Source organism: Gavia stellata, chromosome 32 (genome assembly GCF_030936135.1).
Source record: "Gavia stellata isolate bGavSte3 chromosome 32, bGavSte3.hap2, whole genome shotgun sequence".
Taxonomy (NCBI): domain Eukaryota; kingdom Metazoa; phylum Chordata; class Aves; order Gaviiformes; family Gaviidae; genus Gavia; species Gavia stellata.
Genome location: NC_082625.1, coordinates 5920294 through 6031298, shown reverse-complemented (window position 1 = coordinate 6031298; position 111005 = coordinate 5920294). Strand labels below are relative to the sequence as shown.

Below are 111005 nucleotides of genomic sequence, written 5' to 3'. Positions count from 1 at the left end.
CATGAATTCCTGCAGCTGCTCAGCCCCGGGCTCACGTCACCGGGAGGGATGGGAGAGATGCTGATTTACAGGAAGGTTGCTCACAACTTTGCTCTGTTGTTGGAAATGGCAAACGTAAGGGAGACTCCAACGAGAGGGGAATAGGGCATATGTGAGTTACACCGTCACCGCTTCAGGGATAAATATAGGTTTTCAGAGGAACGGTTATTCTGATTCAGCGGAGGTCGGGAGACATCCAACAGGGATTTCCTACCAGCCCCTGGCTGAGCGCAGCAGCACGTCTCACCCAGACAGGCGCTGGCAGCATTCCCAGCCGGAGCGGGCACCCCATCCGCCTTGGTCTCTGCGCAAACCTGGTCCTGCCAGTGATTTATCTGTCTCCCACCCACGGGGCCCAGCCCTGCTAGCAAAACAGTTCTGCCTGCTAAAAGCCCCACACGCTGGGGTCACTTATTCCCGCTTTTCCCAAGCACGAGCTTTGCTGGACCAGAAACGCCGCCACTCCCTACTCCGGAGAGGGGCTGTGCGGCTCCTGGCCTCGGCGCACGGCAGCGAGGGACCAGCCCGGCTCCTGCAGCCTACCCGGACCTGCTCGGTGGCCAGGTTGGCCGTACCCCGACCCTCACCGTCCCGAGGGGACTGGTGACCGCGGGGCAGCACAGGCTGCCTGAGCACCAGCCTCATCTTTCCCCAGGGCCAGGGGCACCCCTTATCCCCGTCAGCGAGTTCGCAAAAGCTTCTGCTCTCAACGGTGCTGCTTCTTGAGCAGAGATGAATTTCCAAGCAGGGTGAGTCAGAAACATGGAAAATTGGTTGCAGCCGTCCACCCGCAGTGAGGACCAGCTGCATCGGGAGCTCAGCCATGGTACCCGGGCTCCATTCCCATCCTCTCTCCTCCGGCTTTCCCTGCTGGCACAGGGCAGCCCTGGGTAAAGCGCTGGCAGCCCAAGCGAGGGGAGAAGACGTCAGTACCCGGGCTTCAATGTCCCCTACGGGCTCCAGAGGATGAGGTGAGGGTCGCAGCCACCCTGGGGTTCCTCTGACCCAGGGAGGATCCCAGGCACCGTTAGCCTGGAGCAGGGAAGCCCATTTTCACACTTGAAAAGCCAACATAAAAGGCCCGTGACACTCTCGGTCCAAGCAGCCTCTTTATTTTCCTGGCGGGGCTGGATGAAGGTTATGCAAGTCTTCGCTACCCTTTATTCTTCCTGGCATCCTGGGGCTCCTCGGGGAGCACTGGGGTTACTGTGTGGAAGGTCACACATGCCAGAAGGCAGGAAACTGGAGGGCTTGGGTTAACGTGGGAGGCTTGGCAGCCGAAGAAATCCGACCCTTATTTTTACAGTCATCTCTCCATTTAAACAACATGCGTTTTGAATTAGGGGCTCTCTCTGCCTGGGCTCGCAGCTCATCGGTGCAGGGAGCTCCAGGTGCCCAGGGGATGAGGCTGCCCCTTGGCACGCTCGGTTTGCTCCCGAGCCCGTGCGGGAAGGGCCGGACCACCAAAACCAGGGCTGGGCTCTGCTTTCCCAATGAGACAAGAGTGGCTTCCCTTTTATTAGCAACCTTTGGCTAGTGACAGAGACAGTGGCTTTGGAAAAGCCTTTGATGGGCACCAGAGTGACAGGGGATTTCTCCAGACATTTTCTGAATGTCCTTTCATTTCCTTCACTGTTTCTGGAAGGAGATGCCCAGAGCCTCTGGAAGGAGAGAGCCACTGTGGCAAGTATGACGAGAGCCCACAACGAGTGCATCTGCAGTCTCTTCGTCACTCGTGGCTGCCTGTCCCCTCCTCTGCGATGGAGATGGAGGTGGTTCTGGCACCGCTCCGCACTTATCAGTTGGCATCTGCCAGTGGCCATGACCCCTCCATCCTGCTGGCACAACCCCTCGCCGGCTGGATCTCCTGACACAGCACAAATGGCTTTTTTGGCTGCTCCAAACCTCAGAGTCGCTTCTGCTGCCCAGGAAGGTTTTCAGCCGCCCCAGGACGTGCAGGACGGGTGGCCACGCTGGCCCTTGGGGACTTGCACTCCTGTCTGACACCTTGCTGGGTGAGTGCTGGGTGAGTGCTGGGTAAGTGCTGCTTGGCCTCCGGAGCTCTCCTGCACACTGCGTTCATCTCTTGCTTTGCTCAGGAGGTTGTTTCCCACCATCTCCTTCTCCCCTGGTGCTGGGCAGGTCCCCATCCCATCAGGACACTCCTGCAGCAAGGGATGGCGTGAGCCGCTCGGAGCCGGGCTGGCAGCACGGGGCTGGCCCCAGGACCGGGGTGATGCTGCCGCCAGGTTCGGCTGTGCTGCACCCATGGCCAGCAGCAGCCATGTCCGTCGAGGGCTCCGCTGGGTCCCTGCCTATGCCTGCATCCCCACGGGGCCACGGCTGCTTTTCCCCCCCAGGAAGGGACCTGCTGGCTCCCAACACCTGAAGGAGAGGTGTGGAGCTTTAGACGTGGGAATGGCAGGGGAGACGCTCCTCATCCAGCCAACCAGGGGAAAAGCATTTGGGCACAGTCCTGAAAACCCCAGCTGGGGATCAAACCTCTCCCCAGAGCCTTCCTGCTCGGTTCACAACTAAGGCGACGTGACGCTCGGGCTCCCCGTCCAGCTCCAGTGGCTGAAGCACAGGCAGAGGCACTGCCGTGCTTCAAGGCACCAGGTGAGGTAGCAGTGACATTTCTCAGCCGCCTGGCCAGCCGCATCCAAACCGTGTACTCAGCTACGTAACAGGGTGTCCAGGAATACCGGCCTCAGGATGTGCCTGGGAAGTCGCGATATTTCCTACTGCTGCGGAAGGTTACGTCGAGAAGGTAAGGGGAAGGGAAGGGATGGCGCAGGCTCTGCCGGGTGGGGCTCAAAAAGAAGTGACAAAACCAAGGCTTTCTCTGTCGTGAACATTTTCTAATAGGGTATATAAATATATCTTAATCTTTAGCTGAGATTTTTCTGGATTTTCACACTCGGATTCTGGATTTTTCCAGATTTTCACACCCCACCCCACAGGACATGCAGGCACTAGGTGATGAAAAAACCCACTGCTTTCTGTTTACTGCAGTGAGAACCTGAAAAGAAACAGATGAAAATGCCCCAAAGCACCAAAAGCTCCGGCAGCCCCTTTTGCAGCCGCCTCGCTGGCGAAATGGCAGCAGTGGCTGGGAGCCCGGTGGGCTGCGGGCGAGCTCCAGATCCCCAGAGGACCCAGGGGGCTGGGAGGTGGGAGCTGGCCCCATTTCTAGCCCTGGCACTTTCCCCTGCTGTGACGGTGACCTCGGCTGCTCCCCGGTTTCCTCCGCTGTCCCACGAGCATCGCTGTCTGCGGGGCAGATCTCAGCTCTCCCCAGCGCACAGCAGCCCCATCCCTGCTGCGGGGCTTGGTTTCCCAAGTGGGACCTGCCCAGCACACAGCACCCACAGGTACCACGCCTGGGGCATCCCACACCCAACACCCGCCACCCAGCACACAGCACCCACAGATACCTTGCATCAGTCATCCTGCACCCACCACCCAGCACACAGCACCCACAGGTTCCTTGCATCGATCATCCTGCACCCACCACCCAGCACACAGCACCCACAAGCACAACACCTGGGGCATCCCACACCCAGCACCCAGCACCCAGCACTTGTAAGTACCACACCTGGGGCATCCTGCACCCAGGACCCAGCACCCAGCACCCAGCACCCACACCCAGCTTTGCCTTATGTCCTCTTGCACAGCCCAGAGAAGGAGCACGTGGGCATGAAGTGGTTCTGCTCGGGCATGGCTGGGACAGAGCAACCTCTGTTTAGTTTGAATTTCTTAGAAAAACAAATGTTGTGGTGTTTTTACCTGGTGTAGATGGATGTTTTGATTTGCGGGACTTTGCTCGGTGGATGGTAAAAAAGCTGAAGCAGGTCCAAGTCTGCGTCTGAGCTTTGAGCTCAGATGCTCATGTCAACCACCTCACCCGCCCAGCGTGGAGCATGTGCCCTCGGAGCTGCCCGGGTTTGGCGTCTGGTGGTCCTCCCACCGCGAGGATAACCAGATACCTAGAGAAAAAAATCCCGATGCCTGCGCGGCTCAGGGGTGCCTGGAAATTGCTTCCCCATTGCAAAGTGCAGAGAAAAGGTAAATCCTGAGCACAATCCAAGAAAATTCCCCCATCCCAAGAAAAGGAATCCGAAATGGGACGTTCCCCATCAAACCGAGTGGCTGAGGATGCCATGACCATCGTGGCTGGTGGTGACTCCCCGAGACCACGGAGCACCGCGACTCCTCCATTTCAGCTGAAAACTAAGGTTTGTGTTGGCAAGTGTCACTTTAAAACTGTGGCTTTGGGGTTCCCTTCTTTTACCTGGCCAGTTCCAAGATCACCCAAATCGGTACCCTCGGCCAGGCAATACCTTTCTTTGGGAGAAACCCTCAGGGGAGGGCAAGGTCAGGGTGCAGAGGGGAGCGGTGGGGGGGTCCCAGCCTTGCACAGCACCTGCACCCCTGGGCAAGGACACAGCTGGGGACAGCCCCAGGCGAGTCACCAGCCTCCGAGTGACTTTCCCTGTGTTATACGTTTGGGAGGATTTCTGTTTAACGCTGCAAGAACGAATGGCAGACGGCACAGACGGTCAGGGCAGGGAAAACCGCATCGGCGTACCTTGCTGTGGAGCTCTGCTCTCATCAGGATTTTCTCTGGGGCAACAAGAAAAAGTTCCTGGTGCATATTCCTTCTCCTGGTGTGTGGGTCCCCTGGGACACCCCATCACCAGCCTCACCCACACTCTGAATATCATCAGGAAAGTGGTCTTGCAGCAGGGCCGGACGCATTCCTGGGACTCAGGGATGCCTCAAGCACCGTTGTGCTAAAGGAGAGGGTTTGCCCTTGTGTTGAGGCAGCTTATGGGTTGTGCCGGACCGCTGTGGCACTGCCAGCACCAGGCTCGGCCCTCCCGGCGGTTTCCTCCACCTCTGTTAGTGTCCTGGGAAGTCCCCAGCCACAGCTGGGTGCAGCACGTGAGTGTTCGCAGCCACCGGTGACACACGGGCAGCCGCGCAGGGCTGGGAGCCGCTGGCACCGACTTGCTGCTTTCCAGATGATGCTGAGTCTCACTGAGGTGCTCACGGCTGCTCCCTGCACTTTATGGGGGAGACCATCACCGCAGCCTCAGGGCTTTGGTGAAACCCGGCCATGCAGCCAGTGGGGCGTGCCGCCCCTCCCTCGCAGGGAGCCCGCGTGCTGCTCATTCACACAGCCCCTGAGCAACCACATCCTGTAAATATTTGTGCCCCCCTGCTTGGACCTTGTTGGTATGATTTTGGGGGTCATCAGTGGGAAAACCAGGTGGGAGGGACCCTGTCCTCCCGGCTCCTGCTCCGGAATGGTTTCCTCCTCTCTTCCAAATCCCTCTAATACCCTGAGCTGGTGCAAGGGACGGAGCCATGCCTGGCTCTGCAGCCTTGGACTTCAGTACATGGTGCAAAAATAGCTGTCAAAAAGGGGAGAGGTGACCTTTGTCATTTGAATAACTGCTTTGTCAGCGCAAGCACAGCCTGTTTGAGGATTTTGTGGAAGGTTCCAGGGGCTTTGAGCCAGGACCAGACAATTTTCGCTCTCTCTGGTGGCAGCCGTGAACCACACCGGGAATACGGCCTCCTAATCCCTGCGCAGGGAGGCATTCGGGAGAGGAGATGCCTTCCACAGAGTGCAGGTGGAGAATCCCAGCTTCCCTGTGTGTCTGCATGCCAGAAACGCTCGCCTGTTTGGTTGTCCGACCATGAGATGGGAAGGGGGATGCTGCAGGGACGGGATGGGATGGGATGGGATGGGATGGGATGGGATGGGATGGGATGGGATAAGATGGGATGAGATAAGATGGGATGAGATAAGATGGGATGGGATGGGATGGGATGGGATGGGATGGGATGGGATGGGGTGGGATGGGATGGGGTGGGATGCGATAAGATGGGGTGGGATGGGATGAGATAAGATGGGATGGGGTGGGATGGGATGGGATGGGATGGGATGGGGTGGGGGAGGCTGCAGGCATGGGATGGGAAAGGGGAGGCTGCAGTAGTGGGAATGGACTAAGGAATGCCACAAGCTGGGATTTAACAGCAAATCCTCACATCATGCTGCTCTTTTGAACGCACAAAAGCAGAAACTGAAAAATTGGCCCCCTGCCTTTGGGGCCTTGAGCAGGATGCTCGATTTCTTCTGCCACAGGGGGCACAAACAGGGCTCCTGGGGGAGCTGAGAGCCCGGCCGGGGGCCCGGAGGGTGGGGAACAAGGTGGCCAGCCGAGCCGGGACCCCCCGGCCGCAGCAGGGACACTGAGCCACTGCAGAGCGCTGCTGCCGCAGCTGAGTGCTGCCAGACCCCAACGGGTCCAAACCCGGGAAGGGCCGGAGCACTGCCCGTGAGTAACCGAGCCTGCACCTGCTGCCACGACCTTTCTGCCTGGCTTGGCAAACCCAGCCCAGAGAATGAAATTAGAAGCAATTAAAAATTAAGCTTGGCTCAGGCTCAGATCAAACTTTCTACCAATTTTAGCTGCTTGTTGCTTTGGAGACTGCATGCACGGGAGTTCAACTGGTGATGCAACACGGAGAGGGGGTTTCTGCCAGCGCAGGGCTCTTGGGGCCAGGAACAGACACGAGGGTGGCTGGTGGCCGGAGCGGGACGAGCCCAGGGTGGAACCAAAGTGCATGCTTAGAGCAGAAAGCAATGGGCAGGTCCTGAAGTACTTAACATCTCATTTGAAAATTGGCAGCTTTGTTTTCTGCTTCTCGATTAATTCTTGCTCAGTTAATTATTTCCTTCTTCCAGAGGAAAAAAAAGCTTTGGGGGCCAAGGAGAGAAACAAGACACAGCTTAAATCTTCCAGCAAAGACTCCCAAGACTCACCAGCTAAGGAGGGATGTCTGGAGTCCCTGCAGAGCCGCCGTGATGCAATGCCGGGGCAGGCTGGGGGCCGGTGCGGCAGGACGGGTTCGCTGGCCAGGGTGTCACCCCGGCAGCACCCACAGAGCTTCCTCGGCTTTTTTGGCCCACCTCAGGCGCTGACTCATGGGCGGCACAGCTCAACACAGAGCAAACAGGCTTGAGGTCAGGAGCAAGGACGGCAGCGGGCAGCGGTGCTGAGCCATGGCACCACCCACCCCTTGCCTCCCCTGGGAGGGCAATCCAGCGGTGACGGGCCCCTCAGCAGCACCCATGGGTGCCAGCCGGCAGCAGCCCCACAGTGAGCCTGTCACTGCCTTTGCCGCGCTGCAACAAAGAAGGAAACCTCCACCCTAAAGGTGTTTCCCAGCTGAGAGGTGTTTGCACCCCAGTACAGGACTGGGCGATGCCACAGGGGCTCTTCCACCATCCTGCAAACTGGCCCTGACTGATCTTAGGGCAATGTGGTCCCCTCTGGCAGATGCAGAGAGACCCCGTCCTGGTGCCACGCCACGGCCCCGACCCCGGCCGGGCGGGTGTGCGAGCCAGTAAACCACCAGGCCATCTGTCACCCAAGGGATACTACAGCCAAAAAGAAATTAAGCCCCTAGCTGCCCATGCCAGCAGGGCTTTGATGCAGAAAAGTTGGAAATTTCAGGCTTTGTAAAGCCCACGAAGGTTTTGCTGTCCTCTCTGATTTCACATGGAAGGGGCTTGGAGAAGGCAGGATGCCACAGTGATGGGCAGTCATGTAAAAGCCACTGACAGCCGGCAGGCTCGGGGCCGACAGCTTGGCTGGGACACAGCCCTTTGCCTTTGGGTGCCTGTGGTGGAGATGGGTGCGAGCAGCCATCGTACTCGGCGGGTGTCTGAGCCACAATTCCTCGGGCCAAAAGTCTACGTCGGGCTGAGCCGAGCAGCGTCCTTGCCTGCGGTGCCTGCACCGACCAGGTCGCCCTGACGTGCAGCACATGCCTCAGGTCTCAGACACGGCTCCAGCACTCCAGATGGCTGCTGGGGCGGCGAATGCCACCCCTCATTTACATTACCCTGACAACATCCCCCATAACTGACCAAACGAATCATGCAGGGCTGGGAGAGCTCCCTAATTAACACAGTTATTATTAGCAACGTCAGGAGAGGTTTGCAAAAGGCAAGTTCAGAGTCCCTGTGCCTGCCAGCGGGGTGGCGAGTGGGACGGTGGGACCATCCCACACAACTGGGATGTCCTCTGTGTCACTCAGGGGACTCCTGGATGCATCTGGACTGTGGGAGCAGGGACACCCTTGGGTACCGGATGGGTTGGACAGGCTGGACAGGCATCGGTGCTGGCATGGGAGCCTTTGCACGGGGATGAGAGGTGCCACATTGTCCCCAGTCTTCCCTCACGAGCCAAGAAGCCACCCTTGGCTCATGCCCAGGCGAATCACAAGGGAATCGGGACCTTCATTATTCAGGCCAAGACTCCTGGTGATCCCAACATCTGGATATTCAGGGGGAGAAAGGCAAGAGGGTCCTGTTGCGCGGAGGAAAGTGTGCCGGCCGTCCTGCCACGCTGCCCCTTCCCCAGCCCCCTGATTGCTCCGGCTCCTGCCCGAGAGCCGGTGGCTCCGCGCTCTCTTTGCTGTATGTAGGGCATCCCCGGGGCACCCGCAGCAGATTGAGTGTCGCCAGAGCTCCTGCCGCTTCTGCTCCCCATTGAGCGCTTGGAGAGGCGCCTAATTCATCCTTTCAGAGCGGAGATAAGATGGATTAAGGCCTGCTGAACGCTTGCCAAAAGAATTGCCATTAGGCCCTGGAGAGCTTAATCTCCACCAGACTAAAAGCAGACAGACTGCGCCGCAGCTAGTCCTGTCTGCCTGGGGATAAACACCCAGTGCAGGATTTCAGGGAAACCTTTGGAGGCTACAAAATGCATCCCAAAGTGTACATACCGTCCAGAGCACCCAAGGCTGGGTGCCGAGTCCCGCGCTCCCCCTGGCACTCAGGGGTGACGTAGCCGAGTGTGATGCAAGGGACTGTGTTGGCTGCTGAAGCTTTCAGACACCTCCGTGCCTTGATTCTCCCTTTCCATGAGCTTGTCTCCGAGGCTCCTCCGTCCTGGCAGTGTTATCTCCCGCAGATTAGCTCTCCGAAGCTGTCCTTGCCTGCGTGCTTCTCAGCTGACTCACATTTGTTATTTCCTGCCCCTATCTCTGATTTCCTTTGCTATCCTCACACTACCTCTCCCCAAGGTCCAGCTCCTCTCCAGGTATCCCTGACCCCACTGCTGCTTGGGGACCAGCTCATTCCCTAGCCTCCAGGCTGGTTTTGCAGGATGCTGATGTCCCTTCCCATGGAGCCAGAGCACTTGTGGGAACAGAGCTCCCTCTCCCCACCGGTGGTGATGGACAACACCATATTGACCCCAGGTGCTGCATGGCACCCTGCCTGCGGACACCCCCACGGCCACGTGCAGGGCCGGCGTCAGTGCTGTGCCCAGCATCATCACCGGCTTGGGGAAGGCAGCGCCAGGCCGGTGACTCACCCTTGCCCGGGAAGAGGTGGTGGGACTGGCCTGGGGTTTCGAACCTCTTTGAAAAGCCAGGCCGGGCAAGCCAGTGTTTGCATGTTAGTCAAATCTCGGTGGTGAGCAGCAGGGTGTGTGCCGGGTGCTGGCCATCACGGGGAAACCGGCCCCACTGGCTTCCCACTGCAGCATCCACCTCTCAGGATACGGGAGAGAGGGAACGATCCCCATCAACTGCATCCTGCTGGAGACCTCCGGCTGTCCCACGACGGGGATTTTTGAGTTCATTTTTCTGCCAGACCCTGTCAGGGCACTGGCAGCACCCTGGGGCAGCCCAGGAGGGATCGAGCTCATCACACCTCTGCCCTGGAAGATGTTGACACCCCCGATGCCATTTCCTCCAGGCTTTTGTGGGTCTCACCAGCATCCCTCTCCCACCAGTGCCATGTGGGTAAGTTGGGCTGTATTAATGAACAGCCACTAAAAGCTCCAGCGCCCATTTTTGAGCTCTTCCCTCCAGCGCCTTGGGGTGCTCCTCGCCCCCAGCTTCTTTCCCGCAGGCAACGAAGCCTCCACCTTCACTGCTGTCTCCCCCCAGACCTCACGCAGCCGTCCTCTCCCCTCCCTTGCCTGTCCCCTGCCCTTGCGTCCCGCCAAGCCAGCGGCTGCCTCTGGCCAGGGGAGCGGACAGAGGCTGGGCACTGCTCTCCCCTCTCCACCGGCCTGATGTAACCCGGACTCTGTCGGCGGTGACATGCTGTCCCAGCCAAGCAAACACAGCTTGGAGCCTCGCCTTGCATTGCGACAGACTGCACGGCTCCGGCACTCACAGCCGGGGACAGCCCATGCCCGCGTCCAGAGCTGTCAGGGCTCCGGCAGCGGTGGCTCCTCTGGTGCAAGAGCTGTCCCGGCATCCCCCCGGCCACTTTCTGGCAGGGCTGGGGCCAACCAAGACAGGCAAGGCAGGGCTGAGCTCTCCCAGTTCTCCCACCGCAGCCCGAGATGCAAGGGACCTGCATCCCAAACTGTTCCTGTCCCCACTGGCATGGCAGGAGGCCCGTGCTGAGCCCAGACGGGATCCCGCGGTGTCTCTTCATCTTTGCCTGGCTCTGCGCCCGCTCTGCCCTGACCTCTCCTCTGCCCCCCGCGGCAGAGCAGGGCTGTCAGGGACACGGGGGGCATTAGCTGATCCCCTGGGGACATTTCGGTGCTACCCCTGCACTCTTTGGGGACATGGCAGGCATGTGAGAAGGGGCTGAGACCGAAGTGAAGCCATGGGGTCCATGTGGCACCGGGCACTGGGGCTCTCCCGGCTCGCGGGATGAGCTGAGGCACCAGTGTGATTTGGAGCGGGAGCTACAGACACCGGCTGCCCCAGGAGAGGTGACACAGGGACCAGCCCCGCCAGAGCCACCACTGCGGAGCCAAGCTGGAGGCGGCAGCAGCACGGCTGGGGTGTGATGCCAGGGCACGGGAGGAGGCGGTGAGCGGCGATGGGCAGATGTAGGTGAGAGTTAAACTGTGCTGGGGAAGCTGAGCCTTCCCCACGCTCTCTTGGTGTAATATTTGCGGGAGCAGCATGTTCCAGCAGCACCATAAACACGGGGAAGGAATAAACTTGCCTTTATCTGCCTGTGGGGCCTTGGGACCATCTAAATTAGGAAAGGAAGAAAAAAAACAACAACCCCAAAGGGTTTGTTTTCTAGCTGAGGTGAAAACAGAACAGAAGCCGGGAGAGGGAAGTTCAGCCCAGACAGGGGCAGGTGGGAGCTGGGACATCTCGCCTGGGCCCAGTGCTATCCCGCGCCTGCTGGGGACCCTCTCCCTGCCCTAGAGCCAGCCTCTGCCTGGGGACACGTGCCCAGGGCGGTGTCCCCAGTCACAGCAGGTGATGGCACCTCAGGCATCACCCTCCTCCCAAGGGCGGCAAAGGATGCTTAACTGGGCTGGAGGGCTTCAGTGTGGAAATGATGGGGTTGCCTGTACACGAACACCCTGCCTGTACCCCTGCCCTGCCTTTTCGGGCAACCTGCCTGGAGCTGTCTCCTCTCCTGGGCCCCTCGCAGCCCCTCGCTGTCCCGGTCCTCCAGCAAGGGCCTATGTGCCATTGCTTCAGCAGTCACACTTGTATCACAATCCCAGCTGTAAGTCACTGATCTGGCCCTAACTTGGCTCAGTGCTGTCCCCCGCACAGGCACAAGCAGGTGCCCAACCCTCTGAACCTCAGTCCAGCACCTGTATCTCCTGGGCATGGACTTAGCGTCAGCTCACTCAAAATTAATTATTCTGGGTCATTTTTGTTGCAGAAGACGCTGGTGTTGCAGAAACTGAGGTTCTCTCCCAGGAATGATTATGCAAAGAAGTTTTCATCAAGGTTTACCCAACACCCCAGCAGGCTATCACCCCTCTTCTCACCCCTTCTGTCCCAAATCTGGGAAGTTTTATGGTACCATCACCAACCATCACCAACCTATTGCCACCCATCACCAACCCCTTGCCAACAATTGCCACCCACCCCCAACCCACCTGTCAACCCATCACCACCCATCACCACCATCACCAACTCATCACCGTCCATCGCCACCCACCACCAACCCATCACTAACCCATCACCATCAATGCATCACAACCCATCACTAACCCATCGCCACCAATGCATCACAACCCATCACTAACCCGTCACCACCCACCAACAACCCATCACCAACCACTAACTTATTACTACCCACCAACCCATCACTAACCCATGACCACCCATTGCCAACCAATGTCGCCCATCCTCACTGGGGACCAGACCCAGCTCCTGGCAGTGATGGCAAGCTGTGGCCTGATCCTGCGCAGCGCTGTGTGGGTGGCTATGGGGACAGTGCCTGTTGGTGAGGGTGAAGCGCTGGTGGCAGTGTGCTGTGGGGGAGCCCTGCGAGCCTCCAGGGCATTTTGGGCTCCCAGATCACAGCTTGTGTTATGAAAATCATAAATTTTTAATTGCAGCTGGGAAATGAAAGGCTGCGTGCTGCTGCCTGCACAGACTTGCCGTTCATCTCCGGGCTCTGCCCGCTTAAAGCAGGTCTCGCATTTATATTTCATGAACGCATCCCTCAGAAGCATGGTTTTACAATGAAAAGAAGAAATAATTCACGCTCGGTGCACAGAGTCTATGCAGACAGCGCGTGGCCTCACGCATCCTTCTCCATTCCAGCCAGACCCCTGTGCTGCTGCACAAGAAAACCCTTCCCAGGTGCTGGATCCTGCCTTCTCCTGAAATTTAGGACAATCCTTTAGGGCTTGTCCTAAACTTTGGAGGTAGGCGTGCCAGCAGGCGGGTTGGCACAAGCCAGCTCTGTCGAGGCGGATGCTGGGAGCCTGGCACACAGAAAGCCGACCTCCATGGAGGCTGTCTCAGCCTGGAAAGCTCGTCTGGTCCTGAGCTCCAGCCGTTGGCCCGTCAGAGCACATCCACATCACGCCTCGTTAAAAATCTGGGGCTCAGCCCAGGCATCCACCCCAGACATGATGCAGCAGAGGTGGTGGGCACCCACCCAGCACCCACCCATCTGGGGACACTCCGCGAAGACCTGTCCTGAAGAAGCACCTCCCTGGCTCAGTGGTTTGGGCACCCGCCAGGTCCTGGGCTGACCTGGGACCTTTCCCTCCCTGCTGCGAGGTGGTTTGGGGTCTCAGGGTGATACGCCGCGTACCCGCGTAGGACAAGTTGGGTTTTTGCTCCATGCAGCTGCAAGCAGAGCGTTCCCCCCTTCAGCACCCAGGGATCGTCCACCTCCCGCGGGCGGTTGTCAGCTTGGGTTCAGATCTCCCACCGCCTGCTTTGAGGAGACTGTCTGCTTGTTTGTTCTTGCCTGAACCCTTTAATTAACCTGAATTAAAACGTCATTCAAACTGACAGTGCCTGGCTCCCTCCGCACTCCCTCACGGCGAGGATGTTCGTTACAATTACCGCCTCTGCAAGGAAATTACAGCAAAACTCCTGCGCTGCCAAGGTCCGGGGATGCTCCACCAGCAGGACCCATGGCCCTGGGGTGGGGCTGGGATAACGGCGAAGAGCCCATTCCCTTGCAGCTTGCTGGAAACAGGGGCAGATGCAAAAACCCTTTGAGCCTCTGGGAGCACAGGGCCGTGCCACGGGGATTTAGTCCCCATCCAGCCTAGGTATGATGGGGACAAACTCCCATCTGTGTTGCAGCGTGGGGCAGTGGCTGCTGTTCATGGGGTTCGGGTGGAACCCGCCAAAAAGCTCCTTCCCCAGAGGAGACACAGCCTTGGGATGGTTCACCAGAGCCATGGGCTGTCTCTGTCCTTGCCTGGGGTTTCCAAACCTGGTTGTACAATGCCGTACCCATCCTGACCTGGTGCTGGGGCTGGTCCTACTCTGATGGGCAGGGGCATCCCGTGGCCATCGGGCTCATGGGGCTGTGACAAACCCTTCCCTCTCTCACTGCCTGCCATCCCCTGCCCGAGATGCGGCTTTTCTTAGAGTTGAGTGGAAATGCGTGGAAATCCTTATCATAGGAAGGGAGACGATGAGTGTGGCAGAGTCAAGGACCATCGCTTTGAGCTTTTTGCCCCTATTAGTGACCAAATGGTGGAGGATACTGCATCATGCAAAGACCACGCAGCTCCATCGTCCTCCGAGCAAGACCCCCTGCAACGCCCCCCAGCCCAGGAGCAGCATTAGGGGGTTACCAATGTGAGTCCCCCATGTCAGGGGTTTCCATCAGAGGCGAAAGGAGTGAAATGCAAAGCGCTGCCCGAACCCGGCCCCATCTGCCCAGGGTTTGTCCCAGCACTGCTCAGCCTGCTGACGGGTGCTCCCTGTTCTCTGTCCGCACAGCACACACGCACCACGGCTGCAGACATGCAGAGGGACGAAATGCTGCTGCTGAAGCTTTCAAGGAGCAGAAATGCCAGGGAAAGGCCAGCCAGAGCCAGATTTTAAAACTAATCTATACCTTGACTTTTTCACTGGCTTCAGCTCAAGCTGTGATCCTTGTCAACGAGCCTCAGTATGGCTGGATATATTCGGTCATATTTGCATGGGGAGAAAACTCACTTTTCAAAGGACTTCTGTAGCCCTTTTCCAATGCCTTGGGCATCCAACACAGTTTCTGTGCTGCGTGTTCTCACTCGTTCAACGAATAATCAATTTAACTGCCATATGCACTGCTCATCGAGAAAGAAACTGCTTCTTGTTAAAGGTGTGAAACTAAGTCATGTGTAAAATTAGCTTAGCCCTTTGCTAAATCAGATGAGAATTGCTTTCAAAGCAATACAAGCCGCCTGGATTCCCAAGAGCTCGGCCATTTTCCACACCAGCTACTGCTTTGCAGAAGAGGAAAGTATTTTCCCAAAATATGGGAGGGGGGTGCTGGGGACTCGCTAAGGGCTGGGTTGGGGAGCGGAGAGCGGTCATCAGGACGAGATCCTGAGCCGTGTCCCCAAGCTTTGAAATGCCCAGCCAGCTTGGGAGGAAACATCCCAATGTCTGAGGGGAAATGAGGGTGGCTGTCCCCAAACGGTGCCCATGGGTGCCCCACGGCGGGTGGCCCAGGGCTGCGGGTGACCTTGGCCAGCCCGACTCCTGGGCTGCTGGTCCCGCATGCTGCAGCTTGTGTTTCTTTTTGTTTTGAAGAAAAATGAACTTCTGGGGTGGGATTTGCCATCACTCCAGGGATTTGGACATTAATTTCTAATGGGGATTAAGAATTCAAATCCCTTAAGCAGCTTTTGCTGCCCCATCCTTTGCTCCCCTCGCTGCAGAGACCCCCGGCCGGCCCCGCTCCAGCGTGGATAGTGTCTGCGAAACCCCCACGCCAGGCAGGGCCCTGGGCATGGTGGCATCGCCATTGCATCCCCCAGGACCCACTTGCTGTGGGGGTGATGGAGACAGAGCTCTGCCCACCCCGGGGGTGAGAGGCCAAAAGCAGCCTGGCAGGAGGGTCTTGCTGCCCGGTTCCATCCCAGTTCCAGGCACAGAGCATTTGCTGGGGCTGTGGCTGGAGCAGCGGGAAGGGCTTTTACCATCCAAGACTAACACGGGCTTTCATAAAAGTCCTGATATCCCCTTAAACGTCTTGGGTTCAGCTGTGCCCCTGGGGTCACCCTTGCTTAAACCACAGGGCTCAGCCTCTGCCCTACTCCGGTGTAGGAGGCCCTTCGGAAATGGAGGTTTAAGGCTGTTTTCCCCAGCATCAGACACTCCCCCCAGGGCTGAGAAGCAAGTACAATGCCTCCACTGCAAGAAGCTCCTATAAATAAGCTGACACCATTTCCTTGCTTAATTACCAGGGAGTTTTAGGCTATTTCCCACTATATTTTGGGTTCTGCACGTTGCTTTCCTTCCAACTTCACCCTGGGCACACATCTCGGTGTCATGGTTTAATATGAGCAGAGCATAAGCAAGGGACAGCTTCAAGAGCCCAACTTCAAGAGCAATAAACCCAAGAAGAAAGATTGGCTTCCCGGTTTGAATGGAGGGAAAGACTTTGGGTGTGCTGTTCCCACCCGAAGGCTGCTGGCAGCACGTGGGATGCTTTGCAGCTACCTTGAATGCCACGGCAGGTAGCAGAAATCTGGCAGGAGGCAGCGGTCAGGACTTCCCATCTGGCAGGAACCTCAGCCCCCCGGGGCTTGGCCTGGGCAGGGGGCTGGGGGGGATTGTGGCCCCCAGGCAAGGGGAGATGGGCCCTGGGGCATCCCTCACTCCCCACCCTGGGACAGGGCTCTGCACCATGGATGCATGTGGACCCCCTCCAGGATCCTCCCCCCGGGTCCTCTCCCCAGCTGGAAGATTTGGAGGAGAAAGGTGCGAATTTGGGGGAGTCCACCTTGGCTGTGTCCCAGTAATGGAGCAGGTCGAGTGCAGGAGGTGGTGTGCGGTGCCCCTGGTGTGACAACACTCCATGTGCCATCGGCATCGCCCCATCAGCTCCTTCGCTGAGGGCAGAGAGCAGGAGGATGGCCCCAGCTCGTACAAATCCAGTCTGCCCTCACCCTGCCAGAGTGCCCTGGGACACCAGGGGCTCCTGTCCCCGAGGGCTTTGGGACATGGGGAGAGGCAGGGGCAGCCCTGAGCCCACTGCCAGCTGCACCATGGCATCCACTGAGGCACAGCGGGAGGAGGGTGAGCAAGCACCCAGGAACCTCATTAACAGCCCACCCCATTAGTACCCATCTCTGTGGTGATGGAGATCAGAAAGCCATACTGCAGAGTGGCTCCTGTGCTGAGCAGCCCCCATGGCTGGGCTTGGGCACGCCGGGACCACAAGGCTGAAGGCTGCGCTCCTCGAGGTGCAGCGTGGTTTTCCCCCCCAAGGCCAGCAGAGCTCCCTGACACGCTGCAGGCAGCCACAGGGGTTGGGGAAAAACAGGGATGTCTTCATGCCACAGCCCTTCTGCCTCTCCGGCATCACTAATCCCGCTGCCCACTCCCAGGGTGGCAGCTGCTTTGCTCTCCGCCCCTCCTCCTCCTCGCATCCCAGTCTCAGCAGAGATCCCCCTTTAGCCTGGAGTTTGCCGCTGGTCCCTGAAAAATCCTGCAAGACCCCAGAAGCTTGGTCCTGCTCACACGTCCTTGCATCATCCCGGGCCAGCAGCTCCCATCGCACCCGACTGCCCCCACATCTCACAGCATCTCATCACTCCGCACGGCATGAAGGAGGTTCCCACTGCCTTGAACCATCACAACCACCCATGAGGCAAAGCCTGGTTTGGGGAGGGAGAGGAAAATGGGCTGCAGACCGCATCGTCAGGCTGCTTTTTCCTGTATCTGCATCCCCCATCGCCACCGACAGCCCGCCTGCAGGCTCTGCCGTGCCTCTCCTGCGGAAACTCTATGGGATTTTGTAACCCTAGCAGCAACTAAATGATTTGACAGGTCTTTCGCATGATGTGGGGTGGCCAGTGACTGAGCAAGATGACGATGGGCTGGTGTGGAGCAGAGCCCAGCGAGCAGAGAGCAAGCATGCACCCACTGGGGGGGCAGATTTTCTGTACCAGTGGCCACGGAGAAGCATGCCAGACTTCACATTAACACAGCGATAAATGTCTGCAGGCATCTCAAACCAGGCAAAAATTCTCCTCTGCCCACTGGGAAGAAAAGGCAGCGGCTTACTTGGATTTCCTCTGAAAAAACGCAACTCCAGACAAGCACACATTCGCAAAGCATGCATTTCCCAAAGGCATTTATTGAGCATTTAGGGCCTAAGACAGCACAGTTAAAGCCATGCACAGGCACCAGCACTTTGGAGAACAGCTACTGCTCACTTACTTCACATCAAGCACGTGTGTAAATGCACTGCGAGATCGGGACTGGCCGCGGCACGCTTGGAGCAGCGTCTGCTGAGCCCCGGAGCCGTGTGCTGGAGATGATCAGCAGAGAGACCAGAGGCAACTGTGCCGGCCGTTTGCTGGCAGAGCGTTCCATGGCAATGCTGGGAATGGAAATCCCTCAGGAGACAAAGCCTGGGCTCACCAATGAGTTAGCAGCCAAAAAGGCCAGGCACGTTAAGTTCTTCTATCTAAAAAGTGTTCCAGATGTTCATGGCTCTGCTTCGTGCTGTGCTGTGCCAGCCAAGCCCCCCCAAACACAGGGAATGCATGGAAAGAAGAAATGCAAGAAAGATCAGCTCTTTGTGGTTTGCACAAGCTCCTACCCTTGTTTCTGAGCAAGGAAAACAGCAAATTTGGGGAGTTTTGTCAACGCTGCCCGGAGAAATTCTCAGTTTGATTGGAGGCAGTGAAAATCAGCAGCAAATCTGTTTGCAGCTGGGGTGGTAGTAACAGACTGTGCTCAAAGAGACATCCTTGAGCTTACCGATACCCTCCAGGGAGCATCCCCACCTCCCGCCCCGGCTCCCAGGGCAGAGTCAGCACCGTTTACCCTCCTTCCCACTGCAGTCTGCTGGTGGATCGCTCCTGGTTCGTTAGGTGACGCTTCCACGAGTCCTGGACTGAAGACTGGAGTTTCTGTAGCGTTTCCCCATTGCTGTGGAGGACTCACATCAGAAAGCTCAGGTTGGGGCCAGTTCCTTCGGTCTTGGGAGACACCCTTCCCTCGGGGTGTCAGGAAAGGGGGTTACACTGGGACAGGGCTGGGGATCCCTCTTTCCCCCTGGGATAGGACAAGCAGCTCACACCAGGACACCAGGGATGCACCCAAGGTGGAAAATGCACCCGGTTCTTGGCGATATGTTAATGGAAAGTCCAAGGTGGACAATGTTAAAATGAAGTGTGATCTCCCGAGAAACAGCCCAAAAGCTGCATCTGCACGTGCAGGATCCCAGGGTTCGGGGGCTACACAGGGGGACAGTGCTCCCTGCACAGCGCAGCCATGTCTGGCCTGGGGGAGAGCGGGACATTGCCGAGGTTTTGCAAGCACAAGACACTGGAGCAACGTTGGATATACAGACCTGGCAAACTAAAGGCAAGTACCACTATCAACACCCATTACCGGCACCCCATACCCAGTACCAGGACCAACACCAAATGCTCATCCCCAGTACCAGGACCAAGACTTAGGATTGATACCCAGTACCATTCCCAGTACCAATCCTCAGTACCAGCACCAGTACCCAATGCTGATCCCCAGCATCGAAGCACTGATGCCCAACACCATCCCCAGCACAAATACCCCATACCAGTACCAGTGCATGAGCCACCGGTGTCCCAGCTGTCGGTCCACCAAAAAAGTTTAGGGTTTGACCCATTCCCACACAGACTTTCCCAGCTCTTCATCCCTGGCGAAGGAAAAGGAATAAATAAAATCCATAATGCAGGGAAAGGCGCTGAGGGTGGGCACAAGCCCCCTGATCGCCTGGGGCTGGGCTGGATTGAGGCATCCTCCAGCACATGGCACCGTTAGCAAAGAGCCACGAGAACTGCTACCCCCTAAACACCCCGAGCACCCCAGGGCCAGCCACGTCCTCCCACGCTTGCGCTGGCTGCCCGGCCGGGGTCTCCGGAGGAGACGAGCTCACGCAATAACCCTTCTTCCAGGCACTCGTGCGGTTGCCTTCAGAGCTTTATGAATATTGTAGCAAGGCCGTTCCTTTAATCTCCGCTTCCTTCCAGGGAGCCCCAAACCTTCTGCACATTCGTTTCCACCTCACTATTCCTCTTAATTATTTAAACTCGCCTTCCCGAAAGCAGAGCCCTTCCATTATCACTCCTTCCTCTGCGGAGCATGTGGAATTTGGGGACTTGCAAATCCACTTGATTTCTTTGCGTTCGTGCAGAGCGGCAGGTTTCCGTGGGCTCCCCTCCCCGCTCCCCTCCTGCCTGACCATGGGCCACATTTGCAGAGGCCTTGGCAACGAAAACCTCAGAGCCAAAGCAGAGCATCAGTGCTTTTTACAGCGGTCCTGGATGCCACGGTGTTTCTCAATGTGACTTTGATTATTGCCATTGCTCTTCTTGCCACTGGTCCCCCCCAAAGCCACGCATCGGGCTGGCTGTCCCTGTGCCGTGGTCGTACCGATATGTCTCACAAGAGGCGTATAAGACACTGGAAAAATCCCTCGCTGCACCGTTGCCAGCACTCATCAAAGCTAAAAATACCTGCGAGGGTTCCCTGTGGGGTAGATCCCATCCCTGCCCTTCAAATGAGACATCCCCAATTAATTGCCTTTTAACCAGAAGATAGGAAAGCTGAGGTCAGCTCGCCAAATACTTGAAGCTAAAGCTTGGAGGTTGAAAAGCTGTTGGAGAAACACAGTTTTCAATAACATAGATATATAATAATACCTTCTCCATCTACTTCTGAAAGGCAGCAGCTGTGTTTGAGCATCGCCACGCGTGCCCTTCCACTACCACGGCTCCCCGGGGACACCCTGTGCTGCCAGGATCTGGCCACGGCTGAAAAAGGAGGGCTTTGGTGGAGCTCCAGGGGATGCTGGCGGGATGTGGGAGCTGTGGGAGGGGTTGACTAAGCTGGGTTTGATGCACTTCGGTCTTCTCCCGTCATGCCTGAACCTGCCAGGCACTCGACAGCTGGGGCTTTGCAGCCGGTTTCCGACGGCTGCATCAGCCCTACCCTTGCGCTGCGCCGTGGCTGGGCGTGGGCAGCGTGGCCAGGCCATTTGCTGGAGCAAGACACCCTCAGTCAATGCTTTTTCTCCCCATCCTCCTGCTATTTATGGGTTATTCTCTGGTTATCTCGTACCCCGCTAATGGTCTCTTGATTCGGCTCATCTTCTCCAAGGCCACCATAGGAGGGTTGGGGTCTTCTCACCCCACGGGGGATGATGAGCCGGGTGAGGAGGTGCAGTGTGTGCAGTGAGACCGGCCGCCAGCAGCGCGTTATTCCTGTGCTGTTATTCATTTGTGCATTTACTGGAATACAGCTGCAGGCTGGAAATGGGGTGGGGGCCCTGAGGGGAGGCCAGCATGGAGGGGCTGCCAGAGCCCTCAGCCTCTGACACCAACAGCGGCATCACCGGAGCAGGGAGACCCCGCTGTGAGCAGCTCCTGGCTTCGTAACCCCCCAAAATCCTCCAACAGGGGCACATGTGGCACCTCCGGGGCTGCGGCAGGAATATCCACCAGTCCCGGGGTGGACACCGGTCAGTGCCACAGCAGCATCGCTTATCTGTGGCCCTGTGACACCAGCCCCGCGGGAGGTCCGTCCCTTCCCAGCCTCCTCGCATGCTTCGTGGCCGCTCCCCAGCAGCGGGACCCCCCGCACGTTGTGGCCAGGCCCAGCGCTCGCCTCCGTGCGTCACTCCCTGAATTAATCATCAGCCTCGCTCTGCGGCAGGCTCCTTACTTAAAGAGATTTTTACACATTAAAAATTAACAGCACTAAATGATTGATGGCCGGGCACCCCCGCACCCCGCGCTCTGCAGCAGAGCTCAGACAGCTCCAGCTTTGCTTTCCCCGAGGGCTGCCACATGTCCTTGTCCCCAAGCATCCACTCCACTGCTTTGGGCATCATCTGGGGGAGAAAAACAGCATGGCAGTAACCTCCCCCCCCAAAAAAAAGTGACCATTAGCTACATAGAGCTGCCGTTTGTCTGCTGGAGAGGTTTTAGGCGGTGGAGCATCCTCAGCACCCTGGGATGAGCCCGTCGTGGCAGTCACCCCCGGGGAAGGAGTGCTCTGCCCCTGCACAGACATTGGGGGCTGTTTGCCGGCCCCACGTATGCATGGCAAAACGCACGGTGCAGAACAGCGTTGCAGGCTCTGGAGTGGGAGATACCATTTGGGGCCTTCTGCTTCCCTCTCCCTCATGTCTCCATCTCTCCGTGTCACCCCATGCTGTGGTCAGGCATTTGGGAGCAGCCACTGAGGGGCTGCGTAGGTTAGGGTGGGGGACAAAAAGCTTCTTTGCCCTGACCTAGGCTGTGTGGCCTCTTGTCCCTCCTGTCACTGTCCCACCAGCTGTGAAGAGGTCTTGCCCTCACCTCCTGGCAGGGCCTGGCTGCCTCCTGTCCCCACGCACCCGCCTCCAGTACCCAACCCATGCACTCACTTCCAGCACCCAACCCTCTCACCCACCTCCAGCACCCGTCTCAGGCTCCCATCCTATGCATGCACCCCTTCACCACCTCCAGCACCCATCCTCTCACCCATCCCATGCCCCCACCTCAGGCACCTGCCCTTGACACCCCCACACACCTCCAGCACCCACCTATGCACCCACCACAAGCACCCATGCCCAGCATCCACCCTATGCATATATCCCATGCACCCAGCACCCACCTCATGCACCCACCCCATGCATCTAGCCCATACACCCAGCACCCACCTCCAGCACCCACTTCCAGCACCCACCCCATGCACCCACCCCATACACCCACCCCATGCACCCAGCACCCACCTCCAGCACCCACCCCATGCACCAAGCCCATAGACCCAGCACCCAGCCCGTGCACCCACCCCATGCACCCAGCACCCACCTTCAGCACCCACCCCATGCACCCAGCCCATACACCCAGCACCCACCTCCAGCACCCAGCCCATGCACCAACCCCATACACCCACCCCATGCACCCAGCACCCACCTCCAGCACCCACCTCCAGCACCCACCCCATACACCCACCCCATGCACCCAGCACCCACCTCCAGCACCCAGCCCATGCACCAGGCCCATACACCCAGCACCCACCTTCAGCACCCACCCCATGCACCCACCCCATACACCCACCCCATGCACCCAGCACCCACCTCCAGCACCCACCTCCAGCACCCAGCCCATGCACCCAACCCATACACCCACCCCATGCACCCAGCACCCACCTCCAGCACCCACTTCCAGCACCCACCCCATGCACCCAACCCATACACCCACCCCATGCACCCAGCACCCACCTCCAGCACCCACCCCATGCACCAGGCCCATGCACCCAGCACCCACCTTCAGCACCCAGCCCATGCACCAAGCCCGTACACCCAGCACCCACCGCCAGCTCCCAGCCCGTGCACCCCCCGACCCCCCCCCCCGCCTCGCCCCCCGCAGCCCGGCGCCCCTCCCCGCGGCGGCGAGGCGGTTCCCGGGGCGGCACCGCCCCCTGCCGGCCGGCCCGGCCCAGTGCCGGGGGCAGCCGCCGCCTGCGCGGGCGCCCGGAGCCCTGCGGGGGCCACCAGCAGCCGCCCCCCGGGAGCGGGGAAGGGGCCAGGGGGACCCGGGTGGTGGGAGGGGGCGGCTGGGGACGCTGCACTGCCGGATCTGCGAGCGTGGGGGTACCGCCACGCTGTCACATCATCACCCCGTCACCCTGTCACCCCATCACCCCGTCACCCCATCACCCTGTCACCCCATCACCCCGTCATCCCGTCACTGCATCACCCCATCACCCCGTCACTGCATCACAGCTGCTCCCACTGACTGCCGCGACCTTCTCCCAAAGCCCCCCCGGCCCCAGCCCCAGGGGTTCACGCTGGGCAGGACCCCGATGCACTGCCCACCTCGCCAGCGAGCCCGACACCTCTCCCCGTGGCACCCCAACCCCAGCTCCGCTGTGGTGCCCTCCCCCAGCTCCCCCCGCTGCCGCCTCCGCTCCCCCCTGCCCTGGGCCGAGGCGTGGTGAAACGTGGGGCTCGGGGCCCTTCGGCCGCCCCATGGCGTTGCCGTCCTGCTCAGAGCGGGGCCGGACAGTCTGCACCAGCCGCTGCTCCGGCACTCGGCAAGGCTTCTGCTCCCCATCTCCTGGAAGCCACATCGATTCGGGGGACCCTTTCTCAGCTTCGTGCTCCCCGCAACTCACTTGGCTTTGATGTGGGTCAGCACCCAGAGCCTGTGTTGCATCCCCCGTGGGTGCTGCTCCACCCTGAAGCAGTGCTGGGAGGGCCAGAGCAGCACCCCTGCCACCCACAGTGCTCAGCCCAGCAGCCCCTGGGTGCCGGTAGTGCTGCGGGTGCTCCCCTGCCCCGTGTCCTGTGGCTGCGGGGCCGAGCCACGCTGTCCCTCTTGTCCTGCTCCTCAAGGGAGGAGGGACGCAGGTCCTGCATGCCCGGCTGCTCCCCATGTCCCCGCAGAGCTGACCCTGTCCCCGAGGTGCAGGTGGGCTTGGGCCAGCAAGTTAGGAGGCCCCGACTTCACCATGCATCATCTGCAGAAAAACCTCCTGTAGATCGGCCGCCGCCTAGCTCCTCTCCGCTTGCCAGCAAAGAAAAAAACAGCTGGGTGCCGGCAGCGGGGCCATTTCCTTGGCCGTGGTAGCCAGGATGCCTGGCCTCCCCGGACGAGGTTGACCAGGATGGAGCTCTTGGAGGCGGTGGCAATGGTGCCACACTTGGGCAACCTATTTCTGTCCGGCGGATGGGGTGGGAAGTTGCCAGCAGAGATTTGACAGCAGAAAGCAACAGCCAGGATGAGGATTCAGGCTCCAAACCAGCCCACGGAGGGGAAGGAGCAGGGAAGCTCATCTCCTTGGCCCCGCTCCACTGTCGCCGACTCAATAGCCCGATTGTACGCTGGGACCAGATGCGCCGCTTCGGGCGACGGCACAGAAAGGCTTTTCTGCTGCCTTTCAATGGCAGATCTATGCCATTCCCGCCGGGAAGGTCCTGCTGCACTGCCCCGGCCCTCGCCAGATCCCCGGCGGCCGGGAACCTGCCGGCTGCAGGGCGCCGGGCGGAGAAGGGTGCTCTGTGTGCCGAGACACACGCGGCCTTTCTCGGCTTCACTGGAAATGTCAAAACGGAGTCAGATGCCGTCAGCCCGAGGGCTCTCCGGCGGGGGGGGAGTGGAAATGGCTGGAAATAACTGCCCGTGGAGAGACTGAGAGGTTGGTTTGCTGGTGGCTGTGGCAGGGCAGAATGTCATCCGCTGGGCAGGACATTCCCTCTTTGTCCTAAGGACTTGGCTGGCATGTTTGCTGGGTGCTAGCGGCCGGAGAACCCAGAAGAAGAAGGGGTTTTGGGGCTGGTTTGTCCCCTGGTGCACACACATCCCCGTCCTGCTCTGCAGGGTGGAGGGACGAGCTGGAAACGGGTAAGTGAAGCTGAGCCCCCGTCACCCACCAGGCGGTGGGGACATCTGTGTCCCCACGCAGGCCAGCGTCCTCCCCTCTCGCTGAGAGTTGGGGATCTGGGAGCTGTGCCGGGGCTGCCGCTCCTGTGCAAGAGCATTTCCCACGGAGACAGGGTGGCAGCCTGGAGTCCATCCCGCTGTGGGACCGACCCCGAGGTCGCATGAAGTCACGGGAGCAGATGTCCTGCTTAACCGCCCCCTTCCAGGAGCGACCCCATTTGGGGAGAGTCAGTGTGAGCACTTGTTTTCAAAACATATTTTGCAGCCCACCGGCTACCGATGGATATAGGGATACTGCCCAGAGGCCCCAAAAGAAAAATGATAATTTTTAAGGAGTGCGGAGTTTAAGCCAAGGTCACAACTTTTCAAGGCACCCCAGGCTGCAAACCCTCCGTGCGCAGCATGACCCGGCTACCTGGAAAGTCCCAGACCCGGGAGCATCCCGCCAGCAGCTCCCACCGACCGTTGGGGAGTGTTTATGGCCGCGTAACGCCAGGAAGCCGCTGGCCGGTGGGGCAGGTCCCCCCCCACCCGGTGCTGCTGGCAGGGCTGGCCTCTGGCCAAAGCAAATCCCAGCTGCGGAAAGCCCGCGTGGCATTTTCCTCAGCTCTGATAAGGCTGACGTGCAAACGCAGCCACAAAAAAAAGACAGCCGGTTGGGTGCTGTGCCAAGTGCGCGAAATATCGCCCGAGATAAAAGTCTGCGCCCGCTGTGCCGCACAGGCACGAAATGTCACCTGCGGCCGGCTAGATCAGAGGGGACACAGGAGGGGGACTAGGGCACCCGGCACCTGGGCGAGGGCTGGTCTTGCGGAGCCACGCTGGGGTCGAGGGGGCACACAGGGTCACACAGATCAGGGGGATGTGGGAGGCAGTGGCATGGTGCAGGAGGTCCCCAGGGAGCGGGTGACATCGCAGGTGTTCTGTATTTGATGCAGCTGCCACAGCACGGCCCTAAATCAGGTTTGAGGGAGTCTCCAGGAGGTGATGGGGTGGTGAGAGATGGCAAGGAGGGAGGCTGTTGGTGAGGGGTCTGGGGGGGTGGCTGTCCCGCTGTTGGGGTACAGCTTCCCCCAATGGCTTCAGCCTCTGCCGTCAGCCCCTTCTCCACCGGCCCGGCTGGGTCTGAGCACGGCGTCGGCATCCGGCAGCCCCTCGAGGACCTCAAGGACCCAGGTCCTGCTGGCCCGTGAACGGCTGGAGAGCTGGAGAAGCTGCTCCTGCTCCACTCTCGGGTCCTTTGTTTTGCCGCAGCATCCCGGGGAGGAAGGATCCGAGCAGAGAGGCAATGAGAGGAAACGAGCTTCCTGCCCGCTCCCAAACCTGCAGGCAGAAAACAAGGACATCCTGCCGCAGCCGGGCTGGGCAGGGCCGGCCGAGCTGCTGGGAGGGAAGCGTGCTGGGCTGGTTTATTTATGCAGCGCGGAGGCGTTCACACCACTTTCCTACAGGGACTGCGCCAAGCAAAGCCCAGCCAGCCTTTGCCTGTGGGTCCCACGCCGTGCCGGGCCTGGCCAGCCCGGTCGCGGGGTCGTGGAGGGGGCGATGGAGCCGGGAGCTGGGCTTGGGCAGGCGTGGCGGAGCTGGAGCAAGCGGAGATGAGCTCAGGCAGCCAGGAAACGGCTGGAACACATGGCACCGGCTGCTTTTCCAGGTGCACCCTGAGCACGCACAGCTTCTCCCAGCCATGGGCCACCACTAGCCAGCCCTGGATGCCCAGGGCTTCGGCAGCCCGCTGCCCTAGAGAGGACCGAGTTGTTCAGGGCTTTGGGAACCCGCTGCCTGTGGAGGGGAGCAGGGTGCCCAAGGGTTTGGGATCCCACTGCCCAGGGAGCAAATGGAGTCGTCCAGAGGTGAGCGAGCAGGACGCTCGTGCTGCGGCACACAGGGCTGCAGCCCGTCCCCGCTGGCATCTCCAGCAGCGTTTCTCAGACTCTCTCCATCCAAGAGCCACCTGAACGAGGCAGGATGACAGCAAAAGCTTGCTCGCAGCCAGCTGAAAGCCTGGCCAAGCTTTGTGTGTTTTCTCGTGGGCCGACACCACTGGATTTCTGTGCTGCGTGCGGAGGGACACGGACGCAGCCTGTTCTGTCAGTCTGCAGCCACTTCCAGCTCCCAGGGCTCTGTTCCCTGACACGCTGCAAAGCAGCACCCCGCCACACTGGTGCACATCACAACACAGGCGCACACGCACACACGTACTCCCTTTCCAACTGCCCTGATGGGGAAACTGAGGCATGATCATGCGCACAGTCCCAGTTGGGGCTGACAGAGAGCAAAGGACTGGGATTCACAGGAAAAGCCATTTTTTGAGACCCTCTTCTGGACCAAAAAAAGTTTTTTAATGTTTCTGATTAATTGAAAACTCCTCAGGTCCCGGAGCTTTTTGTTCAGACAGGCTCTCAGGAGGGTCAGGGCCAGTTTCCCCGGCCAGCGCGAGGTCCAGGTCCGGGGACAGCCCTGCCAGGCCCTGCCACAATGCCATGAAAATCTGCAGAGCCCCAGACAGCTGAACTACAACATTCCAGCATCAGAAAACCATCGGTTTTTGGCAAAACTGCTCCTACAACAGCAACAAAATTCTGGCTAGCCCTCTTCACTAGCCCTCTCACCACAGGGTGATGAGAGAGATGCTGAATACAAGAGTCCCAGGTTGTGGCAATCCCTGATCCTTACCTGTATCCTTAACCGGGGCTGAGCATCCCGGCGTCTTTTCACCCACACAGGCACCCACCTGAATATCCGCAACCTCACGATTGCACCTTTACTAACTCGAAGCTCGGCACACGCGCGGGTGCAGCAGGAAAGCCGGCAGGCGCTGCCATTTGCCTCCAAGCCTGGGTTCGGCTGCGGCTGCCGGGGGCTGCCGGCCCAGGCAGGCAGGTGCCACAGCTCGGACCGGTCCCGGGTCAGCCTCCCTGGCCCGGGGTGAAGCCACCACGCCGGCTGACAGCCGAGACTTGGGAAACGTTTTTCTCCGTGCCACCTCCCAGATGCAGTTGCGATTTACATGGGGTTAAAACACTGACCAGCCCTTGCGACTTCTCTGGCCATGTCCTCGTATTTGAGCTTTGCAGAGTTTCCGCAGAAAACGGTGCATGTTAGAAATAAGGGTCGTCCCTTCGGTTTAATTCTTCTCGGTCACCAGAACTTAAAGCCAGAAGAGTCTGATCGGTGCAGGGAACAACTCAACACCTCTTGTTCAAAGGCTGCTCTTGAGTTTTAGCCTGGAAATATCTCTGAGCTGCCACAGTTCTGCACTCCAGCACCAAATTTAGGCAGCCCCAGGTCTGTATTTTGCTGGGGCCGCTGGGTGGTTCGAGGCTCCCCCTCATTTCACAGCTCTGACCTGACACCAGGGTGGCAGCAGTTGCATGGGCAAGGTCTGGCACCTGCGGAGCTGGGGTGACATCGCTTTCCCAAGCTCATTTTTCCTCAAGTCCTCCTTTACGAGTTTTTTTCCCTACCTTTGCAAGGAAGAGACAAGAATTGCTGTTTGGCGATGGGTGACATTTTTGTCCGATGTCCACGAGCGGGAGCGAGGGACCTGGATGTGGGCCCTTCGTGGAGCTCTGAGCCGGGACGCGGGACGTGAGCTCTGCGGCGCAGCCGGTGAGCGGACACCAGTGGGACTTCACGCATCACGCCAGACTTCACCTTTCCAGATCTGACTGGAGAAGGCAAGGCGCACAGCTACGGAGAACCCCACCGATTTCTTTGCCAAGCAGTCAGTGAATGGACAAGAGCAGTGCTATTCTAGACCTGCTTTGGAAACCGAACGAGGGCATGAAATCACCAAGTTCATTACCACAGGATGCCGGAGAGGCCAAGTATGTAAATGGGTTGGAGGGGGACGAGGTCTGTCGGTGGAGGTAGATCCATTAGGGCTATTAAGGTACTTCCGTCCGGACACAAGCCCTTCCTCAGGAAGTCCCCAAGCTGCCAGCCGGCAGCTGGGAGGGACACCGGGAAGCACATCTTGTTTCTCCTGCTCTTCCCGTGAGTAGTGTTACAGAAGAGCCAGCCGTGGAAAAATACCCAGGGGGTTCAGCAGCTGAAAAGGAAAGAAAAAGAAGCAAAAATCCTTGCTGAGGGTTTCAGCGTTGCAAGGGGTTGGAGCAGTTAGTGAGGGCAAGCTTTAAGGTGTGAAACTTCCAGGGGTCCTTGTGGGATGGAGAACGGCCCAGACCTTGGCGGCTGAGCGACCGGCGCGCAAAGCAGGCAGGGAAGAAAGCTGGCAAGAAAAGGAGACAAACAGCCTGCTGCTGGGACAAGGGAGGGCTGCCAAAAACCCAGCGGGGCCAGGCCCGGGGAGCCCAGCCAGGGCGAGCGGCACAGGGTCCCGGCCGTGGGTGGGACGAGGGCAGGCGGCGCGCGAGGCCACGGGGCCAGGCGGGCTGGGGGGGCTGGCTGTGCTGGGGGGAGGAGAGCATGGCAGGGAGCTGGACCCCAGGCACCCACAGGCCCCCGGCCAGCAGCACAGGGTCCCGGCCGTGGGTGGGACGAGGGCAGGCGGCGTGCGAGGCCACGGGGCCAGGCGGGCTGGGGGGGCTGGTTGTGCTGGGGGGAGGAGAGCATGGCAGGGAGCTGGACCCCAGGCACCCACAGGCCCCCGGCCAGCAGCGGTGGTGAGCTCAGGATAGGGGATACCCCAACGCCGGGGTGACACACCTTTCCCCAGGGTGACCATCCTCGAGGTGAGCAGGGTAGGGACACCCCCATCCCCAGGGGTGGCCGGGGCAGGGGATCCCCCATCCCCAGGGGTGATCAGAGCAGGGGATCCCCCACCCCTGGGGTGATCGGGGCAGGAGACACCTCCCTTCCTGGGCTCACTGGGACAAGGGACAACGCTTCCCCCGGCTAGCCAGGATAGGGGACCCCCCGGGTGACCAGGGCAGGGGACGCCCCTCTTCCTGGGCTCCGGGACACCCCGTCCCCCGGGTGACTGCAACGGGGGATAATCCCACCCCGGGGGGCCACGGGGACAGGGACCCCGCGCTCCCCCGAGGACCGGGGGGGCGGTGGGACCTCCGTGCCGGGGCGAACCAGAGTCCCGCCGGGGGCGAGCGGCGCGGGGGCGGTGCCCGTCCCGGCGGGGGCCCGCGGGCGATCCCTGCCCGCCCCCGCCCCGCCCCGGCCCGCTCCCGCCCGGCCCCGCTGCCGGCCCGCCCTCGGCCCGGGGCTGCGGCGGGCAGCGCTGCCCGGCGCCGCGGTGCAGCCCAGAGCCGCCGGGCCCGGGACGGCGGCCCCGCGCTGGGGCCCGGCTGCAGCCCAGACGCCCGGCCGGCAAGGTGAGGGGCGGCGGGGACGGGACGGGACGGGACGGGACGGGACGGGACGGCGGGGTCCGGCCGGCAGCGGCGGCTCCGGCTCCAGGAGCGGCTCCGGCGGCGGGGCGGGGGCTGGCTCCGCAGGGCGCCCGGAGCCGCCGCCGCCGCCGCCTCCCGGGGCCCGCCGAGGGGCCGCTCCGGAGCCCCCGGGACCGCGGCGGGGTGGGGTGGCCCCGGCATCCCCCCCCTCGGGGACTCCGCCCGGGCGGCACCGGGAGCGGGGCTTCTGCCCGCACCCCGGAGGTGCCGGTACCGCTGCCGGCGGCTCCGGGCCGTCGGGGCCGGGCTGGGCCGCCCACCCCGGCTGGCGGGGCCGGGGAGTCCCCGGGGGGTCTGCTGGGCTGGGGGCGGGCGCCCCGACGTGCGGGGGCGTGCAGGGTGCTGCAGGCACCCCGGGGCGCTGGGGACCTGCAGGACCGGGGATGCTGAGGGGCACCCCGGGGTGCTGTGGGCCCGCAGGGCTGGGGGTGCTGCAGGCTGCCTGGGGTACCGGGGACCTACAAGGTTGGGGGTGCTGGGGACATCGCGGGGTGCTGGGGGTGTGGCAGGGCACCCTAGGCTGCTGCAGGCCTCTCTGGGGTGCTGGAGGGTACATAGGGTGCTGCGGGGTTCAGGGTGCTCCCTGCGTGCACATGTGGAACCTGCCATGGGGCTGTGCCCGGCACTGTGCGTGTACCCCGAGTGTGCCTGTGCACCCTGGGTGTAAATTTAACCATTTCATCCCTGAGCACCTCCTCGCAGCAGCGCGATCCCAGGCCGTCGGGGCTCCTTGCCGACCCCGCGTGTTGTCACCAGCCCCAAGGGAATTGGGGAGGTGTTGGAGGAAAGTACTGGTGGGCAGCCACGGCAAGGGTGCAGCACAAGTGGTAGATGTTTTCTAGGGGAGATGTAGGAGCCCTATAGAGCTATAGGTGTGACAGGGCACGTAGAGCTGATCCCCTTGTGAGTACGCCTGCGTATGGACCATGCGCCTGTTGTCCAGGTGGTGTGTGAGCTTGGGGAGGTCCCCGAGGTGCTGGAGTGGGTGCAGAGCCCAAGCAGCCCCCGTGGCCTCCCAACCAACCGGACCGACGATGACGACAACTCCAGAAATAACAGCCCAACCCTGAAATTAGGCTGTTGTGAAGATGGAAGCATTTCCCTTTCCCTCCCTGGGTCAGCACCGGCACACCCACCCGCACAGGATCCAGCTCCTCCAGGAGCAGCCCCAGCCTGGACGCGATGGCCAAGGTGGCCTGGGCGAGCGGGCGCAGGGACAGCGGGTGGCACATAGCACGGGCCATCCTGCACAGCCCTGGGGCAGGGGATGGGGACGGGATGTGTGGCCGGGCGGGTGTGCTGAGCCCCGGATACCTCCCATCTGCAGTTCCAGCGGGTGACACTGCAGGTGACAGTCACGCATGACGGCTAGCTCCGTGCGAGGAGCCCAAATCCTGGGATGTCGCTGGCAGCGGAGGAAGCCGTGTGCTTGCTCAGTGGTTTCCCTTTAACTTTGGAACAGCCTCAGCCCTGAGCTTCGGGGCTTATCGCCTGCGTGCAGCTTCGAGGGAAGCGTGCCTGGCCGAGATAAATCAAGTCGCGCTGGCCAGGGCTGCTCTGGACTCTGTTCTTCTCACATTCCTCATGACCTCAGTATTTTGGCTTGGGAGGAGAGCTGGGAAGAGCCCTCCCCGTGTCCGGCCCCAGCCCCACTGGTGGAGTGGCTCGGGCTGCCCGGAGGCAAGTGGCCGAGCCGGGGCGGGGGCTGCCCCACTTGTGCCCCTGGTGAGGGAAAGGGCCCAAAGGAGTCTGGAGATTTAAAAATAGCTCCCCCAGGCCTGTCCCCTGCCAGCCTGGGGGCTTGGGGACACAGAGGGGGGATTGCCCTGTGGACCATGAGGCCGGTGGTTCCAGGGGGCTGGCTGGGGCTGGGGTATGGGTACGGGATGGGACCTGAGCTGTGCCGAGGTGACCAGGCTTCCCCACCCCTGATATGGCTTTCTATTGTACTTGAGCAAAGCGGCTCCAGTTTTGGCCCCAAGTTTCCTGTGTTGGCATCGGTGCGATGGCAAGAGCGGGAAACATTGCTACGAGCCCAGGGCAAAGCGTAGCCCTGCCTCTGCGGGGACGATTGGGTCCCTGCGCATCCTCCTCCTCCTCCTCCTCTCACTGCCAAGCCTCCCCAGCGGCACTTCACTTTGTACCATCCCGCTTCTTTGCGGAAATACCGGGGCTAGAAACAATGCCTTCATTTCTTCCGAAGGAAGCTGGGATTGTGTGGGGTCCCCTGCATCTGGCACCCGGAGTCCCTGTGCCCAGCCCTGGCAGCGCCAAGCCCCGGTGCCCAGGGGAGCGGATGAAGCTGCTGAAAATCAGCCTTTGGCACCAAAGTGGCCGGCACGGTCTTCCCCGTCGGGACTTCAGCCCAGGTGGAGAGCGGCTTCTCTTTGAACCGTTGCGGCGGTGATGGCGGTCGGCCGGGGACAAGGCTGGCTTTGTGTGGCGGGGCCTGGCAGGTGCCGGTGGCTGGGCCGCGGGTGTGGGGACTTAACCCTCTCGCCGCTGCTGCGCGCCGGGGCGGTCTGCCACCGTTGCTCATCCCCGCCAGCTCAAATCCAGCCTGCCGCTCGCCTCGCCGCCCAGCCCGGCCCACCGGCAGCCCAGGGACAGTTTGCACGTCCCGGGGAGCCCCGGGGGGTTTGCATATCGCGGGGTCCCAAGGTGGGGTTGCACATTGCAGGGACCCCGTTGAGATTTGCACATTGTGGGGACCCCATCAGGGTTTGCATATCATGGGGTCCCCGGGGCAACTTGCACGTGGTTGGGAGCCTGCAGGTCCCATCGCCTGGTCTGGCCCTTTGCTTCAGAGCTGGGTGAAGGCAGAAGCTGCTGCCCTGGGTCCAGCCCATCCCGTCGGACCAAAAGTAATGGGGGCCGAGAGCCGCAGGAAGATCCCCGGCTTTGGGACAGGCAGCGCAGCCGCTGGTGTCAGCTGAAGGGGCAGGAGGAGGTGGCAGGGGGGATAAGCAGTGCGTCCCAGGGACAGCGGGACAGTGCCGGCGGGAAGGGCACCTTTGCCGCAAGCGGGAGGAGCGGTGTGGGAGACCTCCTGGCAGGGGTCCCGGCAGAGGCGGCTTTTCCTGGCGCAGCCCCAGGCAGGACAATACCCGGCCGGGCGGCGGAAGGGAGCTGCCGGCCGCTTCCCCAAAGGAAACGCAACCGCTGGCTCTGGCTCCTGTTGCTCTCCCTCTTCCTCCCGTTTGGTTTACGGCGTGCGCAGAGCCCGGTGGGAAGTTTGTCCTGGCCCTGGTGCTGTTTAATTACCTGCAGTGAGGGCCGTGTGGAGGAGGAAGCCGGCTTCTTCCTGGGATGGGAGGGATTAGACAAGGTGGAAGATGCATGGACCCTTTTAGGCACGAAGCCGGCGGCACGGGAATGTTGGGGTGTGAGCACGGAGCCGGGATGTTCCCAAGGGAGGTGGAAGGAGTGCCTGCACAAAGCTGGGATGATCCCAAGGGAGGTGGAAGTTGGGATGATCCCAAGGGAGGTGGAAGTTGGGATGCGCATCGGCTGCGGATGGATTGTTAGCGGAGTGGGAGAGTCCTGGGATCCGGCCTGGTGGGAAGCATCACACCCCCGCCTGGTTGGGCTCAAGTCCTTGACCCCGTGCGCTGGGGCTGGCGGTGGGAGGCTGCCACGTCGCCTGGGTGCCCAGCCTGAGCCTGGCCTGGCACTGCCTGTGCCACAACTGCTCCTCCAGCTTCTGGCAGTCGCGTGGTCAGGACGAGCCACGGGCTGGCAACCGCAGTGGCATGGCCGGGGCTGGGGAGCAGCAGACAGCATCGTTGTGTGCAGCGGGTGCAAGCCAGGGACCAGCGCATCGTCCCCAAGCTGGGCCATGTGATGGGGGTGGCCACAGCATCTCTGCTAGAAAGTCTGGATACTCCGGTCGTCACAGGCAGGGGATTTGGGGATGGATGCAGGTGTTTCTCTGCAGCCAAGGCCAGATCCTGCACCTTTGTCTGGGCAGCGCTGAGCCCCGGCTTCCCTTAGGAATATGTCTGAGCTGCCTTTCCTCTGCGGCACACCTCCTCCCCCGCTTTCTTCCGAAAATAGCGCCGTGCCAAATGCTTTGCCCACCGACAGCTGCACAGCCCAAAGGCCACCTGTGCCCCGTGGGCAGGGCCATCGCATCCCCGCCACACAGGGACCCCACTGGTCCCTGGAGGGTGACGCTGTGCGCAGCAGCAGCGGGTGCTCCCGAGGTGCTGTTTGCCCCCATCCCACTCCCTCCAGGAGCGCTTCCCACCTGGGCCCCAGCACCCAGATGCTGCCAGATGTTGCGGCAGGTCCCAGCTGAACGCTCCCAGCTGGCAGCCCTCCCAGCTCACCCGTGGACCGCAGCCACATCCTGCTGGCTCTCCTCCAGCATGCCTGTGCCTGGCTTCTGGGAAAACCAGGCTCCCATTTCATTCCCCCTCGCCTCCCGCCATGCCTTATGCTGCATTATTGATGGGAAAAAGCAGCCAGGTCCCTCCTGGGGGTCACCAGCTCTCGAGACACCCCGAGGTGGGGGTGGGCAGCGCAGAGCACCCTGGTCCTGCTCAGCCTGGGCGGTGAGGATGGACATCACACCCAGCAACTGATGGGTGCTGGCAGCTGCCTGCGGTCACGTGGCTTTGCAAAAGCTTCAATTCCCTTTATCCAAAGCAAACTTCTCCGCTGAGAATCACACCCGTAAAGGCTGCAGCCTCTTTTTTTTTTCCAGCCCTCTCCCCCAGTGCGGCCAAGCTCTGACTCATGACTCTGCACCCTCAGAGCTGGCAGCGCGACCGCCGCAGCCATCCCAGCCCGGGCTGCAAAGCATTCCTTAAATGTACAAACAATCCCCGGCCTCACAGGCAGCACCGCACTCGCCTGCCCAGCAGCCAGCTTGAGCGTCAGCCCCACGGCACCAGAGCTGGAGGGAGGCGAGGGGGGCCCGGCGGATGGCAGGGGGTGGCCGTGGGGTGCTCCCCGGGCAGGGGGCGGTGGTTTGCAGCCGCATGGGGCTCACCAGCCCCCGATTTGCAGGGTTTCGCTGGACATGGCCCCGTTGTTGTTGCAGGTTGATGATCCCCTGGTCAGCAGCATCCCGGGGAGAAGATGGCTCAGCCTGCACCCCTGAACCAGAACCTCCCAGGTAAAGGGACTGGGGTCATCACCGGGCAGGGACAGGAGAAGGAGCGTGAGGGGAGTGGCAGGGCTGAACTGTCCCATCCCGTCCTGATGGGTTTCCTCACCCCAGCACCGACCCCGGCACGGAGCGGGCGCCCTGTGACACCCGATGGCACCGAGGGTGCCGGGGATGGGCCATCTGTTGGGCCCACTGCCAGGAGCATCGCGCCAGGGAGCGGGGGCTGCAGGCTGCAAATCTCAGTGTAACCCAGTTGGAAAAGCCTTCCAGTCTCCACCAGGTCCCTGCCTAACCTTCCCTGCTCCTCTTGTAGATCTCGGGGGCCCGTTCTTGTACCGAGACCAGGACGATGGGGAGAAGAGCTCTTATTCAGTGGAAACCCCCTACGGCTTCCTTCTGGACCTGGATTTCCTGAAATACGTCGATGACATCGAAAGTGGCCAAACACTCAAGAAAGTGCCGCTGCCTCGCAGGGCAAAAGGGGCTCGGCAGCCGCCCAGCGCCCTGCGCAGCCCCAGCAGCCATGCCAGCGCCTGGACCTCCACCGAGTCCCTTGCCTCCACGGCCAGCGAGGAGGGCAGGACTGCGCTGTTGCTGTCACCGCACGGCCGGGCACCCCTGGAGCCCCCGAGCAAGCCAACCTCCCACCCTGTCTCGCCGCCACCACCGGTGCGGCTGCTCCCACCTCCTACCCACAAGTGCCTCATGCGAAACCCGCGGGTGGAGAAGACCTTGCTGGAGACGAGCAGGAGGCTGGAGCAGGAGCAGGGCCATTGGCAGGATATCGGTGGTCCCCCCCGCGGTGGCCCCCCGGGTGCCCCGAGTCAGCCGCCCCTCTGGGTGCCAGCGGGCACAGAGGGCCAGGCGGGCTGGGGACGGGCGAGCCCCGGCAGCTCGGGGCGCAGCACACCAGCGGTGGGGCTCAGCGCTGCCCCACTGCAGCACGTGCGGGAGCAGATGGCCGCAGCCCTGCGGCAGCTCCGGGACCTGGAGGAGCAGGTGAAAACCATCCCCCTCCTGGAGACGCAGATCTGCGAGCTGAAGAGGGAGAAGGCGAAGCTGATGGAGAAGCTGTCGGCAGAGCCCAGCGGGGCTTTCGGCCACCCCCCTGGCTCCGAGGCGGTGGCAGGGGGCGAGCCACCCCGAGCGGGGCTGGAGAGCGAAGCAGAGCCGGCAAAGGGGCGAGCAAGCAAGATCACAGAGCTGAGGAAGCTGACGGAGAAGCTGGCCGTGCCAGAGCGGGGTGGCAGGGCTTGGCCAGGCAGGAGCCCCAGGACCACCGAGAGGCTGTGCCGCTCCATAGCAGTGGGCGAGGACCGGGCCATGACTGACGCTGTCTTCTACTACCGGTCGCAGCAGGAAGGCAGCGATGTGCCGGATGACAGGGCAAGGGAGCGCAGGGATGTGGCCGTCTGGGTGCTGGAGTCCTCGCTGGGGCTGGCCAGCGAGGCGGAGCAGGAGCTGGAGCTGCTGCAGCAGACGGTGGGGCACCAGAAAGAGGTGATCGCCCTGATGGAGGGGCACCTGCGGGAGGCCACGCGGGAACTGGAGGAGCTGCGGCTGGAGGTGTGTGCCCGCCGGCCCCGCGGGCGGGTGGACAAGGAGGTGATGGCCAAGCCGCAGGTGGCCGAGGCGCTGGTGGAGGTGGCGGTGGCAACACAGAGCCGGGCAGCTGGCGACCCCCCGGAGACGGCAGAGGCAGGCGTGGAGTGCTGCCCGTCGACCACGTGCATCGGGGTGGGCTGCCGCCCCGACAGGCGGGACATGGCGGTTGGCCCCGATTCAGCCGCTGGGTGCGAAGACAAGGGCAGCCAGACCGATGTGGGCAGCGCTGTCCCAGCGGGCACGGAGACGGAGCCCAGCGCGGGCGATGCCCTGCGTGGCCCCTCAGCACAGGACGCAGGAGGAATGGGGGGCACGTGCCAGGGCAGCCCAGCCCCTGGGGCAGCCATGCCAGAGACAACGCACAGCGGCCGGGACCCGTCCCCGGCATGGGATGGCGGAGCTGCCCCAAACCCTGCGACCGGTGAGTTGGCATCAGGGATGACACCAGGGTCTGGGTTGGGATGTTCCTGCGGGAACGGAGAGGGTGGCCCTGTTGGGGACAGCACCTGCAGGGCCAACGCTACCTGTGTCACAGCAGCTGCCTGCACTCTGCCCATATCCCTCCCATGCCCACCATGGGGTCTGGCAGGTTTGGGGTGCCCGGGCAGCCCCACGGGGAGGTTCCTGCTCGCTGGCCCCTGACACCCATCTCTCTGCCCCCAGGACCCCTGAAGTCCATCATGAAGAAGCGGGACGGTCCCCCCCGGAGCGAGGCTGAGGGCAGCAAGAAAAGCCTGCAGTTTGTGGGCGTGCTGAACGGGGAGTATGTGCCGAGGGGCTCCTGCCACCCCCCTGAGCCAGCCCCGGCCCCCGGCATCCCTGTCGTGGGCTGGGGGTGGTGGCAATGGGGGGCCTGGAGGGGACCAGCTGGGTGCCACATTGCCACTGAGCATCCTCCTTCCATGCAGGTACGAGAGTACATCCAGTGAGGAGGAGGAGGAGGAGGAGGAAGGAGACAGCTCCTCTGAGAAGGCTTCAGCCGACAGCTCCGACAGCGAGGAGCAGGGCGACACCGAAACCTCGGACGAGGAGGCCGGGGAAGGCGAGCGTGAGCCAGAACGGGAGCACGAGGGAGCTGGCGTGACCCTGCCAGAGCCCCCTGAGGTGAAGGAGAAGTAAGTGCCGATGGGGAAGGCTCCCTTGCCCTGCACAGCTGGGAGCCATGGGCTGGCACCGGCCCTGCCAACTCACAGCACCTGCCCCAGTTTCGGTGCAGCTGATGGGAAAAACACATTCAGCTCCTGCAGAAACCATTCAGCAGGAAAAAAATCCTTCCAGCTTCTTGGGTCTGCTAAGGAAAGGATGAGACTGAGGCCCCAGATGCCTCTTTGCTAGAGAAGATAGTTTGGAGGAGGGGGGGGGGGAAACAACAGCCCTTAATGGCATTTTTCAAGAAAAGGAAAAAATTTGGCCTAAAAATGGGTAAATTGTGCCTGAGCATGTCCGTATAAGGCTTGGTTCAGCAGAGCTTGGCAGAGGCTGAAGCTGCCAGGGTGCAGCCACCGCGCTGGACATTGCAGCATGGGGAGCTTGTGGAGGCTCGCAGGCATCGGGGAGAGGAGCAACACCTCTGGGGGGGAACTCGGGGTGCCCCTTGCCAGCACGGTTTTGGTGGGGTGACGCAGCCCCGCGCTGCAGACACCCTCCTGCTCTCCCCAGGTTCGAGCTGAGCCCCAGGATGCGGGAGGCCTGCCTCATCGTCAAGACCCACCTGGGCCACCCCGGTGCCACCAAGAGCAAAGAGGTGGTGAGTGGGGTGCTGCGGGTGCGACGGCTCGCCCGGCCCCTGCCGGGGTCCCGCCCTGGGGCTGGCCCTTCCCAAAGATGAGCCAGCAAAGCCCGGCTCAGCACCTTTCCCAAAACACAGCCCTTTGCTCCAGGCTTTGTCCCAGATACCCCAAAACCTGTGTGGACTCAGCTTGCGCCATCCCAGCATGGTTTTGGGGGTTCAGGGTCCTGTCTTCACCCAGTCGTCTCTGGAGTGGGATTTCTGCTCCCCGCTGGGGCCAGCAGCGGGGGGTGGGTGCAGGGTGGGTGCCGGGGTGGGGTGGGGCCATGCAGGGGCTTGGCCGGAGCCACGGCCCCCAGCTCAGCACCGCTCACCGCCCGCAGCTCGCCAGCAGCAGCCTGGTCCTGCAGGAGTGGTTCCGTCTGTCCAGCCAGAAGTCGTCCGTCCCCGACACGGTCGCCAACCACCTCCTGGCCTTTGCTGAGGTCTCGCCGGCTCTCCTGGCCCATGTGGTGAACCTGGCAGACGGGAACGGCAACACAGCCCTGCACTATAGCGTCTCCCACTCCAACTTCCACATCGTGCGGTTGCTGCTGGACACAGGTCAGTGCCCCCCACCCCCAGAAATGTCCCGCTGCCACCATCCCACTTGGTACCTCAGGTCACATCCTGGCTATGCCAGGTATGGGGGAAACACGCTGGCAGCAGAGAGGCAGGGAAAGCTGCCCTGGGCTGTGTCCGTGCCCGGGGCGGGGTGGGTTTGGGCAGCCACCTCCCTTTGGGAGCCCAGATTTGATGGGGGGGGGGGAGACCCATCAGCAGGTCTGTGCATGTGGGGCTGTATGACAGCTCGCAGCACCCTGGGCAGGGCAGGAGCCAGGCATGTGGCTTGGTCCGTGCCTCCCACCAGCCCCGCAGCACCCTGAGCCCCCCCCGCTCTGCCCATCCCCACAGAGGTTTGTAATGTGGACCACCAGAACAAAGCTGGCTACACAGCTCTCATGCTGGCAGCGCTGGCAGCCGTCGAGCAGGAAGATGACATGAACGTGGTCAGGAGACTCTTCAGCATGGGCAATGTCAACGCCAAGGCCAGCCAGGTTGGTGTGGGCTGGGGGCCACCACATCCTGACCCTCTCCCCCCACCCCCAAGCAGCTGTGAGGGCCACACTCGGTTCCTCCAAGGGCAGGACTGTGGCTGCAAAACCTGGAGGGACCGGTACATGGGGAGGGCATCACATTAGGAGCTCCTTCTGCCTGGCGTCAGGGCTCCCAGGTCTCACCTACACCTCATCTCCAGCCAGGGAGGTGCTCAGAGACCATGTGGGTGCTGGGGCCGGCAGTGGTCCCTCCCCAGGGCAGGGGGAAGAGCGGGTGGCACAGCTGGGGCAGGAGCAGCCTGGCAGCATCCCTTGCCCCTTGCAGGCTGGCCAGACGGCGCTGATGCTGGCCGTCAGCCACGGCCGGCAGGAGATGGTGGAAGCCCTGCTCGCCTGCGGAGCTGACGTGAACCTGCAGGACGAGGAGGGCTCGACTGCGCTGATGTGCGCCTGCGAGCACGGCCGCGTGGAGACGGTGAAGTTGCTGCTGGCCCAGCCCACCTGCAACATCTCCATTGTGGACAGCGTAAGCCTCCACCGCTGGGGCCTGGGCACGTTCACCCAAATCCCAGCCCCAGACCTCTTCCCAACTGCTCTCCCTTCCTTTTTAGGATGGTAACAACGCCGTTGCCATCGCGCTGGAGGCCGGCCACAGCAACATCGCCATGCTCCTCTATGCCCATCTCAACGGCACAAAGGCGCAGCTGCCTGTGAGTACCACAGTTCCCCCCAGCTCCTGCCACCTGCCCTGTCCCACACAAGGTCCATGGAGGTGGCACCAAGCCACCGGCTCAGCTGCCTGGTGGGCAGGTGGCCCCGTGGGAAGGGACAGGGCTGTGACACAGATGATGCTCCCCAGGAAGGGGCCACAGGGGCAAGAGCAGAGCATCCCAGGTGCCACATGCTCAGTGCATCCTCAGTAGCAGGGAACCAGCCTGGCTGGCCCTGATCAAGAGTCACTGGAGGGGTCTCTGGTGACATTTTGTGACTGCTCTCTCTGCAGCAGGGGACATCACTGACAGCCACGAAGAGCCCTGGGAGCCCAAAACAACCAAATTAGAGTGACCTTGGATCCAGCCAGGGGCCAGCCGTGTGCCAGCCAGCCACCTTCAGCACTGGGCTGTAATTTATGTCCCCTCTCCTGCCACTCCTTTGTGTGCCGAATCACTCTCTGCAGCTCAGATGCTTTAATCCTCCTGTTGCTAGAGCAGGTGCTGTCGCCGCACCTCGCTCACCCGTCTCCACTGCTGGAAGCGGCCCACACAGAGCCACCTCGCTCCGCCAAGTGACAGAGGAGCCAAGCATCAGGTGACCTTGGGGTGGGAAACGGCGAGCAGAAGCTGGCCCCATCCTCTGTTCCCTGTCAGCCCTGCTCCCCACCACGACTGCTGGAGCTGCGCCGCCTGGGAGCCCTCTGCAAGTCACTGAACAGAAAACAAACCCATCAGAAATAGCACCTGGTTTCTGCTCTCTCAGCCAGCTCCCAGCAGTTTCAGAAGGGCAGCGGTGACGGGGAGCAGGGCTGCAGGAGGGCGAGCACCAGCTCCCAGACGCTGCTGTGCTGCACGGTGATGGTGGGGAAACAGTGCTCAGCAGGCGAGTCCTGCGCAGTGTCAGGCAAGAGGACACAAACCAGTTGGTTAACGCTGCCTCGAATGCGAGCTGGGAGCACTTCCAGACTGAAATACTTGCCCTTCTTTTGTGGCATTTCCTTTCCTGGCTGAAATCTGAATTTTTTTTTTAGCACATGCACACAAAGCAAGAAAATTATATTGCTTATTCAAAGGATGGAGTTCAACATGAAATCACTCAGTGATTTGATTTGCTCAATGGGAACAAAACTTCTGGGCACTCGGGGCTGCAGCCAAGCTGACAGAAGTGGGCCAAGAGCCATGAACGCATTTAGGGACTGAGACTGCCCAGCGGATACCCAACATGGGCAGTGGGGACATTCCCCCAAGGGAAAGATCACAATTACCTCCTAAACATTTTTCATTTTGAACAGTCTCACAGCCACTGACTGTGAAGGCAACCAGAGCCCACAACCAAATCCCTCTCTGTCCACTTCCCTTCCCAAAAAGGGAGGACAGCAGCTGAGGATAGCTCCAGGAAAAAAAGATTGGAAAGAAGAGCTCAGAGAGAGCCTAGGACTTGCGGAGATGGACGTGTATGTCGGAGGACGTGTGTGCGTCTGTGCGATTGTGTGCACTAGGCAGGGTGGGAAGAGACAAGGCAAGGACTAAGGACCAGGAGGAAGAAAAAGGCTTTTGAATGTGAAGCCAGCTCCACTCTCCGATTCCTGCACAAAGGTAACATGTGTCGCAACCCCCATTTCTGCTCCTTGGCCCAACCTCCCCCACCATCACTCTTGCCCCACACAGGCCCAGTCTGAGCCATACTGCAAGCTGGGAAATGCTCCCCAAGAAACTTGTTCTTGGCAACACGCTGCTGTCCTCGCAGTGGGCCTGTTTCAGCTTTGCACTGAAGTTAACATACGACGCTCAAAGCCACTCTCTAGTACACTGCTCTGTATGTATTCCGTACTCACTGCTTTGGTTTCACAGGTTTGTTTACTGATATTTTAATACTGATGTTTATTTTTAAAGAGATAAATAAAATTTAAAGTAAAATTATTTTGAAATATTACAGTGACCATCAGCAGCCTCCTGCCTCCTTGTCTGGCTCAAGCTAAAACCCCCAGAACAGCTTCAGCCAAGGGACAGCCTGGCACAGCCCTCGCCCTGAGCGGGTGCCCACACGTTTCAATTAATTCTCTGTACGTTTATGAACTGGTTACATCCGTCAGTCTGGTCTTCTTCCAGCTGAACTGTCCCAGTCAGGAACCAGACTCGGGTACCATGGTGTCTTCTGGCCTGTTTCACTTCACAGGACGAAGTGGGACGCTGGAACCAGACATAGCCCCTCGCTACCCCTGGTTCACCCTGGTGCTCTGATATTAAGCTGCATTATTAAAGGGCAATCATCAGATTGAGAGTGGGGATGCAAAGTCACCTCCCTCCTCACGTGGCCAAGGGCCACGCTGACCCCACAGGGATATTCAGGAATAGCTGCTGCTGCTCTGCCCCTGCTACAAGTTTACCTCTCTCTGGTCACCGACTCACAGCTGATGCGTCCCGTCTCGGTCACTCAGCACAGCCGGGGCTGGCAGCCACCAGAGCAAACACTCTTCAGTCATTGTAAAGCTGCGTGGGGAACAAACAGCAGCCAGAGAAGTAAACTCCAAGGCGGACTTCTTGCACTCCTAGCACGAGAGCTCTGCCGCATCACACAAATCAGGGGAGCGCAGACTCACCCGATGCTCTGAAACAAACACCACTGAAGAATCAAGAACTAAATCAAGCAACAGCACAAGCACATACTGATGAGGGCTTTCTCTACAGCACAAAATCCACCTCAGGCTGCTCATGAGCTGACCAGGACAAAACTAACACCCACAGGAGGGGGAAAAAACCACACACACTCTTTCAACACCAGCCCTAACAGCAATCCTCACTATCTGCCTCAGTTCAGAAATCTGAACATCTATTCCAGAAGTGTTCTCCTCAGCTTCAGGATATTCAAACCCTCAATCCCACCTGCCCCTGAAGTGCCTTAATCAAGTGCAGGACATTGGAGGATGAAGAACACTCCCATCAGAGACCACGGGATCAGGAGCCGCAGACCCAGCTTGGTTCAAACACACCACAAACCAGTATCACTCTATTACCAGGTGGAAAATACCAGTACTTAAAAACCAGCCCTTGAACCATGGCAGTTTTCAGGCTCATTTCTAATCCTTTCAGCCTTATTTTTACTTTATATAATAACTTAAAACAATAAATCTTTCTTGCTGATCGTGCGGTAGAAGGAAAAGCTGAAGAAGAAAATAAGTGAGATCGATTTACTAACTCCTCTAAGGGGAGAGAGACAAGCACTCACTCTCTGTGGGTGACTGCCAAAGACAGCAAGTAGGAGTATTTATAGCAGTGTTTGTAGAATAGCTTACTGAGGACCGAAAGACAGAAGCAGCAGGCTGTTGCGTTGCAAGCGGGTACAAAGCCTGACTTTCAAGCTGTAATTAGAATCCACAGAAGTCAGTAAGTTTAGCAGTGCCACTTCACCAGTTACATACAAAAAAACCGCTTACCAGAAAGGTCAGGATTAAGGTTGCTGTAATCAAAACTGTGAGTTATTTTTGTTGTGACAAGTTAATAAAAATGCAAGGATGCAGTAATATTACAATGAAGGCATTATGCATAGCCCCAGTAATAAGCAGGGTGTGCTTCTGTCCCTCTGCTGAACCCAACAGCAAAAGGCAGGTGCGTAAGTACGGAGACAAACCGGAGCACTCAGGCGTTCAATAAGCGAGACCTGGGCACGGGCTACTGGAAAAACCCTTTATTGCAGTAACACAACCGCCGCACTCCTCTCCATCTGCGACCCACGCCCGGCTGGGCGGGCGCCAGCCGGCCGCTCGGGTAAAGGCCGTAAGGCTTCATCACCTGCAAGAGAGCAGCGGAGGCCGCGCTGGTTTAGACGCCGCCCCGCCGGCCCCCACAGCGCGGGGAGGCGGCGGAGGCCTCGCGCTCCGCGCCGGGGACGGTCCCGGGCTCACCGGCTCAGCGCAGCCGCCGGGCCTCGCGCTCCGACTCCAGCAGGGTGAGGACGTCGCCCTCGCGCACCGGCCCCTTCACGTTGCGGATGATGGAGCGGCTCGTGTCGTCCATGAACTCCACACGCACCTGCGGGGCGGAACGGCGTTAGCCCGGCCCGGCGGCACCGCTCCCCGCCCGGGCCCGGGCCCAGGCCCAGGCCTAGGCCCACTCACCTGCGTGCACTGCCCCTGGGAGCCGGTCCGGCCCAGCACCTTGGTCACCTGCGGGGACAGAGCAGGGGGTGAGCGCACAGACCCGGCCCCGGTCCCGGCCCCGGCCCCGGTCCCGGCCCCCCCCGGCCCGCCGCCCCCACCCTGGCCAGCTTGATGGGCTGCACGCGGCTGGTGTCCATGGCGGCTCCGCGGCGCAGGAAGGAGGCGGTGCCACCCCGCGCCGCTTTATATAGCGCCAAGTCTCGCGAGACCCAGCGTGCCCCGCGCGCTCCCGGCACTCCCCGCGCCTCCCTGCCCTTCACAGCGGCCAAGATGGCGACGGCCACCCGCATCATCCAGCGCTTCCGCAACTTCCTGGCGGGGGTAAGGGCGGCCCCGGCCCCCAGCGCCGCCGGGCGTACCGGGCGCTGCGCCCCCCCGCCCTGCGCCGGGGGCTGCGCGGAGCCACCGGCGCAGGGCAGCGGCCCGCGGGGGCGCGCAGCGCCCGGCATCGCGTGAGACGCTCTCGCCTTGCCTTGCAGCGGGACCTCCAGGCCAAGCTGCCGCTGCGCTACACGGAGATCTCCAAGAGGTGCCGGCGGGGCGGGCGCGGCTGTGGGTTTCGGCATGAGCGCTGAGGCTCGCCGGCCGCGACTGACGTTCTGGAACCGTTCTCTGTCTAGAACGCAGCCGCCGCCTCGGCTCCCGGTGGGTCCCAGTCACAAGTTCGCCAATAACTACTACTGCAGCCGGGACGGACGCCGAGAGTCTCTCCCGCCCGTCGTGGTTGCGGCGGCGCAGAAAACCCTCGCCGCGGGGGCAGAAGCCGGCAGGTAGGTCTGGCCTGGTTGCTCCCACAGTTCTGCTGCTGCCGCTCTTGGAGCCGAGCGGGTTTAAGCCTCGTTTGACTAACGCCAGAAATACAAAACTCTTCCAACAAGCAGTATCGGATGTCACAGGTTGGTAGGAGAATGCTGAACTAATTTGTGGTGTCTGTATCTGCGCTTGAATGAGGTGGCTGAAAGTTGGCTTAACAAACCCCTCTAGCTGGAGCGCATCCAAAGACGAGCAACAAAGCTGGTGAGGGGTCTGGAGCACAAGTCCGATGAGGAGCGGCTGAGGGAGCTGGGGTTGTTCAGTCTGGAGGAGGCTGAGGGGAGACCTCATCACTCTCTACAACTACCTGAAAGGGGGTTGTGGTGAGGTGGGTGTTGGTCTCTTCTCCTAAGTGATAAGTGATAGGACAAGAGGGAACGGCCTCAAGTTGTGCCAGGGGAGGTTCAGGCTGGATATTAGGAAAAATATCTTCACCCAAAGGGTTATCAAGCACTGGAACAGGCTGCTCAGGGCAGTGGTTGAGTCACCTTCCCTGGAGGTATTTAAAAGAGGTGTAGACATGGTGTGTAGGGGCATGGTTTAGTGGTGGACTTGGTGGCGTTAGGTTAACGGTTGGACTCGATCGTAAAGGTCTCTTCTAACTTAAATGATTCTGTAATAAAACCTGTTCTCCTGATTAAATCGGAGTCTGGTTTTCATGGCATTATCAAAGCCTCTTCTTCTCTCTTCCTTCCTCTACCCCAGTTCAGGCTCTGCGGTGACAACAGCTGAGAAAAAACCGGTGACACCAGGACCACCACTTAAGAAGTGGGAAATTTCAAAAGACCAGCCCTATTTGTGAGAAATAAATATGACAAGGCTGGATGTGCAGGTCACACTTCGTTACAAAGCAGCAGTCTAACGGGGAGGCCTGCGGTGGATTTAGCTACAGCGATGCTGCATGGAACTTGTCCTAGTGCTGCTGATGTGGTGACTAATAAATGTATTTAACGCTGTGATTATCCCTCCTCCCCCATTTTGTCTGTTCTGTTTGAATTATCCAAATTATTACTCTTTAATATAGTTTTGGGCGTAAGGTTTTATTGAGGGAATAGCAATATAGTCCATGCATTTGAGCTTGGGCTCAGTGGATTTGTAAGCTGTCTGTGATCCTACTTCAAGGCGAGACTCAAAAATACACCTGAGATACCACTTAAGGACAGAGCTGAATAAAACACACCCTAGCCAAAAAGGGACCCGATGCTCTGATGTTGCCGTAAGAGACGTGAGTTAAGTAGCCTGTGGCACTCACCACAAGTGCCCGATAGCCCGGCCAGCCTGCCCGGCTGCAGCTACGCGCTTTTCAGATGCTGAGCGCTGTCACCCGGTCTCCTCCATGACAACAGGTCAGCTGGACCCACGCTGCGGTGACCCGGCGATCGCAGCGGGCTACGCCGATTATCTTTCAGTGAACCGGAGGGCACGCCTGTTCCCCCGCTGCCGGAGGACGTGGCAGGGGTGCCGAGGTAGTTACGCTGGGCCCTGCGCAGTCAGCTGCCTGCCGGGAGCAGTTTTATCCCACCGCCTCAAGGGGAGACCCTAAAAAGCCACGGAGAGAAGCAGAGGGGGGTGCAGGCGCAGCTCGGCTCTGCGGCGGCCGCAGCTGAGGCCGGAGCGCGCTGGGCGCTGGCTCTGCGCGAACCCCCCTGCTCGAGCAGGGCCGCGGCTCCCTGCGAGACGCCTCTGCCCGCCGGCGAAGCCCGGGAGAGGCGGAGGTGAGGCGGCCGGCTCGCAGGGAGCGCCGGCCCCGCCGCCGCGCCTGTTCCCCGCAGAGCCCCGCACACGCGAGGCCGCGGCGCTGCCCGCCCGCCCCCCGCGGGGGGAGCCTCGGGCGCCAGGGGAGGGCGGGGCCTCCTCAAGGGCACGCGCCTGCGCCCCGCCCGCCCGGGCAGCCCATTGGTGGAGGGCATAGCCGTACGCATACGCCCTACCAGCGCGCGGCCGGCTTTATAGGAGCGCGGCGGCAGCGGCGGGTCTCACGTGTGGGGGACGGCGGCATGGCGCGGCTGCTGGCGCTGCTGCTGCTGCTGCTGCCGCCGCCGCTACTGCTCCCGCTCCCGCTGCTGCCGCCGCTGCTGCCGCCGCTTCCGCCAGAGAACGGTGAGCCGGGGATGGGGCCCGGGGCTCGCGGTTCGCGCGCGGCCGCTCCGTGTCTCGGTTGTGCCTATTGGCTCCCCGCGCACGCCCTTCGCTCTCATTGGCTGGTGCCCTCATACGCCCTGCGCGCGGGCTCCCCTCAGCGAGGGGTGCGGGGCGGCCGCGGCGGGCAGCGGCCCCGGGGGGTGGGGGGGCGGCCGGTCCGGCCCCCTCCTCACCCCCGGTCCGGCCCCCTCCTCACCCCCGGTCCGGCCCCCGCAGCGTCCCTGTCCGCCTGCCCCCCGGGCCGCTTCCAGTGCGAGCCCGGCGCCATCTGCTTCCCCCGGGAGTGGCGCTGCGATGGGCACCCCGACTGCGAGGACGAGGGGGACGAGTGGGGCTGCGGGACGGCGACCCCGGCGGAGCCGAGTCCTGACGGTGCCTGGGTGACCCCGCCGCGGAGCTCGGGGGTGCCGCCCACCGGCGACGGAGGTACGGAGGTGCGGCCGGGGGCGGGTCGCGGCGGGCTGAGGCCGCGGGAGGCGGCGCCGGAGCCCCGTCTGGGGCGGCCGCGCTCGGGGGGTGATAAACCCGCCTGAAGCCTTTCGTCTCTGTCGTTTGTAGCCTCTCCGCGGCAGTTGGCATTCATCGCAACTTGCTTTGAGCAGAGGAAGCACCGTAGGGTCAGCCCCACCTTCAGCTTCCTCCTGTGGAGGCTGCGGTTCAACACCCCAGCGCTCCCCCGGGAAGCACCTTTGAAGTACCTTCTTCCCGAACGTGCAGTTCTGGCTGCTTCCTTCCCACGAGCCAGAGACTCTGGGGTCTCTGTCCAACTTTCGGAGCTCCTCTGATCTCTGGGGAGCGGACAAGCTGAAGGGAAAAGGATGGGGGAAGCACTTCTGGGCCTTGTGGGCAGGATCAGAGCAGCAGACACTGGTATCTGTCAAGCTGAAGGGTGTGTCTGCATCCCCAGGACCGTTTGTGTCTGCTGCTCTGCTCCGAGATGCTCTGGAGCTTCCTTTGTCACGGCCCTGTTGGCTGTCTGAGGCGCTTGAAAGCATTCCAGCGTCCCTTACCCCGGGGTTTTCTGTGGTGTCTGGGAGCCAAAGCACCGTGGATGTGGAGAGGAGGGGGATTACTGCAGGCACGAGACACTGTGTTTGGATTTGATGCCTGTACCAGTTCAGTTGGTAGGTGGGGAGATGAGCTGCATTTTGGTTGTACCTGGGGCTTCCCAGTGCCACGGGGAGAGGTTAGGATGCTGCAACTACAGCTGGGAAATTTCCCAGCTTTCCCTGTTACGCATTTCCAGTAGGACTTTTTTCCCCTCTGATGTGGGCTAATCACAGTAACTGCAGATAAGGTTTTGCTTAACTCAGAAAAGGCCTGTTGGCACTCTTGAGGTGAATGGGGAACTCAGCCAGGTCTGGACTGGAGACTGCTTTGCATACTGACCATAAGGTGAGTTGGAAGCCTGACGGACTTCCTGCTCTTTTCCTCGCAGAGGCTTCAGCTACACCTGTGCCTGGGGTCTCTGTGCCATCGAGGAGTCAAGGCCACATGTGGATCTTAATTGTTGCAGGTATGTGAGACTCGGAGTGCTGCACATGGTCGTGGTCCTGTCTTGGGCTCTAAACTGAGTATTCTGATGGAGTTAATTCCAGACCTGTATCAGTAGCTGCTGTTGCTGGGCTGGGCGGGCTAGGGGAGGCCTTACATCACAACTTAATCATTCTCTGACTTGGACGCACTGTGTCCTTAGAAAGGCCATTCCATGCAATCTGGCACTAACTCACTTCCTCTCTCTCCGTCCCTTATCCTTGAGGGAAGCTGCTGGTCTCTAGCTGTTGGCTAATGCTGTTGAGCAGCAGAGCCCAGTACTGATGTCCAGATCAGGTACAGCAAGTGGTTCTCTGCTTGCGCACTCTCCTCTCTAGCACTCCTGAGCATCCTGGTAGCTGTGGGTTCTGTTGCTGTGTGGGGCCTGTCCAAAGCAAAAAGCAGATCCGACATCTTCAGTCTTGAAAAAGCATCCAGGGAACAGCTGATGCCTGACAAGAGCCAGACAGGCTCATTTCCCTGAAGGGTAAGTTTCTTCCACCCCATGCGCTCTGTATGCATGAGGGAGAAATGCCTTCTTGCCCTGTGTTTCTAGCCTCTAGAGCTTTCCCCTCTGGGGGCAGCTTTTCCTAGCTGTTTCTGCTGCTGGTTGGCCACATGCTTGGGGTTTCAGTCTGCCTGGAAGCAGCAGAACTCTCCCCTTATCTTCCTTGCTCGCAATCACACATGAAGGCTCTTGCTCGACTTCAGGGCTAGTTGCACACCTAATCTGAGAAGATCCTGGCTTCTTTTGAGAGTGATGTGGTGGTCTCCGTCCTTCCTCTGCTGCCAAGGACACTGAGCACTCATGATAAGATACTTATCTCCTGATGTGGGTTGTTTTCCTCCACTTCGCACAAACTGAAGTCAAACCAGGTTTTTGCCCAAAGGACTGTCAATAACCAGGTGTTTTTCTGTTCTTGTAACAGGGATCTTTACCATGAGGTGATAAGATGGGACTATCCTGGTCTCCCTCCTGTTCACCGCAGAGGCTGACTGAATTGGACATAAGCTCTCAAACCTGAGTTGTTACACTGGAATAAGAAGAGGATGCTCTCCTTGGAAATGGGTCTTAGATTGTGGGACTACTTTGGCTCTGGAAATAGCACAGGATCTTCCCTGGTGCTGTGAAATCACCCCTCACAAAGGTGGTAGAAATTTCTTCATTGTTCTTGCCTCCAGAGGTTGTTAATGCTGATTCTCACCAGTGTGGCCTTGGACCCAAAGGTTTTATTCTCCATGAAATGACAGGTGATATTCAACTGTTTCCTTCCACTTCCAGCCATGAGACTTTTTTTCACCTGCCCCGTTCTTCCCCCTGGATTTTGTCAGGGAATAGGGGCTTTCTCACCTGTTTCAGTAGGAGCTCACTGACCCTGCACAGATCAGACATACACTCCGTCTTTGCGCTAGTGTTTTGATGCTGCTCAGTCCAATGTACAGGAAACTTACTGACAGGTCAGCCACAGGGGTGAAAGTTGAAAAGCTTCCCGTCTGCTCTGGTTTTGCTGCGCTGCCACCCTGAGTCAGTGTGGGGCAAGCAGCTTCTCTACACACTCCCTTGCAGCAAGGATCTCCACCCTTTGCAGAACTGCACTTTCCACCATGGTGCTGAACTCTGGATGTTGCTTCTCTAACACTGTTAATGGTGTCTTCCTTAAAACTGTTTTGACATGAGTGGTATCCCTCAAGGGTCCATACTGGCACCAATGTTATTTAATACCTTCATCAGGGGTGCGTATAGTGGGATTGAGTGCACCCACAGCAAGTCTGTGGATGACAGCAAGCTGAGCGGTGCAGTTGACTCGTTGGGGAGGGGATGCCATCCAGAGGGACCTTCAGGCTGGAGGAGTGGGCCCATGGGAACCTCATGAAGTTTGATAAGGTCAAGTGCAAGGTCCTGCACCTGGGTCAGGACAATCCCTGGAGAACAGAAGGCTCTGGGGAGACCTTATTGTCTCTTTTCAATATGTAAAGGGGGCTTGTAAGAAAGATGGAAAGAGGCTTTCTACCAAGGCCTGTAGTGACAGGACAAGGGGCAACAGTTATAAATTGAAAGAGGGTAGATTTAGATTGGACATAAGGAAGAAGTGTTTCACGATGAAGGTGGTGAGACACTGGAACAGGTTGCCCAGAGCAATTGTGGATGCCCCATCGTTGGAGGTGTTCAGGGTCAGGTTGGATGGGGCTCTGAGCAACCTGATCTAGTGGAAGATGTCCCTGCCCAAGGCAGGGGGGTTGGAAATAGGTGATCTTTAAAGGTCCCTTCCAACCCAAACCATTCTATGTGTCTGTGATGTTTTGAGTGTTTGGCTTTTTTTTTTTTCCTTTCAGCTTGAAATAACTCGTGTCTTGGATCAAACACTGTCTGTGCATTGTGGCATGTGTAGCTCTTTCCAACAGCTCAGTGCTGTACACTTCTCAGAACTGGCAGTGGGGCGCAGGGATCACGGACCAGTGCTTCTAGTTCAGTGTTGACCACGTACTCCCTGCACAAGTGTTCACTAAGTGCACAAAAGATAGAAAGCTGCTGCTCTGGCTGCTGATCTCTGTCCCTTAAAGGTGAGAACTTGGCTTGCCGAGCAGACACCAGTCATCAGCTTTAGAGCAGGATTCTTCCACTCCTGGATAGTGTGTGAGTGTGCTGCTGTACCGCATGGGAGAAACTTCTATATGTGGTATGGAGTACTGAGTTATTCCGGCACTGCTATTTTTAATACCAGGAGGTCATTTGCAAGGGTGCACGCAACCTTCCTGCTGTTTCCACAGGGACAAATGGAGATAGCTGTTGCTGAATGACACAGGAGAATAAAGAACGTGAAACTAATGAGTTCTGGATTCTTTGTTTGTCTTGGATTTGTGCGTTTCCTTGAATTCTGTAGTCGGGAGGCCAAGGGCTGCATCACCTTTAGATTGTCACATTGTGGGAAAGAGGACTCGTGATGGGTGGGCTGGCATGGGCAGAGGGGGAAAGCAAGTGCTGCTGTACCTGCCTGGGACTGAAGTGACTCCAACACGCATCAGGTGTCACAGAGAAAATGAAATACAGAGAGCAGAGTGAATGGAGCTGGTGGAGACAAGAGAAACTGCTGGCACCAGGGGTGCTACTGCAGAATAGATGGCAAGTGGAAAGCTTAGCCAAGGACAAGGCGAAAAACTCAAGACCACGGGAACTTGTGCCCTCATCTTAGAGCAAGTGAAAGGAGTGGGGTGCCCAGCAGAGCAGGAAGGTGCTTCAGAAACCCCAGCAGGACAGGGCTGAGCTAGGGCTGATGATAGCAGTGCTTGTGCTGCCAGGGCCATGAGGCAGAGGTCAGCTGTCACCAGCCTGTCCCAGGTCATCCTCCCCGTTCGAGCTGCTGAGCTGAGACGTGCTGTTCTGTTACGTGGGGCAGAGCCCCTTGCTCTGTGCGATGGGGAAGCAAGGCTGGTGGGTAAACTCTGCAGTCGCAGCCTCTTCCCACTGCGAGATCATGCAGGTTTTGCCTACTGACCCCTGAGCTGAGTGTTTCAGGGTTGAAACAAACACATTTTTATCTGTCTTGTGCCAAAACTTGGGGCTGTGTTTATGGCAGCAATTTCCCTTCCTCTGTCTGGTGCCAGAAGCATTTTTGTTGTTCTAATTCCCAGGCTCAGAGACTTCAATTGTAGTGGAGTCTGAGCTGCTTTTCAGCCTAGGTGCAGCTTTGTGCTCCAGGTCTCTATATTTAATTAGATCAGTTCATGGAAATCAATGTGATGTTTTACATGCTAAGGTAGGGTTGTGTTTCAGGGTCAGACATCAAAGATCGGCCCATTTAATTTTGGTTCCCCTTTTACTTGCAAACCCAAAGGATTATTTCTTCCTTTTTGATTCCTACAGTTCAGGGTAACTTTTACTGATATTTGCATTTCCAGTGTCCCATTCCATGTTCCTGCCCCTGCTTGTGGGAGTAATGGGGCTGAAGGCCGGTGGAATGAGCGGGTGGCACAGGGCAGCAGTGCAGGAGCAACCTGTCACCTTGGGGATCTGCTCGGGCACTGCGTGGAGGGTGAGCGGCTTCCTTCCCCTCCCCCTGTAACTCCGCGCTGTGGGTTTTTGAGGGATGAGCTGGGAGGTCACAACCATTTCCTTTCTCTGGGCTACGACAGCTGATGGAGCAGGGGCAGCTGCATTAGCGCTCGTGTGCGTAATGAATGACTGGTGCCAAGAGCAGCATCTGTTATGGGGGTACAAAGCTGACACAAATCCTGCGTGTCTGCACCTTTCTGTGCCTGGCAAGGGAGGTCTTTCAGGGTTAAATCAAGGTAAGTTCATGCTCTTTTTTCAACTTGCTATCGTGGATGCCCTCCGTGGAAACAGGGTAGCATGTGGCAAACGCAAACAGCTAATAAGAAGAAAATAAGGGAAAAGATGTGCAGAGCTGGAAATAGTTCCTTACATAAAGGGCTAGTGCTTCAATCTCATTATTGTCTTAAGGAGCGGACACTTAGCTGCCTCCGACTCCGACGATGCAAACCGCAATCTGATAAGCAATCGGCTTTGGGAACCTGGCAGGTGCCACGTGGCACCATGACATGGCCAGTGCGCCTTGGGCAGCAGGTCGCCACTGCTCCTCTGAGCTCACAGCACTTGTCCCAGTCAGCGTACGCCTGGTGGGAGCATTCCCATGAAGCCAGAGCTGCTATCCCACAGCCCATAACGGGAATCCCTGCTTCAGAGGGTCAGGCACGATGAGGCAGCTGGGGACAAGGCGTGCAAGTTTCTCTGCCAGCCTGAAGACAGGGGATGACTGGAGCTGCTGCCAGACACCGGAGGAAGAGGAAGTCCACATCCCGTTTGCACAGGACAGCCTGGTAAAGCAATGGAGCTCCATGCAGAACGTGACGGACAGAAAGCAGGAGAAAAGCAAGACTCCCATCCGAAGGAACAAGTCCTTGCTCAACATTAACGTGGGTGGCAAATCATTCCAGATAGCTTACAAGGTAGCGGCCCAGTATCCCATCACCAGGCTTGGGAAGCTGGCTCTTTATACAGACCCTACGAAGAAGCTGCAGCTCTGCGATGACTACTCAGTGCAGAAGAATGAGTACTTCTTTGACAGAGATCCTTCAATGTTCCACTACATCTTCCACTTCTACTGCAGCGGGGTCCTGTGGATAATGGATGAGATGTGCCCCAGTAACTTTGTGGAGGAAATCGAGTACTGGGGAATCCATCTGAAATACTCCCAACGCTGCTGCCGGATCCTGTTTGAGGAAAAGCAGGATGAACTCAGCGAGTACCTGAAAATACAGAAGGAGCTGGAGGCAGAACTGGAGCCCCTAGACTCAGCGGGGCAGTTTGAGGGCAAATTCCTGGGACGTTTTCGGAAGATGATCTGGAATCTCATTGAGAACCCGTACTCTTCTGTCCCAGCCAAGATCATTGCTGTCATGTCGAGCTTCTTTGTGCTTATCTCCATTGTGGGCATGACACTGAGCACAGTGGAGGAGATGAAACACAAGACAGGGAAGATGTGGATGGAGCAGCTGGAGATGATCTGTGCCATCTTCTTCACCTCCGAATACCTCATGCGGCTCATATCCGCCTCCAGCTTCAAAAACTTTTTGCGGGCAGCGTTTAATGCTGTAGACCTGGTGGCCATCCTGCCCTTCTACATCCAGATCCTCTTTGAAAGTCTGGACGAAGGAGACGCGCTTTACCACGAGGAACTGCACAAGGTGGAGAATGTGAGCAAGCTGGGCAAAGTCCTCAAGCTCATCAAGCTCATGAGGATCTTCCGCATCCTCAAGCTGGCGCGCCACTCCACTGGCCTCCGGGCCTTCGGCTTCACCATGCGCCAGTGCTACCAGCAGGTTTGCTGCCTCCTCCTCTTCATCGCCATGGGGGTCTTCACCTTCTCCGCTCTCATGCACTCGGTGGAACACGATGTCCCAGGCACCAACTTCACCAGTATCCCCGACGCATGGTGGTGGGCAGCGGTAAGGTGTGAGCACCTTCTTCCAGAGAGGGGTGCGGTGGGGCTCTGTGGGTAGGGGCTGCCCTGGCGCTCGAGGGGTTCAGCACTGCTGCTGGCCAGGAGGCAGGAAAGGTCCCAGTCTTCCCACCAGCTCAGTAGTGGTGGGAAACCCAGAGCCCTGCACGCTCTGAGACAAGAAATCAGAGATGTGGACTAAGCTCAGGGGCTCGAAAGCCGGTACTGGGGTGGGATGGTGGGACAGAGGTGGTGGCCTGGGAGCCGAGAAGCCGGGGTTAGTGAGGAGGGGGGTGTAACTCAGCCTGGGCTGTATCTGTCATGGGACCCAAGTGTTGGGTGGATGTGGTTCAGACCCCGTGGGCATGGGGACAGCCTGAGGCTTGTGCAGCATTGCAGCCCCCTGGGCTTGGGAGGTGTGGGGGGTCGGAGCTTGTGGGGCTGAGCCGGGGGACCCAGGGCTGCATGTGGGAACCAAGGAAACATGGTCACACCATGCCTCCGCCCGTGTCCTGAGAGAGGACGCAGACTGGGGTGTGCTGCAGCTGGGGACAGGAGCCCTTGTTTGCTGCCCTGCTTGTGCTGGGTGCCAGCAGCTCCGCTGAGCCGAGCGCTATAATAAACCTGGGATTATCTCTGAGATGAGGAGCAGCTAAAGCACTTGAGAGCCAGGGGTTACAAGGGCATTTTGATTTACAGATGAAATGATCCCACAGATCACTTCTGCTCTTATAATCCCCCTTGGCCACCACAGGCTGCCTGCTTCAAATTCATCCCTCCTCAAGGAAGTGCAAAATCACTTAGCACAATCACCAGATTTGAGTATTTAAACACCACAGGCTGATCTTGTCCCTGGTCAGCATGGCTCCCTGCAAAGCCTCAGTTCTCACCCTGTCCCCATAGTCCTGCTCCCCTGTCATCCAAAGGCAGTTCCTCTGGGTGCGTTCCTGGGCAGTGCCTCTGTTTCCCTTGGAGGGAGGGTCCAGGAAGCTTCGTTCCTGTGGGACTGGGCAGCTGATGGCCAGGAAGCACCGGAGCCGCTGCTCCGTGGGGGCAGGAAGATCCAGCAGACAGTCTGGCTGCTGAGGGAAGTTCAGCTCAGCGATGTCCAAGCTGCTTTTGAAGAGACACACGCGAAGGGGAGGAGGGAGCAGGGAGGCTTGCCTCTGGTCTCTGTTGTCGGGGCCTCATCCAGCCCTTTCCTTGGGCTCTCCAAGCCTGCCGGCTGCAGCCCGGGGAGCTGAGCCCTGGCCATCCAGGCTGCTGGAGCAGGGACAGCCAAGCTGGCTGCAGCCGCGGTGCAGTGCCGTTCCCAGGTGATACCCGGCTCCCACACAGGGGCAGAGGGAGGTGGGTCCCCGCACTGGCAGGTGGGGTCTGCTGGGCTTGTTCACGTAGGATTTTATCCTTTCCCTTCCTCGCCCAGGTCAGCCTCTCCACTGTGGGCTACGGAGACACTGTGCCCGACACAGCACTCGGCAGGGTGGTGGCATTTGGCTGCATCTCCTTTGGCATCATCCTCAACGGCATGCCCATCTCCATCCTCTACAACAAGTTTTCTGACTACTACGCCAAGCTGAAGGCCCACGAGAACGAGTCCAGCTACTCGCTCAAGCTCTCCAGGAGGATCCGCTTGAAGAAGCGAGTCCTGCGGAAGCTGTCGGAGTGCTGCAGAGCCGACCCCCGCTGTCACCACTGACCACCAGCCCTTCATCCCCCGCACAGCCCCTCCGCCATGACGTGTCCTGCCCTCCAGCCTGGCCGTCCCTCCCAGCAGGTCCTGTCCCCCGGGGAGGCTCCACAACTCGGGCAGCGAGCAGCAAGTCACAGCAGCATCTGGGGGGGGATCTGCTGTTGTTCAGGTGCCGCTGCCAGCTTGGGCTGTTTGGAAGGATGAAACACGCCTGTGACTCTGTTGTGACCTTCCTCAATATTGCGTGCTGGACCCTGCCGCCCTGCAGAGCAGTCAGTAAAGGAGCAGCTGAAGAGCATGCCGTATGGCCAAGGCAGGACGTCCGTCTGTCGTGGTCTGGGGCGTGGGGCGCTGAGGACATGGGGAGTGAGGGGTGGGATGCATGGGGCTGAACTCGGTCACCTTTCTGAGGATGGTAGAAGTGGACGCCCAGGATGAGATGACAGTGTGACACCCGCGCAGGTGCTGCACTGCTCCCAGGTTGAGTGGGACGTACACAGGCTCCCCCCACCAGGCAGTGGCCCGGGACCCCATGACTCCTTCCCAGCCAAGCAGACGTTCAGCCCAGGCTGAGTCCAGCGTGGGGATTTGGGTGAAGGCGCACAGAAAAAACTGCAGCTGTGCGTCCTTCCAGCCAAACCCACTTTCCTTCCCCCTGCCCTGGAAGCCTGGGAGCACGGTCCTGGCTTGGGATGCTGCTGCAATGGGAACTGTGGGCACCCTTCGGGTGCAGAGCTGGTAGCCAGAGCATCCCCAGGAACAGGCATTTAATAAACCAGGCCAAAACCATTCATTGTCTTGGATTATTGCCCAGCCACTTCGTGTAATTCAGTAAACTGCTTGTAATTCGGGTTGAGGAGGGGATGTCTCCCCAGGGCTCACAACCACCTCTCCTGCCCATCGGTGGGAGGATAGGGCTCTCGTGGGACACAGGTGAGCCTGTCTGCATGTTGGTGTGGGACAAGGTGCCTGGCCCTGGGTGCACTGGAAGAGGAGCTGGGACATCTGCGTGCGCTCCGGACACATAGGTTGGCTCTGCCCTGTGTTCACATCCCGGAGGCAGTGGGGGGCAGTGGGAGATACGCCTGTGGGGCACAGGGGAAGGATTTGCCCTCTGGTGTGGGACCGAATCTAGACAATGGGCTCCTGGAGAGGGGGGGGGATTCACCCTTCCCCTGGGTGGGATGGGGAGAGGGACCCCAGGCTGCAGGGCAGGCAGGGTGGGGAAGGGCCGACAGCTGGTGCTGCTTTGGGGTGAGTGGTGGGAGGAAACTGGTGCCCAGGGTGGGATTTGGTCCCTTGCAAGCTGGACTTGGAGCTGAAGAGCTGCTGGGGGGTGCTGGTGTCAGCCTGGGACCACAGTTAAGCCACAGCTGTTGGAATCTGTTGGAAAGAGGCTTGGAGGGGCTGAGCCCTCTGGCAGGGACAGGCATGCTCTTGCTGAGTCCTGGACTGCAGGGAACAACAGGGCTGTGCCAGCGGGTGTGAGACAGGGACCCCTGCCCTGACCCCCAGCACCTACACCCGTTCCGTGGTACCCATATTGACACCCGCCTTCTGCACACTTCCCCGGCATGGACCCAATCCCACAACATCCGTCAGCTCTGTTTTCCACCCCATTTGTCTTCCACAAGGAAATTTCTGGGCACAGCGCAGCCTTTTCCGGCCATCTTCACCCAGAGCCATCCTTCCCCACCACCACCTGCCCCGGCAGCATCAGCTCCGGGCACCTCTACATCCTCCCTCAACCCCAGACCCTGTCACTGCATCCCCCAATGCGCCCCCATAGCCTGCTCGGGGATTCCCCGTCCCCCCCCCTGCCCTGTCCCCCTATTGTGGGCTAGCTGATGGATCCTGAGATCATCCAGATTCCCAGGAACTGAGGTCAGCAACCAAAAACACCACCACCACCATCCCCCCCAGCCCGGAGACTTCTCGCTGCTTGCACCACCCCTCCCTATGCCCACAGGGTGTTTCACAGAATCACTAAGGTTGGAAAAGACCTGTAAGACCATCAAGTCCAACCATCAACGCAACCCCACCATGCCAACTAAACCATGTCCTGCAATGCCATGTCCACACATTCCTTGAACACCTCCAGTGATGGTGACTCCACCACCTCCCTGGGCAGCCTCTTCCAGTGCTTCACCACTCTCTCAGTAAAGAAATTTTTCCTAATATCCAGCCTGAACCTCCCCTGGCGCAACTTGAGGCCATTTCCTCTTGTCTTATCGCTTGTTTGCTCGCCCTTTGCCAGCCCTGTCCCGGGCAGCGGTCCCACAAGCAGCCCCTCGGAGAACGGCACTTTTAATAGTTCCTCTGGATTCATTTTACAAGTCACAACAATGCAGAAATGTACAGACATTTACAGGACACTGTACAGGTGGTTTCTGTCATATATTAGTGCTCTTGCTATATACATATAGTACAGCCTGCAGGAAGCCTCTGCATGGGCAAAGAAACCTGCACCCCTGCGCAGGGCACCCAGAAATGGAGCTGTTGCCCCGGGGCTGCTGAGTCGCACGGGCTCATTCAGGTCGATTTAATCAGAGCTCGGCCCTGAGCCTTCCCGGGCACTACCGGGGGGTGATGCCACCTGGGGCAGAGCCGGGCACCCCTTTGCTTTGCTCGCCCTGGTCTCTTTTAGAGGGTTTTGTGGGACAGAGACCCCCGCAGAGATGCTCTGGAGGGAGTGGGAGCAGCCTCCGCCGTGGCGGCATTTCCACCTTCCCGCTCCTCCTGCCTCAGTGGCAGCCACAGCTCCCGGCCACCATGTCATCATACTGCTTGAGGACCACGTTCTCATCATCGTCGAAGTAAAGGAGGTTGATGGAGTAGAGCTTGTCGGGCACGCAGCAGGGGCTGCTGACGCCCTCGCTCAGCTTGAGGGCGTTGATGATGGACTGGACGGTGGCGTGGTTTGTCGGCCGCATGTTCTCGCCCAGCGGGAAGGGGCAGGAGCCCTTGCAGTGGTAAGCGTTGTACCCCCGCGGTGAGATGATCCAGCCGGACCAGCCAATCTCCTCAAAGTCCACGGACAAGGGGTGCCTGTGGCAAGGCTGGAGACGGTCCAGCGAGCGTGTGCTGCGCGGCCTGGTCAGCTTGGGCACCGACGTCTTGCCGGGGAGAATGGCATCCTGAGGCCGTAAATCTGCCAGAAAGGAGCACCCGATGCCATTAGCCATCGCACGAGCTTGGGAGGAGGGAGACCATGGTGCAGCCCTCCTCCCGGCCACCCCTCCCCGCAGGTTTTGTCTGCAGCCGTCTGGTGCAGCGAGCCCTTCGGTCACCGCCTGTCACCAGCCCAGGCAGAGCCACCAGGAGGTGACGACCTCACAGCCCCACGGCGGCACTGGTCAGGGCAAGCAAAATCCAGATTCACATCTGCGAGGCTGCATCCTTGCACAGACTAAACCAGAAAGGAGATGGCCTCTCCCGCTGGCCGGAGAAGGAGCTTTGGATTTGAAGGAGCCTGTGTGCGGGGAGCACCCCAGCGCCCCACAGGCAAGGGGACGGCGGCACCGAGGGAGCTGTGCCAGGGTGTGCGGTACGCACCTGGGAAGCCGGCCATGGGCAGGGACGCTCCCCGGCGCCCATCGTCCGTGAAGAGGACCAACATGGGCTTCTTACTCTCATGGTGGTCCCCGCCAGATGCGAACTGCAGAGGTGGAGGGTCAAGCGGACTCCCGCCCAGGCCCTGGACTGTCACCAGCAAACCCTGGTTGCTGCTTTCGTCTTCGGTCCAGTCGCGAACCTGGGGAACCAAACCGGTGTCACCACAGTGCTGCAGGCCGGGACAGGCACCATGCTGGTGTCCCCACGGTAGGTGCCAGGCCAGCAGACCCGGCGCCCTGTCAGCAGCAGGGCAGCGTGAACCGGAACCCCCCATGGCCACACTCCGTCTCCCAGCCACGGGAAGGGGCTGTGCTGCTCCGGGGCTGCGGCACAGGGGACATTGTGGCAGGAGCCAGCACCGGCATTACCTGCGGAGCAGCGGATGGAGCACCCCCCGAGACTCTTGGTAGGGCTCTTACCCCCCTCCCAGAGGCTGTATCCCCCCACATTGCTGCAGAGACTACAGATAGGAAATTGCATTGGAGCCCAAAAGGCCATGGGGGGAGAGGGGGGGTGTGGTGAAACGGATTAAAAAAAGCTCCTGCATGCAACCCCCCAGGGTTCCGTCTGTGCCACCCAAACCAGGGGAAAAGCAACTCACAGCCTGCGTGATGGCAAAGACCTCCCAGCCGGAGCCCTGCAGTGAGACGAGCCTGGCTGCCAGCAGCTTCTTCCCCCCGGGGGCGTCCGGCTCGCTCTTCTCCAGCACTTGGTAGACGCTGACCTGGGGAAGGCAGCAAAGGGCGGTTACCACCAGCGCGTCCTGCCCGAAGGGAAAGACCGCGGACACAGGTACTGGGGAGAAAACGAGGTAGGAGATGGGTGAGTTGTCAGCTCAGGTTTGTCACAACCTGCAGGTGCTTTGGCTGGTGCAGGCACAAACCAGAATGATATTTAAAAGCCCTCCATGGTTAAATCATCGTGATTCTCTGTGCAACGCGGCAACATTCGGGCATATGAATTACACAGAGTCAGGCCCTGCTCCCGCTGCAGGCGAGTGCCCGCAGTGCCAGTGGCATCCCTGGGCACAGGCTGGAGCACATCCCTGTTCCCATCCCTGTTCCCACCCCATCCTCATCCTCATCCTCATCCTGTTCCCACCCCCATCCCCATCCTCATCCTCCTCCTGTCCCCACCCCCCATGCCCATCCTGCCCCATCCCTGTCCCTGTTCCCCTCCCCATCCCCATCCTCATCCTGTCCCTATCCCATCCCTGCCCCCATCCCGTCCCACTCCTCACCTGGCAGAAGTGGTGCCTTTTGGGCCCATCGGTGGCCCTCGGCCAAAGGCGGAAGAGGTGCAGTTCTGCTGTCAGGATCTTCTCGTTCTTGGCCACGCTGGAGAGGACGAAGAGGAACCGCATCTTCTCGCCATGAGCTGGAGGGAAGGATGGGTTGAGAAGCGGAGCGAAACCAGGAGTGGCATCTCCACTGGCCACACTTGGCCCCTTCCCGCAGCCCCGTCCCCAGTACCGCGGGGACCCCCCCGCTCTTACTTTTATCCAAGAAGCTGCGGACTGTGTTGCCCTCCAGGATGTCGGGGTTTTTGGTGACACCATCTGCATTGGCGACGGTATTGAATAGATCCACCATGTATTGGGGCGGCTGCTTGAAGTGAGCCGGGGGGGGAGGAGGGTCTTCCATGCCAAAGACTTCCAGGAGCCTCTTCAGCGCCTCAGCCCGCCGGCTGGCCGCACCGGCTGGACTCAGGCACGCCGGCTTGGCCAGAGCCAGCAGCAGCAGGACAGTCCCCAGCATGGTTCTGCTGTCCCTGCCCAGGCTCGACTCCCCCCTGCCTCCCCAGCGCTGCATTTATAACTCGCTGGAAAGATGGATTGGAGTCAAATATGCACAAGAGCAATCAGGAGGGTAAAGAGAGCTAATTGGCATGCTAACAAGGCGCGAAGCTGGGCTCCTGGGTGCCCTGCACCAATTAGCCCCAGTACACAAGCGGGAGGGGAGGTGGCGCACCCCAGCACTCCCCAGGGCTGGTGGGGACACGGGGGTCAGGGGCCACGCAGCCCCTCAGCAAGGCCCTGGCTGGGCTGCGTTTGCTCTCCGTAGGAGACTAACTGGGTTTTAATGATGGCACTAATGGGACAAACAGGAGGACCTTTGTGTGGAGGAATGCAGCCCCCCTCCCCGCGACAGCCGAGCGGGCTGGATGAGTATCCCCTTCCCACCCCTGTCCTGCTCCAGCACCTCGTGCTGCCCTGCGCTGCAGCCACTGCCAGGAGCGAGGAGCATCGGGGGGCTCGGTGTCATCCCGGTGTCCCCATCCCATGTCCCCATCAAGCGTGCAGGGTGGGGTGCCCAGGGACCCTTCACGCAGGAGGGGCAGCCCAGGCTGCGCGGCCCCCGATGCTCCCCACTGCAACACCTGCAGCAGGGAGCCCCGTCAGCCGAAACCATGGTGCAAAGCAGGTTTCCAGTGGAGAACCAGTGGCCCCGGGGACTTCTGGAGTGCTGCCAAGCCCTGGGCTGTGGCAGTAACTCATCAGCAGGAGGAACCAAACTGAAATTAAGCTTTTTTTTTTTTTTTTTTTTTTTTAAAAAAAAAATAGCCAATTGACTTCCTGGGGATTAAAAGGCATTTGCTGCTAATTCCTGAATGCTCGATATTAACGAAGTATCACGAGAACCCTATGGACTCCGGATGACGGGATAAAAGCCCATTCTTTCGCTCTTATTCCCCAACCATAGAGAAACCAGGTTGGTGAAACTGGACGTCTTGACACAGTGCCCTTGGACTCTTTACATTTGTTGTTTGTTCTAATGCCACGTGACTGAACAGAAAAAATAGCTTATACAATACCCACCAGTGCATCAGATAAAAAGAGCAGGATTAGAAAAGCCCATTAGATCTTCTAGGGAACAGGGCAACCCCCTGTGAATGAGGCCAACAGGTACGGGCTCTGGGAGAGGCTTGGCATGGAGTGCGGAGGGTGCAGGAGTGGAGCCAGCACCGTCCATCTGTCCATCTGCCGGCAGGGACCGAGCAGCACTCCCCGGCCCCGCAGGCACCTGACCAAAGCACTTCCAGGCCAACGTGAGAGGAGACAAGCCGAAGGCTACTTGCCCAGTTGGTGTCTATAATTTGTTCTAACCCAATGCTTGGCGGGTGAAAGGACTGTTAATTATCCAGAATAGGCAGGGAGGCAATGACAGGCTTGAGTTAATTGGCAGAGGAAACTATTAGCATCCTTTGGATCCTTTCCTTCCTCTTCCCAGCTCACCAGCGGCATGTCCCGCAGGATAACTGGGGCTGCCTGCCGAGGGGACATCTCTGCCCCAACATGCCTACCTACCTGTTTCCCTCTCCTCTCCGACTCCTGCTCCACATTTTGTAAATGGGAGCAGCCGGGTCCGTGCAACCCCCAGCCCCTGCCAGATGGCAGCATCCCTCTGTGCATCCTCCTGGGATACTTGGGCAGATGGAGGGGCCATGGAGCTGCACAGAGGAGCCCCAAGGAGCTGCGAATTGCCCGTGATGTTTATTTTACAAGCTGCAAAACATTTTGTAGAGGGTTCATTTATACAAGCGCTGTTTAAAATAGCTTTTATTCAAAAAATAGCCTTCTCTCATTTACATATACTACAGACAGTCTGGTGGGGGTCTGGCAGGAGCCTCACCTGCAGCTCCCCAGCCCCGCTACCCCCTGCACTTGCACTGCCGGATGGCAATGATGGTGCGAACACGGTCTCGGCAGCTTGTGAACGTGTGTATGTCATACCGGTCAGGGGCGCAGCGGCTGGAGGCAGCTTCTGCCCAAACCAGACATTTCTCTCTGCCTTGTGACTCCCTGCAGTTAGAGACAAACCCAGTACATCCCCCGGCCCCCAAGCCCCGGGGCCCTGCGGTTCATCATCTGGAAAAAGGGCAGACCAGGGCAGGGGAGAAGGCAGGCAGCTTTCTTCCAGCGGCATCGATTCCTTACTCCTGGCATAACTCGGTGAACTGCCTCCTCCCTCTCTGCCTGTGCAAAGCAGGGGTTATTTCTTTCTTTGTGGTTTGACTCGCTTCCCTTTGCATTCACCACATTTTTGTGTCTGCAAGCAACACAAAGTGCTGCCCCCCTGGCCTGAAACAACTGTCCACACCCACCCTGCCCCAGAGCATCCCCCTCCTCCTCCTCCTCCTGCCCCATGGCATTGCCAGCAGGATGGGGCAGGAATGGCACATCCCAAGCTGGAGAAAGCTCCTGTCAGGACCCATCTCTGTCCGCTATCACGGGGGACCACAAGTTCTATAACGAGCTGCCCAACGGGCCGCACTCAGCATCATCGCCGGTAGGTTATTCTTTATCCCTTGAAGCAACCGAGCAACGCGCTGCTGTAGCACCACTGCAAACGCTGCTCTGCTTCAGCTTTGTCCCGGCATGGTTAGACACAGCCCAGAGGGTGAGCTGTGGGTGCCACCCAAAATCCGCTCCTCTGTTACCCTCCCAGGTCCTGCCCCGGGAGCAGCAGATGCATCACTGGAGAGGAATGGGAAGAGCTCAAACCTGCCTTGGAATGTGTGCGGATGTGTCCGGGAATGCGACAGGCCAGATCCTGGCAGCTGTGCTTACCTAAGCAAGCAGGGATCCCCCGAGGAGCAGCTGCCCAAGCACCTTCCCACATCAATTTCCTGCAAAGATTTGCAAAACAAAGGCATGAAAATCCCCTGGAGCACCTCGCTGGGGACACCCCTGAGCACCGCTCACTGCACCCTCCGCCTGCCCCATCCTCGCCTGAACGTACACCCCTGAGAAAGGGCAGCAGCGAGGCAAAGCTCGTAAGGAGAAGCATTTTGGGGGCACACCAGTGTGTTTTGAGTCGGAGGTCCCTGTGCACAAAGGTGTGTTGAAGTACAGAGTCTCTGTTGAGCTGAGCTTAAGACATACTTAATGATTAAATAATTTTTTAAATAAATACCTCACTGTTCCCTTGATTATTTTTTAAAGAAATCCTCACTCCAAAGAACAGGTCATTTGTTATTTTATGGCACTGATTCATACACAAATTAGTGGCAGTAAAATACATTTTATAGCATAAGATAATACAAATGTGAGATTTTTACCACTATAGTTTGCAGCCAGGGTGTGCTTAGCTCTACCAGCGTGAAGCTGCCCATGTCAGAGCATCCACCCGGCTGTTCAAACCCCACGTGTGGGCCCAGCAGCACAGCTGAGCCCACCAGAGAGGAGGCCACGCCGCAGGAAACCAACCTTGAGCCGTTCCTCCCCGTGTGCCACAGAGCTGTGCACAATTTCATAACAATATTCCACCTCTGAAACGCGATAGCATTTTTCCTTCATTTCGCAGTCCTCCAGCGTCCGAACCACCTCCCCACCTTGTGGGTTTTTGACTAGAGCAGTGTTGAACTTTGTGGGCACGCAGAAAAGTCCATCTGCAAGGAAACAAGAAGGAAATCTAACCCGGGGCTGCATCTGAGGCCATTATGGCTGCAGCATCTTCACCAGGCGTCACAGTGCGTGCGGCACAGACGCAGCGGCAGGCTCCAGCATCCAGCACCTGGCATGGGAAGTGTTGTTTTCTGTGTAAGGGTCCCCAGTTGAGAGTTTGGGGCTCATTCCTTCACCAGCTCAGGGCCTCAGCGATAGGTTTTGCTCCTCCATCTCAGTTTCAGAGCACAGGGCAAAGAGAAGTTATTCTGGATACAAATTGTCAATCCTGCACCTGACCCTGTGAAAGCCCCATCTCTGGGGAGACAGCCTGAGCTATTACACATTATTTTTGAGAAAAAAGGTCTTTGAACATAAAATATTCATGGCAGCGCTTTTTCCAGAGACATGCTCTCACACCAGGGAGCTGGGGAACATATTTAACGTTTACCCATTCAGCATTGCTCTCTGGATTTGCCAGGGGGCTGTGCCCTGCCCGGGCTTCTCAGATGCTGGAGCCAGTGTCACCAGCTCTCCTGGAGATATATTCCCCTGGGCACCTCCAAAGGATTTGCTTTGGGCTGGGCTCTCAGCTCTCCATGCAAGCAGATGAGCTGGTCGAGGCTGGGGTGACGGAGGCAGCATCTCCCCACGTCAGCACGAGTTATTACATCTGCCCTACCCACGTCATGGGACGGAGGAGGGCTGGTACAAGAGGGGAGAAAAAGGAAGGCAGGCGATTCTGAACCACCCCCCAGGTTCTGGGGGTGCAGGACCGAGTCCTGCTTTGCCTTTTCTTTCCCTAGTCAAGCTTTAACTCAATGAAAAATTCCCAGGGCAAAACAAGCGATGTTCGGATTTGACGTATCTAGTCTGATTGTTAAGGAAGCCATGCAGAGAGCAGGGCGCAGAGGGGCTTTGGGTGGACACGCCGAAAGCCTGCATCTTCGCTGCCGTGTCGCATCCAGGCCAGGCCACACCGCCTCCGTGGCAGGTCCTGGCTGGCCCAGGCAGCTGGAGAGGCAGAGGCTCCTCCAGCGATAACTCATGTCCAGTTGGAAGAAAACAGGCACAGACTGTCCTGCCTGGCTCAGTTTGAACGTATGCTCTGCGTAGAAAGAAACAGTTTATCCGCTAAACCTCAGAGCTTTTCTCTCCCTCACCAAGTAAATTAGGATCAAAATCTCCATTGCGTGAGCTGGAGGAGGGGAAGAAGGACGGCTAAGTTGATGGCTAAGTCAGTCTTGGGTTTTGGCTCTAAATAAGACCTAGTCTTGCCCTGTCCCAGCCCTTGGGTGCGGGTCCTTCAGGGTTTGCGTTTGGTTCCTGGCTTTAAAATGGTTGTCAGAGTTTCCTGCCCCCTCCCAGCTACTTCATCAGCTGCTGAAGATTTCTTTGTTCCAGGATGGGGCTGTGTTTTCAGGGAAGGAAAGAGTGTTTTCTGAAAGCAAATCTCTCTGGGATGCCTTAAGAGGGGGACACAAAATGACAACTGATTTCTGGAAGCCAGTATTTCTGGGTGAGATTTTAACATCCTTCTCCAGCCCCCCCGCTCCTCTGACATTGCCAGTCTTTAACATGAAGCGGAAAGTGTCAGCCCGACTTTACAGGGGAAAATCCAGAAGGAAAGTGCCGAGACCTGCCCTAGGGCAGAGGCAAAGCTGGGGGCCACAGGTGGGAGTCCACATTTCCCAGCCCTGTGCCATTATCACTGAATGAGCAACCGTCCATTAACCGCCCCTGGGACAACAGCATCGTCCAGCACCTTCCAGTCACACGTCTGGGAAGTAAATGCTGATTCTCCCACCCCTGGAAAAAAGCACTTCACACTGCCTAATTTTCTTTTCCACTTGCTGCGTCTTGCAGCTGGATTACACAAGCCGTGGGGCTGCGGGAGCGCGGATGCCTGTGTGCGGACCCTCCTCTCGGAGGATGGGATGTAGATCGGCAAGCAGAACCCCTTGGGGTTTTCTTTTCTCCCCCACCCATCTGGCTTCCCCAGCCCCTCTCGCTCAGGCCCCTTTGCTTGGGACTCCATTGGTCTCTGTCCCTCTCTAGCGGCTGTTGCACAGCCGTGTCACAGGAGCTGCCGGGAAGGTTTTAACAGGATGGTTTTAGATGCAGAAATGCCAAGAAAATGACATCAACAAATTCCAGGAGAATGGATTTTATCAAGCAGTTGTGGAAAATAATTTCAACATGACTTTCCATTCTGATAAAAACAGATCAGTTCATCTTCACTGATGTGACTCTCGGGTTATTTTATGTGTGAACACACAAGAGCACACCAGTTCAGGATGAACTAGTTCAGCTTCATCTGAGTGGAAGGTTTTGGTCTGTCTGGAATGATTTAGTTTGGAGTTTCCACTTCCAAGTGATTTTTGAAACATCAGTGTAGTTCACTGGTGCTGAGATGAAAGGGCATTTCAGACCATCAGAAAGGAAAGTCCATGTTTTAGTGGTTGCTAAGTGCTCTGTTTTCAGTAGAGCTTTCATCACCAGGTCAGTTTTCTTGCTTTGAGTGGGGGGGTTGGAGCAGAGACCCTCAGGTCCCTGCAGCCTGGCTTACTCTGATTCTAGCATCTCTGGTTAGAGGACACTTCCCCGTAACACGAGGTGGTTGTATTTCCATCCTCACACCATGCACAGGGGCAGAGAACTACCATTTCAGCTGCAGACCTGTGCTGTAAGGGGCCAGCAACAGGAGGGAAAAGAAAACGGAAACCCCGACAGTACAAAATACAATCCCATTCCCACCTAAGGCAAAGAGGCTTTGCGTAGCAGACCAGAGCATTGTTAGATCATGCTCTGAGCTCCGACGTTGGTGCTGGTCAGACAGAAGGGCTCGTCCCCACATTCCTGGAGGGAGGGGAGCTCTCAATCGTTCCCATACCTGCACTGTAGGTTGGGTCAGAGCATTTCCCCACGTCCACCGTGACCTCCCAGGGAGAGTCTGGAAAGAAGGTTTTCAGAGCTGGGAGCCGGAGACATTCCACGGGGAACGTGCTGCAGTGACAGCCATTGACCACCTCCACCTCCCGAATGCCTTCGAAGAGCAGGAGCCGCTCCACATGCGCGGGCAAGCTCGCAGCAGGAACCCGCAGGGCAGGAACGTGGGGCTCCTGGTCGCAACAGAGAGTCGGGGCGTCTGACCTGCAGCTGTGCAGAACAGGGCAAGTGGCACATAAACTGGTAAAAACATGTCACGGAGAACAACTTCCAGCATCAGCTCCCTGATAAAAACCTCTCCTGATCTAGAAGTAACTTCAGCTTTTACTCCTTTCTCCCTGCATGGCAGCATTGTGTTGCTGTGATGCTGCCCTCCACAGTGACACATTGATATCAAAACTGTTTATTCCCCAAAATCCTACTACATTCAGCTGAACTGTACTGGCTAAAGCAGTCCGCGTTTCACCCCAGGCTCTGATCTGGAGGGTCAGCGTGACAACAGCTCTGGGGAACAAATGTGGACCTGCCCGCCTGGAAAATGTTGCACCAGCAGTGCCACAGTGGTGACAACACTGGAAGAAGTGGCAACAAGATTTTTCACAGCTACAGCCCCCCAGGTGAACATTCACAGGACACACACGTGCAGCACCCTACAGAGCTTGTTTTCATTCCCTCCCCAGGGTTAGGTATCCTGGTGGAGATGGGACTTTACACAATGTCAGCTCTCCTGGGATAAGGAGAGCATCACAGCCTGTGCATAGCTGTGTCCCCAAATGCACAGGCTCCTTCTAGTCCCTCCCAAGAGTGACACGTGGCATGTGATAAGCAAATGACATAAGCACCTCAAAGGCCAGATATTCGTCATGAAACCATGGATCCTGCCAGTTTTGTTCAACCAGGCAGAAAAAGGCCTCCAACCCCTTTACATATAGGACACCAGCTCCCACGTACAGCAGATGCAGCTGAAAGAGTTGGTCCTGCTGCTGGGCTGGGGGAGGACAGAAATACGCTGAGATGCTGCCTGGAGCAGCTGGGTAGGTGCTGTGGTAGCCCTGCAGCTGAACTCTGGCCCTTCTTCTGCCACGAGGTATCCAGCACTGCTGGATAGCTTCCATTTGTCCAGCCTGCATAATCCACTGCTTGCTGGCTAAGGGAGGACAAGAGGCTCAGTCACAGTATTTCTGCAATGCAGAAGCCAAAACCAGGTATTTTAAAACATGTATAAAACCACAGCCCTGGGCACCAGTGTATGACCTTCACCCAGACCCAACCGCTCCTGCCACGGGGATAACACAAACACACTTTTCTCACCTTCTTGCTTCTAAGGAAATCGAGCATGGAGGAGTGTCTGGAGAGCCCCAGGAGGCCGGGGTGGGGGGAGCTGGTCCGCTGGGACAGGCAGCTGGACCGGCACTTTCCAATGTCCACGCTGACAGGACAGCCAGAGACATCTGTGGAACACAAGATTGACAAAAGAATTACTCCTCACTATTTGCATGATGCTGGGGAGGCCCAAGCTCAAACCAGGGCCGAGTACAACACAAATGCTGAACAAAAAGACATGGTCCACCCCTGGGAAGTCTGCCTGGGAGAGAGATTCCTTCATCCTGAGCACCTGTGGAAATCCCGGAGAGAAAGCCCTTCACTAGTGCTGCAGATGCATCTACTGTGTTTGCGGACTGGAAGTAAAACATTTCATAAAGGACTGGTAAGTGCACTACAGAATAAAAAGAATGCAATTAAAAATTCGCTAGGAAACAGTAGGTTTTGTTTTCTTTAGTGAGCTCATGAAGGATGGGGTGAGAATAGATGAATACATTGCTTAGCAAAGGGAAAATATGAATGCTCAGCTGTCGCTGAACTGCAGTCCTTGAACGTACTGAACAAGCCGGAGCACCCAGCGGATTCAGGGCAGAGAGAGAACCCCAGCTCTCCTTGCCTACAGCCCGATGAACCTGTTCATGGAGCTGCTTGAGCTGAAAACAAATCTGCCCCGCCAAATACCAATTTCACAGCTCCCCAAACCTGTTGCATTGCAACATCAGGACTACAGGCAGAGGATGGGAAGGTGGGAACGGGTGTGGGAAGAGGGGAGACATGGGACCATGGCATCCAGGTTTACATCGGTTTACTCTCCTGTATTCTGAGTTTGCAAAATATCAGTGGTTATTGGCTAGTGGCTGTTTCTTCTGGAAATCCTTCTAAAATGAGCTGTTTCTTCCCAATAGTGCTGTCCCAATCAACTCAAAGGGTTGATTGATGTAAATCCTCATTTCTTCATATAGTAAGGAAGAAAACTGGCCTTAAAAGTGCCCACTGAGTAGTTCAACACCACTATAATTCATTTGCTTTAACCTGCTGGAGTTGCAGACCCAGTGTGTGGCACAAAACTTTAATTTTGCATTGATTTAAAAACTGATCTTCAGTATCAGTGCAAGAGACAGCCACCATCACCATGCTGCACGACCCCAGGAAATATGTAGGGACATTTTAAACTCACACATGGGTTATAGCTGCTGCTAGCTGCCTGAGGATTTCTTTGCCCAGGGAAGGGAGCGAGCAGTAAGCCAGGTAGCAATTTGCAGTGTATTAACCATTCCCCAGCGGTGATCCCTGTGGATGCTCCTCGTCCACTGCAAGGGCGCAGACCACTGGTCACTTTGCAAAGGACACTTTGCCAGCTGAAGACACTGTTAACTCCTGCTCTCCCATCCCTGCAGCAATACAGGCCATGTTTATTATTTTTATCTCTATCTATTACTATTTTTACTATTTTCATCATTATTTACTCTTCTAAAGTTGTTTACTCTGGAGATGACAAGCTGTCACTGCTTGTGACAATTCTTAATTTGGATATGAACATTTTATAATTCCTACTGTTCACATAAGAACTTGGCATTTTGCAAACACTAAAGGCGAAATTTGTACAAGTACCACTCTCATGAATGGAAAAAAACTAAGAAACCTCAGACTTTTGGCTGTACGGTTTAAAACCATTTTCACCTATCTGTGCCAAAATCAGCCAAAGCTCACTTTAAGTAGCCTTACTGCCACTGCAAGGGGAACCGAGACCAAAGGCTACTCCTGAAGGCCACAGACTTTTTTCTGGTGAACAAATGGAGCTATTTCCTACTTCCTCTGCACAGTAAAGTCAGGACACCCCGTTGTCTCGCTGACAGCTCTTCCAGCGTTAATCCTGGGAACGAAAAGTCTGCAGTAGTCCTGAACTTACACAGTACCAAACAGAGGCAAACACAGAATTCAGACACAGAATTCAACCACATTTGCAGGACACTGGTACAGAAAATGAAGCCTCCTTTGTGCCGATGAACAGACCGAGGGGCCAGGCTACTCATCAGTTCCTATTCTAGAAAACATGCTTTAAGTGTTAGATCATCTGGGCGAGAGTCCCCAGTGTATTTCTGTCCTTAAGCCCCCGAGGGAAAAGTCACTAGGATAATTTCAACATAAAGAAGCATCTGAGGGATGATGGCGGGACGTGAGTGGGGAAGCTTAAAGGATGCAGGTTTCTTGCAGGTGAAGGGGGAACTCACTGTGCCCGACGTGGAGGAAATGGCTCTGCCTCCTGCAGCAGCTCCTCTCTGCAAACAGGTTCCCTTGCTCATCCTCTCTGCGGATGGCTCCGGCACCTGCAGTCACAAACCAGCAAGCCCAGCATTACCCCAGTTATAATTCACCACCTTTCCTGCTTGAGCTGGGAGGAGGCACTGAGCACCCAGCGCAAGTCTCCAGCCACCTCCATCCCGAACCAAGTGGCTTCAGCATAACGAAGAGATTTAGAGTAGTTATAAATGGACATGACCCACTCGACCTCTCAGACCTGGCTGGTTGGGCTAAATACCCTCTGTTCAATTACTCCAAGAAAATGCTGTGTTTAGCAGTGTTTTATCTTGGGACATCAGTCCCCTGCTCTCTTCTACTTCCACGTTACTACAATGCGAGCTCGGGTGAGAGGAGTAATCTCACACAGCACAAAGCAGCTCATGGGCACTAAACTCCCCAAAGATTTCTGCACAGCCGCTTCCTCCAAGACAAACCCTGAATTATTTGCTGAGTGCAGACAGTCCTCCATGCTGCTCACAGTGAAGCACCGTAGAAAACATACACCGTGCCCATACAGAAGCATCAGATACAAATGAAGCCGATGCACAGCCTCGCACCACACACCCGCAGAAGCCCTTTTCTCTCCTATGCAAGAGGCCGAAGCAGCACCAAAGACAATGCAAAGGAAAAGGAAACTTACTGGCAAACACAGGAGCATGCAAAAGCCCTGCAAGGAAGACTACAGCTACTGTGTCCTGCATACTGCACCCTGGGAAACACAAAAAGCTCTCCAGTGCCTCTGATACTTATACCGGGCCCTCCCTCAGCAGGCAAGAAGGCGAACAGCTCAGAGACAAATGGGTTTGCATATCGCCAGCAAATGTCTCCGGATTGTGATCTGAACAAACACCTCAGCGGCCTGGGCAGCGATGGCATCTCACCTACAACATGTCTATGGGGATCAGGCTTCGAGCAAACTCCAAAGTGTTTCTTGAGAGCAACTGGTTTTGCTCCCAGGCTGGGGAAGCTCCCTTTGGGGTCTTTGCTCTTACCACCACTTTCAGACTAATTAAGTTCGTGGTGACTTGGCGTCACTTTCAAGCCCCCTCATTTGAAAGGAACATGCATCCTTCATCCTCACTCATCACATTCAATGGCCTTTTTATCTAGGGACAACCCTCTTCTGTCCCTCCACAACACCAAAACTGAGACAAAGCTGGCTCTTTCATAAAGATGGCAACATGGTAGGACTCAGACACATCAGCAATGACAGCATGTTCCCCGTGACTACAAGGGTATGCCACAGCTCTGTTTTTGCCTCTTTTCAGTGTGACTGAGCCCTGAAGCCAGGAGGAGGCATCTTTCTTTCTAGCTTGTTAAATACAGGTGGGGAAGTACTTGTCTCCCAAGTCCTGGAAACAGTAGAGGCACAGGGAGTGCTTGTGTGCTGTAAGGGAGTCTCACAGACACACTGGCTGAGGGCAGCAGTATGTCCTGAACACTTGCTGCCTGTGCCTCCTAATTACAGAAGTTAGGATCTCTGCACCGACTTGGCCAAGTGCTTGTGGCAGGGATTAGATCCAATTCCCAGAGAAATCTATTCTGCCAGATTCAGGAATGGGAGCGCACAAGAGAACAGTGATGGCAGCGTAATGCATCTGACACCACTCTGGCATTCAAAATAGGGTTTGGGGGGGGTTGGATTTTTTTTTTTTGGCTACAACTACTTACAGGTGCAGCAATCACAGAAATTTATGGAAGCTGTACACACCTAGGAACAAGCCAAGTCTCCCTGGAGCTCATACATAGCTCCTGGAGGACAGCTGGGCTTCACTGGGACAGATGCCTTGAGGAGACAATTAGCAAAAGCAAAATGCTATTTGAAGGCATCCTTTCCAAACTGCCATTTACCGCAGCACTACAGGAACACCATCCCTTTTGTCCCAGCAGCACAGAGAAGAAATCAGGACAGCTGTTCAACAACAACAACAAATTTAATTATGTTCGGCCAAGAAACAAACATATACAAAGAAAAATACATTTCCATAAAAAAAATTCACCATGCCTGGGCATCTGAGCCAAGCCTCTCTCCATTCCCAGCTTTGTGGTGCTGCAGAGGTAGGGACCGCTACTCTGAGCGACTGCCGTGTGACCTGGCCAAGGCTGGAGAGCAGCCTGCACCATGGCTGCAGGGCACAGTGAAGTGACGTACAAAATATGTATGAAAAAATATGCATTTTAAATAAAGAACTTACAACAACTTAAACTTTATACAAAATATTACGGTTGCCATTTCAGTGTCTCAATTCTAGGAACTATTTTCAAACTCTCAACGTCCTGGTTTCCACCCCACGTCCATCTCTGCAGTCTCTTTCCCCAGAGAGCTCCGTCTCTGTCCAGCTCAGTCCAAAGTACCTAGAAATGAAAAAAAAGAAATTACAGTCTCGGGAATCAGAAATGCAGTTACGTGAACAAATGAAACTTGTTTACAAGCTGCCAAACGAATACACAGTAATTTTTTAAAGTTTAAGCCAATCACACACGAGTAAAAACAAATCTAGCTAAAAAGTATTGTACCTGTCTCAGGGTCCACTTGATTTGTGAGTCACCTCTCAGAGAGGGATGTACCAAGTTACGTTATTAAAGATGTGGAAACAGAGGACTCTGCAAATGATTAAGTTCCTTCTCTCCCAAGAAGATTACGCAAAATATTGAAACCAAGTGAAAGCAAGTAGAAACTCACCTTCCAAAAAAGCGAATTCATCAATAGCTTCAATGGCATTATCTGCAAGCAAATTGAAAACAATTAACGTAGATAAACTGACTCCATATTCGCATCTGCTTCAAATAGCAGCATTTGAAATTACATTGCAGTACAGTGACCAGCTTCGAAGAGGTTCACTTGTTTTGGAGCTGGTGTGTGAAATTGTTAGCGTAATATTTGGTAGAAGAGAAATTTTTCTCTCCCATCGTCAGAGAAAGAAAGAGAAGCACCTACGATTGCTCCATCACACCGGGACAGGTGGAAAAGTCCTACATCCTAGCACCCCTTTGCTAAGGATAGCACAGAATATGCTCTCATACCCAGGTCTTTTCTCTGCAGAGTTTTCCTTTTTCCTTGCTGAGCGTACACGTAAGCATCTTTGGCTATGGTTTCAACAAACAACTCCTGCAAAGCAAAACCAAGACAGTTTCACACAGGGGATGAAGGAGGGAGGAGAGAATATACTGAGGAAAGGAAAGGTCCTACAAGACTTCAGGAAGAAACCAGAAACTCCATCTTAACATTTCCCATTTCCGATAAATAGCTCCCAACGCAACAAATGAAATTGTTGGACAGTGATGCAGGTGAGAAGTAACAAGGGAGGAGAGGCGGCCAGAGATGGTTCCCCCGAACACGTCTGGGAGACCAGCCACACACCAGCTGCTCCCAGGGCACCTTCTGAAGGAGGAAAGGCGTCCCGCGCTCAGCGGATGCAGCGGATTGAGCACGACCGTCCTCTCGTGCCACTCAGCGGTACCCACTCAGCGGTACCCACTCAGCGGTGGGAAGCCGATGCCCGGCCACAGGCCTCGGAGCTGCTGCAGGGAGACGCCGAGAGACCGGAGTCTACACGTGGGTGCTCTCACACGATGCCAAAGCCACCCCACCGAACACATCGCGCCCCTGCAACGGGAGACGCTTCCCAAAGGAGGCAAAGCGTTACCCTTCGTTCCACGCTCCTCTGATTCGCGCATCGCAAACCCTCAACCAGCTGGAAAGCCACCCGGGCGGGCACGGAGCCGGCCGGCGCGGGCAAAGCCCCGGCGCTGCCCTGAGCGCCGGCTGCCACAGGCAGCTCGCGGCGCGGGGGCAGCGGCGTTCCCCGGGGCGCCGCCTCCCGCCCTCAGGCCGCCGTCGGCGGGGCCCTGACGCGGGGGGGGGGGGGGCGCGTTGCCGCCGTCGGCAGCGCAGCCGCCTTCCGCCGCAGCTTCCCCGGCGCGGCGGGGCCGAGCAGCAGTAGCAGCAGCTCCCAGGGCCCCCAGCGCCGGCCTGGCGCGGCCCAGCCGGCCCCCTCCGCCCGGGGACCCGGCCCCGGCCCCGGCCCGGCAGCACCGCGGCGGGGGGCGGCCTCCCAGCCACGGCAGCCGCCTCAGGGCCGCCTCCGAGGCCGCCGGGCCTCCCGCGCCAAGCGGGCGCGGCGCCCCTCACCGTGGCCCGCGCCAGGACGAAGACGGCCTCCTGGCTGGCCAGGCTGACGTCCGGGTCCGCCTTCACCAGCGCCTTCACCCGCGCCAGCGGCAGCCGGGCCAGGCGGGCCGGCCCCGGGCACGGCGGCCCCGCGCCCGCCGCCTCCTCCCCCGGCCCCGCCGGCTCCGCGCCCGCCACCGGCACCGGCACGGCCCCCGCCGCCGCCGCCATCCCGCGCCCAGGGCCGCGCCTGCGCGGGGCCGCCGCGGGGAGGGGACGGGGGGGGGGGGGACCCGGCCCCGCGGAGCGGGCGGCCCCTGCGGAGTCCCCGCCCGGCGGGACCCGGAGCCCGCGGAGGGGCTGTGCGGGGCGCGGGGCTGCCCGCGGCGCCGGGGGGCTCAGCCCGTCGCGTCCCGTCCCTCCCCAACACGTGCCTCGAGCTCCCCATCACCCCGCCACCCCCAGATATGGCCCGTGAGCTTCCTGTCACCCTCACCCCGCAAACACAGCCCTTCGGCCTCCCTGCCACCCCCAACACGGGCCCTGAGCTCCCCAGCACCCCCGTCCTCCTGAAAGGCGGCCTTTGGGGCCTCCCCGTCACCCCCTCTCCCCGCACACGGCTCTTCGGCCTCCCTCTCCCCCCAAACACGGCTCTGCCATCCCCCTGGCAGCGGTGCTGGAGCAGCGGGGCAGGCGGTGATGGGGACCCACCTCTCTGAGGAGGTGGCTGTCACCGCTGGCTGCTCGCCCTGTGTCCCTGCGTCAGCTTCCCATGGGTCCAGTGTGGGAGCTCCCGACACCCCCCTCTCCGTCCCACCTCTGGCTGGTGGGATCGAACCGTCCAGTGCCTGCCTTGGGCACCCACCACCCTCCACAGGACCCTCAGGGACCACCACCCCTGGCCAACACGTGCCCATCCCAGCCTTCCCCACGTCCTCGATGCACTGCCTTATCCTTAAAATCATCCGCAGGCGGGAGCCACCATGGGCACTGTTGGTGGGACACCTTCCCAAAGGGTTGGAGGGACACGCCACCCCAGGGCAGGGACATCAGCGCCTGCCCGCAGCCAGCCAGACCATCCCCGCCACGAGGCTTGACTCAACCTCTCAGACCTTTCCTGCCTCTGAGGCAATAAATGGTGAAACCAGGATGTTTCAACACAGAGATGGCCCAACTTGGCGCCGCACTGTGCAGAGCACTTCCCCTGCTTCCCAGCGGAGCTCAGCTCTTCGATAGACCAAATGCCCCCAGGTTTTGGATACACTGGAAAGCCGTAGCCCTCTCACCAGCCCTCCTTCGCTCCTGCAGAGCTCGGCCGCGCAATGGCTGTGCTGGTTTTGCCATGCAACCCCCGCCAATCGCCTCCACGCTCTGCAGGTCCTGTGGGGCTCCGAAGACCTGATCTGCAGAGGATTCACATCGGCCACCGTCATATGAGAACGTAACCCTCCCTCACGGTCCTCACGGCAGCCTGTCCCTCACATCCCAGAGTCACTCCCTGAGCTCCAGGCTCTTTTCTGGATGAGACTCTTATGGGCAGCAGGGCTTGGTGGGCTTCAAGCTTCCCAACAGCAGCAGAGTGCAAGCTAATAGCGCACCAAGAGCTGCTCCTCCTCCTTCTTCTCTTCCTCCTCCTCCTCCTCCTCCTCCTCCTCCTCCTCCTCCTCATGCTGTTTCACGGTAAGGCTACAGCGACTTCCTGGCATTGCACACAGCTTCTCACCAACCATTAGGAAAGAGCTTCTGGTTTCAGGGGAGGGGAACTTCGGAGAGGCTCGCCTTGCACAAGTCCTTCTGCTTGGATGGCTCCGGTGGCCTTTAGAAAGGAGGAGAGCACGCAGGACAGCGCCTGCTGATGGAAAATGGTGAGTAAGAACCAAACCTGGGCTGCGCTGGACCTGGGGACGGGGCACTGGGAATGGAGCTGTGTCTCCTGCTTGGAAAGGCTTTGGCGGTGTCCTTGCGAGGGGCTGGATCCTGCTGAGACCCTCGGTCCTCCTGGAAAACAAAGTCCTCCTATATGTCTGAGCTGGTCGGAGCTTCAAAGGTCTCTCACCAGTTCCTGGGCTCAGTGCGAGATTTGCTGGGTGATGCTGGGCTGGATATAAAATCTGTGAAAGAAGAGGAGGCCACAATCTGCCACTGAGTCCAGGAGAGCACCCACCGGTGCAAAATGTATTGAAAAAGCTGGAATTGATCACAGTGACAGTGGTGCCGTATCCCACAGGTACACCTGGGGGCTCTGTGCAAGTCCCAGCTCATGGAACAGCTCCAAAATTGATGGTTACAAACCTCTGAATCATTCAGGTGCCAAAAATCCCAGCAGCACGTTTGGGAATCTGAAAAAAGTTGCTTTTTTTCACTAGTCTGGGTGAAAGCCCCACTGCCTAGTGTGCAGGAAACAGCAAATTTGCACTGCTTTACCACAGGCTATGCTCAGAGAGCCGCTTTTGCAGCGTTTACCAGGGAAATTGGGGTGACTGCCTGGGGATGGAGGGGAACTTGCACTTATTTAGGTATACATACATTTGAGCACTTAAGCCTAAGAATATTGCGCTAGCTTCTTTGCATACTAGCCCTTCTGTTGTGAAAGAAAAAAATTATGCAAGCACAAACCCAAACTGAAATCCCAGAGGGAGCAGAACTTCAAAATCAAAGCCTACGGCTTGCCGAGGCCAAGCGGAGCAGCCAGCTCTGGTGCAAAGGGACACTGTGGTCCGGGGACAAGGAGGTGGGAGAAAGATGGGGGAGGGCAAGATGATCCCTCCCCTCCCATAAGGTCCATCTGAGAAGCTTAGGAAAAATGTAACGTCATCCCACCTGAGTTTTGTGCCGTACCTCAAACCTGGCACTCTTCTGCCAAAAGGCATCCAGACTCCTCCTGGCAGCCTTTCCCTGGAGGCTTCAGAAAAAGGTGCTTTTTGGTCATTCAGGAAGCCAGGGTCAGCTCTGCGCTGGGGCCGGCGTGCCCCAGTTCATGTGTGCGTGGTGTGAGCAGCACAGGAAACATGCTGGTCAGAAAAGTAGGGCAGACCTGCCACTTCTTGGCCTTTTTTTTTTTTTTGGCATGCGGGCCTTGGCAGGCTGAGTTTCAGCAGCACCATCCTGGGTTTTCCTCCGGGGAGGGATGCTGATGTCTCTGTGTGGTTTCCCCCACCAACTCCTGCCCTACTGTCCTGGGTTCACAATGGACTTCATGGGCACCAGGACCAGGGCAAGGCAGGTTGCTCCCATCTGAGATCTAGATCTCAAATTCTGCCCTCAGGAGCTTTGCTACTAGTAGGGTATAATCCTCCACCCCATCCCTCTGTTTTGATGATCCCTGGTAGTGGACGAAGGGTGGATCAGACCAAAAGACTCCATGAAATGCCTCCGGGATGCCCTCATGGTGGTGGGACCTGTTCCCAATCTGGTGCAGCCCTGTATTGTTTTCTCAGGCACGCCCCAGGACTGCTTTGAGCAAAGACCACATTTCATGGAGGCAGCTTAGTGTCAGGCCATGTTGAAGAAATACTGCATTCCCCAGGGGGCTCTTTGACTCGTTTTCCTCCATGGAGTTTTAACCGGAGCTTTTCTTAATGGTCGCAGACACATCTGGAGGGGAAAGAAACCGTGGTGAGGCACCTACAGGCAAAGCTCCAAGGGAACAGGAAAGACCCTCCCAAAGCAGGTGGCTGGCCGGAGAGTCACTCTGCAGCATCCCCTGCAACGGAGCGGGGACAGAGCCCCGCACCAGGCTCCAAGGGTGAGCCACCTCCCGAGCGCTCCCAGACCAGGAGGGTAGACTTCAGCAGGGCTTCTCCGTCTCATGGTAGAGGTCAGAATGTGGGACAGCATTTGCCTCCTCATGCTGTCTCTGAGACCCCAGGATGGATGGTGCGACTGAAGAAGGGGATTGCTCAAGACACCAGCTTCCCCCCAGCCCCTGCAAAGCCAGGAGGAGGAGACGCACTGAACAAGGAGGTGGGAGCCACCTCCGATCCTCCCCAGAGAAACCCAGCCCAGCAGACGTGGTCACTTGCCAAAGACAAGGGTGCTCCAGCGGTTCCTGCCAAAGGCGCAGCTGTTGCAGCCTCCCTGGACACTGTGGGAAGCTCCCATGGGACAGAGCACCCAGCTCTGCCTCGGAGGAAGCCTTTGCCACATGTCAAGGCACTGGGAGCAAGGCCAGCCAAGCCCAGGCGCCCTCCTGTCGTGGATCTGGAGAAGTTTGGTGCGGCTGCACATCCTGGGACGCCCGTCCGTCCTGCCACAGAGCCACCAAGGAGCACTCAGTTGGGTATGGCCAGGCACCTGCAAGTCCCTCAGAGAAGGATGCCACTTGTTCAGGAGGGAAAAATCTCCCCACTTAGAGTCTGGAGCTCCTGGGAGATGGAAATATTGGGGGGCTAATGGAGAGGTGGGCGCTGGTAATGCCAAAGGGGGTTTTATAGGCATAGCATGCGGAAAGGAACGAGAGAGAAGAACAGCAGGTGAAGAAATGAAGGGGGACTAAATGCCCTGTCCCTGGCTGGGGATAGGTATCAGGCTCTGGGGTGCTTGTAGGGAGTAGGGTTGGAGTAAGTCACATGAGGGATGCTGACAAACTGGAATGAACCCAGGGCAGGGCACTAAGATGACTGGGGGCTGGAGCACAAGGGGAAAGAAAGGCTGAGACGCAGGCTTGTTTGGCCAGGAGGAAAGAGAGAGCAAAGGGCAGATCCTCTCACTGCCCACAGCTACCTAACGGGAGGAGACGATGGAGCCAGACTTTTCCCAGAGGCACCCAGGAGCAGGACCGGGGGTGATGGGCATGAGCTGCAGTAGAGGGAATTCCAGTTATGTGTTAGGAGAAGGCTCTTTCCTGTGAGAGTGGTGCAGCCCTGCGGCAGGCACCAGGGAGATGGGTATCTCCATCCTTGGAGATATTCAGTTGTCACCTGGATGAGGCCCTAAACAACCTGCTCTAGCTCTGAGGCCAGTCCTGCTCTGAGCAGGAGGTTGGCCGACACTCCAGAAGTCCTTTCCAACCAGTCCACCCTTGTGTGGCTGTAAAAGCAGACCAGCCTGACTGATGAGAAGCAGAGCTGGTCTCCATCCCATGAATAAGAAGCACTTACACACCTTTTGGCCAAGGGGCAGAGGCTCTCTGAAGCTGGCAGCACATTGCCTGCCAACACCATCTGCCTCCAAGCCTGAGGGAGCCCGTGAGACTCCCCAGGCACAGACAGAGCTATGGCCACCGGAGACATGGTGCTGGCTTGGTGTGCCCTCCCCACCGGCTGTTTGTGGGACACAGGGCTTGGTGCCTCTTGGATGTGGTGGTTCTCCGTTCGGCATGAGCCCTGCCACGCTCCACGGTGGCCTTCCAGATCTCAGCAGATTCATTGGTTTCTAACAGCTGCCACTCTATAATCCACACTCTGGGTGATGAAACTTTTTTCAAATCCTGTTTCTTCCACATCTCCTCTAAGCTCTTGTCCACCACCCCATTTAACGGATGGTTCCTTATTAACCAGCTCAGGCCATAGCCGCGGGGTAGAGGGCAACTGTGAGAGTAGAGGCTCTCTTTCTTTCCTTGCGAGAAAAAACCTAGCTGGTTTATGTTATTATTATAAGATGTTATTATTGTATTAGCACTCGGAGGCCTGTCCCAGGCCCGGCTGTGCTGTTGTGCTGGGAGACGCTCACCCTCCGAGACCGGCCCCGGCCCTGGGCTGAGTGCCCCTGGCAGAGGAGGGAGTGATCTGCTCTCCACATATCCTACAAACCAGCAGTTTTCAAGTATTTATTTGTCTCATGGGTACTGAGGCAAGTTTGAACATCTAGAATTACACCCCTGTCCTGACTTGGTTATTTTTGTTTATTTTTAGGGGAATCTTATGATTTTTAGGGCCCGTTATATGATTGCGCATTACTTGGTACAACAACCCAGCAGAGCGGTGGTGTTGTACCGCGGATCTTCGTGCCAGTTGTTGGTTGGTCTGGTTGACCAGGCTGGTGACAGCCATGAGGCTGGTGATAAAAATAACAGGATCTTAGCAGGAATGTAGGTATGCCGGCGATTGTACAGGATGCAGCAGCATGTTCTGGCTGATGATGCTCCTGAGCCCATGGAGGTATCCAGGACTTGCCCTGTCTCTGGTACAGATCTGGAGCTTAGGGTTTTCACCACATTCAAATTACCCCTTTGGCCTTTCCCCTCCCCTTTCATCACTCATCCAGGGAGAAAGTAACATTAGGGACATAAGAATGGGAAAATATATATTAAAGCTCCCCAGTGAGCTCCCTGATAAGCCATGCCTCAGTGTACTGGGAGGAAAGAAAATCCACAGATGAGCCATGGAGTAAAAATGCCTCACTGGCTCTACATGTGCAGTCAGTTTTATCTCCCTACAACCCTCTGCACTAAATCTAGCCCAGGGCGGCTCTGACCCTCCGAGTTGGTGAGAGAGTCAAGAAGAAAATGTGAAATAATCCCTTGCTGCTCCCTTCCGTTCCTCTTTTTACCATAGGTTACCTGAAACCAGGCTACATTGCATCAGCCCCGGCACGGTTCCCACCACAGGATGCTCTGAGTGTAATGGGGTAAGGACTGAGGCAGCACTTTTATTCTAGGTGGCTTCCAGGCTGTCCCAACCCAGTGGGAAGGGCACGAGAGGGAACAGCAAGAGGGTCCTTGGGTTTTTCTGCCTGCTCCTGGAGCCCAGCGTGGGACAGCACCTTGTGCAGGCAGCTCCTGCGGTGCAAAGTGCCGTCCTTCATGGGCTGTGTTACCGCATGGGTCCAGCTGCTGCCATCACACCCTGCTGCCCACCTCCTGCACCCCCGGCTGCTGTGCCGCATTGCCGAGCCTTGTGAGGAGCTGCTGGCACGTGGCACAGAGCTGCTGTCCCGCTCTGCCCCAGATGCAGGGCCAACCCACCGGCAGCCCAACTGCCTGTTGCCCACCCTCTTCCTGGCACCCTCGGTCCTGCCATTGGCCCGCAGTGCTGTCACTGCAACAGGGCTTCCTAATCACTGTCTGCCTGATCACAGGGATGAAGATGAGATATACGATGACGTAGAGCCCGTTGGGCTGCTCAGGAGAGGCCAAGGCTTTCTGCTGCCCCCCGTATCCCGACCGCCAGCGTATCCCCGCCCCAGAGGAGGTGGGTACAGGAGGGGCTGGGATGCTGGTTGGAGTGAGTGCTGCAGCTCAGAGAGCCTCGAGGCTCTGACGAGCCATGGGCAGCAGCGGAGCCCATGCTGAGCCCGCTGCTCCCATGCACGGGAGGACGATGGGTTTCTGTGCTGCCTTGTAAAGGGCATGGAAAACCCTGATCCCGCCGCGCTCAGGGGGCAAACTCAGGGTTTAGTCCCAGTAGGAGAAAGCTCTTGCTGCTGTTTCAGTCTTGTGTCCTGTCTCAGTGGGTGTCTACACCTTATAGCAGCCTCACGGCAGCACCTTTCCTGGGGTTTGGTTTTACAGGTGGAGATGCCGGTCAAGCCTCTAACAGGGTTGCCTTGCTGGCAGCTGCACAGAGGTAACAGGGGTTTTTACTCTTTCTAAGGGTCCCAAAATGGCCAGGGCTCCTCCTTGCTGCTTTGACAAAGCTGGTGGTTTAATGGTCTCTGCTGGGCTTGCGATAGAAACGTCCATGGTGAAGAGCACATGTGGCAGGTTTAAGCCTGGCCCAAGAGCCCCAGCAGCCCCAGAGGGAGGCACCTTCGGGCACAGGGGGAGAGCTTGTGCAGGGAAATGTGATGGGGCAGCAGCTGGGGTGGGAGAAGGGGAAGGGAGGGAGCAGAGCCTGGGGTCATCTGAGCTTTCCTGTGACTCACAATGACTCTGCAGAGAAGCCCAGGTCTCCAGGAAGATGAAGCCAATGACACTCAAGGAATGCAAGAAGGAAGAGAAGGCAGACAGGGAGTTTCAGAAGAAATTCAAGGTAAGAAGCAATGAGCAATTGCTTATCCCTCTAAGCTCTCCCTCACCTCCTGGGAAGGGTGCAATGCAATGGCAGAGAGGACCTGTGCTCCACAGAGACCAGCCAATACCCAGGTCACACTGAAACATCCCCAGATCAGACCAGTCCCACAGACCACTTGGCTAGTGAGGGATCTGCTTGTTCCAAGAAGGGAGAGTGGTTGCAGCTGCCCGGCTCACGCTCCCCCAGGGTGGCGGCCGAGCTGCAGTGCTGCTGTTTGCATTTCAGTTCGAAGGAAGCATCAATGTGCTGACTCAGATGATGGTGGACCCTGCAGCGACGGAGAAGAGGGGTGGAGGGAAGAACTTGCCGCTGAGACGAGGAGAAATTCTTGATGTCATTCAGTTTACAAATCAGGAGCAAATACTCTGCCGAAACAGCCAGAGGAGGTGTAAGTCTGTGGGGGCTGAGGCTTTGCCCACAGCGGGGATCACAGCACACAAAGTTTTGGAACAAGTTTCTTCACGTGCGCACACCCCAGTAGACAGAAGGAGACATCTCCTTGCCGTTAGACAGACCTGACATGTACCCTGGGTCTCAAATGTTTCCAATTCTCTTTGCACAAACATCTTGCTCTTCCTCCCACTCGGCACCAGCATTTCTGCTGTTAGCTGGGCTTCTCTTCTCCCTCGGCGAAAAGCCTTCGCAGTTCCTGGAGCCTCTCGGCCACCAGCCTGGCACATCAGGCTTTGCCGTAGGCACGGACTCCACAAGCCATGTTTACACCAAACGATGCTCAGGTGAAATGGGCTGCAGATCCTCCAGGCAGAGGGATGGGGATGAGGCTCTTCCCAGCCAGCTGCCACCCAGCCTAGCAGGCTCATTCTCTGCATTGCCTGGAGCAGGTTCCTCCCAAGGGTCCAGCTCAGCTTCCCAGAGCCGGGCTCCTCCTTGCCTCCAGCTCTCCCTGGGGAAGCGAGATGTTGCTAAACCCTGCCTGGCCTGGGCAGGGGCAGGTGCTGGGGTGAGACCGTGCCTGTGCCCCAGCTCCTGGCACAACCTGACATGCTTTTCCTCACTCTGTTGCAGATGGCTACGTGCCCCGGGCCGTGATGCTACACCTGTGAGTACCTCTTCCCCAGCCCCCTCCTCCCCACCCCATGAGCTGTAGCAATTGCCCAGCAAGTGCCCAGCACCAAACCAGCCCTGGCCATTGAGTGCCCACTCAAATCCATCCAGCCCAGGCAGTGACCATAAGCATAACAGCAGCTAGTTACCCTGGGGGTGGAATCTGCCATTTCTGGTGTCAGGAGAGGTTCTGGCACTGGGAGCAACTCCCTGGGCTGCTGTGAGCCCTCCGCAAGCTGTGGTCCCTCACGTAGGACCTGCCCAAACACTGCTCAGATGCTGTTGGTGGCATGGACAGGCCAGCGTTGCTCCTCCATGTGGCTGGGTCTGCGGCTCCCAGGAGCCTGGGACGGGGCCACTGTCCATGCACAGTGTGAGAGGGGCCAGAGCTGTGCTTATCCCACGCCGGAGGATCCCGTCTCTGTGGGGAGAGCACAAGGCTGGGAGGAGACGAGCAGGGCTGCATGGAGGACAACAGAGCTCATAGACACGTTAGGAGAGACCGGGCAGACGCAGCAGCAGGAGCTGGCCCTTGCCTCAGCATCAAGAGGTGGTGGGGACGTGGGAGACCAGACTGCTCACAGCATCCTGTCTTTTTCCTCGCAGGGACACTGACATCTATGATGACGTTGAGATTTATGGTAGGTGCAGAGGGAACTGCTGCCGTAGCCCCTTCACCAAGCGCCAGGTGCTGCTCGCTGGCATGGTCAGGCAGCAGCAATCCCCATGCCAGCACCAGGGCCTCCCCTCCTGCCCCCTCGCATTTCCCCACCTTCCTTCTCTCCCCTCCCTCTCTGTGATTCCTCTCCCTCTCCCTGGGACATCCCTTCCTTACTCTTAGTTCCCCACAGGTCCTCATATTCCTCCATTCCCAATTTGGACTTCCCCACACCCTTTCCCTTCTCAGCTCGCTCCCTCCACTTGCTGCCAGCCCCAGGGACCCTTCGATGTCCTTTGAGATGTCCTTGATCCACCAGACAACTCGGGATGCCCGTTCTCGAGCAGTTGCTCACTGCCAGGACGGAAATGCCATCCCCCGGCTTGCAGACAGCTCTGAAGATGGAGCTGAATAGAGACAACTGTATTTTAGCTCTGCCGATGAGCAAACATCTTATCTGATTCTGCCTGGCAGGTTGAGCGATCCATGCTAAAGCCAAAGGCACAAGACAGCACCAACAGAGACCTCCCCAAGGGCTGGAACTTGAAAAGCACTATATGCCACGCTCCTGCTTTGGAAGGAGCTCTGCTTCCTCTGAGACAGCCTGCAAAAGCCACCGTGTCCCTGCTGAAACAGCGGCGAGGCCACTCAGCACGCTGTGGGGTTGCAAGAATCCTGTCCCACAGGGCCAGGGTGTTCAAAGAGATCTTCAAGTCAAGCCTTCCCTGTGAATTTGTTTTGTCTGTGTAAAATACAACAATGGTTTGAGAGGGTTTCGTGGTCTTATTTGTGGGTGGGGGGTTTAGAATCTGGGCCAGAGAGGTTTTAATTCAGAGAGGTTTTAATATTTCCCTATTCCCAGAGCATCCTCAGCCTGGGAACAGCGCTGTATCCCTAAACCCACCCACCCCATCCTTCAGCTGCTTCTGCACCGCTCTCCTGCCCCAGTGAGACTCCTGGCCTGAGTCAGAGTCAAACTGGACACAGAAATACTCTAAAATATTGTGGGCAGCAATGATTATTGACCAGGCATCCCAGCAGCATCCCGTGGCCTTGCGGCAGCCTCCCTGCAGAGCTGGCAGGGGGGCAGATCTGTTGGGGTAGATATTCCTGTGGGACATCCAGCATTGTCCGTCGGTGCCTTGGGCTGACAGTCTGTACAGATCACTACGGGAAATTTGATTAACTGGGAAACAGGCTTCCTTTGCAAGCTTTGCCGTCACGAAGTCCTTACAGATGTGGGGTAGGGAGGGGGTGCGCTCGCAGCCGGTGGGAGCACAAATCCTGTGGCAGCCTCCGGTGGCAGGACCCAGAACCTTTTGGATCAGGAACTGTGATGGGAAGGGAGTTCCAGGGCTGAATCCCTGCTCTCAGCCTGAAGCACACAGCCCTGATCCTGGGGGGTGGAGGATTAATGTGGGAGGGTTCGGCACCGGCACCAGCACCGGCAGGATGCCAAACCCAGATTAACCAGTTGAAGACGTCACTTTCCATTACGGGAAAAGCTCCCAAATAGCCCCGAAGCTTTTGGTCCTGGGGATTAGCCGCTGGCACACTTGGCTCCCAGCAAAAGGCAGGGGTCCATCGGCGTGGTGGTGCCCGGAGTGATGAACGGGGCCAGGAGCTGCTCCGAGGGGCATCGCCTGGGCAGCTGAGACAACCATGTGGGAGCAGGTCAGGAGAGCTTTGCTGAACTCGCTGTCCACGACCGTCCTGCGTGTCTGGAAGTGGGTACAGGCTTTCTGGCATAAAAATGGCCTCTTGACCATGTCGATGCTGTCCGTTGCCACCGGGTGCCTCCTGGGGTTCCTACTGCGGTCGCTGGAGCTGTCGGAGCTGGTAAGCCTGGCTGGGATGGGAACGGGAGCGAGGGGGATGGAGCGAGGCAGTTGGGGCAACCAGCCCTGGTGCTGGCAAGACATCACCATCAAGGGCCCCAGACAGGCACAGCCCCAAAAACAAAGGCTCCTGCACAAGAAAACCACCTCTCAGGGCAGGTTTCTCCCTATGGCTTTTCTTCTTTGTGGTTTGGTTTTTTTTTTTTTTGACTAAAAAGCTGCCAAGAAATGCCAAAACTGCAGGACAAATCCTGCCTTCCACTGGGAGTGAGGGGCTCCAGGACGGACCCCGTGGGGCTTGCAGGAGCCTCCAGATGGAATGGGGATGGGAAAGGGGGGAATGGATGCTCAGCTGCTGGATGCTCAGCAACAGGCTCCCCCCAACACAAACAGCAGCGTGGGGGCCCAAGGGATGAGCTCCTCCTGTTACTCTCCCCAGCTGCGCAGATGCTCAACCAAAGCACGTTTCCACTCTCTGGAGAAGGCCCAGCAAATAAATACGGGGTTGGCGGAGAGCCTGGGGGGCTTCCAGGGTCACCCTCTTCTGAGGAGCCTCGGAGACAAACACATTGGAGAAAATGCACCTAAAAGGTGTATTCGCTCAGCGCTTTCTAGGAGCATGGTGCTGTTAAATGTCACCACACTAAAATCCACGTGGCTGTAATGACATCGGGTGTCTTGGCTGTGCCTCTGCGCTGATCTTTGGCCCGGCTGGCTGAGCCCGGGAGGGGGGATGCTGCTTGGGGGAGAGCTCGGCTGGTGCTGGAACATCCCCGTGTCACCCGCAAGGATTTAGCAAAGTCTTGTCACTTCAATTACGCCCTTCAGCATCACCACCCGCAGCAGGGATGATCTTGTTACTTAATTGAAGCTGGGTGTAAATCTCCCTGCGCCCCACTGCATGTGCCCACGAGAGCCCGGCAGCCTCCCACACTGGGCTTGAGGCCAGCAGAGCCTGAGGGCTCCTGCCCTTCATCCTGCCATGCACTGAGTTCATCCATCCTCTGCCCCAGTCCCGTCCTGTCCTGTTGCCACAGCCCTGCATGTGGTCCCTGGCAGCCACTTCTCCCTGTTAGAGACTTTTGTTCCAAAATCCGTGCTGCAGATGAGGGGCTGGAGAAGCAGCTGGTCCCTGCTTTCCTCTCCACGATGGAAAAGCGTCACGAAGCTGAGAAACCCACTGACAAAGGAGATGCTGTTCAAATCCGTTATTACTCCTTGTACCTGGCTGGACACATCGTGACTCTGCTTTACATGACCTCCCCGGGGAAATCAGCCAAGTTTAGGCCACGCGGGTGTGTAAGTGCAGGGACAGCAGTGTGGAGCCTTTATTTTAATGGTTTGCCTTGGCATCCCTCAAAGCCTGGTGGTGTTGGTCACTTTGGAGTAACCAAAAGTACCTGCTTGGCTTGGGGCCACCTCAGATCTGTCCCCGGCACCTCTACAGCGGCGCAGTGAAAGACTGGGGGGCAGGGAGGGAGGGAGGCAGGGAGGGAGGGACGATGGATGCATGGATTGATGGAGTGAGGGATGGATGCATGGAAGCAAGGAAGGAACTCAGCAGCCAGAAGGATGGTGGATGGAGAGGTGGATGGAGGCATGGGTGGAGGGATGCTGGCCAGGTAGTCTCGCAGACCCTTCACTCTTCCCTTGGTCACGGCTGTGGGATCTGGGCTTTGGGGCTCTCTCTTTTCAGGCAGCCCTTCCCTATGCCCATGTGAGGAGTGTAGGGGGTGGATGGATGCCGCGGGGTGGAAACCTTCCGATGGGCCAGACACCTGGGCTCTCCCTGAGCTCGGCTTTGCCATTTGCAGCCACAAGGTATTTCCACCTTTTGCTGCCAGCACCGGGCTGCACCCAACAGCTTTGTCTCACTTTGGCATGTGCAGTCGAGCCTCTGCTCCCCAGTAACAAGTGCAACAACATCCAGGAGGAGCCAGTGGTGGGGTTGTGGGGACCATTCCCTAGAGGACGATGGACCCAAGGATGTTTTTGGGAGGGAACCAGCCCCACACGCCCCTCTCCAGTTCACAGCCAGGTTTCCCACATGGCCAGTATTTCCCATCCCTGACCCAGCTCCCATCAAGCGGCAGCCAGAGAAACAGCGTCTCTGAGTGCCGCAAGGAACGGCTGCCAGCTCAGAGCCAACCTCAGAGCTGGGTCTGGTTGGGAAAGAGGCAAATTTATCAGGATTGAGCCCTTAACGCACGATCGGTGTCCCCTTGTCAGCTCTCACCTGACACAACGGCTCTGCTCTATGTGCAGGAGAAGCAGTATTTTTCCTTTCCTGGAGAGCTCCTCATGAGGATGTTGAAGATGCTGATCCTGCCCTTGATCACCTCCAGGTAAGACATCATCTTCTGCTTCTAAAGTACCATCTCTCCATCACGTTGAGGAGATCGCTCCGTGATCCCCCACTGAGGAATCACCCCAAAACTGTCTGGGGTGAGAATAACCCCAGCCCCAAGCAGCCAGCAACCAAGCAGCATCCCCTGGCTTGGTGTACATCAAACCCCATGATTTCCCAGCAATGGTCTGGGACGAATCCTCACCTGGATTTGGTAGACACCTGCACCCAGGTCAGATACCTGCACCGGCTGGGCTGTTTCCCTTCTTTTTGGGCCCAGGCAGCTGGTGATGCCAGGACCATCCATGGGTGGTTGATGATGGGCAGCTGTTCAAACTCAAAGCAGATTTCCTTATTTAGAGGGTTTTGAGAAAGTTCAGGTAGAAACCACAAGCAACTCTCAGTGTTGCATCTACATTTGCAAATCCCACTTTTATCAGCCCATCCAGACCTAGAAATAAGAAATAGAGCTGACAGTCACACTGAAGTCTAAGCAAGGTCTTGAAAAGCTTACATGGATTTACATATTTTAAACAATTGCTGGCACATGCTCATTAGAAATACTCAAGCAATTAGCTGTTCGTTCCCTTGAGGACATGTCACTTCTCTATTGTTTTTCAGAGTTTGCTTGCTGTCCCATTTGTCTTTGGTTTATTTTTGGGAGCAGTGTGGTCTCTATCCTGGCCACTCTTGGCCTTTTTGATATCAGCCCTTGTAGAGCTGCTTTCTTTTTCCCTCCAGTATTTCACAGGCGCTGCCTGGGTTTTCCTTGGCTCTCGGGGTGCTCTCAGCCCTCCTCACAGCTCAGTGATGCTGGGTCCTCCCAGCTGACTGCTCTCCTACCTGCGGGCACGGGGTCCGCACAGCGCTCCCAGGATTCTTCTTGCACGTTGAATTGCACCAGTCTTTTTTCTTATTTAATTACCGAATGATAGTGAAGCGGCATCCTCCCTCTACGCACCGTCCCAGAGGGGACTGGGTGCACTCTGGGAATGGATTTGTCCAGGTTGGGGCTCAGCTCTGGAGCTCCCCAAGCCTCACGCTGGAAAGCGTCACCCACCTCCACGTTGCTTTTGTGGCCTCACTTGAGCTTCCCAGGGTCTCTCTCCTCCTGGACACGTGGCTGCTGGAGGGGATCTGTGGGCTGCCCACCACCTCAACCACCCGTCCCTTGTGTGTCCCCAAGGGTGGCATTCACCCTCGCAGCCTCTGTCTCCATCACGTCCCACCCGGGGGTCGTCAGACCTCTGCAGGGCCCCAGGGGAGCTGGAGCTGTGAAAATCAGCAGCCAGGAGCTCGGTGTGGGTCTGTGTGCACATGGGGCATGCTGTAGCCCCCAAACACTCCCGTTTGCCCCCAGTGCCAGCACCGCTGCAGCCAGCTCTCCCTGCTGGTGCAGCCTGTAATGCCCTCTCTATTTTTAGTCCAGTTTTGTTTAAAAGTAGCTTATGGACTACTTCTTAGGAAAGCTTACGTGTATGTGAAGTCTGAACCAACAGCTCTCTCCTTGGGGAACTGGGGTCTGTCCCCACCAGGATTTTATAAACCTTGCTAATACCTTTCTTCGCTGTTCACAGTGACGTGCAGCAGCAGCTCAGGGCATCAGAGATTAGTATCACTAAAAAAAAAGAGAGCAGCATTAGTTATTCACCATCAAAATACGCTAAGAATATTTCTTGTCCCTTGGAGAAAACAGAAAACATGGCCAGACCTTGAAGAGGGACTCAGAGAGGTGTCTCCTGCCCTTTGTGGCTCAGCCTGGGTTGCCACAAACCAGTCCTGGGCGTGAGATCCTACAGGCACGGGCACGTGAATGTGCAAGAGCTTGGTGATGCCCTTAACCATTGATTAAAAAAATATCTATGGCAATTCCTCCCACCTTGGAGATTTTGCCTACTAGATGCACCTTGTGCAGTTTTGGGAGCAGATGTTGACCACAATCTTTTCTGCTGCAGCCTCATGTCCGGGCTGGCCACCATGGACTCCAAGGCCTGCGGGAAGATGGGGGTGATCACCATCACCTACTACCTTTGGACAACCTTCATGGCAGTGACCGTCGGGATCATCCTCGTGGTCAGCATCCACCCCGGCGCAGCTGCCCAGAAGGACAACTACTCTGTGGGGAAAGTGGTGCTTAGCTCCGCTGATGCATTACTGGATTTAATCAGGTATGTCACAGGATTTCAGGGGAAGCCAAGTTTATGACGGCGTTTCACAGACAAGATCTTCCCACAAGGCATTGAGTTCCTGGGAGATACGGAGATCTCAAGGGAAATGGGAGAACCGTTGGCCACGCTGACCAGGCACCAGTACTTCCAAGCCCAGCGGTGTGGGGTTCATTTCTCCCCATGCATGTTCCTCTGGCCACTCTGTCGTCCCCGTTGCTCTCCTCCCAGAACCACCAGCAAAGAGGGGTGCGGCAGTAGAGAACAGGAAGATTTAAATTCCCTGCAAAGCTCAGCGGTTCTCCCTCTGCAGCCCCAGCCATGACATGCCAAGCCCTGCAGGTCCTTGGGCTTTGCAAGGTAAAAATGAGCAGGAGTTGGCCCAGCGCCGGATTAAAGCAGCGGGTGACGGTTAACCGGGGAGGGGGTGCAGCACGGACCCGGGGGCTGGGGGAGAATCTCCATTTCTGGAGGCATTCGATCGACTGGACAAGGCTCTGAGCATCCTGCTCCAGCTTTGCAGGCAGTCCTGCTCTGAGCAGGGGGCTGGAGATGGCAGCTGTCTGTCCCAGCCCCTGGCTTTCTGAGCCCAGTTTACGTGTGGTTCACAGTCCTGCTCTTCATTCACCTTCCAGCCTGTCTTCGCCCTCAGCTTGCACAGAGGATATCAAGCTGGTGTTGGCTGTAATGGTTCTCCTCTTGGCCTCGTGCCCACCAGAGGTGCTTCCCAGGTTGCTCCCTATGTTCTCACAACGCGCTTTAACCACTGCGCCATTGCTCTCTTACAGAAACATGTTTCCTTCTAATCTCATCGAAGCTTCGTTCCAGCAGGTGAGTTCACCCAGCCCCACCACCGCGGGCGGCTGGGATGGTGCTCAGCTCCAGACGGGGCCGTTCTCCCCATCTGGGGGCTCTTCCCCACCCACAGCCTGGACATAAGCCCCCTCCCTTCCCTCTACCTCCCTCCCCACCCTGCCTGCTCCCCGGCTGCTTTCTGCTCACCCCAGGGTGGGCACCCGAAGGCAGGAGGGTGCTGGTGGGGGCACAGACTCACGGGGCACCCCTGCCTGCCGACTGCCTGGGAGGGCTCCTGTACAAAAGCAGCACACAGCCTCTTCCCTCAGACCCCACTTTTGTGCAGTGGCTTCTCAGTCCGTGGGGATTGGGGAGCAGAGGCAGAGGGGTGGGCAGGCAGCTGGCACAGGGAAGGAAAGCTGGAAGGAAAGGTTGGGGTGGACGAAGGGGAGAGGCCAAGGGGGGGCCAGGGAGGGTGGAGGGGAGAAGGGAAAACAAACAAACTCACAGCATTGGGAAAGCATCTGTAAAGCCCCCAGAAGGAGAGGGATGGGGGGTGAAGGGGCCTCTCCATGGGGACCACAACGCTTACCCATTGCTGCACCAGGATCCTGCAGGGACCTGACTCACAAACGCCATGCGTCTGCCCGGAGAAGTGCAGCCTTGCTTGAGGATGGCTGTGCTGAGGTCTGCAGGGAACAACCACAGTTCCCCTTGCCTGTTTCTTGCTTCTCTTCTTTTCACCAGCCTTTTACTGCCTGAAAAACAAACTTTGAACTTCCAGGACCGCCTGGCCCAGTGACGGCTCTGCCTCTGTGTTCAGAGCAGGATGGAGCCCTTTGCCAACAGGACACTAACCTACTGCTTTGCTTTTGTTCCAGTATCGAACTGTTCTTGTCCCGGTGGTGAAGTCTCCCGGCTTTCCAAAGATCCCAGGGAAATCTCTCAGTTTTATTTACTTTGCACCTGACGATGAAAACCCTGAAATTCATCGGCCTGTGCTCCTCGAGCTGACGCCATCGCCTGAGATGACCTACAGGACCCTACCCGGGACCAGCAACGAGATGAACGTCTTGGGAATCGTCATCTTCTCAGCAACGATAGGTACCTGCTCAATAGAGAACAGGGCTCTGCGCTGCGCCCTGACCCAGCTCGCAAGGCTGTTCAGCGGCGGTTGCAACCCAGGGTGGTAACTGCTGTGGCACTGTGCTGTAAATTGAGGTAGGGCTGCTCAGAGAGACGAGGTTATTTTAGCTCTAACTGCTCAAGTCCCTGGGGAACCGGGCAAAGCACAGAGCTTGTACCAACACCTTCGTCAGTACCATCCATAACGGAGCTCAGAAAAGGTGTTAGGCACTGAGAAGGCCATTTTCTCCCCAGGTTTTCCATATGAGCCTTCACAGCCCAAGCACGAGTCCTGAGGGTTTTCAAATCGTCACGTAAGCTGGAGGGTCCTTTTTGTGAAGTCTACTGAAGTGAGTTGTAACTTTTGCAGAGGCTACCTGGGACAGAGCTCATTACAGACAGTCCAAACCTTTCACACTGGCAGTGTTCAAACTCCCTGAGCAGGCAGCAGGTGAAAGCTGGGTCAGGCTTAGTACCTGTCACAAATGTATGGAAATTTATAATGGGACTTTCTGGAAAAGGTAAGAAAGCTTCCTGCGTTGAACAGCTTGCAAACCCGCGTGGACAAGGTGCTTGGCAGCAATTTCGGGAAGGAAGAAGCAGCAGAGGTTGGATGGAGAGAACATGTGCAAGGGGTAGGAAGGAAGAAGATTTAAAGGGGAAAAATTCATGGGATGGAGGAACTTGGGGGTGACTCAAAGCGTAAGATAGAAGGACACTGGGTGCAAGGCTGAGAAAGAAAGGGAGGAAGAGCCAAATCAGGAGGGAAAAGAGTAGGAGGCTATGAGATGAGCGTGGGGGCAGGATTACATCTAGATTAAGAGGTGAGGGCAAGGAGCTTGACCTTAGTGTATAAGGAACCAAAAAGCCAATTAGAGAATTTGAGGGGTGGAGGCAGCGTAGCCAGCACAGCGCTGGAGCACACCAGACTGCCGTCAGAGCCAGGGGAGAGCAGTCAGTTTTACAGGCTACGATACAGCGAGTGCCTGGAGGAGGTAGCCACAGTGAGACCAGGCAGAGACAGACCCACTTAAAGATCCTTACAGACAAGAGAGATGTCTATGGCAGACTCCTGTCCCAGTGACCAACACCATCCGCAGACCAGAGATGCTCAGGGAACGTGCCAAGCTCCCGCTCTCAGGACACATGCCCTCCTCCAGTCCAGCCAAACAAGCAAGGAGAAGCCGCTTTTCTCTTCTGAGATTACCACCCCGCCACCCTGCCAGCATGGGAGTGAGGATTCAGCGCTGAGCTAGGATGCAGCGGGAGATCACCTGAGCGTGCCCCAGCCACCCTGCACTCCCGGGGTTTTGCACGGGATGGATTAGAGCTCCATAAAGCTGCAGATGGGCAGAGAGCATCACCTGCACCAGGGACGGGCAGCTTGGGAAAAGGCATCTGTACGTCCGCGGGAAGCTTTACCTGCGAGGAGAGGTTGAATTAACGAGGTTTGCCTGGCAGAAAACCAGAGAGGGACAGGGAAGGCCAGGCAACAAGCCCTGTGCCGTGGGAAACAGGGATCAGCTCCCCCTTGCAGCAAGGCGGGGGAGGTCAGGTGGAAGCTGGTTGACATCTTGGCAAAGGCTATTTGTGTCCAATACCAAAATTAGACAGTTTGTGGGACTGAGACCAAGGCATCCATGCAGCACTCGCTGGCTACCCGGAGCGGGTCTGCTGTGGATGGTAGCCCCATGGTAGCAGCTACCACAGCTCCAGCGATCTCTTCACTGACACCGAGCGTCTCCAGTCCTCTCCGTTGCTTTTGAAATCCAGAAAAGGGCACAGATTTAACGTTACTTCAAGCAAGCTGTCCATTTGCTAAGACAATCTTTTCCAAATCAGCTGTCTGTAGGACCTGAAGAGAAATTTCTTTCTTTCAACCCAGCTGTTATGGCCACCAAATACTGGATGAATATCCACAGAGCTGAGATTTAAGTATGCCAAGCCCTGCCTCTTTTCTGAAAATCCTGGCAAAGGTGACCCTATCTCATCTCTCTTCTGAGCAAGCCAAGAGATCACCACCTGCCAAGGGTCTCTAGGAGTCCTCAGCCCTGAAGACTGAAGAGGGATAAGAGGGACAAGACAATATCCTGACTATAGGCTTCTTTTCCAAGCTAAAGCAGACATTTGTACAGTGCTTCAGAATTTATTTTAGCTAATGGGACCACACAGAAAGTACATGCACTGGGCTGGAAACTAGACGGGCAAATACAAAGACTCATTTTTCTTTTGCTCAATGGGTACCTGGGAAACCTCCTTGCCAGTGAAAGCAATGGGATTTAGCACTGGCCAATTTTGTGCTGGCAGACCAGAAAGCACTGTAACCCCTCTAACCATTCATGTATTTCTGCTCTAGTATTCCTTCAATAGAAAATTAGACTGGAATTAGGTTAATACAACATCAAAAGAAAAAACCAGAATGAATACAGGAGGTTTAATGCCTGTATCTAAGCAATTCAGCTGGATCCTTCCTGACGTATTATCGTACAGCCCCGTGTGTTGTCACCACCACAGTACAACCTGTGAGCCACCGACAAGGCCGTCTGCATGAAATAGCTGGTCGGCAGCCAGCATAGACCATCCCACGAGGGAGCCGAGAGCTGCCACCACCCATGGGGATCGGGCAAATCGAGCACTTCTGAAGAAGCTCATCCAAGTGGCAGATGTGGCGTGTGGCTCTTTTCACTCCAGAGCAAGGGGAGGGATGCAACATATCATCACATCCTCAGCTATATATAACCCCACCAAGATTTGTCCTTTAAAAAAATCTATTTTTGTTTCCGGAGCTATATTATTCTTCTATTACCAAATAGCAGAAAGACAGCTTATCCACCTTGAGAAGTGACTCTTCCAGTATTGAGCAGCAGTGAAAAGTTTATCAGTTACCTGTGCAAGGAATAGTCCAAATCCTGTATTTGATTTTGGTGGGTTTTTGAGAAAAGGCCAGATGCTTGTATTTGTATTTGCTTGGAGCAGAGAATTACTGTGACCTCTAAGAGCATGTGGAAATCTGTATTAAGTCTGACCTGCCGTGAGTTTGGCCAGTTGAACCCACTCTGTCACCACCAGAGCCTCAAACACTCGGCATGACATACGCTGCTCCCATGGAACTATTGAGTAATATAAACCGATGTGCTTGGTTGCAGGGCTTCTCCTGGGAAAAATGGGCGAGCGAGGAACTCCGCTGGTTAACGTGTGCCAGTGTCTGAATGAAGCAGTTATGAAAATTGTCTCGATGGCAGTTTGGTAAATCTGTTTTTGATTCATTCAGTTATTTTCTTACCTGCTATCTAACGGTAATGCCGGTCATACATCTACAAGTATCTGTTGTGAGCACTGGGTTTATTTTCGTATGCCTGTACCACATGGTACCAAATACTGTAAGGACTGTCGTGTAGTGCTTCAATGATTGCTGCATCCTCATAAATAATTTTTTATGCTTATTCTTTGCAGGTACTTCCCCTTTGGCATTGTATTTCTCATTGCTGGAAAGATCCTGGAGATGGAAGATCCGACGGTTATAGGACAGAAGCTAGGACTATATGCCATTACAGTAATGTCAGGGCTAGTGATCCACGGACTCATTCTCTTACCTCTGCTTTTTGTGCTCATCACCAAGAAAAACCCCTTTGCTTTCATTCAGGGGATACTGCAAGCCTTGCTGATCGCCTTAGCTACATCTTCCAGGTATGAAAACATGGCTGAAATGTGCTGATACAGCTGAGGAGGCATCTGGTTTAGTTGTGGGAGATGTGGCTGTGCATACAGCTAGGTGAGCTGTAGGAGAACAGGCATAGAATCACAGAATCACAGAATCATTAAGGCTGGAAAAGACCTGTAAGATCATCAAGTCCAACCGTCAACCCAACCCCACCATGCCCACTAAACCATGTCCCGTAGAGCCACATCCACACAGTCCTTGAACCCCTCCAGTGATGGTGACTCTACCACCTCCCTGGGCAGCCTGTTCCAGTGTTTCACCACTCTCTCAGGAAAGAAATTTTTCCTAATATCCAGCCTAAACCTCCCCTGGCACAACTTGAGGCCATTTCCTCTTGTCCTATCACTAGTCACTTGGGAGAAGAGACCAACACCCACCTCACCACAACCCCCTTTCAGGTAGTTGTAGAGAGTGATGAGGTCTCCCCTCAGCCTCCTCTTCTCCAGACTGAACACCCCCAGCTCCCTCAGCCGCTCCTCATCAGACTTGTGCTCCAGACCCCTCAGCAGCTCCGTTGCCCTTCTCTGGACACGCTCCAGCACCTCAATGTCCTTCTTGGAGTGAGGGGCCCAAAACTGAACACAGCATTCGAGGTGCGGCCTCACCAGCGCTGAGTACAGGGGCACGATCACCTCCCTACTCCTGCTGACCACACTATTTGTGATACAGGCCAGGATGCCGTTGGCCTTCAGACAACACCATAACATAATTCAGACAAAGAGAAACTATGCTCCAGTGCTATTTGAAATGAGATCACTGCCAGTTTTAGTAGTTAGTGGGACGCTTGGCACTGCCCTGGTCCTCAGCGGGAAAGCCTCAGCGCATCTTCAGACCCAGCCAGCTCGCGTTGCTCTTCCGCTCGCCGCCTGGGGTTTTCCCAGAGCAAAGTAGCAATGTTTGTACATGTGTGTGCTTCTTTTAATTGCTGCAGTCAGTTTTCTTTCAAAGAATTCAAAATAGGGCTGTTGTAGCTGCTTTAAAAACAGCATAGGGTTATCATGCTCGGTTTTAATTAAAAACATCAAAAGCTCTTCTGAACACTTTACTGAAAAGCTTAAATCGACTCCTGTGTATCCCAAGCTCCTCCAAAGAAAAGTCTCATCTACTTTGATAAAAATAATCTAAAGTTACAAAATCTTATCTATTTTATTTTTATTGAGAAACATTCTTTATAACAATGAAGAAACTTCACATTAGAAACTACCGTCCCTTCTAGAAGACAGGCAAATTAAAACATTTTCTTAGAAAACATCTGACTAGGCAAAGGGTTTTTCTGGCCTCCCTTAATGTTGCTTCCTCACATAATCCCAATAAAACCATCTAGGATGGTGCCTCCCTTCCCCAGCGCCCACCGCTGCGGGTCTCTTCTGCTACTCTTAAGTGATCTCCTCCTGAACTTGGGTCTCCAGCTTTGTCTCCATCAGGCTTTCTCCTTCCTCTCTGCTCTACAGCCAGCTAAGCAAGCTGCAGAGCTGGCAGGCAGAGAATGGTGGGAGCACTCTGCTCCTCCTCCCAGCCCTGGGGTCCATGCCAGGGGCTGGGGGCCATCTCACTCTGTGCTGCAGCAGAAAGGCAGTCCCTGCCTCCAAGAGTCTATCGCAATCCCATCGACTTCTTTTCTGTGCTCATTTCCTTTCTTCCACTTGGTCTTCTTCCTCCACATCCTTATCCCGACTCCTGCGTGACGGCTCACGTCTTCGTGCTAGACAGAAACAAGAGAGAAAGGTCGGGGGGGGGATGTGCAAAAGCCGAGGCAGCTGCTCCTTGCATGCACGGGACGGAGGAGACGAACGATGAACAACGGGGTCTGGCTGGACCCCGGCACGGCCACTGCTGGCAGATGCTGCCCCGTACCACTATTCGAGGTGCTGCAGGATTAACGTGGGGACCAGGGATGTACAACAAAGCTGTAACCATCACAGAGCTCATAAAGAGCGGTGCCTTCGGTCACTGAAATGACATTCTGACATTTTATCTTGCAGCCAGCGGCTGACTGACTAATTAGCTAATTATGTATACTCCCCTGGTAGTGCAAGTTGAAGAAAGTCTCATTGCTCTCGCAGTTTGTATAATACTGCTGCTGCATTTACCCTCAGGAGGACTTGTATTTCTATACCATTACATTGATTCCTATTTATAAAGCTCAAAGCAAACAACAGAGACAATTACTGATCCTTTCTTGTTCTGCAGCTCAGCAACCTTGCCCATCACCCTGAAGTGTCTCCTGGAAAACAACAGAATAGACAGACGCGTGGCACGATTCGTCCTCCCTGTCGGTGCCACCATCAACATGGATGGCACCGCGCTGTACGAAGCCGTCGCTGCTATCTTTATTGCCCAGGTCAATGAATATGACTTGGATTTGGGACAAATTATAACAATAAGGTAAATGTTTCTTTGCAGCAGCTGAATTATTTCTCTCTATTCATATTTACAGACATTATAACAATCTCTCACACTTTTCCCATTTGGCAGAGATCTTGCTGCTGCATAGAGTGAACTCTGCTGGAAATGTGAGAGTAGGGAAATGTGCAGCATGGACCAGCCGCCTGTGCTGTGCACCAGGGAAAGCTTGGGCTCTGCACCCACAGAATTTGCTGCAGAATCGAAGACCTTGCCCGTAGGTAAAAGCCAGGCTGCCAACTCACAGCATGGCTAGAGAAGGTCAACACCTGCAGCGCGAATGAATTAACAGCATAGAAGGGTTTGCGCAGGTATAATTTACTCCCCTTCAGGAAATGAATATCCTCATTTTTTAAACAGGGAAATAAAGCATCTTCTAGATAAAAATCAGTAAGTACAGTTGCAAATATTTAGCAATTTTAGGCAGGGGCTACCTACACTGGAACGCAGAGGGATGTTGTGTAAGCACAAAGCCGGGAGTACCTGCTGCAAGCCCTCGGCCATGATGTGCACAGGCAGAGATTCAGGATAGCATCAGGGAGCAGGAAGGTGGAGGAAGCCAAATCCGATCCAATCCTCCCATACAGGAATAACTTACTTTGCCATGCAAACATGCTTGTTTTTAAAAAAACATAAAACAACCCACAATAATTGCACGGCCGCCTTCTCTTTGCAGCATAACAGCAACAGCAGCAAGCATAGGGGCAGCCGGGATCCCCCAGTCGGGTCTTGTTACTATGGTCATCGTGCTAACTTCTGTTGGGCTGCCGACCGATGATATCACACTCATCATCGCAGTTGACTGGGCTCTGTAAGTATTTTCCAGACGCAATGTTACGGGCGGGTGCTAAGTGCCAATTCATGGTGATGTATCTGAAGCAGCTCTCACAGAAGCAAATAGAGATTAAGGGATCACAGAACAAGGCCAGGAGCCAAGAGTGAGATTCTTCATTTTCCCATTATTTTCTTAAAATAGCCCACGATAACTATAGGCAAACAGTCTCCTCTAAAGGAGTGTTTGACTTGAGACATTTCTGTTCCGAGGTGCCCATCACTGTCTAGTGCCTCACTAAGGACTGTATGTGGAAGACGTGATGGTATTCAGCCACTCTCTCAAGTAAAATCCCCAGTTTGAAATACTGTCTTGTCCTGATATTTTACCTAAATTCCTATCTGACTGTACAACACATCTTTGTTGGAGGTCTCCAATAAGTAACAAAATCATCTTTCTGAAACCTATATACATTTATACTTTTAAGAGATCAAAAGGATGCTACTTTCCTCTGTAGCAAGAGGTAGAAAAGGAGGAAAGTAGGTGCATGGTCTTGTCTTCATGAAGCATTACTGTGTAAGGCTGCTAGTTAATGTATTCCCTCAAAATACCTCAAGTCCTAGTCTCCTCCAAGCTGTCCGCTCTGTGCACAAAGGGGGATGGACAGCACAAGGGTCAAAGTGAAGCGGTGGATGGCACAGTATTTGTTTTGGTGGAATATTATCCCTGGAAGAGGAACAAGGTTGGTAAGGCAGGGTGAAAGGTATCTGGCTTCATACAAGGAGAAATTAAAATTAGCCAGAGAGATGCTAACAACAAGAGAGCAACAAAAGGGGTGGAAACATGCAATTGTTTAGGAAAAAAGCATGATCTCCAGGAAAAAAAAAAAAAAATTCAGAGAAATCAATAATAAACCATAAACCACCAGTAATTATTTACAACATGTGCTCATCCAGTTTGCTGTTCCTATTTCTGAAACATGGGCATTTTCACAATTAAGAAGGAGAGAGAAATAGATGTCACATCAAAACAATAGCAAGGTAAAGTACAAGTTGGTTGCGCACCAAATCATAGCAGTAAAATAGACGGTCAGTTCTTGAACACATGTTGCAAAATCTCCTCTTGCATTTAATAAGCAACTTCTCTCTCAAATCCCTACGTCACCAGAACCAAAACATCACTGGAGTTTCGAAAAGTAAGGATGGCATTTTCAAAGGACTGCATCCAACACCAAGGAAGTCTGTCTTCCAACAAGACCGTCTTCATCTTGAGGGATGAAGACCAGATTGATCTTGAGGCAGAAACTGATGCTTGATTACATTTGTCGCAGACAAACAGAAGTCAAACATAAGCAGTTTGTGAAACGTGCCGTTTTAAAGTACTACGGTAAAAATGAAGCAAATTAGCTAGGTGAAAAAACAGAGAGTAGACGCTGACTTCTCCATAATTGACATGTGGGTTGCCAATTTGCCCTTCACAGCCACCCTGGACAGAGAGGAAACAGCACCGAGTATCCTGGTTGCTCTTCTCTTTCTTTCACATAAAAGGAAGTTTAACTTTTCAGCTGAAACTTGTAAAATCAGAACACAATGCGAGTTCAATCTTTGAGCATTGCAGGGTACCCAGCACCATCACCTGCCCCAATCTGCGGGCACTTTCTACTGACGTGAGAGGTGCTTGGATTAACGAGAGGTGCTGGGGCTGGATAACCAAGATTTCCTCCCTGAGAGGCATCTCAAGGAGTTTTGTGACTCACTGAGGCAGCTCACCCCCACACTGAGGAAAAGCGATGATGATGCATCAGTTTGGGAAGTAGCAGAGGCAGGTCTACGCACTAAAAAGACAAGCACGAGGAGACAGAAGCAGCCCCATTGCCTATATGGTACCGGGCTCACACAGACATCGCACGTACCGTTTTCTCTCTGCAAGAACAATACTGCACTTGTCTCAACTTGGTGTTAGCAAAACCAGTGGTAGTGACGTTAGGGATGGGGGTGGACTTGTCTCAAAGCCATGAAAGACCCCGGGCATGTTGGCTGTGGCCACCAACTGCATCCTCACAGCTCTCTCTCATCTAGGGATCGATTTCGAACTATGACCAATGTCCTTGGTGATGCTCTGGCTGCTGGCATCATAGCACATATCTGCAAGAAAGACTTTGCCCCAAAGCCCCCAACGGTATGTATAGCTTGTCTGGGAGAGCAGGGGAACGCAGGAGATCTAATGACTGCACAGACACAACACATGTACTTGCTTGAGAAATTAAAATTGTACTTTTTCTTTTTGCAGCAAGATCCAGTAAGCAACACAGACAAGTTCCCTTCCGTAGAGACCTCACATCTGCGTCCCAAAGATAACGTGATTGAAATGATTGAAGAAACTTTGTTCGATCAGACAGGAGTTCATTATAACATCTGTCAGGTGTAGACCACAGCATTCCTGCTCCCGGGAACGGGATCTTGGTGCTAAACACTGACATTGTGAATGTCGTCTATGGATGCTCTGCAAGATAAAGGCCTTACTTGGCACAGAAAGTGGAAAAAACCTCTGTCCTTTGAAGACTGTAGGAATCTGCAGCAAGCACCCAAAGAGCACGGCTCTGCTGTTCAGGGGAAAGGGAGCCAGCTCCTCCTGCAACTGAAGACACGGCTGTGAGCTTACTGCCCTCACTGTCCGAAGCAGCCGGGATTTGAAGGTTTTATATCTCAGTTTTTCAAGCCCAGTTCTTTTCGAAGGTTAGAGAGGTGAGCAGGTATTAGAAAACTGGAACTGGACTAGATGAGAAAGCAGTAGAGATGGGACAAAAAACTGACACCTTAGGCCAGCAGATAAGGGCTGCTGGCCAGGCTGCACTCTATAAGGTTTTATTTTCTTTATTAAACACTTTTTTGTTTTAATAATTGCTTTTTTATTACTAGGTTCTCATCTAAAAACTAAGATTAAGCGATTTTTTGTCTAGAGCTGAAAATCCAAGTTGGCCATAACTGGATTTTCCAGCCGTCGCACAAAGACAGGACAGCTGGTTGAAGTCTTTCACTCAGCACGGACAGCGAGATTCATTTTACCTGCAGGGACGGGAGGGCCAGCTGTACACGTGGTTTTCCTGGCTGCTTTATTACAGTGAAACTAATTGACCAGGCCCAATTGCAACCGCGTAGATTTTCCCAGCTAAGGATGTGTCCCTAAGTTCAAATTCCAATTACAGCCTTAAAAATCCAGGCTTCCCAGGGCAGCCTTCTCCACAAAAGCCTTTTATACCCTCGATTCACATTGCTGAATTCAATTTCTCTCTCCAAATGCCATCTCGTCCCCTTTCTCCCTCTTGCTTTGTCTTTACTGCCACAGCGGCAAGACTCATAGAAGCAGCTTAAACTCCCACTAACATCACTTACCTATTCTCTAATTGCATGTTAAGAAAAAATTTCCTGTGCATAATCCTTCATGCTGGAGTCAGGGGCTTTAAAACATTTTGTAATTTAGAAGAAACATTAATTCCACTTTTGGTAAACGAAAAGCAGAAGTTATTAAATATCAAAAACCACCTTTTGCACAAAAACTAGTCGTCTTCTCCCTATTAACTTCAAACAGCCTTCAAAGCATCAGAATCACGGTCAAGGTAAGCTTGAGGTACTGCTGTTAACTTTGGCCCTTCTCACCCTTTCCTCCTAGGCTGGTTAGTCTTTTATTCCTTCTTAAACGTTACTGTCCAACTGTTCTTCAATAGGAGCAGTTACGTCGTTTGCAAAAAGATGAATAATCACATTTCAAATCAAGACCTCTCTGCAGCATCCCAGCTCATCCCACCCTCCCCGATCGTTTATTATCAGCCGGATTATCACACACATCAGCGTTGAGCACTGCTGCCTGTTAAGCGTCTTGCCAACTTAACGACCGTGGGCTCTTCCTCTATTCCCCGAGCAAGCCTCAGCACACACGGACCCCACAGGGAGACGCTGGTGAGCGCCGGGGAGGCTCCGGGCAGCTCCCAGCTCCGGGGCAGGGACGCCAGCCCCGCTCACTCCTGCACAGAAGTCTGTCTGCAACAGTTATCTACGCTCCCCGAACTACAGACGGAGAAACGGATGCTTTTGAAGCATGTTCTTCCAAGGCAGTCATTTAAAACGAGCAAGATTAAAAGGGTGATTTATCGGACCTGTTCAGATGCTGCTTTATGGGGCAGCCACGCGTCCACGTCCCTCGCTGGCTGCCCAAGGGGAGTCCGGCCAACCAGCACCAAACGGCAGCCGAGATGAATCCCGCTTTTCGCAGCTGTTCCCCTCTCGTTAACGAGCTCCGGACATTACAACACAGAATGTTAATCCTGCAATAGAAGGCAGGACTGAATGTCCACAGCAGAGGTCTCTCAGGTCAGCGCTGGGGACGCAGGGCGAGTCTCCGGGCAATGGCCCCCGTCACAGGCCTTCCGCAGCGCAGCCGGATTTTCTCGCCTGCCTCCAGAGGCTCCAGTCCTACCAGTAACGACTTAAAGGAGCGCATCCTCAAGCTCACTGCAACTGGAAGAACAAACTATCATGACAAAATCCAGTACTGTATCTCGGGAATAAATCTAGAGCTGGTGAAGCAATCACAACTCCGCCCAGCCGGCCGCAGGAGTTACGAGCACTGTGGTTTACCAAGCGCTGGTAACGTCTCCTAGCATCTGGTGAGATCCATTTTAGCAGAGAAGTTTTGATTTGTGAAATCAGCAGCAAGGATGTTGGTTCTATTAAGGTTAAAAAAAAAAGTGCCGTGTCAAAGACAATACAGCCTTGTACCTTACAACAAATACAGTAACAGAGCTTTAACCGCTCAGCAGTCTCAGATCTGGGCTGTAATCACTTTGCCCCTCTAACAGGATAAAACAGGGAAAAAAAATAATTCAAATGCTTCTGAAAGTCTGTTCGTGGTCTGCTAAAAACTGAAGCCATCATTATTGATGTGAAAAAGCCAAAGGCAGCAAGGACAATCCATCTTCTTCAGCGCTGCAAAGAGGCACAGAAGAGGCAGCTTAATACCTTTTAACAGGAAAAAGAAATTGTGGAAAGTTAAAGCAGCAGATTTACTGAACGCCCGAGTTAAGCAGCTACTAAGGTATCCACTGTCTCAGCTGATGTCCTTGGGATGGCACCATCCCAACCCCACCTGTATCTTCAATAATCTGCTGCCGGGGGAACGTTTACACCAGTTTGTATCTGCTGCTCAGCAGGGAACAGCAGCCTCGATTTGCCAAAACTGACAGGCGGGCACCCATCTAACCCCAAAACGTCAGCACAACTTTACGTACACAGAGTACTGAAAACTTAGCCGGGGTCGAGGGACAAGAGCTTTCCAGAAGACACTTCTAGAGGACAGGAAAGTAGTGCAGAGCCTGGACAAAGTCACGGGGCATCACCTGAAGGAGTTTTATCCTGTCCTGCCTGACTATATTCAGGAGCACCAGGACTGGAGGGAGGCAAAGCAATGCGTGACCCACACCAGGCAAATCAAGGCATCTCGCTTAGTAAATTGAACATTACCTATCCAGCCTCAACAAAGGTGCAATGTGATTCAATCCTACTGACCAATACGCTGCACCTCCACAGTATTTTAGACTATTTTCCCAGATACCTGTAAGAGGTGCTGCTCTCCGTTCTAGCAATGACAACATAAATCCATTTCTGTTGCATTTTCATGCAACTGGAGACTGTACAGGCAGCGCAAGGCGCACGTACTAGGCAGACACTGAAATCTGGTGTACAGAAAGAACACAAGCTCCAAACCTAAGCTGCTTCCTTGGAAATCCTTGTTTTCCTTACATATATAAATATCTCAGCTGACATTGTGACATAACTGACATGAGATATAAAAATCTCAGCTGACATTGTGATATAGATGCTCCCCAGATTATGGCTTGGGTGGGTAATACTGTAATAAAGTTGGAGAGCAACCGGGGAAAGGAACTTGGTTGTTATACAAGTATTATTTCCACTGAGAAAAAAAAAATCACAGAAAGCTACATCCGTAAACTAAAATCCCTGTGAAAGATATTTCTGGGTTTTGTGATTATTAAACAAAAGGGAAAGTAGAAGCAGCCCTTGGCTTTATGGCACCTCCCAAACACTGGCAGAAAATCCACCTACTATTTGGCCATATCAGCTTTGATGAGGAAATGCTATTTCACCAACGGTTTTGGCGAATTTGAGGATGTGACTGGCTATAAACACTAAGCTTAAACGAATTTGTGTCAAACTGACTCTTCAGCTCGCGTGTAAGCTTTACACAAGATACCAGCTTGTTTCTACAGTCCATGATTAAGTTGCCTTGATCTTAAAAAACAGGTTCCTTTCTGTGCTATTACATGTCTTCCAGAGCATGAATTATTTGTACATATCTGAATCTATAGAAGCGATGAGTTTTGATCTGGGACTTTCACTTTTCTATTATTTTTACATCTTTTTCGAGTGACCATAGCAGCCATGTAGGATGGTAACGTTTGAAATGGTGTATCTGTAGTCAGTAGAGAGCGCTGCTACCTTTCTTTTAGATCAAAATGTACCTTGCTTTGTGTTTTACTGAAACTGGAAAAAAAGAACAAAATAACTCAACGTTGTAGCATGTGGCAAAATAAAAATCAAAATAATGGATGTGAAAAACAGCCCGAGCATCCCATTTTTTAATTTAAAATACTATCAGTTTCAAAATTATTGTGTAAGTTTTCTAGAATAACTTTTTGAAAATTCCATTCCACAAGAAGTTTTGAAAGTCTTTATTTAAATCTATTAAAACACCATGTTTCTCTGTAAAATCAGATCTCCAAGCGATACGCATGGCTTACCTACCTTTATTTTTTTTCCCTTCCCCCCCACCCCCCCAATTAGCAGCACGTAACCTACACTAAACGCTCCCTCACGGAGTAAATGCCTCCCTGGTCAACGTGCGCTGGGAGTTGTCTGTCTTTGCCTCTTCCCTTCTGACTCACTGTACATATTTATTTCCTCAAGGAATTTCTCATTTTGTCTGATGTGAAAATAAAACTTTCTAGAAAACCTGAATAAATCCTCGGCAGGTGCTCCTCACCACATGACCCATCAGTTACCCACCCCCCCTAGAATTCAATAGATCCTACTGAAGACGTAGTGGTACGAGAGCAAAGTAAGACATGGCACGGCAACGCCTGTGTTCATAGTGGCATTTGCAAACTGTTTCACAACGGAAGTTCATATCTACTTTATAAATTCTTTATGTAGTGTTCAAATGCACCTGCAACCTTGTTGGGCGCCTGGGATTTACATTCAGACACACCACCACCATGCAGAGCGTGTTAGTCCTCACCTAAGCACAGAGCAGAGATGCCTTACGGACTCATTAGCTTGGACCTTGACAAGCCCCGGAAATCCTGCGCAGTGTTGCACCTCACTATGTTTGACGTTCTCCACTTGCAAACTTCCTAGGTTTTCAGTGTGGGGAGGAAGCTGACACATCCCTGGGTAAGATGCTCCAAAATCCACGTCGGGAGTTGGCTAGTCTTGTGCAAGCGCAGACATCCTGCTGCCTCGGTGTGCAACGTCCACTTACCTTTGTTTTCTACAAGTTACATGCCTCATTTGGACTACACAAATGAAGTCCCCTGCAGTCAACAGTGAGAGACAGGCACCTTCATGAGCAGTAAATCTCACATATTTTAGGAGCAGATGAATCGTCTTCTGAAGTCTTTTACTGATGGGCTTGTCCTGGATGCTAAGATTTTTAATTGCTCGGGTCAGTAGGATGAATCCCACTCTGAACTACATGTCTGAGCAGAGATACTTATTTTTAAAACGCTGAGCCTTCAAACCCCGTAAGACCAGATTTTGGCTTTGATTTTGAGACACGGAATACCCAAACCATAGCTCAACATAGACAGGAAAGAACGATAGGGTTAAGACATTACACCCAACCCAAAACTTGCTGCTTCACTTACCTGGCCATCTCACGTCAGAGATCTTCTACTCACTGTCTTCCTTGAGCAGAACCACAACAAAATAGGTATTTGGCCATTCTCCTCCTTGTTCCCCTTTCAATATTCCTGAAGTCTTCGATCATCTGCAAAGCATTACCTTAAACCACATTCTGGTGCTAAAATATTAACAGCAGCAGCATCATGACTCCCACCTTCAGAATACTGTCTTGTCTTTAGACGTCTTAACTCCATTTTGCTGTCTTTTTGTCTGCCATCCGAATGCCAAATCCCAAATACTTATTTGCTTTGACAGGCTGCAATCATCGGAGACCGACAGAACGAATGCTCTTCGCGCTTACAGCCTGGCAGACATCTGCTGCTGTTTTCACAGCTCTAGCCAGGCTAAATTCCTCACAATTCTCCTCCTAATGCCAACAAAATGCCAACCCTGACCTTTAATTCTTAGTTTCTACTGCTCGTATATTGGCAGTTCTTCCTGAGAGGATATCTGCATCCAGTTATCTATTATTCAGAGTTAATAGCTGCTCTTCAAGATCATGCTTTCTTCCAACCTGAGCACCTGTTTGCGTTTTCTATACATGAAGTCTTAAGTAGGAAATGAAACATTCATACAGATCCTTTGCAAGTAACAACTACTCACTTGCTCATATCTGGAGTTACCAAAGCAGAAATCTCTCTTTGTACTCATTCACACCCTCGCTTTTCCAACCAGGTACAAAAAAAAAAAAAAACATGCAAGGAACTGGTAAGAATGTTTGTCCACCTATGGACCTGAATAATTTCACGTTCTGAATCTGGATTCGTAAAACCTTCCTTTCCCCTTTCACCTGATGATCTAGCAAAAGCAGCAGCTCAGTAAGCAGGAGACTTAACTTGGCTCCTAGCTGTGACGTGGCCGGGCATCAGACAACAGAAATAACCGGCTGAGTCACGCCGTTCTGGGTTGAACACCATGAGCTCCTCACGCAGTGGTACTGGGGCATTTTCAGTCTGCCAGTTCTTGCCTCAACAGCGCCAGATGTACAGAGAATGGTGCAAAACCCCCATAAATAGGCAGATACAAAACAACCAGAGAAAGACACAAGAACCCTGTAAGTAGGCAGATAGAAAACACCCAGGTCCCCTCCTCCTTTCCCCATCCCTCCCTCAAAGTGTCCAAACACACAGCTTTTCACGCAAGTCCCACCAGAAGAGCTGCTCTCCCAAGATCTTCTCTTTTCTCACCTCCCAGTACATAAGCAGAAGCTCTGGGCTGCTGACTATTTCTCTTTAGCACTTCTCCACATGGAATATCAAGTGCACTAGGGAGATCAACACGACTGAGCTGCAGCACACTGCTCTCCATCTCAGGAGACAGCTAGTGAAAAGAGTGTGTTATTGGAGAAACCGAAGACGCACTTGCTCCCCCGCCTAGAGAAGCCCCAGGCCAGGAGCAAGGAGCATACAGGTTAGGTAGGTAGTGTTGTATACACTGGTTTAGCAGTCTGGGGATAATCTGGAACAGGCTTCCCCTCTTCAATTGTTTGTTATTCTAATTACCAACCATTATATGAACTAAAAGATTAAGTTCAAAGCACTGAAGAGACTGTAACAATTAACCCACACACCAACTCTAGAAGATAGGAAAAAATCAGATGATAATATCTAATGGGTCAGAGGAGGAGAAAATCAGAAGAATCAAGTAGCTTGTCCTATACTACATAAG

General features: G+C 56.2%; 10 protein-coding genes across 11 annotated transcripts; 6 read left to right on the top strand and 4 right to left on the bottom strand.

The window, feature by feature from the left end:
• Positions 1–30165: 30165 nt before the first annotated feature.
• Positions 30166–43681, top strand: KANK3 (KN motif and ankyrin repeat domains 3). 2 transcript variants are annotated; one of them, XM_059831710.1, is made up of 11 exons: positions 30166–30202; positions 35328–35402; positions 35710–37422; positions 37665–37764; positions 37910–38116; positions 38661–38748; positions 39114–39333; positions 39685–39827; positions 40153–40353; positions 40439–40537; positions 40834–43681. In XM_059831710.1, the coding sequence occupies exons 2-11, from the start codon at positions 35366–35368 to the stop codon at positions 40885–40887; spliced, it is 2862 nt and encodes a 953-aa protein (XP_059687693.1). In that variant the 5' UTR covers positions 30166–30202; positions 35328–35365; the 3' UTR covers positions 40888–43681. The 2 variants fall into 2 exon arrangements, with proteins under 2 accessions (XP_059687693.1, XP_059687692.1); XM_059831709.1 differs by having other exon boundaries at positions 40831–43681.
• A 529-nt stretch (positions 43682–44210) lies between these two features.
• On the bottom strand, positions 44211–44848 carry RPS28 (ribosomal protein S28). Its single transcript, XM_059831711.1, has 4 exons — positions 44796–44848; positions 44656–44703; positions 44443–44569; positions 44211–44329 (listed from the first exon to the last, which is right to left on the bottom strand). The coding sequence occupies exons 1-3, from the start codon at positions 44832–44834 to the stop codon at positions 44447–44449; spliced, it is 210 nt and encodes a 69-aa protein (XP_059687694.1). The 5' UTR covers positions 44835–44848; the 3' UTR covers positions 44211–44329; positions 44443–44446.
• A 104-nt stretch (positions 44849–44952) lies between these two features.
• NDUFA7 (NADH:ubiquinone oxidoreductase subunit A7) lies at positions 44953–46472 on the top strand. The gene is made up of 4 exons (XM_059831874.1): positions 44953–45018; positions 45177–45226; positions 45318–45467; positions 46216–46472. The coding sequence occupies exons 1-4, from the start codon at positions 44968–44970 to the stop codon at positions 46310–46312; spliced, it is 348 nt and encodes a 115-aa protein (XP_059687857.1). The 5' UTR covers positions 44953–44967; the 3' UTR covers positions 46313–46472.
• A 1035-nt stretch (positions 46473–47507) lies between these two features.
• CD320 (CD320 molecule) lies at positions 47508–50105 on the top strand. Its single transcript, XM_059831659.1, is given in 5 exon segments — positions 47508–47610; positions 47869–48078; positions 49091–49168; positions 49524–49651; positions 49654–50105. Coding segments are annotated over 5 exon segments (645 nt in total). The 3' UTR covers positions 49780–50105.
• Positions 50106–53898: 3793 nt separating this feature from the next.
• LOC104261293 (potassium voltage-gated channel subfamily V member 2-like) lies at positions 53899–56841 on the top strand. The gene is made up of 2 exons (XM_009817269.2): positions 53899–55149; positions 56569–56841. The coding sequence occupies exons 1-2, from the start codon at positions 53899–53901 to the stop codon at positions 56839–56841; spliced, it is 1524 nt and encodes a 507-aa protein (XP_009815571.2).
• Positions 56842–59579: 2738 nt separating this feature from the next.
• On the bottom strand, positions 59580–62207 carry LOC132319905 (bone morphogenetic protein 2-like). Its single transcript, XM_059831920.1, has 5 exons — positions 61946–62207; positions 61691–61827; positions 61052–61174; positions 60391–60589; positions 59580–59986 (listed from the first exon to the last, which is right to left on the bottom strand). Exons 1-5 carry the CDS (start codon positions 62205–62207, stop codon positions 59580–59582), a joined length of 1128 nt encoding a protein of 375 aa, XP_059687903.1.
• Positions 62208–64101: 1894 nt separating this feature from the next.
• Positions 64102–73110, bottom strand: LOC104261242 (DNA polymerase epsilon 4, accessory subunit). The gene is given in 8 exon segments (XM_059831658.1): positions 64102–64252; positions 65021–65079; positions 65660–65841; positions 68730–68908; positions 68910–68995; positions 70097–70236; positions 72340–72435; positions 73050–73110. Coding segments are annotated over 8 exon segments (954 nt in total).
• Positions 73111–74324: 1214 nt separating this feature from the next.
• On the bottom strand, positions 74325–76751 carry POLE4 (DNA polymerase epsilon 4, accessory subunit). Its single transcript, XM_059831900.1, has 4 exons — positions 76542–76751; positions 75434–75518; positions 75093–75134; positions 74325–74764 (listed from the first exon to the last, which is right to left on the bottom strand). The coding sequence occupies exons 1-4, from the start codon at positions 76749–76751 to the stop codon at positions 74751–74753; spliced, it is 351 nt and encodes a 116-aa protein (XP_059687883.1). The 3' UTR covers positions 74325–74750.
• A 7607-nt stretch (positions 76752–84358) lies between these two features.
• Positions 84359–86690, top strand: PRAM1 (PML-RARA regulated adaptor molecule 1). Its single transcript, XM_059831657.1, has 5 exons — positions 84359–84430; positions 84698–84860; positions 85499–85532; positions 86144–86178; positions 86670–86690. The coding sequence occupies exons 1-5, from the start codon at positions 84359–84361 to the stop codon at positions 86672–86674; spliced, it is 309 nt and encodes a 102-aa protein (XP_059687640.1). The 3' UTR covers positions 86675–86690.
• A 1167-nt stretch (positions 86691–87857) lies between these two features.
• LOC104261716 (excitatory amino acid transporter 5) lies at positions 87858–103788 on the top strand. Its single transcript, XM_059831706.1, has 11 exons — positions 87858–88034; positions 90299–90378; positions 92336–92548; positions 93334–93376; positions 94222–94444; positions 97612–97711; positions 97919–98152; positions 100377–100571; positions 101266–101400; positions 103440–103539; positions 103651–103788. The coding sequence occupies exons 1-11, from the start codon at positions 87858–87860 to the stop codon at positions 103786–103788; spliced, it is 1638 nt and encodes a 545-aa protein (XP_059687689.1).
• The last annotated feature ends 7217 nt before the right edge of the window (positions 103789–111005 follow it).

What these genes read in the sequence shown, in the direction of transcription:
- LOC104261293 (XM_009817269.2), top strand. Translation starts at nt 53,899, where the DNA reads ATGAGGCAGCTGGGGACAAGGCGTGCAAGTTTCTCTGCCAGCCTGAAG. An exon ending in ACGCATGGTGGTGGGCAGCG is followed by an intron (nt 55,150 to 56,568) that starts GTAAGGTGTGAG and finishes TTCCTCGCCCAG; the next exon opens with GTCAGCCTCTCCACTGTGGG.
- PRAM1 (XM_059831657.1), top strand. Translation starts at nt 84,359, where the DNA reads ATGAAGCCAATGACACTCAAGGAATGCAAGAAGGAAGAGAAGGCAGAC. An exon ending in CCGAAACAGCCAGAGGAGGT is followed by an intron (nt 84,861 to 85,498) that starts GTAAGTCTGTGG and finishes ACTCTGTTGCAG; the next exon opens with ATGGCTACGTGCCCCGGGCC. An exon ending in CGGGCCGTGATGCTACACCT is followed by an intron (nt 85,533 to 86,143) that starts GTGAGTACCTCT and finishes TTTTCCTCGCAG; the next exon opens with GGACACTGACATCTATGATG.
- NDUFA7 (XM_059831874.1), top strand. Translation starts at nt 44,968, where the DNA reads ATGGCGACGGCCACCCGCATCATCCAGCGCTTCCGCAACTTCCTGGCG. An exon ending in TCCGCAACTTCCTGGCGGGG is followed by an intron (nt 45,019 to 45,176) that starts GTAAGGGCGGCC and finishes CTTGCCTTGCAG; the next exon opens with CGGGACCTCCAGGCCAAGCT. An exon ending in GCGGGGGCAGAAGCCGGCAG is followed by an intron (nt 45,468 to 46,215) that starts GTAGGTCTGGCC and finishes CCTCTACCCCAG; the next exon opens with TTCAGGCTCTGCGGTGACAA.
- KANK3 (XM_059831709.1), top strand. Translation starts at nt 35,366, where the DNA reads ATGGCTCAGCCTGCACCCCTGAACCAGAACCTCCCAG. An exon ending in CCTGAACCAGAACCTCCCAG is followed by an intron (nt 35,403 to 35,709) that starts GTAAAGGGACTG and finishes CTCCTCTTGTAG; the next exon opens with ATCTCGGGGGCCCGTTCTTG. An exon ending in CCCCCTGAGGTGAAGGAGAA is followed by an intron (nt 38,117 to 38,660) that starts GTAAGTGCCGAT and finishes TGCTCTCCCCAG; the next exon opens with GTTCGAGCTGAGCCCCAGGA.
- POLE4 (XM_059831900.1), bottom strand. Translation starts at nt 76,751, where the DNA reads ATGGCGGCGGCGGCGGGGGCCGTGCCGGTGCCGGTGGCGGGCGCGGAG. An exon ending in TCGTCCTGGCGCGGGCCACG is followed by an intron (nt 75,519 to 76,541) that starts GTGAGGGGCGCC and finishes TTTGCTTTGCAG; the next exon opens with GAGTTGTTTGTTGAAACCAT. An exon ending in TCTGCAGAGAAAAGACCTGG is followed by an intron (nt 75,135 to 75,433) that starts GTATGAGAGCAT and finishes ATTTGCTTGCAG; the next exon opens with ATAATGCCATTGAAGCTATT.
- RPS28 (XM_059831711.1), bottom strand. Translation starts at nt 44,834, where the DNA reads ATGGACACCAGCCGCGTGCAGCCCATCAAGCTGGCCAGG. An exon ending in AGCCCATCAAGCTGGCCAGG is followed by an intron (nt 44,704 to 44,795) that starts GTGGGGGCGGCG and finishes CTGTCCCCGCAG; the next exon opens with GTGACCAAGGTGCTGGGCCG. An exon ending in CCCAGGGGCAGTGCACGCAG is followed by an intron (nt 44,570 to 44,655) that starts GTGAGTGGGCCT and finishes TCCGCCCCGCAG; the next exon opens with GTGCGTGTGGAGTTCATGGA.
- LOC104261716 (XM_059831706.1), top strand. Translation starts at nt 87,858, where the DNA reads ATGTGGGAGCAGGTCAGGAGAGCTTTGCTGAACTCGCTGTCCACGACC. An exon ending in TCGAAGCTTCGTTCCAGCAG is followed by an intron (nt 93,377 to 94,221) that starts GTGAGTTCACCC and finishes CTTTTGTTCCAG; the next exon opens with TATCGAACTGTTCTTGTCCC. An exon ending in ATTGTCTCGATGGCAGTTTG is followed by an intron (nt 97,712 to 97,918) that starts GTAAATCTGTTT and finishes TATTCTTTGCAG; the next exon opens with GTACTTCCCCTTTGGCATTG.
- LOC132319905 (XM_059831920.1), bottom strand. Translation starts at nt 62,207, where the DNA reads ATGCTGGGGACTGTCCTGCTGCTGCTGGCTCTGGCCAAGCCGGCGTGC. An exon ending in AAAGGCACCACTTCTGCCAG is followed by an intron (nt 61,175 to 61,690) that starts GTGAGGAGTGGG and finishes TGCCTTCCCCAG; the next exon opens with GTCAGCGTCTACCAAGTGCT. An exon ending in TCTTTGCCATCACGCAGGCT is followed by an intron (nt 60,590 to 61,051) that starts GTGAGTTGCTTT and finishes TTGGTTCCCCAG; the next exon opens with GTTCGCGACTGGACCGAAGA.